The 144,179-nt window shown below is 44.0% G+C and overlaps 1 protein-coding gene across 1 annotated transcript; it reads right to left on the bottom strand.

Annotated features, from left to right (window-relative positions):
• Nucleotides 1-38,839: 38,839 nt before the first annotated feature.
• Nucleotides 38,840-143,350, bottom strand: LOC126484400 (trypsin-1-like). Its single transcript, XM_050107906.1, has 7 exons — nucleotides 143,046-143,350; nucleotides 90,392-90,688; nucleotides 79,441-79,595; nucleotides 68,288-68,406; nucleotides 58,942-59,201; nucleotides 53,951-54,129; nucleotides 38,840-39,324 (listed from the first exon to the last, which is right to left on the bottom strand). Exons 1-7 carry the CDS (start codon nucleotides 143,134-143,136, stop codon nucleotides 39,157-39,159), a joined length of 1,269 nt encoding a protein of 422 aa, XP_049963863.1. The 5' UTR covers nucleotides 143,137-143,350; the 3' UTR covers nucleotides 38,840-39,156.
• Nucleotides 143,351-144,179: the final 829 nt, after the last annotated feature.

Genomic DNA, 144,179 nt, shown 5'->3' with positions numbered 1-144,179 from the left:
TTAGAACTTAGAACTACTTAAACCTAACTAACCTAAGGACATCACAACATCCATGCCCGAGGCAGGATTCGAACCTGCGATCGTAGCGGTCGCGCGGTTCCAGAGAGAAGCGCCTAGAACCGCTCGGCCACACTGGCCGGCAAATGACTGGTTAATCGATGAAAGAAGGAAGTACAGACATGTTCAAGGAAATTCGGAATACAGAAATGCAAGTTGCTGAGGAGTGAAATAAATAGGAAGTGCAGGAATGCTAAGACGAAATGGCTGCATAAAAAAGTCAAGAAATCGAAAAAAATGATTGTCAGAAGGACTAACTCAGAATATAGGAAAGTCAAAACAACCCTCGGTAAAATTAAAAGCAAGTGTGCTAACATTAAGAGTGCAACGGGAATTCCACAGTTAAATGTAGAAAAGAGAGCAGATAGGTGGAACGGGTACATCGAAGGCCTGTATGAGGGGGAAGATTTGTCTGATGTGGTAGAAGAAGAGACGGGAGTAGATTTAGAAGAGGTAGGGGATCCAGTGTTAGAATCAGAATTTAAAAGAGCTCTGGAGGACTTACGATCAAATAAGGCAGAAGGGATAGATAACATTCAATATGATTTTCTAAAATCATTGGGAACGACTATTCACGTTGGTGCGTAAAATGTATGAGTCTGGCGAAATACCATTTGACTCTTGGAAAAATATCATCCACACTATTAAGAAGACTGCAAGAGCTGACAAGTGCGAGAATTATCGCACAATCAGCTTAACAGCTCATCCATCCAAGTTACTGACAAGAATATACAGAAGAATGGAAAAGAAAATTGAGAATGTGTTAGATGACTATCAGTTCAGCTTCACGAAAGGTAGAGGCAGTTATAACGTTGCGTTTGGTAATGGAAAAAAGATTAAAGAAAAATTAAGACATGTTCATACGATTTGTCGAACTGGGAAAAGCGCTTGATGATGTCAAGTGATGCAAGATGTTCGAAATTCTGAGGAAAATAAGGGTAAACTATAGGGAGATGGTTGGTTGGTTGTTTCGGGGAAGGAGACCAGACAGCGAGGTCATCGGTCTCATCGGATTAGGGAAGGACGAGGAAGGAAGTCGGCCGTGCCCTTTGAAAGGAACCATCCCGGCATTTGCCTGGAGCGATTTAGGGAAATCACGGAAAACCTAAATCAGGATGGCCGGACGCGGGATTGCACCGTCGTCCTCCCGAATGCGAGTCCAGTGTCTAACCACTGCGCCACCTCGCTCGGTAAACTATAGGGAGAGGTGAGTAATATACAATATGCACAAGTACCAAGAGAGAATAATAAGAGTGGAAGACCAAGAACGAAGTGTTCGTATTAAAAAGGGTGTAAGTCATGGATGTAGTCTTTTGCCCCTACTGTTCAATCTATACGTTGAAGATACAAGAAACTTAACATTAGGACTGATCGTCACAACGTAGATGAAGTTACCAAATTTGACTACCAGGGCAACAAAATAACCAATGACGGACAGATCAAGGAGGACATCAAAAGCAGACTGGCCCTGGTAAAAAGGGCATTCCTGGCCAAGAGAAGTCTACTAGTATCAAATATAGGCCTTAATTTGAGGAAGAAATTTCTGAGAATGTGCGTTTGGAGCACACCATTGTATGGTAGTGACACATGGACTGTGGGAAAGCCGAGACAGAAGAGAATCGAAGCATCTGAGATGTGTTGTTACAGATGAATGTTGAAAATTAGGTGGACTGGTAAGGTAAGGAATGAGGAGGCTCTGCACAGTATCGGAGAGGAAAGGAATATAAGAAAAACACTGACAAGAAGAAGGGACAGGATGATACGACGTCTGTTAAGATATCAAGAAGCAACTTCCATGGTACTAGATGGAGCTGTAGAAGGTAAAATCCGTAGAGGAAGATGGAGACTGGATTACATCCAGCAAATAATTTAGGATGTATGTTGCAAGTTCTACTGTGAGATGAAGAAGTTGGCACAGGAGAGAAATTCGTGGAATGCTGCATCAGACCAGTCAGAAGACTGATAACCCAAATTAAAAAACTGGACTTGGCCTACAGTACTCTGATCCATCAGGACAGCGGCCGCTCCATTACTGGCGTCATCAGTTATGGCCCCTCAACGCCCCGGCATGCCTGTCACATCTCTATCAGATGACACTCAGCATTGTGGCTCAACTGACGAACATCAATGATACCTACAAGAATGCATCGCGTCCTGCGTCGAACTGCAACAACTTCAGCTGCATTATTTCAACATGAGCATGGAGTCATTATGTCTATGGGACGAAAACAATGCTATACATCAAGCAGTCCGCCAGGTGTTGGAGGAGGAACTCAAGGCCACATGACGCTACTTGGATGGTTGCCAGATGCGACATCTACTCGCGCCTGTTACGACAACTTTGCGCACCATCTCTGTTCAGCACAACAACGGCCTCCTACCTAGCAGCATATTAATCCACACAGACTACTCACAAGACCAAGATCAATAATGCGCTTCCCGCTGTTGTGCCCCCCACTGAAACTTCGGAGTCTTCCTATGCCCTCCGCGCAACCACAGGTGTTATTTACCCTATGTGCTATTTGGAACGAAATGTTCCACAATTTACCACCACCCCAGGCCTCTCTATCCATCACAGGCCGGGCAGATTACCACCAGACAAGGTGCAGTTGATGAACTTTTACAGGCTGGGATCATGAGACATTCTGATAGTTCGTGGGCTTCTCCATTGAGATAGTGCAGGAGTGACAGGACAATGAGAGTGTGTGGAGGCTATAGAGCTCCTAGCGCCTGCACAGTCATTGACCCTATACAGAACGTACAAGACTTCACTCATTACTTTGCCGATGCCTCAGTTTTCAGCTCTTAGACTGTAAGAAGGTATAACTCCAGATACTGATGCTTCTGGAGGACACTCACAAAACTGTGGTTATTATACCTTTTGGTTTCTGCGAATTTATGTATAGGCCATATGGCCTTAAGAACACGGTTCAAACCTGGCAGCGGCCAATCGATCGTGTTCTTATCAAACTCCCTTTTTGCTACGCCTACCTGGACGACATTCTCGTCTTCTCCCGTGCAGAAATTGCATCTTAAACAAATTCTCTACGTGATCTCTGCCAGTGGCATAGTGATTAACGATCACAAATGGCAGCCTGAAGCCATCTTTCTCAGTCACATCTCAATGCAGACGGTCCTTGCCCTACAGCACAGCAAACAGACGATCTCATCTGCCAGCTGCCACCACCACAGGACTTCTACTAGTTGCTACGTTTTCTTGGGACAATTAATTTCTATCATTCCCCCCCTCCCTCATGACGTTACCATTTAGGCATCACTCAAGGATGTTCTCAAGGGCAAGATTGCTTCTGGCAGCTCCAGTGGACCCCTCGAATGCAATACAACTTCGAGGGAATGAAAGACTGTCTCATCAGAGCCATGACGTTGGCACATTCACTTCCTCACACAATTGATAATTACTAGCGACGCGAGTGACTTCATTGTCGAAGTAGTTCTGCAGCAAGAAGTGGCGGGCATACCCCAGCCGCTCCCGTTTTTATTTGCATAAACTGACCACTTCACAGAGCAAGTGGTCGGCCCGTGCCCATGTGTATGAAGTGGTTCGTCAGTTCAAAGACGATGTGGAAGCAAACTTCTCATCATCTGCACCGACCATAAACCTTTAGCAGACTCGATGCGTAATCCTTCCAAAAATATGTGCCCTCGACAATTCCACCACCTCATTATATAGCACAGTTCACAAGTGATGTTAGACATCTGCAAAACATAGAAAATATTGTGATCGACTGGCTGCCGTACATCAACGTCCTCTTTGCACAGATCGACTACGGCAAATTCACAGAGGCACAGCTGCAAGAACAAAACTTACGGGTTTGCTTCACGGCAGCACTACCAACTTGCAGCTGGAACGTCGCCCAGTTCTGGGCACAGAGGAAAACCTCTTGTGTGATGTTTCACAAAATCATACTCGTCCCCTTGCACACGGCACAGTGCGGGGGTTAATCTTTGGGCAGCTTCACGACCTGTCTCGCCTTCGCAACCACCCAATGGCACTACTTGTCACGGATTGCTTTGTGGGGCCTAATGAAAGAAAGGATTGCAGAGAGTGGACACGTGCATGCATAGCCTGTCAATGTAGCAAAGTGGGACATTGCATACAGCCGCCCCTTGGTCAGTCTGAGACACCAAAAGGACGCTTTCAACATGTACACCTCGACCTGGTAGGGGCACTCCCCATATCTGACATACTTATGTTATCGACGCCGTCATGAGGTTAGTGGAGGCCGTATCCCTTAAAGACATCACAGCAGAATAGGCGGCCAGGGCTATCGTCGATACATGAATCTCTCATTTCGGTTGCCTAGCCTCTATAACTGTTGTTGTTGTTGTGATCTTCAGTCCTGAGACTGGTTTGATGCAGCTCTCCATGCTACTCTATCCTGTGCAAGCTTCTTCATCTCCCAGTACCTACTGCAACCTACATCCTTCTGAATCTGCTTAGTGTATTGATCTCTTGGTCTCCCTCTACGATTTTTACCCTCCACGCTGCCCTCCAATGCTAAATTTGTGATCCCTTGATGCCTCAAAACATGTCCTACCAACCGATCCCTTCTTCTAGTCAAGTTGTGCCACAAACTTCTCTTCTCCCCAATCCTATTCAATACCTCCTCATTAGTTACGTGATCTACCCACCTTATCTTCAGCATTCTTCTGTAGCACCACATTTCGAAAGCTTCTATTCTCTTCTTGTCCAAACTGGTTATCGTCCATGTTTCACTTCCATACATGGCTACACTCCATACAAATACTTTCAGAAACGACTTCCTGACACTTAAATCTATACTCGATGTTAACAAATTTCTCTTCTTCAGAAACGATTTCCTTGCCATTGCCAGTCTACATTTTATATCCTCTCTACTTCGACCATCATCAGTTATTTTACTCCCTAAATAGCAAAACTCCTTTACTACTTTAAGTGTCTCATTTCCTAATCTAATCCCCTCAGCATCACCCGATTTAATTTGACTACATTCCATTATCCTCGTTTTGCTTTTGTTGATGTTCATCTTATATCCTCCTTTCAAGACACTGTCTATTCCGTTCAACTGCTCTTCCAAGTCCTTTGCTGTCTCTGACAGAATTACAATGTCATCAGCGAACCTCAAAGTTTTTATTTCTTCTCCATGAATTTTAATACCTACTCCGAATTTTTCTTTTGTTTCCTTTACTGCTTGCTCAATATTCAGATTGAATAACATCGGGGAGAGGCTACAACCCTGTCTCACTCCTTTCCCAACCACTGCTTCCCTTTCACGCCCATCGACTCTTATAACTGCCATCTGGTTTCTGTACAAAATGTAAATAGCCTTTCGCTCCCTGTATTTCACCCCTGCCACCTTCAGAATTTGAAAGAGAGTATTCCAGTTAACGTTGTCAAAAGCTTTCTCAAGTCTACAAATGCTAGAAACGTAGGTTTGCCTTTTCTTAATCCTTCTTCTAAGATAAGTCGTAAGGTTAGTATTGCCTCACGTGTTCCAACATTTCTACGGAATCCAAACTGATCTTTCCCGAGGTCCGCTTCTACCAGTTTTTCCATTCGTCTGTAAAGAATTCGCGTTAGTATTTTACAGCTTATTAAACTGATAGTTCGGTAATTTTCACATCTGTCAACACCTGCTTTCTTTGGGATTGGAATTATTATATTCTTCTTGAAGTCTGAGGGTATTTCGCCTGTCTCATACATCTTGCTCACCAGATGGTAGAGTTTTGTCAGAACTGGCTCTCCAAAGGCCGTCAGTAGTTCTAATGGAATGTTGTCTACTCCTGGGGCCTTGTTTCGACTCAGTGCTCTGTCAAACTCTTCACGCAGTATCATATCTCCCATTTCATCTTCATCTACATCCTCTTCCATTTCCATAATATTGTCCTCAAGTACATCGCCCTTGTATAAACCCTCTATATACTCCTTCCACCTTTCTGCCTTCCCTTCTTTGCTTAGAACTGGGTTGCCATCTGAGCTCTTGATATTCATACAAGTGGTTCTCTTATCTCCAAAGGTCTCTTTAATTTTCCTGTAGGCAGTATCTATCTTACCGCTAGTGATACAAGCCTCTACATCCTTACATTTGTCCTCTAGCCATCCCTGCTTAGCCATGTTGCACTTCCTGTCGATCTCATTTTTGAGACGTTTGTATTCCTTTTTGCCTGCTTCATTTACTGCATTTTTATATTTTCTCCTTTCATCAATTAAATTCAATATTTCTTCTGTTACCCAAGGATTTCTATTAGCCCTCGTCTTTTTACCTACTTAATCCTCTGCTGCCTTCACTCTTTCATCCCTCAGAGCTACCCATTCTTCTTCTACTGTATTTCTTTCCCCTATTCCTGTCAATTGTTCCCCTATGCTCTCCCTGAAACTCTCTACAACCTCTGGTTCTTTCAGTTTATCCAGGTCCCATCTCCTTAAATTCCCACCTTTTTGCAGTTTCTTCAGTTTCAATCTGCAGTTCATAACCAATAGATTGTGGTCAGAATCCACAATTGCCCCTGGAAATGTCTTACAATTTAAAACCTGGTTCCTAAATCTCTGTCTTACCATTATATAATCTATCTGATACCTTTTAGTATCTCCAGGATTCTTCCAGGTATACAACCTTCTTTTATGATTCTTGAACCAAGTGTTAGCTATGATTAAGTTCTGCTCTGTGCAAAATTCTACCAGTCGGCTTCCTCTTTCGTTTCTTCCTCGCAATCCATATTCACCTACTATGTTTCCTTCTCTCCCTTTTCCTACTGACGAATTCCAGTCACCCATGACTATTAAATTTTCGTCTCTCTTCACTACCTGCATAATTTCTTTTATCTCGTCATACATTTCATCTATTTCTTCATCATCTGCAGAGCTAGTTGGCATATAAACTTGTACTACTGTAGTAGGCATGGGCTTTGTGTTTATCTTGGCCACAATAATGCGTTCACTATGCTGTTTGTAGTAGCTAACCCGCACTCCTAATTTTTTTTTTTTCATTATTAAAGCTACTCCTGCATTACCCCTATTTGATTTTGTGTTTATAACCCTGTAATCACCTGACCAAAAGTCTTGTTCCTCCTGCCACCGAACTTCACTAATTCCCACTATATCTAACTTTAACCTATCCATTTCCCTTTTTAAAATTTTCTAACGTACCTGCCCGATTAAGGGATCTGACATTCCACGCTCCGATCCGTAGAGTGCCAGTTTTCTTTCTCCTGATAACAACGTCCTATTGAGTTGTCCCCGCCCGGAGATCCGAATGGGGGACTATTTTACCTCCGGAATATTTTATCCAAGAGGACGCCATCATCATTTAATCATACAGTAAAGCTGCATGTCCTCGGGAAAAATTACGGCTGTAGTTTCCCCTTGCTTTCAGCCGTTCGCAGTACCAGCACAGCAAGGCCGTTTTGGTAAATGTTACAAGGCCAGATCAGTCAATCATCCAGACTGTTGCCCCTGCAACTACTGAAAAGGCTGCTGCCCCTCTTCAGGAACCACATGTTTGTCTGGCCTCTCAACAGATACCCCTCCGTTGTGGTTGCACCTACGGTACGGCCATCTGTATCGCTGAGGCACGCAAGCCTCCCCACCAACGGCAAGGTCCATGGTTCATGGGGGGGCCTCGATAACTACTGAATGATAATTTCAATCGGTGTTGTTCAACGAATTATGCAACCTCTGCAGCGTTCGTTGGTACTGTATCTTCATATACTGCTCCAAAAGAAATGACCTCGTCGAATCTTGGCATCGTACTTCGAAAGCTGCCCTCATGTGCCACAGGAGGACTGAGACCCTTCCCTGAGCACTGTAGGGAATTCGCTCTGCACGCAAGGGCCACTTTATTGCCTCCCTATCGGCGGTCTCATGCGATTAAGCACTCGCTCTACTGGTAGGCTTCATGTTCCAGGCACCGTCGACATTGGCTGCGGACTATGGACTTACCTATCATCGCTGAAAGTGTCAAAAAGAACATAACATGCTTCCAGGTGTCCCCTCCACAGCCGCAACGCACTCCGAGGGCCGGCTACCACTACGCATTGCTGAGTGCGATTTTATCCTGCTTCGTGGCGATACTGTTCGGCTGGCACCCCAGCCACCGTACACAGGTCCTCACAAGGTTCTTTATCACAAGGTCCTCACAGTTTACATCTTGCTTCATGGCAAGCCTCTGACGATTAGGCTTAATCAGCTCAAGCCAGTGTGAACTTTACGTGACAACACTTTGATCGACGATGCACATCTGCTTGAGTCCAAGAGAGGAACCTCACTGACCATCGACTGCATCCACACCAAACATGTCTTTGTAAGGTGGGATAGTTTGATCTATGGCTGCCAAGCAATTCACAAAAGATGTGACATTAGTCGTGACGAAGAAGATTGTTGCACTTCTGAAGAACTCTGACGGGAACCAAACTGCGTTAAACAATCAAAGGCACCAGCAGCTCCTAACTTGTAAGGGCTTCCGAAAGTACGGTAAGGACGGAATGGTTCTACGTCTGATAATAAACACCATCAGCTCACCGACCTATGTACTGGCGAAATATGAAGTATCAGGCAGAACTGCTGAAGCCTTCTACATCTACATGATTACTCCGCAATTCACATTTAACTGCTTGGCAGAGGGTTCATCGATCCACAATCATACTATCTCTCTACCATTCCACTCCCGAACAGCGCGCGGGAAAAAAGAGCACCTAAACCTTTCTGTTCGAGCTCTGATTTCTCTTATTTTGTTTTGATAATCATTCCTACCTATGTAGGTTGGGCTCAGCAAAATATTTTCGCATTCGGAAGAGAAAGTTGGTGACTGAAATTTCGTAAATAGATCTCGCCGCGACAAAAACGTCTTTGCTTTAATGACTTCCATCCCAACTCGCTTATCATATCTGCCACACTCTCTCCCCTATTACACAATAATACAAAACGAGCTGCCATTTTTTGCACCCTTTCGATGTCCTCCGTCAATCCCACCTGGTAAGGATACCACACCGCGCAGCAGTATTCTAACAGAGGACGAACGAGTGTAGTGTAAGCTGTCTCTTTAGTGGACTTGTTGCATCTTCTAAGTGTCCTGCCAATGAAACGCAACCTTTGGCTCGCCTTCCCCACAATATTATCTATGTGGTCTTTCCAACTGAAGTTGTTCGTAATTAGGTACTTATTCGAATTGACAGCCTTGAGAATTGTACTATTTATCGAGTAATCGAATTCCAACGGATTTCTTTTGGAACTCATGTGGATCACCTCACACTTTTCGTTATTTAGCGTCAACTGCCACCTGCCACACCATACAACAATCTTTTCTAAATCGCTCTGCAACTGATACTGGTCTTCGGATGACGTTACTAGACGGTAAATTACAGCATCATCTGCGAACAACCTAAGAGAACTGCTCAGATTGTCACCCAGGTCATTTATATAAATCAGGAACAACAGAGGTCCCATGACGCTTCCCTGGGGAACACCTGATATCACTTCAGTCCTTCAGGTGGGCACTGTGCGCATCGAGTGAAGAACTCTTATGAGTTTGCGAAACTGCTGAAAGGCATTCGATTCGAGAAGATAACCTGCTGGTGAGCTTTGATGTAATTTTATCATTCAAAAATGGCTCTGAGCACTATGGGACTTAACATCTGAGGTCATCAGTACCCTAGAACTTAGAACTACTTAAACCTAACTAACCTAAGGACATCACACACATCCATGCCCAAGGCAGGATTCGAACCTGCGACCGTAGCGGTCGCGCGGTTCCAGACTGAAGCGCCTAGAACCGCTCGACCACACCGGTCGGCTTTATCATTCACTTGAATGCCTCTGAACGATATGTTGATATTGCTTTCGCAACATTTCGAGCCACATCTGACGAGACTTTTTTGACAAGCTTTCACTTCCATTTAATTTCAGTGCAGTGAGCGTTTTTATTGGCTGGTGGATGATGCGGCTATAGGACTTCCCGCGGTACTGGAAAAGCCAGTATGTATGAACTCCGCTGTGTAAAAAAAAAGTAACACTTTTGAGGAAGAAACTCGAGATTGATCCAGAAACCTGAAACTCAACAGGAAAGAAATTCTTCGGGAAACTAGGCAGTCAAATACCACGAACTGTAAAGAACTTGCAGATGTGCTGAAAAACACTATGAGATTAGGCCAACCCCCAAGAAAGAGGAAAAACAGGTGGCGGAACATTGTGCGTAATCGAGCAACAGAAGAGTGACTACAAACATGGGAAAGTTTCAGTAGCAACAAAACCCAAGAAAAATGCTAGGAGTTTTTACAGATACAGAGTAGATCATCCTATGCGATACGAAGAGAAAAACAAAGGTATAATAACTAAAAAACTAAACTCCGTCAGAACAGGCCATGAAGGCCTAACGGAACCGACCGGCCGCTGTGTCATCCTCAGCCCACAGGCGTCACTGGGAGCGGATATGGAGGAGCATGTGGCCAGCACACCGTTCTCCCCGCCGTATGTCAGGTTACGCGACCGGAGCCGCTACTTCTCGATCAAGTAGCTTCTCAGTTTGGCTCACAAGGGCTGAGTGCACCCCGCTTGCCAACAGAGCTTGACAGACTGGATGGTCACCCAACCAAGTGATAGCCCAGTCCAACAGCGCTTAACTTCGGTGATCTGACGTGAGCCGGTGTTACCACTGCGGCAAGGTCGTTGGTTATCATATAAATTGGCTTGAAAAAATTGAACAATTCTTTATTAAGAACAGCGCCGAACATTTTATAAAATTTTACGCATCAGGGCATCAGCCACCTAATCTGCACTTTCGCCTGCTCAACGGATCACTGGAAATTTTCACCCAAGTACTTTCACTCACTTCTCAACTGTGGGCCCCGGAGACAAACTAGATTTTCAAAGCCCTCGTCCAAATCCGAATCAAAACCGTTATCTCTCGAGAAACGAAATGAAATAATCAATTCTTTGACAAAAAAATAAGTCTCTTTGTAAGACGGAATCATAGCAGAAGTTTGGAAATAAAATGGTAGTAATCTCACCCAAGTAACTGACAGAACTGTATCAAACATTTGGAACACTGAACAAATACCTGCGGTAGGGAAATGAGCATTAATTCATCCTCTCCACAAAAAAGGAGACGAAGCTGATACGAATAATTACAGAGGCATTTCTCTGCTTCCTGTCGTATGCAAAATGTTTTAGAAAGCTCTGTTATTCGACTGGAATGACAGGCAGCTCCATTAAAAGGGGGTATTTTGCAGGGATTTGCAAATTGTAATCTTGTATAGAACAGATATGCAACCTAACGAGAATGTTGGAAATAAGATGATGCAGTAATTCTGTGGTAATTTTTGTAGACTTCAAAATGACTTATGCTTCCTTAGATAGGCAAACATTATACAAGACTTTAGAGGAATTCAAATTCGACAAGCAAATAAGACAAGCAACAGGCATTAAAGGATACAATCGGCAAAGTTAAATTCTCAATCCCCAAAATTAAATTCACGAGGGAAATTTCGGAATCACTTCAAATCCATATCGGTGTTCCTCATGGGGGTGGACTCTCCCCCTCCTATTTATCACATTTTTTTGCAAAAACATGTGAAGGCATGAGAAGAGAAAATAAAGGAATTCAACTAAAGAATAAAAAAAGAGCAGACAACGAGCACAGAGTGTCTGGCTTTCGCAGACGATTTTGCTATTCTACCAAACAACAGAGGAGAAGCCAGACTTGTCCTAGAGAAGCTTCACGAAATCTCCCAGACAAAATGGCCTACAAATCTCCTACGAGAAAACCTGATACATAGAAAGGAAGCATGCAGATAATATCCCCATTAACCTGGCACAGGGAAGTGTCACAAGTCACGCACTTTCAATATCTAGGAGAGATCATCCAATCATCAGGACTGAACAGAACAGCCAATCAAGAAAGAATATCAAAATTACAAAAAGCATATAAGCTCACGTGGAGTCACTGGAATAAAAAAAATCCAGTTCCGTCAATACAAAACTAAGGCACTCTACGCTGTTGAAAATTTTGGACTCCTTATATGTCGGGTGCCTCAGTTTTACGTGTCGTATATAGTGTTGCAAGACACTGGTTTTTCAACGTGGGACGGGTTCTTGTGTCTATGTTTCACTTGTTTGAGATTCATGCTCAAACAAAAAGAAGAGAGACTGAAAAGCTGGAAAATTCTCAGGAGCAGTTTTTTGTGATGGAATTTGGATAAAAAGGCCATAGAGAGAGATCTTCAAACAACCAGCAACGATAGTGGACATCTTTATCAAAAGAAGGATAAAACTATATGGACATATCCACAGGATGAACGCTGTAAGGCGTCGGGATTTTGGACACCTTATATGTTGGGTGCCTCAGTTTTACGTGTCGTATATAGTGTTGCAAGACACTGGTTTTTCAACGTGGGACGTGTTCTTGTGTCTATGTTTCATTTGTTTGAGATTTAATACACGTGGCATCGAGAGTGACGAGAATAACTCACTTACGTAAATTGGCAAGTTTAAGTTAGGTAGAAACAGGGTGGAAGCATCACTGGAGGGGAAGCCAGTTTTAGTTAGACACGCTGGACAGAATGGCCTGCAGAGCCGCAGCCTAGTCAAGGTCAAGCGCAGTTGACAGGCACGGCAGACAACTGGGGGAAGAACAGTATACCACGTGAGCGACGCGTGAGCGCATAACTTACCTCCCTTAATAACGGGCTGACATATCTGGCTGTTCAGTTGAAAGCCAGTCAATTATACGACACTGTACTTAGTAAGTCGTTTGCTGATTGGGCAGCCATGGCTACTAGAAATCAAAGAGCGATTGCGATTGGCTGTTCCATCCTGTGTCCAACCCAACTGTAGAGGGAAGGGAAGCTAGGCTGACGAGACGCGCAACTGCCCAGCGCGACAAGCAATTTCCCATGGGACGTTATTGTGTGTGGTCGGAGGGCATCCCTCTCTGATATGACGACAAGGAAAGGAGATGTACTGGTGTGAACACATTGTTCATCCAGCTCCAAATTTCAGTCAAGAGCAGGCTGAATTAATTTTGTAAATCTCTTGAGCGGAGAATGAAGAGACCCAATATAGTTGACTTCTTGCGAGATCAGCGATGACAAAGTAAAACATGGTAGCCATTAAAGGCAGACTAGGGCGAAGTTAACGTTTTTCACTTCACGAAAACGTAGGGCAGTACAGTATTTTGATAGATTTACAGATCCGACTACACATGGCAGCAGCCAAGCCGACGGCACTGTGCAACCAACACAAGGTAAAGAACGCAGTACCCCATTAAATGTGAATGTCGTGTCACAAGCCAGTTTTTACTGCAGTGATACGAAGCTCAAAGTAGGAAGACCTGTCTTCCTTGTAGTATTTGCCTCAATCAACGTATTTCCTTCGTGCGCTCGATGACCACGTTTGGTTAACATTTGTGGGGAAAGAATAAAATTTGTTAGAGCCAGTAACATTGTTCAGCTCGACATTAGGATAGTGTTCCACCAGAGAGTCTCTCTCTCAGTTAAAGTAATTAACTATCTTGAATTCTGTGATACTGTAGATCTTTCATATTTTATGTTATTTCAGAAATTTGATATCAGGATCCCCTTGTCTGAAAGGCGGTACTTGAGATTTCCCTTGTGGATTGTAATGATCCAACATGTTCAAAAGTGATTCTAATAAATACAATCACAGAGAATAGTTGTTGTTTATTCTAAGATAGAGGTCCTCTTCCTACCTCACTGGAACATTTTAGGAACCCGTGGTGAGCAATAGCACGTTTCCTTACAAGTCGGGTTCAAACTACGTCATGCACGCTAAGTGGAATTGTGCGCACAATGGAAACATAGCATTCACTTATTACCAACCAGAGGCGTGCTTAGAACGCGAACAGATTACCAAAGCAAATCTTCGATATAGCAAACACTAGCAAAAACAAGACAGAATGAATCATTGAAACAGAAGAAGATTTTAAAGAACTGGTAGTCACACAAGATAACACAAGCAATTGAGAACACTCCGGAAAAATCATAAAAAATCATACGCTGAAACAAAAACGGGAAAGAGAACAGGAAATGAGTGGTCGGAAGAGTGCAAGACAGAACATATCGACCGTATGAAGATAACCTGGGAAGAACGAAGGGACAAGAGGAAATTGTTACTACAGAAGTTCAAACGTCGTCTCCGTGGAGATGGATAAAAACGACATCTCTCATTGCTGTACTTGTGGACACGGAAGAAACAAGATGGAACTTTAAGTCACTGTACAGCAAACAGACGCACATGAGCTACCTCATTTTCAGATGCCAAAGCTGCAGATGTACGAGTACTGTATATCGATTCCTACATCACGTGCCTGAAGGTGGAATCTTGTAGCTTCGTTATCGGTTAAAGTGAAAATTTATAAACATAGCTGCTTGGATATAGAAATAAAAGAGAGAACAAATCATTTTTATCTTGTGCTGTGAAAATTTAACTGCGTATGCATCACTTCGGGAAGACAACGAAAAAACTCGGCTGATATAATTCCTGACGCTGTCAGAGATGCATGAAGTGTCAGTGACACTTTCTTTATTTAATGGACTGATAATATCTTCCACTGACTTTATCAAAATAATTCCATGATGTGCTGATTATGGCTGACATCTTTTTTCCTGTTTTCAGAGATGACTTTTCTAACAGGGATTTTTTTAAAAAATTTTCGTGGTAACGTACGTACCCTACATCGGGAGTTCAAGTGATAAGAAGGGGACATATCAAATATATCCGAGTATGGCTTTTACCAATTCGGCTATTTGGTGTCTGGAGAACCTCTTTGAGACTCACTTCGAAGCTGAAGCCAATCGATCATGATTTCCTACTGCTTTGCTAAAGCAGCCGTCTTGCCTATAACAAGTCGATGATCGATAGGAACTGTCGACAACTTTTTCATAGTTGATGTTAGTGAGTTTACAAACCACTTACAAGGGAACCTCCCCATCGCACCCCCCTCAGACACTAAACTTATTACAGTCAACAGAGACGTCAATGAACGAACGGACAGATCATAACTTTGCGAAAATAAAGAAATTAAAATTTTAACTCGCGGGAAGACGTGAACCAACGACCTCTTGTTCCGCAGGCGCTCACGCTAACCACGGAACCACGGTGCTCCTGACCTGGGATTGTCCTTGATGTTGCCTATGATGCGCATGCACTACTCAGTTTGTATATTTCCTTATTTTTTTCATTGTTCCACACAACTTCTTCCTGTTTTCTCTATTGATCTGTGTTCAGTTTTTCAAGGCCTATTCACTGTGCCAACTTATAACTAAATCTGAGGGGGGTGCGATGGGGAGGTTCCCTTGTAAGTGGTTTGTAAACTCACTAACATCAACTATGAAAAAGTTGTCGACAGTTCCTATCGATCATCGACTTGTTATAGGCAAGACGGCTGCTTTAGCAAAGCAGTAGGAAATCATGATCGATTGGCTTCAGCTTCGAAGTGAGTCTCAAAGAGGTTCTCCAGACACCAAATAGCCGAATTGGTAAAAGCCATACTCGGATATATTTGATATGTCCCCTTCTTATCACTTGAACTCCCGATGTAGGGTACGTACGTTACCACGAAAATTTTTTAAAAAAATCCCTGTTAGAAAAGTCATCTCTGAAAACAGGAAAAAAGATGTCAGCCATAATCAGCACATCATGGAATTATTTTGATAAAGTCAGTGGAAGATATTATCAGTCCATTAAATAAAGAAAGTGTCACTGACACTTCATGCATCTCTGACAGCGTCAGGAATTATATCAGCCGAGTTTTTTCGTTGTCTTCCCGAAGTGATGCATACGCAGTTAAATTTTCACAGCACAAGATAAAAATGATTTGTTCTCTCTTTTATTTCTATATCCAAGCAGCTATGTTTATAAATTTTCACTTTAACCGATAACGAAGCTACAAGATTCCACCTTCAGGCACGTGATGTAGGAATCGATATACAGTACTCGTACATCTGCAGCTTTGGCATCTGAAAATGAGGTAGCTCATGTGCGTCTGTTTGCTGTACAGTGACTTAAAGTTCCATCTTGTTTCTTCCGTGTCCACACCGCACCGCAAAACCGCGCGAATAGTAGACGAAACGACGTACCTCTCCAAGGGGAACCGAAAACATTTGATCGCAAGGTCATAGGTCAACCGATTCCTCCAGAGGAAAACACGTCTGATATATTCTATACGACACTGGTGACGGCATGTGCTTCACATGACAGGAATATGTTGTCGACCCACCTAACTTGTACACTTGGCGAATGAGTAAAAAGATTCTTCTACCTCGCCCGATTTAGGTTTTCTTGTGGATGTGATAATCACTCCCAAAAAAGTGATGAAAACATAAGAGTTTGTCACATAAACTGTAACAAATGAATGCAACAGTTTCACAGTCGCACAGTTTTCACTGTGCTCTGTCAAAACACGTTTTTAACGTTTTCAATTTTTTCCGTGTGTAGACCGCCAAACCCTGCATATGTCCAAGTAAATCTGAACATGTCCTGGAATTTTGGAGAGCGAAGTTGATTATGTGTGAGTGCCTGAAGTTTGATAATTGTCTGAAAACAAAAAATTAAACTTTTCACTCGAGGGTAGACTTGAACCAAGGACCTCTCGTTCTGTAGGTGCTCACGCTAACTACGGAACCACGGCGCTCCTGAGCTCAGATGGTCCTTGATGTTGCCTATCCTGCACGTGGACTACTCAGTTTGTATATTTTGCTTATTTTTTTCATAGTTCCACACAACTTATTCCTGTTTTCTCGATTGATCTGTGTTCAGTTTTTCAAGGCCTATCCACTGTGCCAACTTATAACTAAATCTGAGGGGGGTGTGATGGGGAGGTTCCCTTGTTAGTAAATATAACATGATTAATTTCTTCATGGTATTCTCTCATCTTCTTTGATTTGAAAAACAAGAGTCAGTTTGGGAGAAACCTTTGCGAGAAGCTTGCATGTAGAAGAATGGTAATGCCTTCTGAAGAGGAAGTCAGACATTGTTCCCTTCATTGTATCATCTATCCAGTTCTGCAGAAGGGCGTGGCTAGAACTGACCCGTGTTTCATAAAGCCAAGCACTACGGCGATGTTTAACTCACGGATCTTATTTAAAAATCGCCATCGCAACCCAAAATTATCTCTGTAGTGATGTAAGGTGCGGATGCGATGAGAGTTACGACAGGATGCGGAACGATAAAAATGCCTTGTTGAACGAATAGTCCTATTGTCTCAGTAAAGGGCATACGTCTATTTTGCTTGGAAGCTGAGAACGCGCCGAAGTGGAGGTGAAAAAAATAACTTAAATGGCCTATATAACCGGTTATTGAGTACTCACAGTTAGCGAAATGATCGGTTGTCAGCAGCCTATCGGGCCGTTATTTCAGTAACTGCCAATGCCGAGCGCCATCTGTTTGCCAGCGTGCACGCTTCCTCCCCTTCGGTTTTGCGCTATTTGATCGCGAATTATTTGACCACGAATAATGAATACATTGACTACGTGATGTTCGTACTACCATGTAAATAACTGACGAATAACTACTAATACTGGGCATCACCTGTTTACCGATGAATGTATTTTTAATTCGATCTCGCTCTATCTGCCCGCAAACAAATTGCAGTGATGTTGCGATATTCGTACTAACATGGAAATTACTGATAGAATAACAGGTTATTTCCAAAGATATACAAATACTAGAGGTTATGTGTAACCGGATTAGTGGATAACTGGAGTTTGTAGAACAAATATTTTCTTTCCTCAGCTGCATCATCCCTGAAAATTACACGGCGTACAGTGCTGAGTGACTTTTTCCAGTGTATGCAGAAATGGTAGGTTATATACTAAAATTTAATGCCTCGTCAGCTACACTAATTTTGCGAGCAGTTTTAAAGCCTCATTCAAACCTTTCTCACCTTACTCTCACAAGGGGAACTCTTCGTAGGTCGCTCTCTGGCACAGACGAAAGGGTGAAAGAAGAGCAGGAAAAAGGAATACTTGTTTTAACTGAGGTGCCAACACTCATTAGTTTCCGAGGAAATAAAAGTTGAAGTTTCAACGTTAATTTGTAGATCTATCAGGCGATTTAGAGTAAGTGGGTTAGTAGCACAGTAGTTAAGGGCGCAGATTCACATTTTTCCGCCCCCACGTTGAAGTCAAAACCTAAGTTACCTATTCCTTTTTCTTTACTTTTGTTGTTGCCGATGTATGTGACACCATTATCTTTTGTGATATCGTAAAACACATGGAACTGCTGACAAAAGAATTAAGTTTTCCAAATCTTATTAAAACAGATTTTACCATCAGAAAACTTATCATCTTACATCAGTTAACAGTAATTGAAACTGAGAAACATATAAATTCTGGTATTTCAGTTTTTTCTTTGATTTTGCCTTTACACTTCAAGATAACCAATACATCCCCCATAACGACATGTCCCACAAAAACATTCAAAGTATAAAAAATCGGAGCACCACGAGCAACGTGCGAAGGCACTTATGCCGCAGTCTCATTTTTAGTGTGAATACCAGCAGGAAAAGAAATGTCGTTAATGTTGCTAAATACTTCGCGATCTGGCGCTAATTTAGTGGCAAACCACAGTATCGAAGCATTTTCTCGAAAGCTGGAGCATGCAACTGATAATGCATCAAGAGGTGCATTTTAATTGCATCGCTTCTACTTGTGATTTCTCTTTGCTGTCCGATGAGGATAGGGCACTTCTGTAATCAGAAAACGTAAATATTCAGCTATCGGTAAAAGTATCTGTATGGTGCAGCGTCGACAGAAAGGCGTACACTTTAGCGGAATCACTTTTAATAAGCACGTCAGTTTTCTGATTTGATCGACAAACAACCCATCGTACAAGAAAACTGAAATACTAGATTCGAAAGTTTTTCGTTTTCAATTACTATTGATAGTATTGAGTTACATAATATTTCTGATAATAAGTCTATTTTTAAAAAGGTTTGAAATAGTTGATTCTTTTGTGAACAATTCAGTTATACTTGTATTAATGACGTCATGAAAAATATTGGCGTCACATACTTTCACAATGAAAGATAAACAAAAAACTGCATAAGGTTGGATATGAACACACATGGCAAAAATTTGAAGCTGTGTTCTTACCCACGACGCTATCAATACATGTCCAGCTAGCGTCCGCGAGGAAACTATTATACTGGTGTCGAAATTTTAACCGTTATTTTCTTGGAAGCTATTGACTTTCACAGCCCGATCTTTCGTCAGTGTCAGACACCGACTTACGAAAGAGTCCTCTTGTTAGTTTTTCTCAGAAGTAAACCCTGTACAGAAAATAACGACTATCTCGTTAGCACCAGTATTTGGATGGTATTTCACTTTGCCAAACGGAGGGAATTAGGCTTCGAATTTTGCCTACGTAACCGATTAATCACGCTTGAAAAAGCGCTTATTAAAAATTTCACTTTTTAGTTGCACAATGAAATTAACTCTCTGATGCTTCTTACGCAGCTACATTTTACATTACGTCGCGATCATCACCTTATACGAAACACCCATAAACTCGGACACATCATAAACTGAAAGATTCTGGAAACCTGGTCAATTCAAGATTGCAACATATATGTAGTCAGCTCAACTTGACAGTATTTACCGGTTCAGCAGATATTGCTGCCCGTCACTAATAACGGCAGTAACTGCTACATCTTCTGTGACTGCTACACTAATAAATAACCGCATCCATATTAACTTATGCCAGATGCAGAGCGATGCTGTTCGTGCATTCAGTTCCACAAGTAAGTTATTTTTGGCTGTTATTTATAACCCCATCTATAACCTACTGCCACACAAACGTTCGTAGTGAAAGTCCAGGTTGTGGCCTACTGCAAATAAAGATGTGCAACTTAAATTATGGGGATTCAGGTCCGCCTACTACGCAAATAACATTTTTTAGCCCTTTTGCGTAATCATGAGTGTGTACTTTTATTCAGTTCTGTTAAACGTAAACGTGTTTTAAGTAATAAGTCGTCTAACGAAATTAGGTCTAAAACAGTTTATGGATGTTGTGGTTATTACCGTACTTTTTTATGCGTTGTCTGGTTCTGTAGTACCCTCGGTGAGTTACAGACTTTACTGTATCCTGGTAGCTTACCGTCTGCATTTAAACGATGTTACTGTCAGCTTGGCTGGCGAGTGAACGAAATACCTTATACATAAGGGCAATTATGTGTTGCAAAAAATTTTTGAGACTACAGTTAGTTTCGAAATATCCTTTCTCATCTGCACGCTCATCTGTTGTGGAAATGCACACACAAACACGATAAATACTTAGAGGATCTTCAGTCTTTAAGTTACACTTTTTTACTGTATGAAACAGAGTTTACGTCCCTACCACGCCACTGTGTGTCCTAGAGAGCCTACACAGACAGATTGCTACCTGCTTGGCTCTATTGAATCCCTGTCCATGTTCGCTTCGCTTGTTGTCGTATCAGTTAGGCGCCAAATTCAAATTTTGTTTCTTTCTCTCTCTCTCTCTCTCTCTCTCTCTCTCTCACGCTCGCTCACTCTGTCCAATAGCATTATCCCCATACGCGCCGCAAATGTTTCTGGTTGCGTTTGCTGCTGTCACCCCTCTATTGAACTCAAACAGAAGAAAATGTCTGAAATGTTCCGGTTTCTGCACTTGGCACTCCATTTTCTTGCGTCCACAGCTCCGCTCACTATCTCCTAATGGCAAAACGACAACACGAACGTCAAACAGTGAACTACAAATAGAAACTGGCAATCAATAAATAAACCCATAGCAATCGAAAAACCAACATGCAAAACAAAAACACTGTGAACTTATGCACCAACCTAATATCCCGTATCCTAGAGATCCTCCCTTTCTGTGACGACGTACAAGTAAATACAAATCGTAAGAACATACATATGGACTATCCGGAACATACTATATAAGATGTACAAGAAGGACATATTTAACATCCATGAAGCGTCCGCTTGCTTAAAAAACACAATGACACAAAAGAGATTTAACTTAGGGAGGTAACGCGAAATTAATTCGTCTCCTTGCAGTGCTACAGTCTCTTGTGAAACTCTGAGATTGGAATCGCACTTATATATTTTCTGCGAAATTTTATTTTCTGTGTCTTACTTATAGGCAACGCTAATACCACATTTCTCTAATGCCACATATAATCCTGAGAGAGCTATCCTTGCGATACGAACAATAAATTTCTCGGAAAACGATGATACATAATATCCGGAATTTTGTAGGTAATGTTGTTGCAATGAGATACGGAAAATTATCGCCTGCTTTAGGACGCACCCACACTTAACAATAAGCCACAAGTAGTTATTTTTCATCACATCTCCAACGCCATTTTTATGTTTTCTTATTGGCTTGTATTTAGTGTGACCGATACATTGCAGCCGGCCGCGGTGGTCTAGCGGTTCTAGGCCCTCAGTCCGGAACCGCGCGACTGCTACGGTCGCAGGTTCGAATCCTGCCTCGGGCATGGATGTGTGTGATGTCCTTAGGTTAGTTATGTTTAAGTAGTTCTAAGTTCTAGGGGACTGATGACCACAGATGTTAAGTCCCATAGTGCTCAGAGCCATTTGAACCATTTGATACATTGCAAAAACAACGCTAACAGTTTCATTACTTATTTCTTTTATAACCCTTGCTAACTTGTATTAATAGGAAGTTTAAAAGTTTTGTCAAAATTCAAGACCACTCATTTTATGCAGCAAAAGTATGTAAGAGATACAGACAGCTGATGCCAACATCACACAACTCTGATAATGAGCGCCACACCGCCCACCACACGGTGCAGGATTAAGCCTCACACGCAGAAACTGCTATCGTCGAATTTTAAGTCACGTTTATGGCCAACAAGGCGCAAGTTTCGCTCACATGCTAACGTTTAGCCTAATGTCCAAGTTCGCTTTACATTATCCGCTACTTCAACAGTAGTAGTATCAGTAATAATAATAATAATAATAATAATAATAAAGGTGATAATACACTAACGGAAATAATGATAATAATACACTAACGAAAAAAATCGCAACACCAAGAACGAGTTGTGCGATGTGAACGAAAGCTGGTAGGTATATTTGTACATCTGAAAGATGATGTCTGTTCAAATTTGAAGCCAGTCGCATAACCAGGCGCTAATATCGCCAATATGAGTACGAATATCAGGTTTGCTTTAAATAGACGCTGTAACGGAGGCGAGCATTAATTAATTTTGATATTGGACGTGGTGAGTTGATGTTAATCAAGAATGCTTTTAAGGTGACAAAGACACCATTATCAACACCTCATTGAGTCTGAACGAGGTCTTGTAATAGGGCTACGAGAAGCTTAATGTTCCTTTTGCGATATTGCAGGAAGACTTGGCAAGAATGCAGCCACTGTACGTGATTGCTGGCAGCGGTGGTCACGAGAAGGTACAGTCGGAAGGAGACTGGCCTCTGGACAGCCACGTGGCACTACAGAGAGGGAAGGCCCTCGTGTTTGGCGTATGGCTCTGGCGCATCGCACTGCATCTGCAGCAGCAATCTGCGAACCAATCTGAACTGTTACAATGGGTTACTTCGTGGATAGCTCCGAGTCAGATGCCCTGTAGCGTGCGTTTCACTGACCCCAAAACATTCCCATTTGCGATTTCAAGTGGTGTCAAGCGAGAGCTCATTGGAGGACGCTGCTGAGGTCTGTTGTGTTTCCTGGTAAAAGCTGGTTCTCCCTCGGTGGTGGTGATGGCCGGGTCTTAGTTAGGAGGCGGCCAGTTGAGAGTCTGCAACCAAACCGTCTTCGTGGTAGTTACACTGGACCTACACCTGGAGGTGGTATGGTCTGGGGTGCGATTTTGCATGACTGCCGAAGCCCTCCCGTGGTTATCCCACGCACCATCATTCAAAATGTGTACATTAATCTGGTGATTCGACCTGTTGTGCTGCCTCTTTGAACAGCATTCTAGGTGGTGCTTTGGAAGAGTATAACGCTCGCCCACATCGCTGTTGTAACCTAACATGCTGTGCAGGGTCTCGAAATGTTGCCTCGGCCTGCTCGATCACCGGATCTGTCTCCAATTGAGCACATATGGGACATCATCGAACTGCAACTCCAAGTCACCCACAACCAGCGTTACCTGTCCTGTATAGACCGATCAAGTGCAAGAGGCATGGAACCCCTTTCCACAAACTGACATCCGGCACCTGTACAACAGAATGCATGCATGTCTGCATGCTTGAGTTCAACATTCTGGCGGTTAAGATGATGATTTCAGGTGAGCGGGGTTCAATTTCACGATCATCAGCGCCCTGACGAAAAGTCAGCATTCCAATCTCATGGGTGGGGACGCAGGCCGTCCCCACATGTGGAGCAGTCCATCATGTATTAAAGTCTGCCTCACTTCTCCAACAGTTTAGGGACAAGACCTGATAGTTCACGAAATTTCACCATTTTTGTAACGCTGGAAGCAGTATCAGTGAGGATAGTGGGCAGATCTCCATTGAGACTGAGGGCTGCCCTAGTATCACTATATAGGATACACGTTGCCAAAATATGCTGAACTGAAAGTGGCTCACTACAAACTTGACGGAGTGGTGGAACCTGCTGCTGGAGGAGAAAGCCGTGTGTTAGACTACGTCTGATGCACTGTCTGGTTAGCAGAATCTCCTTCCAGCGGTGAGGCTGACATGAAGTCCGCTATGCTTGAGTGATCGATTTGAGTGACTGCATTTTGGTTTCTGTCACCTGCAACCATTCCGTCTGCCGCTGACATATGATGCTTCTGCCAGAAAATGAGATGATGGCATGCAACGGATTGGGTTATTGACAGACAGCAATATCCTAACATGCTTCCTTGGTGGCTTTGTCGGCCATGACGGTTCCCTGTATCCCAATGTGGCCAGGTACCCAGCAAAATATCACCTCCTTGCCACTGTGTTGGAGCTGCTATAAGGAGTCATGGATGAGTTAAATCAGCTGGTCTACTGGATAAATTTAGTGAAGAGCTTATAGTGCACTAAGCGAGTCAGAACAGACAAGAAACCATGTATGGTAATGTCTGTGATCCTCTCCAGAGCCATCAGAATACCATATAATTCTGCATCATAATTTATGGATTGTCCCGGAAGATGCACTTTAAAAACCCTATTAGGGAAAACAGCAGAACAACTGAGGACATTCTCTTGCTGGGATCCATCTGTATAAACAATGATAAAACTGTGGTACTTCCTTAAGATGGACGAAAACAAAGTTGTAAAAATGTAATATGGAGTACAAGTTTTCTTGAACAGTGTTAAGCTTAAAATCACTTTGGGCCTCTTTGACACCAAGGTGGCAATGCTTTCCATCCCTGGTTGCGTATTTGGAACTCCGATAGATTCAGATCCTTGAGACAGTCTGTGGCTTGGTCACTAGGGGCCGATTCCTAAACAACCGTTCAGGAGTGGGTTGGACCACTGCACTAAAGGCCAGTGACTGCGGTGACACTAAGATTTTCAGTGCCTGTCAAGTCAAAAGGATAAGTCGCCGAATACATTGTAGTGGCTCGCCAGCCTCTGCATATAGAATCGGAACTGGGATGGTCCAAAATGTTCCAGTCGATAACTGAATGACCTCATGGTAGACAGGGTCTAACATCTTCAGGTAGGTAGTGTTGGCTGATTCGTAGACCACGCTGCCATCATCTAAATGTTGAGAGGCACCTACATGCCTTGCTCATACTGTGGCATCAAGCAGTCAGGCCTGCAAGATGAGTGGTCTGCCAAGCGAGTGGACTCATTCTTATTTATCGAGTAACAGGAACTCTAGTACTCACAATTAAGTTACAAGTTATTCTGCTATTTGAATATTACGCAACGGAAACGGAAACGCACTTCTGACTATTAGTAATTTACACAACTCTGACTGTTCACTACGCACTGGCAATACCACATTTTCTTCCTTATTTAACGGCTTTGATCAACACGTGGCCCTCGCACTGAATATGAATGGCGCACACATTATAAATTCTGGGTATCATGACAACATACTATTCGAAGGAAAAGGCCACCAATCTTTTTCTTTTCACTATCTTATTTATTCCAATAAATTCTATAACCTAAACACACAAATTTTATAACCTACAACAATAACACATGAGAAATTCCGCCCAGTGGGCATGGCTTTACATTCTCTATCTTAAGGTGTCGTAATTATTTAACGCTGCCGTGCACTTTCTGGATAGAATGGTGGATCTTTTGCTATATCTCACACTTCGACTCTCACACTCATCATCACGAAAATTTCCTCCAGACCGAGTGGTACAAAAAGGAACATGCATAACCCACTGCCTCTGAAACTATCTTGTTACTCTCCCATGTCAACCACACATACTTAAATTTCATGAAATACATCACACTGGCAACATACAATACAAAGAATAGTCATAACGTTATAATCACACCACTTTCAGCTTTCCCACTTCAATTAGTATTTATCCCAGTTTCACACGACACTGCCCCACTTTGTAACTTTTCTTTCCTACTATGAACTCTGGAGGATATATGCACGTCTTCCTGTGCAATGCAAGCCAAGTGGCGTTGCTGGATAGACGGCTGACTCACCTTGCTTCTCTCTCAGAGTATTATAGTTTGAATCAAGCGTCACACGGAAACATAACACGCAAAGTAATATTAAGAACATATTTATCACACACGCGAGTCCTCAACTGATACCATGGACGAGTACTTCTCTTTATCCTTTGTCTCATACACAGATTGAGACTCACACAGTACTCACCACGTGGAAGTACTCGTCTCTAATTTCAAGTCCTGTACACACCATTTCTTAAATATTTCCAACTTATAGTACACACGCTAGTAATTCAGCTTAACTTAAGCACTCGGAAGTATTTCAACTTATTGCTACACGTGGTTTCATTTTGACCGTTGGTCACTTCTGAAGATTACTACAATCCCCTTAATATTACCTGCCTGCCATTTAATTCTCCCCACAAAAGTTCCTGAAATAGAGAAATTATTATTCCAAACTACTCTTAAGTATTTCACATGCATACCATGTCTCCACTCTTTTGTCTTTACGGAGCACACCTAAGACAGGTCTTACCAACACTAGATCCAGCGGCAGAATGCTGAAACATGGCCGTTCTTCAGGTCAGCTCGCACCTCCGTCAAGGTGGGGGAGCACCTTGCTACCGTATTGGTCAGCCACATTTCAGGCGCTCAAAGCTCAGGTAAATTTCATCTCTTTGGTTCCGCCAAAGGTGACCAAAGGACCGTCTCAAAGATGAGCATATATAGCACATTCACTATCTGCGGTTAGCAGACGACCATACATTCATTCATTTCGCAGATCTCACCAAACTGGATGTAGGGATTTATTTTGTGGGAGTGCACATGTGATCAATTAAATAAATAAATTGTTATTCTTTCCTACACTGGTATCCGGCTTTGCTGTATTAATTGAAATTGAGTTATTATTAGAAAAAATATGTTATGACAAGAATAACAAAGAATGTTGTACCTATTTTCAATGTCGGGCAGTACTGTAACCTTTCAATGTGATCGAACAAGTGTCCTGTAAAACAGCAGGAGGCGGACCTGTTAGCTTCCAATGTTTTTCTGCTAAGGCATTTCGAAATATTCATGACTGGAAGCCCTTTGCGCATAGGTCTTTCACGTGTGGGAACCAAGTTAATTTTGTGTCAAATAATAATTCCAAAAAGAGCATAGTTTCTTGAAAATGTAAAACATCGTCCCCCATTGTGAGAACTGGGGGACGATGGTGAGAACTGAAAATCATTTGTCCTGGCCCAAGTTTCCAGATTCTTAATGGTCAGCTGTAGGTGCCTCGTCGTCGTTGTAAGACCAGAGGAAGAGCAGAAGATTGTAAAGTCATCCACAAGCAAAGAGTATTAGACAGGGCTCCTGACTGCGGAGGAGGTGCCATAGATAGTGACGGCAAACAATGTGATGGTTTGGGGGACCACATTTTCTTGAATATAGCAATCAGACAAGGCATTGCTAACGCGATATCTAAAACTTAGTTCTTGGAGAAAGGATTGGATAAGAAGCTGTAGGTATCTGCGGATCCCCATTCATGAAACTGGCGAAGGATGTTGTACATCCATGTAGTGTTGTATGCTTTTTTGAGGACAGAAAACACACAAACCAAATGGTTTCGCCGTAAGGAGGGCTTCTGTATCGCCATGTCTAGTAGAATTAAGTTGTAAACGGTGGAATGGTAGCACCTGAAACCGCACTGGGACTGGCTCAGGTGACCTCGGGGTTCGAGCAGCCAGACGAGACGGCGGTTGATCTTGCGTTCAAGAGTATTACACATACAACTGGTAAGGGCTTCACTCTGTTAACTGCTGGGAGCGTTACAGTTCTTGCCTGGTTTCCAAAAATGAGTTAATATTGCCTCCTTCCAAGTCGTGGGGCACTGTCCATCACTGACTGAAACAAAATAGGAGCTGTCCTTTATCTTCAGGGCACAGATGACGAAAAGTGGCATAATGGACCCAATCAGGACCCGAAACAGTGTCTCCAGCCACAGACAAAGCTGTTTACAGTTCCCACATGGAGAATGGAAGGCTGTAGACTTCTTCATGATGCGAGAAAAAATTGAACTTCCTCATCTCCTGGCATGTCCACCAAGACCACATTACTTGACGAGGCCATAAAGGGATGTGTACTGCCCTTGCCTGAAATCCGCCTTATTAAGTCCCAGACTTGCACAGTGGATGTGGACCGATTAATGGAAGTCGCGAATTCCTCCCAGGAAGCCCTCTTCTGTTCTTTCATCACTCACCTCGCATGTGCTCTTTGCAGATCTGAAGGCATGAAGTTTTCTGTAGCTGAAATATGTTTGAAGTTCTGCAGACCTGTTCATCTGGCCCTGACTGCCAGTCGACAGTCGTCATTTCAGCAAGGTACAGGCCGTCATCTGAGATGGTTACTAGACTGGGGGATCGATTCCGTGGATGTTAGAAGTGGTGTGGGCCACCGTCTCCCGTGCACAAACCTTTTGTTAAAAAATAGCCTGTCGACTGTACTGAAACTAGTTTGCCCTTTGCATCATCGATCTTTGTGACGTCCTGTCAATCAGTGTCCTAGAGCGGTTCTAGGCGCTACAGTCTGGAACCGCGCGACCGCTACGGTCGCAGGTTCGAATCCTGCCTCGGGCATGGATGTGTGTGATGTCCTTAGGTTAGTTAGGTTTAAGTAGTTCTAAGTTCTAGGGGACTAATGACCACAGCAGTTAAGTCCCATAGTGCTCAGAGCCATTTGAATCAGTGTCCTAGTTGGCAGATGGATACACACTGGGGACGGGTCGATAGAATTATTGTGGCCACATCTAGTAAGCGTTGCTTCACACGGTGGAGAATGGCAAAACAGAGGCAGCCGGCGACCGAGGCGTTGCGAAGTAAGCGCGGCACAGATAGCCTTGCTGACAGAAGCAGTCTACCAACCGGCTGATGCAAGGACGCACGCAGACCAAGCGTCGAGCGAAGCCTGGAGAGTGCTGAGTAAGGGGAAGTGAGGCCAGCGCGCTAAGTTACGCTGAAATATACTGCGGGAGTAATAACAAAAAGCTACCACCGAGGGTAAAAAACGTCCTCCTGCCGGATATAAATAGTGGAGAGCAGGCAGCAAGAGACAGAAGCCATTAGGAAGCAGTTCGGATCTGAGGACGGACGTGGTCCGTGTCCGAATGTTCAATCTTCGTAGGTGACGATTCCGGAAGTCTGTTCCAGTTCGCAGGAGTCATCCGTTCGCCGCCAGATGTCAACTTCAGCTCTGGAGGTCGGCCCGATTTTGGTCGGCACCATGGCTGACTAACTACAGCGAGAGCTTCCAGCAGGACCGGCCGCAGCGCGGACTTGGTCACAGGCGCCGCCGGGGACTGACGCCCGGTCCTCACGGCAACCCGCCCACGGCGCGTGGTCCGTCCGCGACGGGACCTCGCGGACATCGCGACTGACGGCTTCCCAGCCGCCGGTGCAGCAGGTGTGGGCACCTGACCTCACGGCTCCGTGGGGGAGCGGTGACGAGTTCATCTCAACCACAGGGCATCCTGGCTTCAGCGGAGCACTGGTGGCCTGAGGCTCCGAGCGCGATCAGTGGCGCACGTTGCCCGCATTGTCGGAGAGTCTACACAGCAGCAGCCAGACGGAGGGATCCGCAGGGCTGGGCAGCGACGACGAGGGAGAAATCGTAACGAAAGCTCAATAAATAATTGTAAAACTGAACGCCATCTCAGTCTTTGGCGCAGCCACTGTGTCTGCTGCTAACAAGTAGCAAACGGCCGTAATAGAATGTAAATCTGCAGCCTCTTCTCACTGAACTGAGTTTGCAATATCTGGGGAACAAAAACAAAGGTCAGTGGCTGAAAAAGACCCTGTAGCTGCGGCAAACTGTGTCATCTGACCCGTATTCAGAAGGCAGATATTCTCAGAATGTACGAGTCGGTCGATCATCCGATCCCTCTAGCAAGTGGTAGCCATTACCCACAGCACCTGTGTGCATTGAAGTCTCCCACGAGGAAGAATGGGTGTGGGAGTGCCTGGAAGAGTTCTGTCAGTGCGTCTGCATCCAATGCACCATTCGGTGGAAGAAGAAAAGATCACACTGTGGTGTTAAAGGGTGCGAGAACTTTCGCGGCAATTGCTTGTATGGTCATGATAAGAGGGACAGGAGAGGAGTGGCATCTGTCATTAATGAAACCAGCTACTCCACCTCTGGCCCTTTCTCCAATAATATCATCCCTCTTGTAGGGGTAGTAACCCCATAATGCTGGTGTGTCAGTGACGTTAAGAAGAATTTTCTGTAAGCAGATGCAGAAGCATAGACAGCTGGGCTGTGGGGGCCCGCGTTTTCCTGCAGCGTTGACCGTTGTTTCCGCTGAGTTAGCGGGCACAGAGTGGCTCTCCTAGTGTGCATCCTGGACAGGAAGAGCACCAGTTAATTGTGGTGTGCTAAATACGCCAAGATGTGTGGAACAACTTGTTAGCAGCTACGATCAGGAGGGCATATTATCCGGTGCCTACCTGGAGTCCTGAAGCTACTGGCCTCCTTGGCATTTATTTGAAATTACCTATAATACTGTTGGTGGGCAACGGCCTTGCCGCAGTGGGTACACCGGTTCCCATGAGATCACCGAAGTTAAGCGCTGTCGGGCGTGGCCGGCACTTGGATGGGTAACCATCCAGCCGGCATGCGCTGTTGCCATTTTTCGGGGTGCACTCAGCCTCGTAATGCCAACTGAGGCGCTACTCGACCGAGTAGTAGCGGCTCCGGTCAAAGAAAACCATCGTAACGACTGGGAGAGCGGTGTGCTGACCGCACGTCCCTCCTATCCGCATCCACAACCGAGGATGACACGGCAGTCGGATGGTCCCTATGGGCCACTTGTGGCCTGAAGACGGAGTGCTTTTATAGTACTGTTGAGTACGTACTGTACTTAAAGACACAATGTGAGCTGGCCAGGAATCCGGTTCCTTTATGCCTTTCCGTGGCTCTTTTTGGGGTTGTATGTGTCAGTTTGGAGGTTCCTGTAAGCGCCATGCTAGTATTGTGCAATGTTAAGCTGGTACTTGAAATCATTGTTATGACTGAATATTTGATACTGCTGACTGTAATTTATGTTTGTTGTAGACCTTATGGCCCTTTCTAGGGTGAGTTACTGGTTTTGGCCTGTAACTAAACTTGGGTGTGCTCAGCTGGAAGGTACTCATGTGTAGGTCATGTCTGTCTTTATGTATGCTTGTATTTGCACACTCTTACTCCGTGTTGAGGAGCCCTTTGGGCTATGGGTGTACATTTTAACTAGCCATCTGCCATTTGGTGCATACCCATTACACTGTTCTACAAAAAAAAAACTTTTGTTCTATTTCTGATAAAAAATATTGTGATCCTAGTTGTATTTTGAGTGCTGAATTGAAAACTGTTTTTGGTTTTTTTCTGTCAGGGATAATTTATGAGTAATCACAATTTTATTTCTCTCTTCAGTTTCTGATATAGTGCAGCAAACGTGAGGTGAAATTCGACAAACAAATGCACACCTTTATGGTGTTATAAGTTCATCACATTAATGGAGGGTGGGATCTAACATATAACACAGTAACCTTTGTGTATACACTTTGAAGCATTTATTTGACATGAGAAATTACAGAAAATTGACAAACAATGAGCCACTGCCTTGTATTGGACATCACTTTTTTTCTCTTGTATTGTGAATCTTTCGTCTCTCGAATGATATTCCAGCAATAATCTGCTAACATAGAAGGTACCCACTTCCCTTCATAGTGCCTTTCTATGGTAGAAATGTCTTTATGGAATCTTTCCCCATGTTCATCCGATACGTCACTACAACTCTCTGTGAAGTAGTCCAGATGAGAGTCCATCATATGTACTTTCAAAGACATATTGCACCCCAAATCCTGATATGCTTTGATCATATCCTTCACCATTGCTTTGTCGTTAGTAGCTCTTCTTCTTCTTCCGAGGAAGTTTTCCGACACCATCTTGAAACAGTCCCATGCGGTTTTTTCTTTATCAGTTAAACATGCTTCAAAATTTGCATCTTTCTGCAGCTCCCTGATTTGTGGGCCCACAAATACACCTTCCTTTATTTTTGCAGCTGAAAGTCGGGGGAATTTGGTAGCTAGATATGCAAACCCACAGCCTGTTGGATCCATGGACTCCACGAATTGTTTCATCAGGCCAAGTTTGATATGAAGTAGTATATATTCAGGAGCTACCAGACTTTCACGTTGCACATTCTTTTTGCCAACCTTCCATCTTCGCCTAGGCCATTTCTTTTTCACGTAATGTGAATTTCGGTCTCGACTATCCCACTCGCAAAGAAAACAGGCATACTTTGTGTAGCCTTGTTGCATTCCCAGTACCATAGCAATTACCTTGAAATCTGCACATATTTTCCATTTGTGTTCATTGTATTTTAATGAATTTAGCATCCTTTGTACAAATTCGTAATTCTCTTTTGTCAAACTAGTATAAGCTACTGGAACAGAAGGTATTTTATTTCCGTTATGGAGCAAAACACCCTTCAGATTTGTTTTTGATGCATCTATGAAAAGTCTCCACTCCTGTGAAATATAAGTGAAGTTCAGCACTTTCATCAGGCCAGCAACGTCATTGCAAAATGTCAGTGCTTCGTCAGTTGAAAAATAAGAAATAAAGGCATGTTCTCTGTGCCTGAACACACTGATTTTAGTACTTTGGTGCAGTAGATTATACTCTTGTAATCTTGAACCAAGCAGCTGCGCCTTTTGTTTACTTAGTCCTAGATCACGTACTAAATCATTAAAATCTGCCTGTGTTAACAAATGTGGTGATGACTCACTTGTGCAGTGATATAAAGAATCATCATCTGTGATTTCTTCAGTACTACTTATTTCAGTGTCACTTGAAATTTGACCTCGAGCTCTTGAAGGTACTGGAACGTTGTCGGAATGCTGCAATGGCATTCTCGCTGAAGGCAGATCTGGGTAAACAATGTGCCTCTTCGACTTTTTGTTTGTAAAACTCTGAATTTTTGTTAGACAGAAATAACAATCAGTAACATGGTCCTTAGGCTCCCTCCACACCATGGGAACAGCAAACAATGCCACATTCTCTTTATCTTTCCATCACTGATTTAGTTAGCAGTAACATGTATCACAACAGAAATGTGGTGCCCATTCTTTATCTTGGTCTCCTACCTCTACTCCAAAGTAATGTTTGTATGCTTTCTTTATGACTGAAGAAATTTTCTTTCTGTTTCTGGCGAAAGTGAACTTCCCACAGGTGTAGCAGAAGTTGACCGGCTTATGTCGACATCCACGAATACGTGGCATTTCTGCAAATTTAATAATACCACTTTGGTAATACACCTGTATTAAATTAATAGTAGGGAACTAGAGGAACGCTGATGTGTAAAAACAAGCAGTCGTTTCACCTTCAGCACCAGGCTCAATCAGTTTACACGCAGGAACTAAAAAATTCAACCGTGCTCGGAAATATGACAGACAGTTACTTGTCAGCCAAAACACCCACTCGTTAAGACTGACACAAATTGTGGCTAACACCACCGTTGTAAACTCGATGCACCTGCCCCTAGGAGGCGCGAAGCTTTACTGCCGAGGCAGCGACCGGCTGTCGCCGTTCGAGTTAATGAGATGTTTCAGGTGGTCTTAATGACATAGGTGTGGCAGGGGATAACCTAATGATGTCTGATTCTTCCCACCTGCTGTTGCACAAGAAATTATCATGTTCTATCACTACTGGATGCGGCAACATACCTGTATTTCTCTATAACGTCTCTGTGTTTGCCATGAATTGTGCGAATATACATATGTATACATATTACATAAAAAGTATCCCTGACAACGTTATTTTGTTTACATATTTGAATTTCCCACGGTAAAATGGTCTAGAAGCATATACTTTAATATCAGAAATAGAACCCATGTCGAACAGTGTTATTAGTGCACAAGAGGCCCCAGTATAGGTAGTGAATTAACGAGCTTTTCGCTCTCATTTAAATATATGGCCGAAAGAATCAGCCTTCAGGAATTGTGAAACTAACCTTGTCGTCCAGGACCGTGTGCCGCAGAGAGCGCAGATTCGCCATGAGATGGGGAAATTCACAGAGGTCTATTACGCTAAATGAGGCCTAAGCGCCTTTGTGTGCGAGGGAGACAGACGAGAACCTACGTCATAGGGAAATCCCGTAGCAGCCATTTGAGGCCAGGGAGACGTAGCAGTGTTAAATATGGCGGACCTTAGATCGGCCATAAAGGGAAACATTTATGAAAACTGTTTAATTCTGTAGTAATTCAGGGAATGAAGCCTCAGTAATTTTAATCTACCATCCTTCATAAATTTTCATGGTGATCCCAATAAAACTTGGATATTGATCATATCTATAATAGTTTAGGATTCACTGTTAAAGTGAAATTAACAGGTTTTGTAACAAAAACCTGAATGCTAAAATTTGAACGCTTTGGTCGATCTTAACGATCGACATTTCATATAGGACATCATTAAAGTGACAAATGTTGTAAATATCAACTCTGTAACTTTATTTTTTTAAAAGATATAGTAAATTTAAATTATTAGTATTTTCAGTTAAGCATCAGATCATCATTTTCCCCACTCAAAACACATTGAACGATGACGGCATGGCACTTATTGAATCATTAGGTAACAGAATATTTGTTGTAAAGTTTAGTGCATAATAGTTATTTTTGTTCTTTATTTATTTATCAGAAAGCACATTGGTGCAAGGCTACTGGCCGTGGCATTCAAAGCTAAGAAGGAAATGGTATTGGTTTTATGTAAAAGAATTTGACGTTTATTATGTGATGGATATTATTGTCGCTTTATTTAGGACGTGAAACTGGTCAAGCTTTGTTTCTTTAAATATGTTCAAATGTAAAATAATGTAGAATAAGCTGTAGCCAATCAGATAGATGGCCTCAGGGAAGGGAACTGCACTAGTCAGTTGAGCGACGATGTTCGTCACGCCGGAGACGCGGCCGGGGACGAGCGGAGGGACAGTGCTGGTGCAGACGCGAAAGCGGGACGGTCGGATTTGGGCAGCTAGGAAGTGAAACGACTTAGAAAATTTCGCGTTGTGTGGTCTCGTGGAACTTAGTCTCTGAGCGGCGAGCAGCCGTGCGCCTGGTGGGGATTAACTTTTCGCATAGTTAACGAGGCGCAGTATTGAACTTTTAATTCGCGATGAGGTTGTGAATGACCGAGCTGTGACAAATGGATATGCGCTCGAGTATAGTAGTATTCTAAATACGACTACTTTTGCTATTAGTTTGCTTTCTGAATAAACATTATTCTAACCAAAACGCAACTGTGTGGCCTACATCATTTATGGGTCGTTAGTTTAGCACACGATATTGTTATTACTGTTATATGTTATATTAACGTTGTATGTTTATACAATTTCGCAAACTTGCCATCAAACTTTCCATTAGCCAGACAATTTAACCAAAAGGTCACAAGTGTCTAATTTAGGGCGTATAATGCGACACGTGTGGTTCAAGCCCTAGACGGGTTTGAGCCAAGACATTTCAACGAAGAGGAACCGCATGTGAGCCCGAACATCTTTGGTATGTTAGCTCGAAAGGTATATCTTGACTTACTTAATCTTGTTTGAATTATTATGCAATTATTTTAAATACCTTGTACGTTGTTTCTTGTTATTATTATGAAGGTTTACGTGCAATGTTTATGAGCGAGCCGCTCCTGTAATGAAGTCTTAATAGCTGGTTTTCGTTGAACATAATCTTTAATTGCCAGTTTAAGTATTGTCAGTGTATGTTAATTTCTATCAGACTTGTTTGCTGTTTGTTGATTGGTATACGTTGACAGCGTTGTATCGGCAGCGGTTGACGCCTTGCTGTTCTGGTGGTCCTCGGGCTGGGACGGGTTTTCCTTCTGCATCGGCGCTTTTCCTATCTGGCAGGTTGCACGCGCTTCTGAAGATCTCCCTTTCCCGCCTCAGGTTAAGTAGTTTATTTCCATTCTTTTGGTATCGTGCCGCGGCGGGGGTATTGCCTGATGAGGACTTTGCTTTAGTGATTTTGAGGAAGTAATTTACTTAGTGTTTCTGTTATTGTAAGGTCCTTGTGTGTTGAGAGCCTTTGAGCAAACTGAGCACCGAGTTTCTTAATTAAAAAAAAGGGCTTTTATTGCCATTATCATTTTAATAGTGTTTTAGGGACCCGGTAATTTATTTAAGTACTTTATTTATGTGTAACTGCCTTGTGGCCGATCAGTTAAGATTACTATTTGCTTCGGTTTTTACACGTGGGTAGCGTTTGGCCAGCTTGACCGTATCTGATCTGGATGGAAGCACAACAACATTGACACCAAAGTGTCGCCATTTGGCTTACTTTCCCTGGTATTGTTAGTGAAAGGAAGATTTAACGTGATTGTGTACCTCCTAGCGGTGAGGTGGCTAATAGACTTTGGATACCAACATTACATGTACTTGTAACTAATTTTTTGCTTTGGAGTACGCCTGGAGCTTATTGTTGCAGTGGAGATACGTGCGTTTTAATGTATTTGATTTAACGTCTGTTGAACTTATATTCAAGTCCTGTTGTGGGACTGCCGCCACGGGTTTATTTAATCCATCAACTGTTCGTAGTCGAGCTACCATTGTATTGCACAGTCGACATGTTCTTAGAGTACCATACGTAATTTTATGTATAATGTAAATGTCCTTATGCATTTTAATTTAAAAACTGTAGCTATTTGTATGAATTTGGCAAGAATCTCGGTAACTGTCTGTTGGCTTATGACAGAATTGTTATTAAATACAAATATTTGTTTGGGACTGATAAATGACGCATCAAGTTGGACCTCCCTTGGTCTCACTGAGGATGTGTTTTTTCATAAGCTGTTGACTTACCTTGTCCTAAGTTCCTAATTTTGAGAAACTTAATACAACACCATTTCAGAATTCTTACAATTCCGTATGTACAACGTGTTAGTGAGACAACATTGTGCAAACTCTTCTGTATTTTGGCAAAAGAAGCAAATTTTAACTCTGCAACAAGAGAAATGTAGGTTTTACTCAATTCGCCTCTCATGACGCTTCTCTGAAAAAGGTTAAGATGATTAACAAGTAATGTGAAACTAAATCGCTACTTTTGTTGCACTTTCAGCGGAATTCTTTTTAGATACCAACCAAAGCAACAGTGACAGCAGATGTTTTTGATGGTCACATGCAATTGTAGGCATGGGGGATGGAGAGGGGGACTCTACTTAATATTTACAATAAAAATGAGCTCCAGTTTAGAACGGCACCTCGCCTTCAGTGCTCGGCACTTTCCCCTACAGCTTGTTGACCGCCTATCTGCAACCCTCACCACTGCCCACCTCCCCACACTTGGCCAGCCGACTGCGCATCTGCCGGCCTCGTTATTCTGTGCCACTCCACCTGAGGACTTGAAACTGGGTGTAACTAGCAGGATCTATGTGGCCAGCATTGTTTGGAGCTACACAATTAAAGAATAAATTACACCATTAAATCAAACTGTTCATGGTGAGCCACCTGCTCATACATGTGGAGGACTGTTATTTTGCATAATACACACATCAAAAAAGATTTGCACCACCTCCGTTCCGAGAGCTCCGGAACCTGTACAGAAAATTCGAATAGAGATCAACATAAACATCATTTCCATCCTTTTTATTGCTTATGAAAACCACACATTGCAAGTTGTACCACCATACAGCGAGACCTTCAGAGGTGGTGGGCCAGGTTGCTGTACACACCAGTACTTCTAATACCCAGTAGCACGTCCTCTTGCATTGATGCATGCCTGTATTCGTCGTGGCATACTATCCACAAGTTCATCAAGGTACTGTTGGTCCAGATTGTCCCATTCCTCAACGGGGATTCGGAGCAGATCTCCTAGAGTGGTTGGTGGGTCTTGTCATCCATAAACAGCCCCTTTTAATCTATCCCAGGCATGCTCGATAGGGTTCATGTCTGGAGAACATGCTGACCACTCTAGTCGAGCGATGTTATCCTGAAGGAAGTCATTCACAAGATGTGCACGATGGGGGCGCAAATTATTGTCCATGAAGACGAATGCCTCGCCAATATGCTCCCGATATGGTTGCACTATCGGTCGGACGATGGCATTCACGTATCGTACAGCCATTACGGTGCCTTCCATGACCACCAGCGACGTACGTCGGCCCCACATAATGCCACCCCAAAACAGCAGGGAACCTCCACCTTACTGCACTCGCTCGACAGTGTGTCTAAGATGTTCAGCCTGACCGCATTGCCTCCAAACACGTCTCCGACGATTGTCTGGTTGAAGGCATATGCGACACTCATCGCTGAAGAGAGCGTGATGCCAATCCTGAGCGGTCGATTCGGCAGTTTGCTGAGCCCATCTATACCGCACTGCATGGTGTCGTGGTTGCAAAGATGGACCTTGCCGTGGACGTCGGGAGTGAAGTTGCCCATCATGCAGCCTATTGCACACAGTTTGAGTCGTAACATGACGTTCTGTGGCTGCACGAAAAGCATTATTCAACTTTGTGGCATTCCTGTCAGGGTTCCTCCGAGCCATAATCCGCAGGTAGCGGTCATCCACTGCAGCAGTAGTCCTTGGCGAGGCATGTCATCGACAGTTCCTGTCTCTTTGCATCTCTTCCATGTCCGAACAAAATCGCTTCGGTTCACTCCGAGACGCCTGGGCACTTCCCTTGTTGAGAGCCCTTCCTGGCACAAAGTAACAATGCGGACGCGAACGAAACGCGGTATTGACCGTCTAGGCATAGTTGAACTACAGACAACGCGAGCCGTGTACCTCCTTCCAGGTGGAATGGCTGGAACTGACCGGTTGTCGGAATCCATCCGTCTAATAGGCGCTGCTCATGCATGGTTGTTTACATCTTTAGGCGGGTTTAGCGACATCTCTGAACAATCAAAGGGACTGTGTCTGTGATACACTATCCACAGTCAACGTCTGTCTTCAGGAGTTCTGGGAACCGGGGTGATGTAAAACTTTTTGTTGATGTCTGTACTTCTCATGAACCAGTTACATCAACTTGTAGAGTATACAGAGGAACAAACACAGGGGTGTGAGATACGACACTACAACATCAGCTATGAGTGCGGTAGTTTACAAGATGAAGTTACAAGAAGGAGAAAGATAATCTCGGGGGGAAGTTTAAGCAACACTGGGAAAGCGACAGCATAAGAAAGGAATTGAAGATAGAACACGGTTCTCGTTGCGTAATAACGAAATAAAAATGATGAAATTGTCATGTGCATATATTACAATGACAACACATCAAAAGGCGCTACCGGAATCACATACACAAGCCATATACTGTAGAAAATAGTTTGTCCAAGTTTGTAATGTCAGAGACTGTCGCAGTCCCGGAATGTTTACTATTGTATATGTTGAAGCAACTGCAAAAAATACAGCTTTAATTCGATTAACAGCGATACACGGTGAGACATTGTCGCAGCAGAAATCACACGGCCATCGACGCGTCGCGCAGTCCGCCGCCCATCGGCGCTGGAGCGACGCGTGCACTCTAGCGGTGGCTGACCGGCGCGGCGTCACGTCACGGCCAGACGACGGACTCTATCCAGGGCACGAAGCTGGCGACGCGCGTGTACACGGCGGGGTAGCCGGGCTCCGCGCAGCCCTTGCCGAACGAGACGATGCCCAGGATGGAGTAGGTGCAGTAGGGCTGCGTGTTGCGCACCTGCAGCGGCCCGCCGGAGTCTCCCTGCGAGAGCACGACACAGCACAGTCATCACCGCTGTATGCTGACACTTGGACAGGCGAGCGCAAACTGTGGCCTTAAGTCAAATGAAAGCCATAAATATTTTTAAAAATTTTACCGTATTTTACTTACTATAAGACACTCCTTAATTTACAAAAAATTAACATTTTTAATTATTAGATTGCAAAGTCAGGCTAAAAAACAAACTTATCCATCTTTTTGATTTGCAGCTCCTTGTACTGGCCGTGTCTGCAGTTAGAATTTTTGGATGTGAGGTCCGCCAGTTATGCAAAACACCGTTTTTTCTCAGTACCCAAACACGTTTTGCCACCACTGTGCCATCATCAGTGGGTTTTCGTTTTTATTTATTCTCTACATTTGGTGTGCATGAATTTTCTGGATCACTTTTGTGTTAATTACTACAGGTAGCTTGTAATGTTTTCGTGTGGCAAGCACTTCCATTCTCCGCATCATGCTGAGACATTGTGATGCATACGTAACTATAACAAGTATTTTCCACAAATAACGTAGTAAAACACTTTTCACTACACCAGAACATCGCGTGATGCAGAGAATGGAAGTGCTTGCCACACGAAAACATGACAAGCAAACTGTAGTAATTAACACAAAAGTGATCCAGAAAATCCATGCACACCAAATGTAAAGAATAAATAAAAACGAAAAACCACTGATGATGGCACAGTGGTGCCGAACCATGTTTGGGTTCTGAGAAAAACGGTCTTTTGCGTAACTGGCGGACCTCACATAAAAAAAATCTTAGTTTATAAAACCGAATTGACTTTTAAAATCCTCGAGGACCGTCATCTGAACCTTCTCCCCCTCCTTCATCGACAACGTTGTCCTGTTCATATGTAAGGCGGTCTTCACTACCTTCGAGTGCATCACTTATGCCGCACTTTAAACATTTAACAATAATGTCTTCTCTCACTCTAGACGACGTTGTTGTGTCCACTGACGCAATTGTTTGAGTGTAGGCCGTGAATACACGTTGGGTTTCATCCATTTGTTCCATTCCTCTCATATACACTTTAAATGGTTTGTTTATCGAGACATCAAGAGGTTGCTATCGTCAATTAAGTAATCCCGGAATAACAGCAGGCCCTATATTTCCCTCTCTCAATTTCTCTTTCACAGAATTTTTGAAATAACTAGTAAACTGTTTAGCACAAGAAGAGGACTCTCCTTCAATAAAGCACCTTTCCTTCTCTCCCACACTCTTAATCCAATATTTCACACCAGCATCGTCCTTGTAACAACTATCATGTACATGAACAACACCTGTCGACATTTCAGAAGGTTTTGGCATTTTTTACGCTTGAGAATGATCATTCGTTTAAGTTTAGTACCGTCAGCACAACATGAAAGGACAACAGAGTAGCGCGTTTTTTCATGTCCAATTGTTTTTGTAGTTAGAGTTTCAGCACCTTTCATGTCAACAGTTCTGTTACTCGGCACATCAAATGTCAGAGGAGGTTCGTCGATATTCACTGGTTGGTTTAGTTCCACAATGGTTTTCTTTCGATGTCGAATAATAAAGCGATGGAAAGATATTTTCTCCTCGTGCTCTTGTGTCATTTTCTGAGATATTTTCATTTTGGTTCGCATATTAAGTCCATGACACTTCATAAACCTATAGTACCAACCAACTCCACGCTTAAAGTCTTAAGTTGCACTGTAGCCCTAGCTTATGAGTATATATTTCAATCATTTTTGTATTAATTCCAATGCCATTTTGACGGTGTCCTTGAATCCATTTCAACACGTCATCTTCTCGTTACGGCTATTTTGCAATCAGTCCTCTATTTGCACATTATGTCCTCATTTTTTTTCAGTTATTTACTTGCCCGCCAATGGCGAATAGTCTTCTCTCTTGGTGGAGGGCCGAAATACCGCTCTGCTTCCGTGTTGTTCTGCTGGTGCTGTTACTTTCAATTTATAGCCCGCATTAAATGAATACCTTTTAATTTTTTCCATTACGAAACTAGCTACTAATAAAAATATTGTACTGTTATCGACAACACAAATCAGTTTCAATTCAAGTCACTAGCACTGTACACTGTTTTGGGTTTATGATCGCGCGGCAGGAGGTAGACAGCATCAGCACGTTCCTGAATCTCTACAACTCATGTTCGTCCCATCGGTACATTGGTGCCAGCAGTTGAATCCAGTGTAGTCAGGTGGAGATAGGTTTCCCGCAGCATCGAATACGGCCATTTTTTAAGACTGGCGGAAATTTTAAATCAAACACTGGACTTTTAATTTCGAGCATAAGGCGCGCCTGAATTTTGGAGGCAACTTTTCGAAGAAAAAAGTGCGTGTTATAGTCCGTAAAATACGGTATGTGGCATATTCTACACTAGCTGTTACGTACGGCTGTGATCGCATACCACTAGGTCTGCTACGAGGAGTGGTGGTAACTAAGATACTGTATGTGCAATACCATCAGCTCGTCTGACTAGTGATGGGGAGCTCGTGAATGAGTCGTTTAAATGAACGCTTCACTCCAGTGAAGTGTGAACTAACCACTCAATTTCAATGAACTGGTACTTCAAACTCTCCACAGATAGTACACTCCACACTTTTTTTCTAGTTGGTTCACTCACTCTCTTCCCCTCTCCCACTACATTGGCGCTACGTCACTCATTCTCCCTTCACTTCAATCCTCCCTGTACTGCCTGTCGACGAATCGCGCGGTGAAATACACTTAGAACAACAGTTGCACTTTGCTTTCACATAACCTAAATCGGCGAAGAAACCCCAAATTTCACTACTTTCACGCGATCGCGTTTTGCTAGCCATTGTATAAGCGTGAACAGACACAAAAACTGCTTTCGAATAAAATAAAGAGGGATTTTACCTGAAATCGTACCAATGACTACAGGTGACAGTTTACGTTTTGAATTTAGAGGGTTATTATTCTCAATAAAAATAAAATCTCCAAGAAAACTTCTGAATAATTACTTAACGTAGGTATATAGACTTTGTGACAGTGGTAAACATACTCATTCTATTTTGGATTAAATTTTAAAAGGAACATAAACTTGGACTGCATTTCGTTGGTAGCCCTAGTTTTCAGTCCATAAATACAACAAATAAGGTTTCACTTGGCAGATGAAGACTCTTTTTGGCGCTTCATGAGAAAATGTCGAGCAAGATTAAACGTAATACCTTCTTTATATGTGACAGGCTTCTCTGTTTATCTTTCCTTTGTCCCCTTCGACCGTCCTGTATTTAAGTTAACTCAGACGTTGTAAGACGCAAAACGTTGCGTGCACGTTACTGCATAGTTCGGCCATCTGTTGGTAAAAATATGAAGTATTACGAAGCTTTATTGTACGAGCGAGCGTAGCCGCGGCTGAACGGCGAACTGGGCAACTTCGCCAGGCTTCCGTACTTCATGAATGAACTACTTCATTTGAACGCTTCACGGCAAAGAGTGAAATGAATGAAGTAGTTCACGGGAATGAACGAGTTCGACCCATCTCTACGTCTGACGTGTTTATCTGTCCAGGCAGCTACAACTAGTGATGCACCCTCCCCTCTCCCAAGCTGTCCCAATGCAGGGTGAGTCAGCATGCGCAGTGTCGGTGCCGCGCAGTGCGTATAGAGGGGCATTGGCTGCAGCGCGCATCTATGCAACATGCTACTGAAGCAGCCATACACTACACATCTGCGTTATGCAACAAATAATGTGGAAGTATGCATTAAACACACTGAAGATAGTCTAAGCATTCTATTCATTACTTTGAATCGTTTCATATAGCACATATCAGCCAATAAAAGCGTTTCACAAATATGATAAAGATCAGAAGTCAAAGACTAAATACGCTCGTATCCAAAATTAAAGCAACAAATCGCTATTTCCCCATCCTGTGTCTAATTCACGATGTAATCATACAGGGTGGCGCACATAAAACCGGCCCCTGCGCTGAAAGGAATACGAATGAAGAAAATCAACGCACATCATCGCGTTCTTACATTTTTATTGTACAGTTTCATTATTAACTACGTAATTAACAGTTTAAGTAACAGATTTATTTTTATTAGTTTAATAAGCATATTTTATAAAAGAATTTAAAGTCTGTGTTCAAAATGTTCTCCGCCAACGTCCAAGCAAAGCTGTGCACGTCGAGGCATGTTATGGAAAACACTTTTCAGTACTCTTTGAGGAATGTTCGAAATTTGTTCACATTTGTTGTTTTTCAATGTGCCAAGTGTTCTGGGATTGTTGCGGTAGACTCTAGTCTTTAGAAATCCCCAGAGGTAAAAGTCACATACATGGTGACAAGTCGGGAGAGCGGGGTGGCCACAAGCCCTTACTAATGGTCCTCTCTTCTGTAAAATCAGTATGTATACGAGCTAAGGACAAATCCGACGTATGAGAAGTTGCCCCATCTTACTGGAAATATGCACAACATTTTTCGTTTGGCGTTAACAGAGCCGAAAATTCATTGTAGAGTTGCAACATGTGTTGACAGTTTCGTTGAAGAACAATGGCCCGATAATTCTGTTACCAGATACGGCACACCGTACACCAAATTTTAAATCGTCTATCGGCTTTTGCAGTATGCCATAGGGATTCTCTGTAGCCCAGTGTCTTGTGTTTTGTGAATTAATGTAACCCGACAGATGAAACAATGCTTCATCCGTCGGAAAAAGGAGGAACGGATCAAGTTGTCCCCCAGGGACATTTTCTAGCAACCAATCGCTTCAATGTGTGCGCTTACCGTTGTCCGCTTCTTTTACTTGCTGAACAGCACTCACTCGGTAACGTTCCATTTTTAAGCCATGAAGGATGCGTTGACATGACCTGCGAGATATTCCACACTGCTGTGATAATCGTCGTGTTGACTTGTAGGGACTTCTTTCAATGTGTGCCGTCACGTTTGCCACAACTTCAGGTGTACGTACAGTCGGTGCCTTATTTCTCTTTGAATTAACAACACTGCTTGTCGAACGCCACTTTCTCACTAGATCCTGAATCGTTGATTTTGCAGGAATATTACTTTCTGGAAACTTTTCACGAAAAGTGTCACGAACAACCTTAACGGATTCAGACTGCACATATTCTTCAACAATGAACACACGCTCCTCAATGGAGTAAGACATGACAATTAAGTACACGGTTTATAACAACTACTTTCCGTATGAACTACTCATACTTTACTGCTGTTGGAAGGTGGCAAAGAAACTGACTAGCTAGTAATGCTACTTCCGCGCGTTTGCAGTCCGGTTCGGGCCGGTTTTACGTGCGCCATTCTGTACAAACTGTCAACCAGATGTCCGTATGATCGTGTTCTGCATGCAAGATGGCTTTCCGGTCAACCGAAAACCATGCCAACGATGACGTCAGGGCACACATGAAACGAGATAGTGTTTGCTGGGTAGCCTCACATCCACAATCGCTGTGTACACAGTCACAGACGGTGCAATATGGCACAGAGAAGATGCCTACCACACTATCTGCGGCAGAGGGTCATAGAAAGACCGGAAGCAGGACAGTCGGCAACTGATTTGGGTTGATCATTTAATTTGAATCGTTCTATTGTTTCTCGAATGCGGCGACTGTTTATAGAGACCAAAATTGTATCCGGGAAGACCAGGGCAGGGCCGACCCTGTGTGACTTCAGAAGAGAGGACCGTTATCTGTATGTAACGGCACAACAGTACCACCTCAGTACTGCACGGCAACTGGCATCTGAGCTCGCAGCATCCACTGGACTTGTTGTATCGAGGCAAACGGTATGCAGAAGGCTTCGACAGAGTGGTCTTTATTGTCGGAGACCTGATGACGTGTCTTCACAGAAGGGAACATCTACAGTGGAGTAATAAAACATACCACCTGGACAGTCGAACAATGGGCCAATGTTTTCACAGATGAGTCCCGATTTAGTCTCGAGAGTGAGTCTCGTTGGATTCGCATCTGGAGGGAACGATTTAGGGACTCAAACATCGTGGAAAGAGACTGATGTCGAGGAGGATTCCTAATGGCGTGACAGGGATTACTTTTACCACTCGAAACCGTCTTTATGAAATTGTGTGGTTGAATCGGCAAGGTTTAACTGCTGTCAGGTATCGTGGTGAAGTCTTGGGACTTCATTTGCGATTGTAGAGAGGTGCTGTGAGTCCAGACTTCGTACTGATACACGATAATGCTCGACTTCAAAGAGCACAGGTGGATGATGTTTTCTTGGAAACGGAAGATGTTGCACCCATGGCGTGGCCTGCTCTCTCTCCCGATTTGAATCCCATAGAGCACGTGTGGGATGTACTAGGGAGACGGGTTGCATCACGTCAGCCTCCATCAACTACTCTGCAAGACTGCGAGCAGCTCTGCAGGAAGAATGGGCGTCATTGCCTCGTCATGAGACCGATGACATCGTTCACACCAACTCCCGTCGTTGTCGGGCCTGTACTGCTGGCAGAGGTGGTCACAGCCCATGCTGCGCACATTATCCAGTTGTCGGAATGTGTGTGCAAATCCGTTAAGCATGTTGCAATTGTTTACCTTCTGTATTCTTTACATTGTTTCTACTTTGCTATCACCTGTTTTCACTGATTTGTAGCGAAATAAACGCAACCATTCTAAATTTCCGTTTGTTGCTTTAATTTTGTACACCAGCATAGTTTATTCAAAGAGTAAATACTTTTCCGTAATTCGTGTAATATTCTTCGTATTAATATACGTATCTCGCACTACACACTTTCTGAAGCAGTCTGTCTTCTTCACGAGGTTTGAAGCTCTCTTCATACCCAATTTCATTGAAATCGGTTGAGCAGGTTGGTCGTGAAAACGTAACAGACAGAGGTACTTTCGCATTTATTATACTAATACGGATGAAACTTTCAATTACGATATCTTTTTTCCGTGATCAGAATTTGATGAAAGAAAGCTGTATCGGTACCCTAATCTATGCTCAAGTTATGTGCGAAAAACCCATGAAAGAAATTAGCCTTTTCGGACAGGCAGACAGTCTGATTCGACGGTTGTAGATAAAACTTGAAATCACGGTATCTTTCTTTCCGTGATCGGATTTTGATGAAATAAAGCCTATACGGTGCCCCAAGCTATGCTCAAATTACCTGTGATAAACCTGTGAAAATTCGTCTTGTGCTTTTAGAGAAGAGTGTTAAGGCAGACAGACAGACATGACAGTTTTATATGTTTATTATTAGTATACAGAAGATAATCTCATTCATGGTCAAACCAATTTAGTCAACGCTTACAAGGCGCCTTCATTCCTGTAGAACAGATTTATTTTGGGAGTGTACTTAGTCACACGTTGAGTCACTCTTCCTCATTCGTGGAATGGTTGCTTTAATATACAATGGCTGGACATAAATATGCAGCACAGAGAGAAATGCATGCTTCAATATAAAATGGTTAAAATGGCTCTGAGCACTATGGGACTCAAAATCTGAGGTCATCAGTCCCCTAGAACTTAGAACTACTTAAACCTAACTAACCTAAGGACATCACACACATCCATGCCCGAGGCAGGATTCGAACCTGCCACCGTAGCAGTCGCTTCAATATAAATGAAGATGGTAGCCAAGCCTGCTGCTGACGCTGTCGTATTTGACTGCGGCCGGTACATGTGATATGTCCTCAGTACGTTGCAAGTTCAAAAAATGGTTCAAATGGCTCTGAGCACTATGCGACTTAAATTCTGAGCTCATCAGTCGCCTAGAACTTAGAACTAATTAAACCTAACTAACCTAAGGACATCACACACAGCCATGCCCGAGGCAGGATTCGAACCTGCGACCGTAGCGGTCGCTCGGTTCCAGACTGTAGCGCCTAGAACCGCACAGCCACTCCGGCCGGCTTACGTTGCAAGTGTCAATAGTGACCACAACCGAGTGTCAGTGTAGTTGCGAATGTGTTATGCCGGAGCTAAGTGAATTCGAACGTGAGCAAATTACTGATGCTCTTATGATGGATGCTTCCGTAACGAATGGGACCGAAGTTTTTAATGTGCCAACTTGCAAGTACATTTACTCGTAAAAATGCGTACAGGGAAGTTCGAAAAGTATCATCCGCTAAGCCAACAACCAGGTATACAGAAGACAGAAGAGCATTAAAAAGTAACAGCCGTCATTCCACATTTGCTGAACAAAGTATGGACAAGAAACATAGCACAACACACATTAATCAAAATTTTCAAATGCGGGAACAGCTCCCCACAAAAACTAATCATTGAAGAAAATTATCAAATACAAAAAGCCATAGTTGAAGGAAAAGAAGTAATAATTTAATACACAGCTCTCTGCAATGGAACTCTGTTCTTTGCCCTCAAAGAATTATTGTATAACACCAACCTATAGAGCCTCCCCCCCCCCCGCCCCCCCCCCCCCCCCCACACACACGCCTCTGAAAGATTCTGAACAATTGCCACTGTCAGCCATCTTGCTTTTACACCTTCAACTGTTCCACTGTCCACCATTTTGTTTCTGCAGCTGATAAACAGTGAAACAGTGACAGTGACAGCTCTATATATAAAACTTCACAGTGAAGACGATGAAAACAGAAAACGTAAGTGAAACATAATGTAAACACACACACACACACACACACACACACACACACACACACACACACACACACACACAATCTTCCACACAGAATTAATTTCAGGCATAGCCATTACAGGTCCCAAATCGTAATTTTTTTGCCTAAATAATCTGTGTCATGAAGTGCTATGTTGTTGCAGATAAATTGGGAAAGAAATCGGTCACTGTAAAAACATAGCATATCAAGAAAACCACACCATCTGGTAAAAAGGTATGAAATCAATTTTATGTATTTATTCGAAAATCTGTAATTGCGATTTTAAAAACTAATATTTACTTGTATACAAACAGTAAAGAACATTCTTTGTTCAACAAACATAAAATAAAAGCCCATCGATGATGCTGCAACTGGAGTGAAACATGTTTGGGATAAAAAACAAAATTGTGTTTTGCTAAAGGTAGACTCCATCCAAAAACATATGTAGTGGACTAAAGTGTATGTTGAGTGATCGTGATAGACGCTCATTGAAGAGGTTCGTGACGAAAAATAAGAGGACAGCAGCTGCTGTCACTGAAGAAGTGAATGTCGCACTTGCGAACCCTGTCAGCACCAAAGCAACACGAAGGGAGCTACATAAGTAGGGAACTGCAGGGCAAGCTGGAGTTCCGAGGCTGCTCATCAGTGAAGCAAATGCCCGCAACAGGAAAACATGGTGCCGAAGCCATAAAGTCTTGGCTATGGAGCAATGGAAGCATCTCATTTGGTCAGACGAGTCTTGTTTCAGACTGGTCTCAACTTCTGGCCCTAGAGTGAAAAATGGTGTGGAACCTGTAATGACATGGGGAGCCATATTGTGGTATTCCACGGGCCCTGTGGCTACTTTGGAAGGTTGGATTACTGGCAAGGATTATGTGACCATTTTGACTGATCAAGTCCATCCCACTGTACAAGTTTTCTTCCCCAGTGGCGAAGCTGTGTTCCAAGACGACAGGACCCCTACTCAGAGCTCGCGTCGTCCAAGACTAGTTTTGTGAGTATGGGAACGAGCTGTCACACATCACCTGGCCGCCAGTCGCCAGATCGCAGTAGTATTCAGTATTAGCAATTTACTTTGGAGGGAAGGGTGAGTGATTGCTATCCACCACCACATTACTTGAACGTATGGCATTGTTGGCCGGGAGGCCCCAAGCGGGGAAGTTCGGCCGCCGTATTGCAAGTCCTTTTTAGTTGACGCCACTTCGGCGACTTGCGAGTCAATGATGATGAAGGACACACAACACCCAGTCATCACGAGGCAGAGAAAATACCTGACTCCGCCGGGAATCGAACCCGGGACCCCGTGCGCGGGAAGCGAGAACGCTACTGCAAGACCACGAGCTGCGGACATTTTTCAGGAAGAACGGTGTAACATTCCCTAGAATACAGGACCCCTCTCTGTCCATTCCGAGACCACTGGAAGTTGTTTTGAACGCAAACGGTTTTCCTACACCGTATGAGCCGCAGTAATGTGTTTGTGGAGTTCCATATATTTTTATTCATCCTCTGTACACTGCTGGCGAACAGACTGTAACTCCAGGAAGGACAGTAAACGACACAGTCTTATTTATCCTGTGTAAGCATTACATTAGGAAGAATACACGATTAAATTTGTGGGTAATTTGTGGTATACAGGATGTGAAGAGTAGCGAACTGAGCTGCTAGCTCTTGCAGCAACAATCGCTGTAAACCAGCTGTGCATTGGGTAGAGCCAAGCTTGGACTTCAGATTGGGGTATGTTTTTTTTTTTTTTTTAAATCTGCTTCATAGGTCGTGAATCTTAGTGGCTGCAGAGTGATCACATGTCAGCCTCTCGGCAGCCCAACTGGGTTCTGCGAGTGCTCACTGATTTTCAAAAATCCCGCCAGATTGAGGCAGGCATTAGAATGTAGTAGCTGTCACTGGCTAATCCTGAAGACTTCTTTAGTCACCTAATCGCCATTGTCGAGCTCTACGTGCATCACTACCCGAGAGAGAGGAGGATTGTAAGCAGTCGAAACTACCGCCAATGCAAGCGAAGATCCAACAGTCATTGGGCAAGGTGATGCAGAATGTTTTGTTGGGACTGTCCTGGTGCGGTGCTAACAATTAGGCTGGTAAGGGGGAAAACGTTGCATGAGCGCACATCGAGAGTCTCTAAACAAAGTTGCAGAACGCTGTCAAGACGAAGCCTCGCGGGGAAGCTGTCTGCTGCAGTACTGCTGCTCCACGGCAACACGCATCAGCGCAGCCTGCACAGAACGCAGCTACACATGCTGCCTCTTTGGGCTATCAAATTTTGACTTACTCCCGTTATCATCCTGACATGGCTCGCAACGATTGCTTCCTCTTTCCTTCAATGAAGCAACCATTGCTTGCCAGGCATTTCCAGAATGACAAGGCAATTTTTGAAGTGGAAAGTTTCCTGAATAGCCAAAATATTATGGTGTTGGGGCTGTCAAGATTTATTAAGAGGTCGAATGTTACTGATCTGTCACGAAAACTGACAACGGCCAGGAGAGCGGTACGCTGACCACATGCCCTTCCTTACCCGTATCTGGTGACGTGTAAAGGCTGAGGATGACACGGCGGGCAGCCGGTAGCGTTGGGTCTTCAAGACCAGTTCAGATGGTGTTTGTTGGTTTTAAATGTTATCGATATAAGAAGTGTCATGGACGCTATGAAAAGACTGGAAAGTTTCTTAAGTAGCAACGTGCAGGCATGGCGCTGGAGAGACACGGTGGATATGATCAGCAGGAAACAGAACGAGCAAGCGGAACGGTTAACACACCTCAGGCGAAAGTTGTATGCCGCAACAGCCACGGTCACTGTCAGGACGAAAAAATTGTGTAAGCAATGGAAATGGCCATGGAAAGCTGACCGCGGGCAAAACAAGGAAATGCTGGACCATGAGGTGTCTTTGTATGCTGTTTTAGGACTAGCGAGAAGCTTCTGAAAAGATTTTGGTCACTAATAGGGCCTTCAGGAAAGCAGGGGAAAACAACACTGCCACAAGAAACTCCTCCAAATGCCTGAAGAAGCAGTGTATAAACGACATTCGAGGGCAGCCTCGGTAGTAGCAGATGAGAGAGCAGTGAGAGAGCTGACAAGTGAGTCACACAGCTGGGGCAGCAGTCATCACTAGGGAGCAGCTGAGCTGTCGGAAACCGTCACTGTAAAGTAACAGTTGAATGATGCTGCAGGAAACTACGAGAAGACTGCGCACATTCGACAGAGGCACAGATTCTCCAGTAAGCATCCAGCCACAGTTCTTACACTGAATTTTGTGCCTGTTAGTAAAGAACAAGCTCCGTAGAGGCTATCTCTAGAGGTAGCAAAGAGTAGTAGTATTTGTCCGTCACAATATAGAGAGGAACAAGCGGCGCCTTACACGTGTCTCCTAGTGTTTAGTTGCAGGAGTCGCAACGGGGATTAATTTTCGGTGTATAAGAAGGAGCGAGTGCTGCCTTGCACTCGTCTTCTTACCTTGATTCGAGTATTTGATGTTATCATCAGAAATATTCGACAGCGAAGCACTTGTCTCTGATAGAGAAAGGCAGTACTCAAGAAATGGGGCTTGCTAGAACGGAAGCATGTAATCACTGATGGATTGAAGTCCATTTTAAGACACCTCTACGAAAAATAAGGTGTTCTTACTTAGTACTGGGAATTTTTTGCACCCTTATTCACTTCGTAGAAAACAACTCTTCTCCATTCTAACATCACCTCCGCTAAATATCCTAGGATACTTGTAAGGTGACAGCTTGAATGAATGTTAATTTCGCACCTTACATGAGATTCTATACGTCGTAATGAGTAGATGGATATGTCATACGACATACTTCGGTGATAGTGAGCAAATCTGCCTATCAAAATGTGCAGTATGTAACGCAAAAAGGTATGACACTCGATTCGACAGTATTAACACACCGAACCCAAATCCTGCATGTCAATGAGCAAAAGGTGAAAAAAGCTGCTGGAAGAGACGCTTTAGTTTGGGACAGACTCGGGTTGTGCAGCCATGGCCCACATACAACGAAAGGCATTTATCAGGGGATTGGTGACCTGTGGCGAGGGAGACAACAAACGCATTAGGCAATACATTGAATGCAGCACGTGACGGCCTAGCGCTGCCTGCTAAAGAGAAATTCTTTAAAAAATAGATTGGGTAATTTGCAGATGGATACAAACAGGCCTGAGACACAGTTAAAAGAGAGACGCATTTACTTATCATGTGAAAGGTCCATGGTGCTCTCGTGATGCACGCATGTAACTTTTAGGCGTCAGGAGTGGGCACAAAATGTCCAATTGGCTGAAATAAACTCAGAAAGAGTAGAAGTGGCGAGATTACGGAGCAGTTTGAAGGTACGCCCTTTGCGATTGGGTAGTTTTCACGAGATGAGAGGAATGCTCCCATTGGTCTAAAAAGGCCGTAATGCGAAGCACAAAAGGACACAGGTGGGGGGACAGTTTGCTACGAAAGACGGAATACCGAAAACTTCAAGGACTCTTCTCTGAACCAGCATCAAGTGTAGAACAAGGCGCATCATGCTCTGCACGACGCCAAAAAAAGGAATTTTGTGTGAACACTGCGTCCACTTTGGCTAACACTCAGCTAGAAATTAGCTGAAGAGTAGTTGATCTCCGATAGCGGAGAAACGAAACAGCCACGTAGTTAATTGTTCTTGTGAGAACTGAGAGGGGTTGAAGTATACACGCTGCTCCATCTATGCATGTGTGTATCGCCATATTTTCCAGACTAGGGATAAGTGCATGTTTTCTCGCCTAACAAGAAACACAGGGCAGTTTCAGCTGAGTTTGATTAGCTTTTTATAGGATTTTCAGAGGGCGAGAGCAGCCATGCAGCCGAAAACACGTCGCAGCTAAAAGGTAAATGCCGCTGGCAGAGGCGTAAAATTATTGGACCTGGACTACTCTCAACAGAATCCGTACTGGCCATGGCCGATGCAGGGATGCTCTCTGTAAGTGGAAGAAGCTGCCTAATCCAGCCTGGGACTGTGGGGCTCCATACCAGACTGTTCACCACATTGTCAGTGAATGCAGGATTCGAGCCTATCACGGTGCTGAAGAGCACTTCCTGCTAGCAACTCCAGATACAGTGCGCTAGATTGAAGGACTGGATATTCAGTTGTAAAGACAAACTTAAGTTTCTTGTGTGTCAATACATACATATGTATATGTAATTTAATTTTATCATATGTCTGAATTAGCCATACGCTACATAAATAATTGGATCACCAGCTTGTGTCCATTCTGAACACCAGCAATCTTGAGTAATCTTTTGCATATCTCACCAACTTGCGTCCACTGTGAGCACGAGCAATCTTGAGTACTCTTTTGCATATCTTGTCACAAAAACTAACCATCCTTTGTAGACTTGATTGTCGTCCTAAATAGTACCGAACATAAAACTGGAATCGGATGATTTCACGTAATATTGGCCAACTCAGTCAGTGCTTCACTATCTAGACGTAAGAAAAACTTGTAGAGAACCTTCTATTTAAATTTGATATTGTTGTGTTCAGTGTTATTTCTGCCCATAAGGACATAATACATTCTCTTGACAGTTGTACTGAGATTGTCATGTCAGAATCTATTAAATCAGAATGCTTCATTGATAACAACACAGAGATTATACCAATTTTGTACAGCTAAGCACCAATGTGCTCTGTCGTAGAATAAGGGTCCACCCCTACCCCCAGTAACTCATTCTAGTGACAGTTACTTTTTCCCTTTCACTTCGTTAAAGGTAAGTTAGCTGATCTCAGTCCACAGTGTCATCAACGTCCTGACTGGGACGTGGCAATGTAGACTTCCACAAAAAAAAAGGTATCCGCCAAGTCATCTGTCGTTGGGAAAACGTGCCACAGTAATGGGCGAGTATGGAGAGAAGTTCCAACACCATCACTTAGTTTTATGACTAGGTGATAGTTAAAACTTTACGACTATCTTTCGCACTACAGTGTTTTTCTGTCCACCGTGTTGTACTAGTTTGGCCAGTGAAACGCCTCCACTACGAACTGGTATCCGTCCACCAACGGAGGGCACGAGACTCACCTGACAGCTGTCTTTGCCGCCCTGGGGCTCTCCCGCGCACAGCATGGAGTCCAGCACGCCGTTGGGCAGCACCCTGCGGTAGCCAGCCGAGCGCTCCAGCAGCTCCTGGAAGATGGACACGCACTGCGCCTGCGCCGTCAGTGGCAGCTCCACCTTGAGCAGCGACTGGCTGTAGCCCGCTGCACACAGAACGCAGGAAGCGACTTACAGGAAGCAGAACATCGCTGGCGAGACCAAATTCACTGTGGCTCAAAGCACTGCTGACCTCGAATGAAATGAAAAGTTTGACAAGAGACGTAGAAAATAGTACTCTTTGCTAAAACAAAAATATGTTATTGTAGTAATCAGTCCGAAGATGGGTTTGATGCAACTCTTCTTGATGTCTCAGTGTATTTCCTATCCCTTATTTTAGTCAAGTTGTGTTACAAATCTCTTTTTTCTCAAATTCTATTCAGTATTTCTTCATTAGTTACTCGATCTACCCATCTCATCCGTAAAATTCAGAATCTGCAATCCACCTCTTGTATGTACTGTTCATCTCAAAGTTTCGTTCCCAAAGTAGACAACACCAGAGAGAAATACATAACACTTTCAGGAAAGACTTCTGGTAGCTAAATTTATACTAGATATTAACATCTCTCTTCCACAAAAGAGTTTCTTGCCGTTGCAAGTCAATTTTAAATCATCATTATTTACTTACAATCTTTAGTTGTCTATTTGTCCAAATAGCAAAACTCGTCTGCTGTTTTCAGTGCCTCATTTCCTAATCGAATTTCATCGACACTATCTTTTATAATTCGACTACATTCCATTTTCCTTATTATTACTATTGCCTATTAATGTTCAAGATACAGTCCACTCATTTCACATGTTTCTTTACGTCCTTTGCCGCAAACTTTAAAGCTTTATCTTTCTTCGTGAAAGTTGACAAGCTTAAACAACAACTTATTTCGCAACATATCCTCGACTGAGATTAATGTATTTGTTTCTCAGAAATCAAATCTGTTTTATATATTAGCAGTTAACATCACGATATTACGTAATTAGACGGAAACTTTTTCCTTCGCCGGCCGGAGTGGCGGAGCGGTTCTAGGTGCTTCAGTCTGGAACCGCGCGACCGCTACGGCCGCAGGTTCGAATCCTGCCTCGCGCACGGATGTGTGTGATGTCCTTAAGTTAGTTCTAAGTTGTAGGGGACTGATGACCTCAGAAGTTAAGTCCCATGGTGCTCAGAGCCATTTCTTCCTTTCAAGCCTCTTTCTTTCTGGCTATAAAACAGGAAATGTATGACGTGGGAACATATATGGGGAAACTGTTTTGAAAGACATCACGGTCGTCTTTATTTATAAAGTCCACAGACAAAGGCGACCATGATGTCCTTCAAAAAGTTTTACATGACTGAACTCCAGCCAATGAAATTTCAATCAGATGAGAAACATTTCAAAACTCAGATCGCGTGCTTTTGGGAGCACGCTCACCGCGCTGGTACAAGATCATTTTTCTGCGATTTCATATGAACAGATTTTACTTCAACTCACTACGCAAAGGGTCTAATAACGTTTTGTAGTAAGAACATGATCGATTAACAATATCTCGCTTAAAAAAGGTCGTCTTTACCCATCCCACCAACTAAATAAGGTTCACTTTTTGATTTGTACCTTCATCTTCGTCTAACCATTGTTTTGACTATAATTTTGTCTCTGGTGCACAATGGGATATCCTTATTTCAAAAATGGCTCTGAGCACTATGGGACTTAACTTCTGAGGTCATCAGTCCGCTAGAACTTAGAACTACTTACACCTAACTAACCTAAGGACATCACACACATCCATGCCCGAGGCAGGATTCGAACCTGCGACCGTAGCAGTCGCTTCAATTAAATGAAGATGGTAGCCAAGCCTGCTGCTGACGCTGTCGTATTTGACTGCGGCCGGTACATGTGATATGTCCTCAGTACGTTGCAAGTTCAAAAAATGGTTCAAATGGCTCTGAGCACTATGCGACTTAAATTCTGAGGTCATCAGTCGCCTAGAACTTAGAACTAATTAAACCTAACTAACCTAAGGACATCACACACATCCATGCCCGAGGCAGGATTCGAACCTGCGACCGTAGCGGTCGCACGGTTCCGGACTGAAGCGCCTAGAACTTCTTGGCCACTCCGGCCGGATATCCTTATTTCGTCTCCTGACACACGTCCATAATCTCGTCTGTGTTATTGTTCCTTTTGTTCGAGCAATATATTGGCTCTTGCTGTAATTTATGGAAGTCATGTCCGCAGCAGTACTACAGGAAGAACGACTACAGCAACCGATACAAGGCACTGAAGACTCTGCTTTGAGTACAGCAGGGACTGGAAGTGGTGGTGTTAGTGTTAGAACTGGATTGTTATTGTTACTGTAACTGTAATGAAGGCCTATTGGTAACACGATGAAAGCTACAATAGAATAAGTAAAATAAGGGAACTCAATCAAAACGGCGATGCTATAACTTTCTGACACGCTGTACAGTGAAACTGAGGTGCAAAAGACGACCTTTAGAAAACGTATAGCAATAAAGAACAGCCAACCAGAGCTACGATTCACGACCTTAGCTTCGAGACGAGGGGATACAACGTGTAAAAGATTAGGATTTCACATATTCTTGCACAAGCGTTGGTACTTTTTACATTGAGTAAGAAGCTATTCGGCTTATTATCTCAATAGATTTGGTATCTGGCACATTCTACCAACCACTGGGAAGTGCAACGTCGGGGATGCTTTCCATGGTAGCAATTATTAAGACTTCTTGCTTTAACTCCTAAGTGCATGCTGGGGTTAATTTAATTTTGTCTTTGCTGTCCCTACGGGACTGATACAAAGGGGACTGTAGCATATTCCTAGATTTCGCTCTTAAAGCTGATTCTTGAAAGTTTGGAAGCAGGCGTTTGTGACGTATGCCTTCAGGCGTCTACCAGTTCACGTTTTTCAGCACTTCCTATTTGGTACGGGTCTTAGACGCACGTGTATTTTGTAAGCAATCTTCTTAGCAGATTGATTACATTTTCCCAGTATCCTACCAGTCTGAATGTGCCACCTGCATTACTTTCGACTGGGCCTATGTAGTCGTTAAATTTCCTTTTTCCTTTTTTTTTTGGGTCGTTAGTCACTTCAGAGTATCGTTTATGCCCAAAATTGCCAATTATTTGTTGGATACATTCTCATCACTGTGTCCTCCTACAGCTTTTAGACTTTACACCTCCCTTTAGTTGATGTTATTCACTGATGTATTCTATCATGCTGTCCCCCCTCCTTATCAGTGTTTTCCACATATTAGTTTCCTCCATAGTTATGAGGAGAACCTCATTTCTAATCCTTCCAGCTGATTTTCTACATCTTTTATAGCGCCAAATCTCAAATGATTCGATCCTCTCCTTTTCCGGTTTTCCCACAGTACAGCATTCACTTCCATGCACTTCTATGCCACAAATATATAATGGACAGTGAAACGAAAACGAGACAGATGGAAAAAAGTAACAGACAAGACGGACAGTGGCTTCACTGAAAAAAGTCTGCGGTTACCTACGAAACCACGATTGTAGCCGGCCAGTGGCTTCACTGAAAAAAGTTTGCGGTTACCTACGAAACCACGATTGTAGCCAGCCGTGCAACTCTTCGTCCGAAGCAAATTGACACCCACGAATGTCGTTTTTCTGATCTCCAGAAATATGGAGGCCCCATGGGGAGTTATCGGAATTGTATGGAAGATGTTTAAGGGCTTCCCAGCGAAATCTCTGCAGAGTAGTGGGGACAACGTTGGCAACATGTGGGCAGCCGTTGTCCTGCAACAGAATGACATGTCCGTACACCTTCAAGGGCGTTCGGACTCGATGGCGCGCTTCGGTTTTTGCAAAATGTCCACATACTGATGTGTGTCAACCGGAGCGTGCCATCAAGTCTAAAAGCTCGCAGATGCTGGCAAACGGCGTCATTCGGTTCCATGAGAATGCTCGCCCACATGTTGCCAATGTTTCTTCGGGTATGGTGCAGAAGTTTAGCTGGGAAGCCCTACACATGCTCCACATAGTTCCGGTGTCTAACCATGCGATTTCCATGTTTTAGGCGGTAAAGAAAGATATTCGTGGGCTTCAACTTTCTTCAGACGGAGAAAGTTGGTTGTTCCGTATGCAGTCGCAAACATTTTTCCATGAAGGCGTCGACCGTCTTTTCTCACAGCGGGTTAAATGTATTAACGGTTATGGCTACTGCTTTTGAACTAATAAACGATTTTCTTACTTTTCCCCATCTGTCTAGTTTTCATTTGACTTCTCTTTATATATTTTCAGAAATTTCTTTCTCAGGCTATGGTACAGGGTGACAATTATTGAACTATATGAAATGAAATCGTCACAACTACTGAACGTTTTGCGTTAGTACGCTCAAATTGCACTCCTGGCTGCGGGGCATGGTGGGAATTAGCATCCGAATGTGTGGTTTGGTTTAGCGACGAAGTCCACTTTCATTTGGATGGGTTCGTCAATAAGTGAAATTGGCGAATTTGGGGGGCTGGATTCCGCATTTCGCGATCGAACTAGCTCACTTATGTTGTAGTCATAGGATCCCATGTTTATCGTTTCGTACAGTGCACAGTTCTACACTCCTGAATGATTCAAATGGCTCTGAGCACTATGGGACTTAACTGCTGAGGTCACCAGTCCCCTAGAACTTAGAACTACTTAAACCTAACTAAGCTAATGACATAACACACATCCATGCCCGAGGCAGGATTCGAACCTGCGACCGTAGCGGTCGCGCGGTTCCAGACTGTAGCGCCTAGAACCGCTCGGTCACCCCGGCCGACTCTACAGTCCTGGACATTCCAACCAAGTTTCCAATCCTTGCAACATATCAGAATCTTATCAAGACGTGACTGAGAAGCTTTTTGCAGCCAGTACTTCTTTACAGTGAGTGGGCAAGCAGCGGCTGTCTGCTCCGCCTGCGGGAAGCCTCACCCCTCTCGGTCTTGCCCCAGCCGGTGACGATGGCCCTGGGGTCCCGCGGCTGCAGCTGCGTGCCCAGGCAGGCGGGCCGCACGAACTCGTTGAACTCGGCGTCGGCGTCGAGCCGCAGCAGCCCCACGTCGTTGTCCTTGAGCGGGTAGCGGTAGTCGGGGTGCCAGACGCGCCGCTCCACGCGGAAGTCCTGCGCCGTCAGGTGGTCGCCGCTACCCTCCGGGTCGAGGTCGCCCAGCCGCACCCAGCGTGGCGGGCCCCTGTCCACGGCACATAACACGTCTGCGTTAGTCGCAGCTACGACCAAACGTACGATTACAACAGATTTTAACAGACGCTTCTAGATTAGATTACATTAAATAGACCTATATTTTTTGCACAACTGATCCGTAGTGAAGAGAGCCTAAAGGGTGTAGACCAGGGATGTTCATCCTGGAGTCCGTAGGCTGCATGCTGCCCAAAGCAAGTATCAGTGCGGCCCAAGAAGTGAGCGTCTGTCACACGATCGGGAAAAAATCTTTAAAATTTCGTCCATGTAAAGTTATGATGAATTGAATATATTTAATTTCAGACTTCCACCATACGCTGCTGTTCTCTCTTCTCTCATTGGTCCATCCCATTCCCCCCCTTCCCCCCCCCCCCCGCCCCCCTCCCCCTACCAAAAAGTGGTTACCGTTGGTGTTAAGTACACTACTGGCCATTAAAATTGCTGCACCAAGAAGAATTGCAGATGATAAACGGGTATTCATTGGACAAATTTATTATACTAGAACTGACATGTGATTACATTTTCACGCGATTTGGGTGCACAGATCCTGAGAAATCAGGATACGCCTGGGCATTGAGTGAAACAGAGCTTGGATGGCGTGTACAGGTACAGCTGCCCATGCAGCTTCAACACGATACCACTGTTCATCAAGAGTAGTGACTGGCGTATTGTGATGAGCCAGTTGCTCGGCCACCATTGACCATACGTTTACAATTCGTGAGAGATCTGGAGACTGTGCTGGCCAGGGCAGCAGTCGAACATTTTCTGTATCCAGTAAGGCCCGTACAGGACCTGCAACATCCGGTCGTGCGTTATCCTGCTGAAATGTAGGGTTTCGCAAGAATCGAATGAGGGCTAGAGCCACGGGTCGTAACACATCTGAAATGTAATGTCCACTGTTCAAAGTGCCGTCAATGCGAACAAGAGGTGACCGAGACGTGTAACCAATGGCACGCCATACCATCACGTCGGGTGATACGCCAGTATGGCGATAACGAATACACGCTTCCTCACGTGCGTTCACTGCGATGTTGCCAAACACGGATGCGACCATCACGATGCTATAAACAGAACCTGGATTCAACCGAAAAAATGACGTTTTGCCATTCGTGCACCCAGGTTTATCGTTGAGTACACCATCGCAGGCACTCCCGCCTGTGATGCAGCGTAAAGGGTAACCGCAGCCATGGTCTCCGAGCTGATAGTCCATGCTGCTGCAAACGTCGTCGAACTGTTCGTGCAGATGTTTGTTGTCTTGCAAACGTTCCCATCTCTTGACTCAGGGATCGAGACGTGGCTGCACGAACCGTTACAGCCATACGGATTAGATGCCTGTCATCTCGACTGCTAGTGATACGAGGCATTTGGGATCCAGCACGGCGTTCCGTATTACCCTCCTGAACCCACCGATTCCATATTCTGCTAACAGTCAATGTATCTCGATTAACGCGAGCAGCAGTGTCGCGGTAGGATAAACCGCAATCGCGATAGGCTACAATCCGACCTTTATCAAAGTCGGAAACGTGATGGTAAGTATTTCTACTCCTTACACGAGGCTTCAAATGTTCGAACGTGTGTGAAATCTTATGGGACTTTACTGTTAAGGTCATCAGTCCCTAAGCTTACACACTACTTAACCTAAATTATCCTAAGCACAAACACACACACCCATGTCCGAGGTCTATCGCGATTGCGGTTTATCGTATCGCGACATGCTGCTCCCGTTGGTCGAGATCCAATGACTGTTAGCAGAATACGGAATCGGTGGGTTCAGGAGGGTAATACCGAACGCCGTGCTGGATCCCAACGGCCTCGTATCACTAGCAGTCGAGATGACAGCCATCTTATCCGCATGGCTGTAACGGATGGTGCAGCCACGTCTCGATCCCTGAGTCAACAGATGGGGACGTTTGCAAGACAACAACCATCTGCACGAACAGTTCGACGACGTTTGCAGCAGCATGGACTATCAGCTCGGAGACCGTGGCTGCGGTTACCCTTGACGCTGCATCACAGACAGCAGCGCCTGCGATGGTGTGCAGTCGCGATACGCTACAATCCGACCTTTATCAAAGTCGCAAACGGGGTGGTACGCATTTCTCCTCCTTACATGAGGCATCGCGACAACGTTTCACCAGGCAACGCCTGTCAGCTGCTGTTTCTGTATGATAAATCCGTTTGGAAACTTTCCCCTTGTCAGCACGTTGTAGGTGTCGCCACCGGCGCCAGCCTTGTGTGAATGCTCTGAAAAGCTAATCATTTGCATATCATAGCATCTTCTTCCTGTCGATTAAATTTCGCGTCCGTAGCACGTCATCTTCGTGATGTAGCAATTTTAATGGCCAGTAGCGTATATTATGTGCGGCCCAAAAATACTCGTCTTCTTCTAGTGTGGTTTAGGTAAGCTAAAAGGCTTGACACCTCTGATTTAGACCATGTCATGAAACAAGACTACACAATACATAAAAAAATCTAACGTCTCTGCGACACATTCTGTGTGAATTAGGCCTCATGTAAGTAAAATACTATAATTTAAAAATACGTTTATTTAAGAAGCAATGAACTTTTTCACATAACATATAAAGGTACAGTACAGCGTGTTTAAAAAAGAATAACACGATTTCAAAACTCCAATTTTATTAGTAAAAGCATACTACAAACAGAGTGAATCGCCAAATATAAAATCTTGTGGTTTTAGCTATGCTATTACAAATGCTCTGTGTCCATCAGCAGCAGTACGAACAACATCTAGAAAATAGCTAAATTCGTCATAAACTTTACACAATGTATCTGCTTTTACAGATGTTATGGCGGCTGCTATTCTGTTCTTCACTTCTATGTCACGAGGTATAGGAGAGAGGAACGCATTTTTCTTCACATATCCCCGGAAAAATCGTGTAGCGTCATGTCTGGCGATCTTTGAGGTCAAAAATGTAGGGCAATGTCTAGGGGTCCCGTGCGGCCTATCCAGCGTTGAGCTATCTTTAAACGGTGCAGAACTGGCTTTTCCCACAGCTTCAGGTCGACTCCGGTGACCCCACTTTCCAATAGAATCGAGCTCCAACACACTGGCACCACAACGTACGTCAGTGTCTCAACGACGCTCTGCATCAACGTTGGATAGGGCACACGGTACCCCGAGACATTGCCCTGCATTCTTCGCCTCCAAGATCGACAGACATGGCTCCATGCGATTTTTTCTTCTGTGGATATGCGAAGGAAACTATGTTCATCTCCCCTTTACGTCATGACATAGAAACTATGAAGAACAGAATAACAGCCGCTGTAACTTCTGTAAGAGCAGTTACATTTCTAAAGTTTATGACGAATTTAGCTATCGTATAGATATTGTTCGTGCTGCTCCTGCTGGTGACACACACAGAATTTACTATAGCATAACTAAAACTAAGATTTTGTGAGTATTTTACAATTCATCCCATGTTTGTAGTATGTTTTTATGAATAAATATGGAATTTTGAAATCAGATCATTCTTTTTGAAACATCCTGTACATTACGGTAGCCACCATTCAATTTCCTATATTACTCCACTGAGCATGTACAGAATTTCGATTTTACGTAACACTGTAAATATCTGATGTTATTAATTACATCAGTCGGTCCTACTAAAAAATTCGTCAGTGGAGTAGGAGGAGTCATCAATAAACTAACATTATCAGCAGTGCTGCAGCCTGAGCTTCAGGCAGACCTTAGCAAGCAGCCAAACGACACGCGAACCAGCCACCAACGTCATTGTGCAGCTGCGCACTGGAACAATGCTGACGCAGTACGCTACAATGCGGCGCCTTGCTGTCAGCGACTGACTGTGTGCTACACGGTGTACAACAACGTGGCGTTTCCGCAGCCGACACGTGCTGGGAGTCTCTCACCTGTGTTAACACACCGCCTTGGAGGGAGTATAAGAGCTCCCATCTCAACTGGTAGAATCTTTGCATTGACACTGTGCTTTCAACTGGTGAAGGCTCTGTGTCAATTCGTCCACTGTTACACTACTCAAGCCTCATTGAGCATCATCACCAACTAGGCGAATTCGCTATTTACGAGCCATCAGCTAGTCCTGATGGTTCTGGACTTCCAACTGGGTCTTCTGAGGTGAGACCACCTACAACGCAGTGGATGCCTTTACCGACACTCCGGCCAGTCTCAGAGTGTGCTGGGTTTCATTGGGGGACTACCCTCCTCCCATCAGCATCACAGAGCGAAGATGGTACTCTGCTGCCACCCCGCTTGGACTTGCGTCACCATGCTGACACGGCGACGAGCGACAGCAAGGTGACTGCCCGCCACTATCTCTCCATACCTCTGGGTATAACACTCGCTGCCCACTAGCCACGATCAGCGTCTGGGCTGCTACAGTTATGTACTGTGTAGGAGGCATCAGGTGTAAGCAAGCTTGTGAGTATGCATTCTTTATTCTACACTCATTACAGTACAGGAGAAACCATACCACTGGCTCCCACACACTCAACTCTGGAAACCGGCCAGCCCGAAACAGTACCTACATTGGTGAAGGTAGCTGTCTCGTTGGTTGGTTTAAAGAAGGTAGGAAGGGACCAAACTGCGAGGTCATCGGTCCCTTGTTCCCAGTAAAATAATTACACAAGGGAAAGAAGAAAAGAAAGGAGATCTACAGCGCAATAACAGGAGAATGGAAGAACCAGAAGAAGACAGGACAACCAACACTGTTAGGGACAAAACAGGAAAAGAAAACCACAGGGAGAAACAAGAAACAGGTAGAAGGGATAAAAACAAGGGAGCACATGACTGTAGCTGGCCGACCACGAGAATAAAAAGGAAAAACCAGACACTCTACGAAACATTAAAACATCCAGCCTAAAAGCATTAGAGTGGAGAACACAAAGGGACAAAGGACATGCGCAAAAACTTATATGGAATGATAAAACCCACTGTCACGTATAAAACGTAAAGCTAAATTAGCTGATCAGGCATTCTCAGCTAAAATTAATGGCAACGAATCCAGTAACTGAAGAGTTCACCGCAGGGCAGCCAAAGAAGGGCAGCTCACCATGATATGGGCCACTGTCAGCCGGGCGCTGCACTGACACTGAGGTGGGTTATCACAGTGCAGGAGGTAGCCGTGTGTCACCCAAGCATGGCCAATGCTGAGCCGACAGAGAACCACAGAGTCCCTGTGAGAGGCCTGCGTGGAAGTCTTCCACACATTCTTAGTCTCCTTAATGGCACGCAATTTGCTGTGCGTACCGAGGTTATGCCACTCCGTCTCCCAGTGCCACAAAATTTGTGATATAGTATTGACGCAAGTGCCGCTCGGCAACACCAGTACTGGGGGAGCAGTGCAAAATGCCGAAGTTGTCTGCACACAGAGAAGTTGAGACAGACGGCCCTGCAGCTGGTGTCAGACCATTAATGGACACTAGAAATAGGGATATACTCAATACAGAGCCCTGCGGGTCCCCATTCTCCTGGAAATGGGTGGAACTATGAGAGCACCAACTTGGACACGGAAGTACGAAGCGACAGGAAATTTTGGATGAAAAACAGGAGTGGGCCTCGGAGACCCCACTCGTATAATGTGGCAAGGATATGATGTCGCCAGGTCGTGTCATATGATTTTCGTAAATAAAAAAAAAGGCAACCACGTGTTGGCGTCTGGAAAAGGCTGTTCGGATGGCCGACTCCAGGGACAAAAGATTATCAGTGGTAGAGCGACCCTGGCGGGATCCACCCTGACATGGAGCCAGTAGGCCACGTGACTCCGGGAGGTAGTCACTCTGTAAATGGGGAGTTATACGATTCACTGTGGCGTATAGTGAACGAGAGGACTTTCCCTTCCAGCCGCCGTTTGAGTGCGAAAGACTGGGGGGTAATTCTCTGATGCAAAGGCTCGAGCATAGTGCTCAGCAAAGTACTCGACAATCTCACACTATACGTTCCAGGAGCTTACAAAGAACGTTGGTGAGGCTGATGAGCCGATAGCTATCCACATCAAGCGGGCTTTTGCCGGATTTGGGCAATGGAATGATGGTGCTCTCCCACTATTGCAATGGAAAGACCCCATCGCACCAGATCTGGTTGAAGATTGTGAGAAGATGTCGCTTGTAGTCAGATGAGAGATGTTTAATCATCTGACTGTTGATCCGATCTGGCCCAGAAGCAGTGTCGGGGTAATGTGCAAGGGCACTGAGGAGCTCCCACTCTGTAAATGGGGAGTTATACGATTCACTGTGGCGTATAGTGAACGAGAGGACTTTCCCTTCCAGCCGCCGTTTGAGAGTGCGAAAGACTGGTGGGTAATTCTCTGATGCAGAGGCTCGAGCATAGTGCTCAGCAAAGTACTCGGCAATCGCAATTGCGCTGGTAGATAACACACCATTTATGTTAACACCAGGAACACCTGTTGGGATCTGGACCTGAAAACACGTTTGATCCCTGCCCAGACTTGGGAAGGTGATGTATGGCACCCAAGGGTCGGGATGTATCTCTTCCAACACTCCTGCTTCCGTCGTTTGATAAGTTGGCGAACACAGGCATGGAGCCGTTTAAAGGCTATAAGGAGCTCCAGGCAAGGATGACCCTTATGCCGTTTTACAGCTCGCCGACGTTCCTTAATTGCTTCAGCGACTTCTTGTGACCAGCAAGGGACTGTCTTTCGGCAAGGTCTCCCTAAAGAGCGAGGGATCGCGTTTTCTGCCGCAGAAACGATTGTTGTAGTCACCTGCTCAACCATCACATCGATGTTCTCGTGTGGGGGAGATTCAACGGTGACAGCAGAGGTGAAAGTTTCCCAGTCCACCTTGCTTAAAGCCCATCTGGGGAGGCGTCCGTGGGCCTGACGCCAGGGCAGTGACAGGAAGATGGAGAAGCGGTCACTATCACACAGGTCGTCATGTGCTCTCCAATAGATAGATGGGAGAAGTCCTGGACTGCAAATTAAGAAATCAATGGCCGAGTAACTACCATGAACCACACTGAAATTTGTGGCGGCCCCAGTATTTAAGAGGCGGAGGTCGAACTGAGACAGTGAAGTTTCGACATCTGTGTCTCTGACAGCAAGCATGGTACCGTCCCACAAGGGGTTACGGGCGTTAAAATCTCCCAAAATTAGGAAAGGTTTAGGGAGTTGATCAATCAGTGCAGCTAATTCATTCAGGGGTACTGCACTATCTGGTGGAAGATATACCTTGCAGACAGGTATTCCCTGTGTCATCCTTATTCTGACAACCACAGCTACAAGAAGGGTTTGAAGGGGCACAGTTTCACTACAGACTGAGTTTAGGATATAAACACAAACACCACCTGACACTCGATTATAGTCGCTACAGCTCCTGTAATATCCCTTATAGCCGGGGAGGGCAGGGGTCCGCATTGCTGGGAGCCAGTTTCCCTGGAGGCCAATGCAGAAAGCAGGTGTAAAGCTTAACAGTTGCCGCAGCTCGGCCAGGCGGTTGAAAAAACCACCGAAATTCCACTGGAGGATGATGTCATTGTGAGACCGGGAAGGTATGGAACATTCAATGAGGCAGTATACGTCTCAGGGTCACCTGCTGCCACTGACTCATTGCTTGAGCAGTCTATATCCATTTGGCTTAGGGTCCAGCGAGATGTATGTCCTCAGTGGACACCAGAATCTCCACCTCATCCACAGACGCAGAGCTTGCAGGTAGCGGTGGTGTGTATGCCACAGTAATTGCCTTGGTCTTGGGGATCTTCCTTTTGGATTTCTCTCGCTGCTCCTTGTGTCTCCCTATCTGGGAGGACTTCACTGATTCAGTCTCCGGGACTGGGGATGAGCGTGAAGCCCTATGACCAGTTGCTTTTGGGCTCTTCAGCCACTGGCGGGTGTCATATTACCCACAAGCAGAAACCTGAGAAGGGAGTGACCCAAGGACCCAAGGGACCCTTTCCTAACGAGATGAGGTGAAGAAGACTTACACTTCTCCGGCAAAGAAGTGGGGACTGATATCCTCAATGGTTGGGTGGGGGGGGGGGGGGGTGTTGCTCCGAAAGTGGGTGGTGCAGGAGCAACAGGAAGGGAATTGCCCCCACCATCAAGGGGGCAGGTGTAGTCTTCCAGCTATGAGAGGTGACTGGGGTTGGCGGAGCTGATGGGCTAGAACTGTTGTAGTGGCAGCATAAGACAGTGTTACACGTATAGGATGTAAACGTTCAAATTTCTCCTTAGCCTCAGTGTAGGTCAGTCGATTCAAATGGTTCAAATGGCTCTGAGCACTATGGGACTTAACATCTGTGGTCATCAGTCCCCTAGAACTTAGAACTACTTAAACCTAACTAACCTAAGGACATCACACACATCCATGCCCGAGGCAGGATTCGAACCTGCGACCGTAGCATAGGTCAGTCGGTCCAGGGTCTTGTACTCCATGATTTTCCGTTCTTTCTGGACAATCGTGCAGTCAGGCGAGCAAGGCGAATGGTGCTTTCTGCAGTGGACACAGATGGGAGGCGGGGCACATGGAGTGTTGGGATGTGGTGGGCGTCCGCAATCTCGACATGTGATGCTGGAAGTACAGCGGGAAGACATATGGCCGAGCTTCAAGCATTTAAAGCACCGCATTGGGGGAGGGATATAGGGCTTTACATCACAGCGGTAGACCATCACGTAATATCTGCCTAGTAAGCGAGAAGACCCAGGTTCGAGTCCCGGCCGCAGCACAAATTTTAATTCACTTCTTCAGCTTCCAAAGTTATCTGATGGATTTGTTACCAGATAACATCCAATGACTAGTCCACGTTCGAAGCCACTGAGCTCTCCTGACACCCATTCTGATCTGACTGCATCTCTACTGGCAACACATTACTTCCCGCCCTGTTTTATGCTGGCCGTCTCTCGTGACTTCTAGTGGTCAATTCCTCATTACGTACTGTCGTACAAATACTTTTAATCAGATAGTCTAGGCCGCTCCTGATCCGTCGAGATCACTCGATTAAATGCCACTTGACACTGTCCGACTGTCCGAACGACGGGCCGGAGCGTCACGCAGCTGTCGGAGGCTGCCCGCCGTCGGGGTACCTTTGGAGACCGGCAAGTGCCAGTTGGCGCCCCTCAGCGTACTCACACGCCGCTGTTGGTGTAGTCGTCGAGGCAGTGCGCCGCCGTCAGCACCCAGCGCTCGCTGATGAGGCTGCCGCCGCACAGGAACTGCACGCTGCTCTCGGGGCCGAAGCCCACCGCCGCCTGCAACAGCACCAAGCACACACAACCACTGTAAACTCGGCCGTCAACAAGTGCTGCTCCACGCAGGGGGCCCGAGACACTTCGCCACTTGCCTCAGCACAGGAGGCATTACCGAGCGAGGTGGCGCAGTGGTTAGCACACTGGACTCGCATTCGGGAGGACGACGGTTCAATCCCGTCTCCGGCCATCCTGATTTAGGTTTTCCGTGATTTCCCTAAATCGCTTCAGACAAATGCCGGGATGGTTCCTTTGAAAGGGCACGGCCGATTTCCTTCCCCATCCTTCCCTCACCCGAGCTTGCGCTCCGTCTCTAATGACCTCGTTGTCGACGAGACGTTAAACACTAATCTCCTCCTCCTCCTCCCTGAAGGCTTCACAGGAGGCATCGGCAGCGAACGAGGTGCAGGCCTCACCACAACATTCTAAAGTACACCACCTTCACTTCTAGTGCATTCGTCTACTGGGCGTTATGTAAGGCAACGTCCTGACTGACTCACTGACTCATCATCGCTTGGACCAAACCATTAAGGATAGAAATTTGAAATTTGTGGAGGGTGTTGATCTTATACTGTAGGCGCTCTTTAAGAAGGGATTTTTCGATATTCCATCCGTAAGAGGGTCAAATGGAGGTGAAAAGTTTTTGAAAATACGCCGCTATTAAGGCAGTATTGTAGCTAGACCTACGAAAATTGGTATTTCGTTTCTCGGTCAGAAATAAAGAAGTAAGTGTTTCAGCATTTTTTAAAATTTAAACCCTGTGAAGGCGAAACAGTGGGTGAAAGTTTTTTTGAAAGTCAGTCATTATTAAAGAACTACTAAAGCATTTTTAAAGCAACAGGTTTGTCTTTGCGAATTCAACTCGTAAGGGTTCAAATAGAGGATGAAATATTTCATTATGAAAGCATTTTTAAAGCTAAATCTATATAAATTTTAGTTTGGCTTCTCGGACAGAAATAAAAAAAACACTTGTTTAATTGTTTCTGGAAATTCAAAGACTATAGGGATAAAATAGGGGATGAAAACTGTACGGAAACATTTCATTATCTAAACAAAAAAAAACAAAAAATGGTTCAAATCGCTCTGAGCACTATGGGACTCAACTGCTGAGGTCATTAGTCCCCTAGAACTTAGAACTAGTTAAACCTAACTAACCTAAGGACATCACAAACATCCATGCCCGAGGCAGGATTCGAACCTGCGACCGTAGCAGTCTCGCGGTTCCAGACTGCAGCGCCTTTAACCGCACGGCCACTTCGGCCGGCTCATTATCTAAACATTTTTGAAGCTAAATCCATAAAAACTTATTTGGCATTCTGCTAGAAATAAAAAAAATACGCATTTCATTGTTTTCAGAAATTCAACCCCTAAGAGGGTGAAATAGGGGGTGAAATCTTTTATGAAAATATTTCATTACATTAAAAAGATTTAAATCCGAATATACGAAAATCTGTATGTCACTTCCTGGTCAAACATAAAGAAATATGCGTTAGGGGACGAAAGTTTCTAGGGAAATACCACCAGAAGAACGCAAAAGGCATGATTAAAAAATCCTTGGACTCCAGTTACCAGAATAGTTTTTCGGTCAGAAGTACATTCGGAAAGACCGTCCTTAAATGGCCTTCAATAACACGAAAAGTTCGGAATGTGTTTGCGAATATCATAAAAATTAGATTGAAGAAAAAAAGACTATGCGGGCAGTCGAATTAAATCAGGCGATGCTCGGGGAATTAGATTAGGAAATGAGACAAAGTACTAGACGAGTTTTGCTTTTCGGGGAGCAAAATAACTGACGATGGTGGAAGTAGAGTGGATATAAAATGTAGACTGGCAATGGCAACGAAAGCATTTCTGAAGAAGAGACATTTGTTAACATCGACTGTCGATTTAAGTGTCGGAAAATCATTTCTGAAAGTATATGTATGGAGTGTAGCCATGTACGGAAGTGAAACATAGACGATAAATAGTTTAGACGAGAAGGGAATAGAGCTTTCGAAATATGGTGCTACAGAAGAATGCTGAAGATTAGATGGGTAGATCACGTAACTAATGAGGAGGTACTGAATAGAATTGGGGAGAAGAGAAAATTGTGGCACAACTTCACTAAAGAAGGGATCGGTTGGTAGGATATGTTCTGAGGCATCAAGGGATCACAAATTTAGTAGTAGAGGACAGCGTGGAGGGCAAAAATCATAGAGGGAGACCAAGACATGAATACGCTAAGCAGATTCAGAAGGATGTCGGTTGCAGTAGTTACTTGGAGATAAAGAAGCTTGTACAGCAGAGAGTAGCATGGGACTGCATCAAATCAGTCTGTGGACTGAAGACCATAACAACAATGCAGACCATACAGTCTACGGTAGCGAAGCAGCGGGCACTAAGTTAGTCGCTTCATATACCACATGCAACAATGGTAACTGAGGACAGGTAGATTTTAATAAGGTAATTGAGCTAAGTAGATTAAAAAATAAGTCAATAAACATAATAAATGAATTATGTTATTTGGACAACAAAATAAATGACAACGGCAAAACTAAAGGGGATATAAATGTAGAGATGTGGAAGGAAAGCAGAAATGAACAATTACCCACAATGCCCATGTAATTAAAAACCTAAGGAAGATGGTCGCGATATTTATCTCTTCGTCGTGAATGGTCGAGACTCAACCGATCCGAATGGGACAAGAAAGATGTGGCCACATCTTAAAGTGGAGTTACAGGGAAAGTGCTTTTCCTGACTTGTGCGGAGAATTGTATACTCAAAGTTGGTTTTAAAATCTTGTATGAAACGACACTTTCTTGGCGCCAAATTTAAATGATTTATAAATATATTGTTTACGTAACCACTACAGCCGAAAGGTTAATCAGCCGCAGGAGGCACCTTGATAATACTGTGTAACACACCTCTAGCCCTCAAAATGGCTTGCATTCGTCGAGTAAAGAAGGCCACAACTTTTCTCAGCTATGACATACTGAGCTGCAGCAACTCATTCATAATTAGATGCCGTGCAGCTGCCAACCTGCGACGAACTTGCTAAGTTTCACCCGCTGCTCTAATTAACCCCTTACATTTTCTGCTGGAGTAGTATCTGGTGATTTAGTGGGCCCGTCGAGATGCAGTAGTGTGCCAAAGTGTTGGTCACACCAGGGACATGCGTGTGTAGCCCTGTGAACAAGGCTATTATCTTGGATGATGGGCATGTACACCCCTACTCATCATGAACAACACTTGGTCACCGACAGCATTGCAGTAAACTTCCTGGTTCGTGGTCACAGTAACCTGAACGAGTGGGTCAAAGTCATGGTACCAGAAATCCCTCACTCCTCCTCCAAAAAACATCACAGAGCCACCTCTGGTGTGAACTACTACTTCTACACACCGTGGGTTAAAAGCATTGTGGCCGGTTGGCGCACTCAGTAACTTTCAGCACTGAAAATAAGGAAAAATCGCGACTCATCGGTCACACTACAGACCTTCAGGCTGCTACAGTCCATTCTTTGTGTTTGCCCATTTAATACATGCAAGCAGTGTATCAACCCCTTTTTAATGCCATATTACATGGTCGCGAATGGTAAACGACTCCTTGCAGATACGTTGGACAGTCAACATTGATATACCAACAAATCGGAGAACTGAATTGACTGTGTGCTCACAGCCACGTTCAAACACCATAGCTCCATCCTGCCATCTTTAAATCCATCTTACTAACTTGATCCATGCAACCAACTGGTACATATACACTACTCCACTGCCATGATTTACGTAACCAGTTGGTCGTAGGTTCTGTTCTAAAAATGAACAGCTTAGAGACAGAAGTGATGATACTTTCTGCAGGATCTGACCATCATTTTGCAGGACAATGCTCAAGCACGTATAGTGCAAGTTGTTACTGATTTGTTTGACTGATGGGGCTGCCAAATGCTATACCACCTACTGCACTCCCCTGATATAAGCCATCGTCAGTTCAACTATATTTCTAAACTGCAGGAAACATTTCACGGCATTCGCTTCAGAACTGTACAAATTCGTCGTGCAATAGACCGCACCGCTCGAACTGTCAACACAACTGGCACTGTTAAGAGTATCCTACGACTTCCACACCACTGGCAACGGGTTATACACAATGCTGGTGACTACTTTGAAGGTCAGTAAAACTTTGAAACATGTATCTAATTTGTACGACCTGTAAATAAATAGTTGCCACTATTAAGGTTCCAATCCTCGTACAATCAACGACAGCTCTCTTTAAATGTGGATAAACGTTTAAGATAATGGCTATAACAAAGGGAAAGAATCCGACAGTAGCTGATTACGAGATTAGCAATGAACATATTGAACAACTAAAATCTTAAAGTATTTAGGGGTTGTATTAAGAAGCAATATGAAATATGAGGATCACGTACAATTAGTACTTGTGAAGGCGAATGGAAGAAGTAGATTTGTTGGAAATGTTCTGAGAAAATGCAGTGCAGCTATTAAGGAAATAGTGTACAGGATACTAGTGCTGAGCCCCGCGCCTGATTAGCCGTGCGGTCTGAGGCGCTGCAGTCATGGACTGTGCGGCTGGTCCCGCCGGAGGTTCGAGTCCTCCATCGGGCATGGGAGTGTGTGTTTGTCCTTAGGATAATTTAGGTTAAATAGTGTTTAAGCTTAGGGACTGATGACCTTAGCACATTAAGTCCCATAAGATTTTTTTAAAAAAAGAAAGAAAGAAAGAACTAGTGCTGAGCCACACGGATGACCGCGCGGTTAGAGGCGCCATGTCACGGATTGTGCGGCCCCTCCTGTCGGAAGTTCGAGTTCTCCCTCGAGCATGGCGTGTGTGTGTGTTTATGTGTGTGTGTGTGTGTGTGTGTGTGTGTGTGTGTGTGTGTGTGTTGTATTGTCGTTAGCATAAGGTAGTTTAAGTAGTGTATAAGTGTAGGGACCGATGACCTCAGTAGTTTGGTCCCTTAGGAATTCACACACATTTGAACATCGAAAGAATTCATATATGCACTGCTAGGATCAGGTTGATATATACCACATGAAAGTAAAACAGAAGTGTTCGGGGAAATTAAATGGGAATCCTTGGAAGAAAGAAAACGTGGTTGTACGTAACCTTGCTGTTTAATTTTCGAGAACCTGCATTCGAAGAAGACTGTTCGACCACTATACTGATACCATCAAATATTTAGCAATAGGATCTTGAGAATAATATACATGGACGTGCTGAAAAATAACGCCTCCGAATTTTTATTCTGTTCTCAGTATCGGTTGAGGTATTACGTATCATGCATAGTAGTCGATTTTCCCGCTTCATTGATACAGGTGGCAAGCCTCTGCCAGTAGAGGGCTCTGAATTGTAGCGTTTAATGTGGCGCTGTAAACGTAACTTTGTCGGTACGTGAGAAACACCCAAAGAACTGAAAACACGATTTCGAAAAAATTTGTCCACACATGGAACACTCTCTCCTCCGTATGAGAATGGCAACAAACTGTTGGCATACAGACATACACAGAAAATTTCACATATTTTCACATTCAGGTTGCTAAGTAATCGTGACTTATTTAGTTTCATATTTGAAAAAAAAAAGGTCTATTACACAAGTAGGTCGATCGAAATATTGTACCACTTTTGCAACCTCATTATGGAGTCTTGGAAACTCTACCTGAGGAAAGCAGTGTAGACGTCCTGGACAGTTTTGGAATAACGTTACAGGTCAATCAGTTCATTTGGGCAGTGCAAAAGGATAGGTCCAAATGGGAATAGGCATGTGAGGAGTCGGAAAAGAGAGTGGGTACTCCAGTGTTAAGGCAGAAGAGGTTAAGTTGGTTAAGATCAGCCAGGAGGGCACCTCAGACAGGTCCTGGGAGAACCCCAAAGGGCCATGTCATTCATGGAACGAGGGGTAACAAGAACACAACTATAGGTGCCAGACGGGAGAACACAGGGTTTGCGACTAGCCAAAAATTTCGAGCGACTGGGTAAGGCACTTTTTCCTTTACCCGGATCTCTTGGACAGCCCGCTCATTAAGATACACAGGACAATCCGGAGAGGAGGCGGCATGGCCGCCATTGCAATTGATACAGGTGATGGGGGGGGGGGGGGGGAGGAGGAGGACAGTCGCCCTTGTGCGCATCCCTACCACAGGTTACACATTTGGCTGGGTGTTGACAAGACGTTCTAGCATGGTTGAAACGATGACACTGGTAGCAGCGCTTCGAGTTCGGAACGTACGGCCGGACTGTGATAATTTTACAGCCTGCTTTGATCTTGGATGGAAGCACCACTCTATCGAAGGCGAGAAAAAGAGTGCGGGTTAGCACTAAGGAGGAATCTACCTTTCTCATTACACGATGGACGGCAATGACACCCTGATCAGAGAGGTAAGATTGGATTTCGGCCTCGGTTAGACCGTCGAGCAGACTAGTGTAAATAACAGCACGTGAAGAATTCAAAGTTTTATAGGCCTGGACACAAACGTGATAGCCGTGGAGAAGCGACGCTGCAAGCAATTGTTGTGCTTGAGAATTAGAAGTAGTCTCCAAAAGCAAAGTGCCATTCCGTAAACGAGAGCAGGATTTCACAGGGCCGGCAGTTGTATCAACACCTTTCAGAGTAATAAACGGTTTTACCGTGACGAAGGACTGACTGTCTTCAGTACGTGAGACCACGAGGAACCGTGGTGCAGCAGGAAGGGCCTTTGAATCATTATCCTTGTTACGTTTACGTTTCGTAGACGTTGATTGTGAAGATGACGGATTAATTTCGGGAAAATCCCCATGATTGCCAGCGTATTCGATGGCACACACCTTCCAACTGGGCGCCCCCTTCACAAGGGCGCGCACCCGCTTTAGGTGATCGTTTACACCTCAAAACCTCAGGTCACCCCTCTCGAACACCTGACAGAGGGACCAATCGGAGATTTGGGAAGGTAGCAGCTCAGGCAGTCACCCCTCCCTGGGCCTGGCCTGTACCAGGGGGTACGTGTTAACCCTACCTGTAGACCCGGGGCTGGAAATTAAGCGTTACCCAGTCACCTGTTACGCGTCAGACGCGTGGACCGACCTTCAGGAGCACACTGGGAGGAAGAAGAAAGAGGAACCTCCAACTAGAGGAGAAGAGAGACGAGGAAAGGAAAAGGCAGTGGTGAGACTGTTCTTGCGTCAGCGACAGACAATGCAAGACATCCCCGTTAACACCCCAGACATGTTCCCAACGGAGGAGAAAAAGAATAGCAAGAGGAATCAAATGTTAAAAATGTGTGTCAATTCCTTAGGAACCAAATTGCTGGGATCATCGGTCCCTAGACTTACACACTACTTAAAGTAACTTAATTTAACCTATGCTAAGAACAACACACACACATACCCATGCCCGACGGAGGACTCGAACCTACGGCGGGAGCGGCCGCGCAATCCGTGACATGGCGCCTTAAACCGCGCGGCCACTCCGTGCGGCTAGCAAGAGGAGAGACCTGCAGAACGGAAGGGAAAAGATGCTGCAAAGGCTGGGGCCAACTTGCAGCCAAGAACGAACCCGCAAAAATCGTGTATCTTTATTTGTGGTTTGGCACATTGCAGTCTCACAAAATCTGCAATCCCTCTGATATAGATCTTACGTTACTGAAAGCAGTAGACGTCAAGAGGTTGGCAATATCATCAGCATAACATCTTTGCTTGGAAAGCTTACATCTAGAAGGGTACAATTTCACGAGTAATCATGCAGCAATAGGCTCTTTTCACTTGTTACACGTTCACCAAGATCTGTAGTTAGAAAAATTTGCATGTGTTCTTTAATTATTTTTCCAATTTTACTTGCCTCTACATCAATGTTTCGTAGGCAGTGTGTGTATTTAAAATATCTGGGCCGAAAGTGCCTCGTGCTACCTGGAAACAGATGTACAATTTGTCTGCTATTCTGTTTGTCACTGATTAAGCCATTGTGTAGCTGTGGTAGAGCTATGTACAGACTGCAACACACTAACTATAGTTTTCTCTCCTCCGTGAGACAGCGTTATTTATGAAGACATTTCATACTGGAATCCTCTCTGGTCACTGTTCCAAACATTTCCTTTCTCCGAACCATGCTCTGACATAAACTTGTTTACTTCCTCCGGAAACTGTTGTGCTTTCTGATGTATACTATTATCGTCTTCTGTGTACTTACGAGTGACAAACGTAGTAATAAGACTGGCTGAAATGCCATATTCAGCCTTACGATTGTCGATAGAAGAAACCGAAGCTTTAAAATTGTTCAAGGTATCCATTTTAGAGCTTCTAGCGCCCACATTTGCTAATTCCAATAGTGAACGATCCATATCACCTTGCTCTATCGCCGGCCGCGGTGGCCGTGCGGTTCTAGGCGCTTCAGTCCGGAACCACGCGACTGCTACGGTCGCAGGTTCGAATCCTGCCTCGGGTATGGATGTGTGTGATGTGTTAGATTAGTTAGGTTTAAGTAGTTCTAAGTTCTAGGGGACTGATGACCTTAGATGTTAAATCCCATAGTGCTCAGAGCCATTTGAACTATTTAAACCTTGCTCTATCAAACTGCGATATTACATGGTCTTTTATAGTTTGTAATTGCAACAGTCTGTCCTTTGAAACGAGTCTGTGCTCACTTTTTGCTAGATACGTAATTTAGAATTAATCTGCATGTGATTTACTTTTAATACACATACAGCACCTCATTAGTTTGCTACAGCAAGTGAAACCACGATTGCAGTAGTCTTCATAAATGTTTTCTAGTACGCTGTCATCAATATCTTTTAAGAAACTGGCTCTCGACTGCGTGGGCGGAGATAGGTCGTGCTCAGTTTGACTGTACTGTTCTGTTCTGTTCTTGTTGCTCTGTATGTAGATAGACGTCGTTTTCTGCTTGGCCAGCCGCCCTCAGATTCAGGTTCTTCGCCGGCCGCAGTGGCCATGCGGTTCTAGGCGCTGTAGTCTTGAACCGCGCGACTGCTACGGCCGCAGGTTCGAATCCTGCCTCGGGCATGGATGTGTGTGGTGTCCTTAGGTTAGTTAGGTTTAAGTAGTTCTAAGTTCTAGGGGACTGATGACCTCAGATGTTAAGTCCCATAGTGCTCAGAGCCATTTTCAGGTTCTTCCTGTCCTTCAAAATCAGTATATCTACCCAGCGCAACTTCATTTATTTCTGTGTCATCCCCATTATATTTCTGAACTGTTAAGTTATCTAATCACTGAAGAGCCACTGCCTAATATCCTGTAGGACCCCCGCAAGCACGCAGAAGTACCGCAACACGACGTGGCATGGACTCGAATAATGTCTGAAGCACCGCTGGAGGGAACTGATAACTTGAATCCCGTAGGGCTGTCCATAAATCTGTAAGAGTATGAGGGGTGAAGATCTCTTCCGAACAGCACGTTGCAAGGCATCCCAGATATGCTCAATAATGTTCATGTCTGGGGAGTTTGATGAACAGCGGAAGTGTTTAAATTCGAAGAGTGTTCCTGGAGCCACTCTGTAGTGATTCTGGAGGTGTGGAATGTCGTATTATCTTTCTGGAACTGCCCAAGGTCGTCGGAATGCGTAATGGACATGAATGGATGCAGGTGATCAGACAGGATGCCTACCTACGTGTCACCTGTCAGAGTCGTATCTAGACGTATCAGGCGTCCCATGTCACTCCAACTGCACACGCCCTCCATCATTACAGAGCTTCCACCAGCTTGAACAGTCCCCTGTTGACATGCAGAGTCCACGGATTCATGAGGTTGTCTCCATATCCGCAGACGTCCATCCGCTCGATACAGTTTGAAACGAGACTCGTCCGACCAGGCAACATGTACCCAGTCATCAACAGTCCATTGTCGGTGTTGACTGACTCAGGCGAGGCGTAAAGCTTTGTGTCGTGCGGTCATGAAGGATACATATCGATGATGTTTCGTTGAATGGTTCGCGCGCTGACACTTGTTGATGGCCCAGCAATCTGCGGAAGGGTTGCACTTCTGTGACGTTGGACGATTCTCTTTGTTGATCCCGTTCTTGCAGGATCTTTTTCCGGCTGTAGCAATGTCGGAGATTTGATGTTTTACTGGATTTCTGATATTCACGGTACACTCGTGAAATGGTCGTACGGGAAAATCCCCACTTCATCGTTACCTCGGATATGCTGTGTCCCATCGCTCGTGCGCCGACTATAACATTACCTTCAAACTCATTTAAATCTTGATAACCTGCCGTTGTAGAAGCAGTAACCGATCTAACAACCGCTCCAGACACTTTTTGTCTTATATAGGCGTTTCCGACCGCAGTGCCGTATTCTGCCTGTTTACATATCTCTGTATTTTAATACGCATGCCTATAGCAGTTTCTTTGGCGCTTCATTGTATATCCATTGACCGCAATTTCATTTACATATTCAGCATGTCGCAACTTTGTCTCTAATGTTTGGACTGCATTCGTACGATTAATTCTCTTCATGATGTCATTGTAGACAGTTTGTACAATACCCAACATGCGAACACTTAAAAAAAAAAAAAAAACACATTCGTATAGCTGTTATACTTCACGCATCTCGAGCGCTTGTTAGTGCAGCTACAACACGCAACTGTCTTATGGCGCTAGCAGACAAGTACGGAGTTTTGGATGGATGGAAATGACACAGACCTCTGTTTTTATGCTCGAGTGTTAGTCTAAGCACGGTTTCGAGCGGTTTCTAGCGTTCGGGATCAAAGGTGTCCCTTTAAAGTAGAATATTCAAAAGCTTTATCCTTTAAGTTCAAAATGGTTCAAATGGCTCTGAGCACTATGGGACTTAACATCTATGGTCATCAGTCCCCTAGAACTTAGAACTACTTAAACCTAACTAACCTAAGGACAGCACACAACACCCAGCCATCACGAGGCAGAGAAAATCCCTGACCCCGCCGGGAATCGAACCCGGGAACCCGGGCGTGGGAAGCGAGAACGCTACCGCACGACCACGAGATGCGGGCTTATCCTTTAAGTGAGTACCAGCTGTGGGTAGGTGAGCGACTGCCTTACGACCGCACTGGATAAAGGGAAGGGGATGGAGGTGACTCACCATGTGAGGGAACTCCTTGGGCTCCGCGGGCACGCCGCCGATGATATAGGGGGCGCCCTCGCCGCCGCACAGCGAACGGTTGAGTTTGGGCGCGCCTTCCACCAGCACGGGGCTGTCTTCCAGCCGGTACACGGCTTTCCCCCACTCCTCGCACTCTGCAACACCAACAGCACAGCAGGTAGTGACATCGCTGCAAGTGCAGTGAAGAGAGCGCCGTCCTAAGTCCTTTGATTTGGGCCCCTTCTCCTGAATGCCTACCCCCTCACCATTCCGAACAAAACGTCGCCTTCACGTCGTGTCTCATAGCCAGCCCATCTTCCTCTTCCTCCTCTACATTATACCATTCTCCAGCCTCAACCAAATTCAGCCAAAAAATGAAATAATTAAATAAACTTAGGATTTTTAAAATTTTAAATACTCTGTTGAAACGAAATACAATCTTAACTGTGATATCTTACAGAGATCGCTTTTCAACACCAAAGTAATCAATGTGAATTGATAACACACACATTAGCGAGGGCAATCTGCAATCGGCAACGATGTGTGGGAGGTGCGCTTGAAGAGCACGCCTCTCCTCTTAGCGCAGCAGCGCCCTCACACTGAGGTCAATGTAGTGCCGACCTAGCCTGAACTCTGCCCAGTTCATGACCTCATCTGAAGGGCTCAAAATTATAGTATAGGACCAACGTGATGATTGACCTGTTCATTTAAATGTGACATTGTACTACAAGAGAGCAGTTTGTTAATCTGTGCATCAAGTAATGCTTTAATATTCAATAACAGTTTTAACTTATTAAGCAGTTCTTTGACAAACAAGTGTGCCACAGGCAAGTAAATCTTTTATTCATTTATGTAATAAAGTGAACTAATGTGAGTGTTCCAGTGTGATGAACCTTCCCCAGAGCTGTCACAGAACCAACAGTTGTGGCCAGACATGAGTAGTTTCGCCTGACCATAACAATAATAATTTTTCCTTGATCCATCCATACATGAAATACCTATTCGTTCATGCATCATTGCACATAATAAATACTGCACACTGATGAAGCTACATTTTAGTTAAATACAAAACCAAACCGTTTCTTATGAGACTCTGCATTTAGCTAGTAATAAAACCTGTTTTCGTTAGTTAGAAAAAGTATTAAAGTTAATTACAACCTTGAATAATATCATAAAAGTGAAATAACGTCTGACACTATAGTCTAAGACAAAACAGAACGAGTAGATGATTTCTAAGAAATACTGTAGCACATCATTCATAGCTTTGTGATGTGAAATAAAAGGCGCTTTATCAATGAGATCGCCTCACACTGGAAGCCAACTATACGGTAAATTCAAATTTCACACAGTAAAATCAAATAGCATGGGGTTATGAGTTTGAAGGGTTCATAGGCAAATGATACGGATTAATTAGAGGATTAAAATATGAAATGTGTGTGCTTATTACAGTATCATTTACATAAATACAAATTGCAAGGCCGATTTGACTTGGAGTGGACACGACTCAGTTATGAAGGGGTCACAGGGGGGAATGAATCATCTCACTACCTTTCGTCATCAATAGTGTGGTTGCACCCACAAGAAAGACAGACCGTGGCATGCACGTCACATCACGTGACACTACGGGTATTACAAGTGCCAGCAACTGCCTCTGGCAGGGAGCGTCCTATTTAAGGCGGGTTTAATAATTCTTAACAGCATGTTTAAGTGGATGCAAGCTCTCGATAACACACGACAAAATTAAAATTTATACTGCGTACTTTTCATTGACATACTGATTTCCTGTGGGCTCTGCATGGAGCCGAGCGTTCACGAAGTGTAGCGAGGAAGCCGTCTAGTGTGACGTCACGAGTTCGTTGCGGAGCCCGTATTTCTCGTGGGCCGCGTCGTGTGGTGGTGTCGTCGGCAAACGTTGGGTCGGTACAGTGCGTCGCCTCGTAGCTCAGCCTCGGTTAGCTGGAAGTCTACTGTCCTCATGGGTGTTTCGCGGCTTTGCAAGGTGTAGGGAGGCGTATGTTAGGCAAGGAAACTGCAGTGTGTAGTCGAGCGCTTAATTCCCAAGCGCTGGATTACCAGGATTCTTCGGTGCAACATGGACCAGGAAAAAATCAGTCACAAAGTGACGAACATTCAGATGTGAGTAAGAACAAGAATCAAAGTCAGCAGACTGTGTAAGCCGCGGGGTTGACGAGCCTCCAGGTCCTATTCCTTTCGCGCTGTCTCACTCACTGTCTCTTCTCCCCTTTCGTGGCCCCTTAACTCAGCACTCCATGAAGTTTTCGTAGTCTGAACCTTGTCGTTGATGGACCAAATTTACAACGCCACTAACTGATTTATCGCTGTCTCCTGACAAAACCTCCCAGTGCTGATTGATCGCTGTCTTCTGACAAAGCCTGCCAGTGCATGATGGAAACCTCATGCCTTGTGTGGGCTGGTGTGTGACTCGGCAACTGGCATTTCTCTGTCGAGGCTGTATCCAGCGTTGGGCGCAGTCAATCCAGCACATTGTTCCGATAAATTTTCGCATTTCCTAGTCTTTCTGAAAGCAGCCACATAGCAGTTGCTTGTAAGGGCTGTTTCTGTGTTGGAGCTGCATAGTCTTATGTCTGTGCTTCATCCGAGATTGAGCCGGTGTTCGTGATTTATAAATATCATTCTTACTGTCCAGCAGCAGGCCCATTCTTCTTCGGCAGTTCCGTAGTTTCACCCTCCCTCCCTCCCTCCCTGTACGCATTTTTGACGCTTTTGCGTCTACGCTCCATCTCAGTGCCAGCAGGAGTCCGCGAATTATCAGCACGTTTCTCGCTTTTTAAGGCAGGCCGAAATATTATGCAACAAGCCATAAGTTTCACACACCGCCTCTGTGATCCACGCGCTTTTGTATCTATGCATCATCCCATTTCCTGCATAGGTTTACGACACTGTTTTTTTCCCATTGTCCACCATGGTACCTATTCCGAAGAAAGCGGAGGGCATCCACTAGCCTCCCCCTGCGAGGGGTGCAGAACGCTCGCACGTCCACCCTTCCCAGTGCCGTCCCCGTCGGCGGTCCAAGACACACCCCTCGTCCTGAGCCGCTGTCGCTTGGAGGCAGCGAAGTTATTTCAGTGCATAAGTTTGAATGTCCAGGCCTAAATGTAAACTACTAACGAAATATTCTTTAAATGGCCATACAATGCAGAATTTCACGTCCGGTATATGTGTGCTTGATTTTGTTTCACGGGTATTAGTCCTTGGTTCAAGGCATGTTTCTGTACCTAGCAGTCCGTTTCTTAAAGCTCAAGAAATCATCTCCGATAACTGCTTCACTCTTAAACAAGCTCATCAAACTGAACTGCTTGTACCTGTCCGTACAACAGTAGGATCGTGACGCCATCAGACAACTGCCTAAGATCGGGTAGTCGCGTCGACGCGTGTTATGGAGATTTTAACAAGGAAGAATTGGCGCTGCTTGGTGTATTTACCATAAGGCTCACAGATTCTCATTTCAGTTTTACTTTCCTGTAAAAGTTGTTTGTGTGTTCTTGAAGGACTCGTTTTTGTTGAAATTATTTTTATGGTTTTGAAGGACTGAAGTAGTAGGTACATTGGATGGGGGTGGGATTCTCGGACAGAGTCTTTCGCCATTGATGTAATCGATGACGTCATGACATTTCACCTACCCATTCCCCCTCCACCGTCTAACGTAGATCAGTTGCCCTGTGTGTAAAGTGGTGAGAAATTTAAATTTAGAGGCAAGTTAAAATTTTAGTGATTTTATCCACTCTCGTGTCACCAGGGATTTTGTCCTGAATCTAAATTGGCAGGAAATCCAAGATGGCGATCTGACATGGCGAGCTGGGCATACTGGCCATACAATGTCAGAATCCAAGAGTTGGAATAATGGGACAGGATCTATGACGTTAAAATCCAAGTTGGCTGACATGGAATACTGGCTCCATAACGTCACAATCCAACACTTGGTCTTTTTGTTCCTTGGCATATTTTACTCTCCACACTTGCAGTTTGTAGAACTTATTTTATAGTGTTTGCAAAGACAGATCGTGATTGCTTGGCACGATCTGGATACTCTTCAGTGTACGAGGTGCATTCAAGTTCTAAGGCCTCCGATTTTTTTTCTCCGGACTGGAAAGAGATAGAAACATGCGCATTGTTTTAAAATGAGGCCACGTTCATTGTCAATACGTCCCAGAGATGGCAGCACCGTACAGCAGATGGAATTTTACCGCCAGCGGCGAGAATGAGAACTGTTTTAAATACTTAAAATGGCGACGTTTTCCTTACTTGAACAGTGTGCAATCATTCGTTTTCTGAATTTGCGTGGTGTGAAAGCAATTAAAATTCATCGACAGTTGATGGAGACATGTGGTGATGGACTTATGGATGTGTCGAAAGTGCGTTCGTGGGTGCGACAGTTTAATGAAGGCAGAACATCGTGTGACAACAAACCGAAACAACCTCGGGCTCGCACAAGCCGGTCTGACGACATGATCGAGAAAGTGGAGAGAATTGTTTTGGGGGATCGCCGAATGATTGTTGAACAGATCGCCTCCAGAGTTGGCATTTCTGTGGGTTCTGTGCACACAATCCTGCATGACGACCTGAAAATGCGGAAAGTGTCATCCAGGTGGGTGCCACGAATGCTGACGGACGACCACATGGCTGCCCGTGTGGCATGTTGCCAAGCAATGTTGACGCGCAACGACAGCATGAATGGGACTTTCTTTTCGTCGGTTGTGACAATGGATGAGACGTAGATGCCATTTTTCAATCCAGAAACAAAGCGCCAGTCAGCTCAATAGAAGCACACAGATTCACCGCCACCAAAAAAATTTCGGGTAACCGCCAGTGCTGAAAAAATGATGGTGTCCATGTTCTGGGACAACGAGGGCGTAATCCTTAGCCATTGCGTTCCAAAGGGCACTACGGTAACAGGTGCATCCTACGAAAATGTTTTGAAGAACAAATTCCTTCCTGCACTGCAACAAAAACGTCCGGGAAGGGATGAGCGTATGCTGTTTCACCAAGACAACGCACCCGCACATCGAGCTAACGTTACGCAACAGTGTCTTCGTGATAACAACTTTGAAGTGATTCCTCATGCTCCCTACTCACCTGACCTGGCTCCTAGTGACTTTTGGCTTTTTCCAACAATGAAAGACTCTCCGTGGCCGTACATTCACCAGCGGTGCTGCTATTGCCTCAGCGATTTTCCGGTGGTCAAAACAGACTCCTAAAGAAGCCTTCGCCGCTGCCATGGAATCATGGCGTCAGCGTTGTGAAAAATGTGTACATCTGCAGGGCGATTACGTCGAGAAGTAACGCCAGTTTCATCGATTTCGGGTGAGTAGTTAATTAGAAAAAAAATCGGAGGCCTTAGAACTTGAATGCACCTCGTACAACCACAGCGCTGCTGTAATAAGTTGGCGACATTCATCATAAACAGTGTTCACTTTTTCGACTGTTGTATGTATTGTGAATGTCTCAATAGCTTTATTGGCAAGTTATCTGATTGTTACAACTGCAGAACGTAGACTTATGGACTTCAAGTGCACAGGTAAACATAAGAACCATAGCTAAAGTACATATTTACTTGTATTTGATATACTAGCCCAGACGCTTGTGGAACCTGTTCTCCTGACGCCGGCACAGTGGTTTGCGGCGCTGTTATCTTGATACTAGCTGGTCAAGTCTTATTCAAGTTATATCGTTGAAATTCTTTTAGAAGCTTCTTTTAAATGGCGCAGTAAAAAAGAATATAGTTCTATTAGAAAAAAAGGCGGTGTCTTAATTCGACGACTATAAACGATAAAAATTATCAGCGAACGTCATTAAATTCGCCATATTGTCCGATATAACTTGGCGAAAACCGCACCTCGATGTATTTATTTATTCTGCTTCACGCTTTAAGGATGGTTCCTTATATGCTAGCCCAATTCACTGGATTTTGAGTCTTTAACGTTACCATGGAAGCATTCACGACGAGTTTGTAAGTCCTACCAACGCATCATTTCGTGACCAAAAAATGTAGATGTCTTCAACTGCATTAAAATACAGGGCTGTTTCTTGATTAGCCTCTACAGCATTTGTAAGGATTACATTTAAATTGTGACTCAGTTGTTTGTTGCACACTACTGTATGCGCCACTATCCTTCGTCGTAGCCTTAGACTAAACTTTTACTCATTTGTAGGGCCTTGCTTTCTTTATATTCAATTAACTGATGCTTTTATCCTAAAGCGGACTGATCTTTGATCTGGATGAAGGATCTAAACGAGTCACTTAGTCGCACGTCAGTTTAATTTCCAAAATAATCTTACGTTCTTTAACGTAGGGAAGACGTCTCTTGACTTATGCAATTTACTGTTTTTTTCCAGTTTTCCTTCTCGTTTTAATTTTTTCTTACTTTTTCCTGTTCTTTGCTTTCCAGAAGTACCTTATTCGCGGGTACATTGCCCGGTCATCGCAGCCCCGATACGCCCCTACAATTATCGTTGGACTGTTTCCTTAATTATGTGGTGATTATTTCCCGCTTTTTCTCTTAGAGTAAACAACATATCACGCAAGACGCTACGCAGTTCTCAACAATACAGGGGCCCCTGCGGCTGCCGACGCCGTTGCTTAGCAACAGTTTGAGACGAGACGAGACGACTGGCGAGCTACGTGAATGTGTGTGACTCCATTCTGTGAAGAGTCACGAAAACCGCGAAATGCAAGAAGAATATGAAGCAACGGCAGCAGTCAGAAGGTAAGACATCAAATAAATGAATTCTGCAAATCCTTGGCACCCAAATAGTAGGCGCTTAATCGATTGCATCTTCCTGCGGATGCGTAACAAATTCTCACAGGCATGTGTAGATAATGAATATGTAGGTCTCCAACACTGCAGTTATATTCAGAGTAATTAGATTTTGCAAACAAGATATCCGGGCTGTTCATCAAAGTTTATCTCAGGCAGTTTGCGTTGAGGAAGCATTAATTTTACGTATATTGTAATTATCGGAAAAACAGAATAACGTAACATATACGTTGTCCTACGAAGTTTGCTATCGCACGCTGCCTCGATGACGTGTTACCAGGGTCATCTGGTTAGAATCCTGGTAGTGATAAATTTTCGTGACCAGAATTTGGTAGGGAAAGGAAAGAGAGGTATTTCTAATCTCATTTGACTGCGTGGCAGGGGGCCTGGGTTAAATCTTTATTATCTGAACTGTTGAATGGATTAGTGAGTATGTGTGACGCTTTCGGTGATGATCCCACCAGACGGATGGTTGCGAACGTGTCTACTGTGCTATACAAGAAATCACAGTAACACAAATCGCACACACTTGTCACCCATACGCTGAATGATTAAGCATTTCTATGTGGCTCAGACACCCAGTAAAATGAGTTAAATGTCATGAATGACCAGTCATGCAGTTTTCATATGTTATTTGTAGCGGTTGTAGTCTCTTCTCGTTCATTCGTTACTAGCTCTAAACATTACCTACAATCCGCCAATTGTTATACATCTCTATAACAGACGCAGCAATAGCTGTTTCGTTTTTGTTGGGATTTAAGTGTTTAGAGACGCAAGTAACTACATTCTTTCAAGTCAGGCTTTCAGAAAATATCGCTGGTGACCTCTTCAACAAAGACAAAAACAGAGGGAATATTTAATTGACATCGGAAGCTACAGTTAAGGGAAATAGCGTTATATGCTTCCAGTCAAGAGTTGTTTATGAAAAGGAAAATGAAAAACAGTAGGAAGACTAACAGAGAATTTAGTCTTTAGAAGAACCCGTCAGGACGGCTTAGTCGATTCCAGAGAGAGGCGCTGGATATCAGAGTCAAGGAACTAATTTCAGCTGAAGTGCAGGAACTGAGTACTTAGCTCTTACGATGCGTGCTGCAATTGTAATTTCTTCCGTTTTTGTTTCCATTGCCCGTAGCCAATCGGGTAACATACGATAGCCAGTGAGAATCGCGGATTCTAATGATTTGTTTCGGCGCAAGGTATGACTTCACGCAAAAGCGATTTCAGTGCTTCCACTTTCGTAATGAACACTAGGAGTGATTAGACCTCCAAGTCTCGCTATAATGGATTTAGGGTTGATTACTGATTTTCGTAACAATTTTTATTTACGTTTCTTGGAATATTGTGAGATTTCTTGTTTTATTTTTTCGTATTTCAGTGTAGCTGCTTTAACTTGCAGGGCGAGACAGTGAGATGGCGCATAAATTGCGGATTCATTGCTAAACACAGGTTGTACACGAAACGTTCCCGGCCTATGAACCTTGCAGCCCGGAAAGATAGGTATGATGACGTACAGAGACTGCGCAGATACTTATTTGTCACATTAGTATTCGTCAAAAAAGTTGATTAGATGGAAGCAGAATCACTATGGGAGACACACTGAAAATAACTTGTTTGTGGATTAAAAAGGTGTAGCACTAGTTTCTTTTGCTGAACACCTGCATTTATCTGGAACCGCGCGACCGCTACGGTCGCAGGTTCGAATCCTGCCTCGGGCATGGATGTGTGTGATGTCCTTAGGTTAGTTAGGTTTAAGTAGTTCTAAGTTCTAGGGGACTGATGACCTCAGAAGTTAAGTCGCATAGTGCTCAGAGCCATTTTTGAGCCTGCATTTATCAGATCATGCTGTTTAATGTTTCATTTTTTGCCGCGAAGTCTTATTGTGTGAATGGCGACAGGCTTGAGGAGCTGAGTCGGTTGCAGAGACTGGTCAATCTATGTTTGGCAAGAAGAGGTGTGAGAGAGGAGACAGGCGCGTTCTCGGCAGATGGCCGTCTGACGGCACGGAGTGAGCAACCACGTAGAGTTTCTTTGAAGTCGTTCGCAAAAGAACAAAACACGTTCTCCTGAATGTGATAAGCAATGTCCGATTGTCTTAGGTTTTTTAAAAGTAGTTTTACACGGCTGAGCCTCAGCTAACGAAATTTCAATCGGATGATAAACATTTCAAAACTTAGATCGTGTACTTTTTGGAGCAAGCTCACTGTGTTGGTACAAGATCATTTTTCTGCGCATTAGTTTGAACAGTTTTTACTTCAACTAACTACGCAGAGGGTTAATACTACTTGTTTGGATATATACGTGGAAGAAAAAGTGGAGCCAGGAAACATTTATTCATGCAGTTCAGAGAACGTGTTTCTAATATTAGCATTTCGGAATAGTTAAATCGTGCGTAGTCTTGCTTACGAAAAATACTTTGTTGTTTTTTTGCGAATATTGCATGATTTTCGAGTGTGTGGATAGGCATGAAACTAAGAGCACAGCTTAAACTGCTGCGAATGAAATGAACAGCAGTCCTAATCATTTACCGTATTATTTCTCAAAACTTCTTTCTCTTCTTTTTTTTACGAATATTTCGCGTCTTTCGAATATGTAATTAGGCAGGAACCTAAGGGTACACCTTAAATTGCTGCGTGTGAAACGACCGTCAATCATTTTTACAGTACTGTGTACCTAATTAACTTTACCGTAATTTACGAATGTTACGATTTTCGAGTATGTGGTTATCAGGAATCTAAGAGCACAATAATATGTGCATAAAAATTCACTTACGATATCACAAACCATGACTCCGCAAAAACGCTGCTCAAGATGCAGTTCACTTACGACCGCTCCCAATTAGCCCTCTTCATCTATCAGGATTCACTGCGCCGATAGGAACAGCGCGTCATTAGCTGCCTTTTTTGCTGGAAATATTTCGGCACTTTAAGCACATTTCTGACATAATATACAAGATTACAAACGAACAATATCATTCGCTACTGATGCCCGACTCATGTTTTATCGTATTTACTTCCCATAATTCTTCGAGCAGCTACCAACTTCACAACGCAATGTAATATGAGAGTTAGGTACACTGTAACTATGCTTTTACCCTCAATTCGGCTATCTAACGCAAATACTTTTTTGTATGGGTCTTATAACAACTGGATGATTCAGCTGGGCTCCACATACTAAACTACTGGCCATTAAAATTGCTACACCACGAAGATGTCGTGCTACAGACGCGAAATTTACCCGACAGGAAGAAGATGCTGTGATATGCAAGTGATTAACTTCTCAGATCATTCACACAAGGTTGGCGCAGGTAGCGACACCTACAACGTGCCGACAAGAGGAAAGTTTCCAACCGATTTCTCATACACAAACAGCAGCTGACCGGCGTTGCCTGGTGAAACGTTGTCGCGATGCCTCATGTAAGGAGGAGAAATGCGTACCATCCCGTTTGCGACTTTGATAAAGGTCGGATTGTAGCGTATCGCGACTGCACACCATCGCAGGCGCTGCTGTCTGTGATGCAGCGTCAAGGGTAACCGCAGCCACGGTCTCCGAGCTGATAGTCCATGCTGCTGCAAACGTCGTCGAACTGTTCGTGCAGATGGTTGTTGTCTTGCAAACGTCCCCATCTGTTGACTCAGGGATCGAGACGTGGCTGCACCATCCGTTACAGCCATGCGGATAAGATGGCTGTCATCTCGACTGCTAGTGATACGAGGCCGTTGGGATCCAGCACGGCGTTCGGTATTACCCTCCTGAACCCACCGATTCCGTATTCTGCTAACAGTCATTGGATCTCGACCAACGGGAGCAGCATGTCGCGATACGATAAACCGCAATCGCGATAGACTACAATCTGACCTTCATCAAAATCGGAAACGTGATGGTACGCATTTCTCCTCCTTACACGAGGCATCACAACAACGTTTCACCAGGCAACGACGGTCATCTGCTGTTTGTGTATGAGAAATTGGTTGGAAACTTTCCTCGTGTCAGGACGTTGTAAGTGCCGCCATCGGCGCCAACCTTGTGTGAATGCTCTGAAAAGCTAATCATTTGCATATCACAGCATCTTCTTCCTGTAGCACGTCATTTTCGTGGTGTAGCGATTTTAATGGCCAGTAGTGTAGTTGTTCGCCAGGGTTGGGGGACATACTCACTCTGTTGACTTTTGGACAAGCCTGCTCGTTGTGTGGTCGTCCTGGTGTCCCTCTGCGTGGTAGCGGTTGCAGCTGTGGTACGAGGCGTCGGTGCACTGTAGGCGGCGGAGGACGCGGCGGTGGAGGCGGAGGAGGCGGCGGTGGAGGCGGAGGAGGCGGCGGTGGGCGGCGCGGCGGCGCGGGGGCAGCAGACGGAGTGCCGCGAGCAGGCCGTGGGCTGCTTCCACAGCACGTGCCGGCAGCGGTGCAGCGGCTGGCACACGCCCGTCTCGCCGCTGCGCGTGCGGCACGGCGACCCTGAGGACCGGCCGTACGATTACTCTCAACTCTCACTTATCGTACCACATAATAGCTCCTCCACCAAAACAAAGCGAGTGACAGTGGAGCATGTAAGAGGGCGACAACAGCTCTTCGCCTTGGACAATATGGCTATGGCAGAAACAGCTCTGCGTTTATTTTATTTTAATTTTATTTTACATTTATAGCATTTTAACATAAAATTCACTCTAAGATAAAGAAAACACGCACCATGAAGGCAATATCCGAATGGGACGGAAGGTTGGTTTGAGGGATAAAGGGACCAAACTACAGGGTAATCAGTCCCTTGTTCCAGACGCAAACAAGGCTCAGGATAAAACAACTCCCAAAGTACGTTTGGTAAAGGAAAAGGTGGGATGGAAATCTGTAGATGTGATGTACAGTCTTAGACATAAAAACTGACCGCCGGCCGGCCGGCCGCCACTGAGACTAAGTGCGAGTCGTTCTCTTGAGGTGTCCAATAAAACCGACCGCAAGTCCGGCAATCTACACAATCTGGCAACACTGTAAGATGCAGAAGTGTCAGGAGGAGGTGTTGTCTACTTCGGAGAGGTTGTCGTGGTGTCTGAGCCCGTGGTCTACTGGTAATAGTCGTGCAGTCCAAACTTGTAGTCGCGTGTTTGCGTCCAAGTGTAGCTACTTTTTTTAAATCACGTTTCGGCCCTCGTCTAAAGAGTTTGACTGAGCATCAAAGATAATTCGCTTCACATTCCACCCACCACAAATAACAAATACTTCCAGTAACAATTACGCAGGACAGCCCGTGGCTGCGTCGCGATCAGAACAGCTTAAGCTCGAGCGTTTCCTCGCGCTGCAGCGGCTGCCGGCCACCTTCCAGACACCACCCGTCACCTGAAATCCAGCGCCGCCCAGTTGATCACGTCACGGCGCGGCGCTATCAGTGTATATATCAACTGTCTTTTTCGAATCTGAAGATCTAGTTATCATCTTGCAGTTTAGCATTGGATTTTACATACTTGAAAATCATGAACTTCGGTTAAGCGTTGCAAAATTGGGTCACGGGGTGGAAAAACGTGTAACTTTTGTAAAACAATATTTATTTTTGGTATAATAAAGGGGTGCGTGCAGAGGAGGCTGCTCGATTGATTTGAACTGTGTGTAGAGCGAGTGCTTTTGGCAAAAATGCGCCAGAAAGAGATTCTCTTGTTTCAATAAAGGTCTTTCTGGCATGAATGATTTTTCACATTAAACAATCTGGACTACTGGTATAATTGATGGGCTACCATTTAACAATCATGCATTTGCATTCAACGGGCAAGGTTCCGAAGTCTGGTGCAGGAGTACTGCATGCTCTAATTCGAAACAACAAAAATCAACGCAGTGACTACTATTGCAATTTTTCTTGAACGTCTTCAGGTCGCTCACTGAACATTCCTATGCAATACTGTTACTGCTGACGAGTTATGATGCCTTTATTGTTAACTTCCTACGAAGGAATGAAAGGCTGAGCCCTACAAAAAGACTTAAACGGAGAAAAGAGAAGTGTGAAATAATGTTTTCCATCTGATAGCTCCAAAAGTGTGCTTTGCTCTACGAATTCTTCCCAAGGGTGTGTGCATCACAGCTGGAATTTTTTGTGAACAATTAAGACATTTTTGTCGCAGTGTAAGAAAATAGATCGACCAAACTACATCACGTCTGCTACTGCATGATAACGCACTCTGTTGATTTGAGAAACAGAACTATCCAGGAAATTGATAGGGAAGTCATCTCTCAGGCTCTTGTTCCTCTGATCGTATACTCGTAAACTTTTGTCTTTACTTCTCTTGAACGGTTAACCGTCAACGCAATTCATTTGTAGACGAAAATGCTCTTCAAATTTCACTGATTTAATGACATCGTTTCAACCAGTACGTTTCTACACGCGTAGAATTTGAAAAGTACTTTACCATTGTCAGATTGTTTTAGATAGTGTGAAAGAATGTACTGTTGCTGATTAACTTCTCTTTGATGATTACTCTTGCGTTCAATAAACTAATGGAAAACGCAGTTGAAGTATCCACTGTACTAACTTGTTCAAGTAACTACAGAAACATCATGACGGCAGTCTCCCTTAATAAAGCATTAAGTGTCTGTAAGACGATTGTGCCTATTTTAACGCGAATTAGTAGGATATTACCGACTTTTGACTTCGAAGAGGTCTGTATTTACTCCCTGTCCTATACTATACTCAAGTATTATGAAAATGTGGCAGTTCATAGATAAAATTACGTATTCACAACCACAAAAAATATGTCGGCAAAAACTAAAAGTGGCATTATGAATTTTGCAGTACCATAAGGTTTTCGCTCTGACGGTAAGGGGTACTGAAAGTGGCAAGACGAATTTTGCTCGAGCGTTGTCTTACGATTCTCTTATTGAGTTTCCATCTTCCTGCTTGTAGCTCTGCTACAAAAGAATTAAAAATATGGCTTTCAACGAGCCTCGAAAGGCGAATGAAAGCAGCTTGCACCTGGTAGGCAAGCAAGTTACCTCCTTTATTTTTTAAGTTTTTGTTTTTACTTAATTTTACTTTTTGTATTTTTTATTTTTTGTAGTGTTTAGACCTCTTCCAATTCAGGCGTTGGCCCTATCACCCATACTACCCCCAAACCTATCTAACCTAAAAAGGAAAACAAAGCTTGTGCCACCGCCACTTTAATCCTAAAGCTAACTAGGACGGTCGTGCGCCACCACTTCAGGCTCCGCCCACGAACAAAAATTAAATATGCCTCTGAACATTTAATTGAAAAAAAGAAAATGATAAAGGAAGGGGTAAAATACTTTATTAAATTTTATTTGTTGTTCATTTTGTTCTTATGTTTTTATTTTTTAATTCTTTTTTGTTCTTTTTTCTCTCGGGGGTGCCCACAGCAGCCAGACGGCGGGATGTCCTGGTCGTGTTCTCGTTAAGCGAGGGTGAAACACCCTGTAATTACCGTTGATGTCTCTCATCATTCCATCACGTGCGATATATCAGTCTCTTCTCACACCCGGTACATCCCAATGATCTGGAGGGTGCGTAAACAACGACCCCAAATAATTCGCAAAGAGCGTACCATACGACGCTTTGCGCCGTAAAATCGTGTAGTTGCTCGTTAAATAATGCCAGTAATCTAACAACCCTGCAACGCTCTCATTAAAAAAGTATGAAAATGCCATACCCTAAATCCACACCGCGGCGTTCTGACGAGTACCTCGGAAGTAAGTGACGTCGGGATGGGCCTCGGAGCTAACGAAGAGGTGCGGCAGGTGTGTCTTACTTACTAGCCCACTAGTCCCTACGACAGATAAATCGCAACATAAGAGACGAGAGTAGTTGTATTTCCCATGTGGAACGATTTTCGTTGACTCAAAAGTATTAACTAACATCCTTATTTCACATCTCATGAGAAAATCACATTATTCAGTTGAAATGACACTGTAATATCAAGCGAATTTAGCAGGATAGTTCTGTGCCATCAAGGAAGTAACTCGTCGGTCAGAGTTGTCAAACATATTCTGCGTTGATGCCAAGTTTCAGTTATACTGTCAGGAAGGATACCAGCTGATGTGTTCTGTGAGTGACCTCGGAAGTGACTATAGCTTCGTCTCAAAGTTGTGACTGGCAAGGACGGAAATATCCTCATATTTCAATGGTTCTTATTCACATTTCTGTAAGTAGGTTTAGGGGCTAGAGTGTAATTACTTGTAATACATCGATGCACTGAGTGAAAACGAAACGCCATAAATTAATAATCGGACCGAAACCTTGTAAGCGTATTCAACAGACACAGTTCACAATTTTGGAGCTTCTCCAGTCGTCGACTTGGCAACGTATCCTTGCTATACAATATTGTTATTGAGATCACTGTCATTGACACACCCACCAAAAGACACGCATGACCTGACTTCCGTTGTCAGCTTTTCTGACGGATATTCTGCCGTTGCTCGAAATGTGAAGACTTGGTGAATTCGAATATTCCATATTGCGAAAACCTGATGTTTCTGTTCTTCCAGCACTAACATTCAAAAAATAGTTACAATAAGCGGGAGAAAAGCGCCTATGATACAACAATTAATAATGCAGTCATAATTAGTAGAATTTGATAAACTCCATCTGTCACCTGATAATTGTGAAAAACTACTTTTTTCATCTGCACAGCTCCGCAGTATGAACTCAAGGGTTTCGTAGGGTTCCTATACTTAATTTCGTTGTGATCGTTTTCAGTGACAGTAGAGGAGGAGCAATACCATCTGACTTGAAAGATAATTTTCTAGCGGGATTTTCTTTGGCTACAGTTGCAGTAGCACAATCAGTGAGATATCAAGAATGCAAGCATTCACTCATTGCTATTGTATAAGCTAGGGTAGAAAGAAGCAGGATTCCCACGAAGTAAACGATGAGAGACAGTGTAATCAATATATAAAGTAACCATCTCGCAAAGGTAAAATTTCCAAATCGCTGTCACTTATTAAATATGAATGGTTCAGAAAATTACAGCTATACTTAGTGAAATGAGTAGGTTAATGCAGGTCCAGTCCGTCACTATCACTGAGTTTTCAAACATTTTCCGAATAGCACTTATATATATATATATATATATATATATATATATATATATATATATATATATATATATATATATGTGTGTGTGTGTGTGTGTGTGTGTGTGTGTGTGTGTGTGGTCGTCGGATATCGAAAGACAACAGATGTTCAGGCAGTTACAGGGAGTTAAGATACAGCTAGGGCGGCAGATGAAAATTTGGCCTGACCAGGTTCGAAACCAGATTTGTGGGGTCTTTTCTTTCGGACATGTCCGAAAGAATAGACACCACACATGTATGCATACACAGGGTGTTTCAGGAGGAATAGTGGACATTTTAGCAGGTGGTAGTATACATGAATTGCATAAAAATTGCATATAAGTATGTCAAGTTTTATTGAGTACAGTGATACAGCTGTTAGTACGCAACCCTAAAAAACTCAAAACATAGGAAAATGACTTTCGAAGTTGATTTTCAAAAATTCCCCACCAACTTCCATGCACTTTTGACTTCTCTTAATAAACCACGTGTAGCTCTTCTAAGGTCGACTTTGCGTTCTTTTATGAGGGCTGCGCTATTCATAATGCGAACGATCAATTCGGCTCTTGGGATTACTTTTTCTTTGTGGACTTTCAATCATCCCCACGGGCAAAAATCCTAAGGGATAAGGTCTGCGTCCCTGCTGGCCAATAAAAGTGCCCATATCTACTGATCCATCTTCCGGGAAATGTTAGGTTTGTATGATATGTCACCTGACGACTAGAATGTGCATGAGTCCCGTGGTGCTGGAGGAACATACGCATTCTTGTAGCCAAAGGAACCTCTTCCAATAATGCCGGAAGCTCATTTTCAAGGAAGTGTAGACAACTGGGTCTTGTAAGCACCAACAAACGAAACGAAAATGCATTGAATCCAGCTGTTTGTACTCAATAAAAATTGGACACATGTAATATGGCATGTACGAAAATGCATTGAATCCAGCTGTATGTACTCAATAAAAATTGGACACATGTAATATGGCATTTTTCTGTAATTTGTCTATACTACCACCTCCTACAATACTTACTATTCCCCCTGAAACATCCTGTATAATTATTCAGGTCTCAAAGGCCCATCGAAAGATTTCAGTGTTAGACTCACGTCATCGTCCGAACCCTCACTGGAATATAGTGTAGCTGCGAGCGAGTGGAATAATGGACAGGGATACCGGGTGTGTGGTGTGCGCCAAAGATGGGAATTTGAATCGGACGAGGTGCGTGTGTAGACAGGTCCTGCAGGGGGGGGTTGACCGTTGTGTCCCGACAGTGCAATGGTCAGCGCGTCTGCCTACTATGCAGGAGGTCTACGTTCGAACCCCGGTTGGGCACAAATATTCATCTGCCGCCGTTGCTGTATTTCAACGCCCTGTGACAATGTGCACGTCTCTCCTTCGATATTTAAGATGCAATTGTTTTTTGAGGAAATACAGGTGATTTGCTAACATGTCTTGCCGTAAACGTAATGGGACTTGAACAGCATCCGTTCCTTAGTCATTGCTTTGTGAAGGCGCTAATCTATGTCATATACATGCGAATCAGACTGTAGCGCATATTTAGTCAAATAACTAATGGTCAGTATACAAGTATTTACGAACAGTAGAAGCAGGATTGCAGCGAGGTGATCACTTCTTAACCAAGTGGAACATAGAGTACATGTGTAGTGAGTCATTTCAGCTGCATAGCTGACGGTAATATTTGTCAAGCAATTCACTGCAGAATTAATGTAATACCTTCACGATGATCTCTGTAGTCATACTGTATCATTAGCAGCTCGTGAATGGAGTACTACGTTCGTTAAATCGATGCCGAATAAAGAAAAAGCGACGACGCCACCACACTATCTTTACTTAGGTAGTCAGCGCTAGATAATGTGCGCCAGCATAACGTTACTGTAAGCAGTTTGATAGCGTAACACCACCACATCCACTGACAGCCTGTACCATCATCATCACACAGTTGTTACAGTGATTACAAGTTGCTGATGTTTGTCAAGAATAGCGGAAAACTCCTCACGACTGTGTAGTTCCATTTGCATTACGCCTTGGACAGAGAGAATCCTAAATAACTGTAAGAGGGTACCCACCGAAGGGAAGAGTCCACGTATTGTCTCGAGTTGTTGCAGTTTGATATTAATGTGGTTCCCGATGGTTTCACACTAACGGGTTCTTTTGGCTATCGAAATATTCATATGAGAATTCCGAACGTGTAATTGCTAGAACACTCAACTACCTTAATAACACCTCATTTTGGATTGAATATGACTCGGGAAGCGACGTTAATTTGACGTTTCCGTCTCCTGACGACTTACTGAATTAAGTCTGAAGTGCACTCACAGTTGTGTTGCCTGTAGAATTAATTCTGTGAAGTGTTGTGGCAGCTGGCAGTCATTTCTGAATACACACAAGTGCAAATATCTTCACTGCTCTAGGGCAACTCGTCTTTGTTGCATTTTTTCTATACGGTAATTAGCACAATGGCATAAGGCTCATTCTGCTGAAGAAATTGATGCCCGCAACTCCTTCAATAAGAATCTGCGAGTGGTAGTAATGCATGAAAGAAAACTGACTGTTGGACAAAAGAATGGAGAGCTCCCTGCTTTTTGCGTTTCCGATAGCGCCTACGATAAGAATCTGGTGTCATATTGTACTTCAGAATCCTAAACTGTTTATTTTTCACTTCATACTAAAAAGCTATGATATGAGGAGAGGAAATGACTAACATGCTTCTCAGAAACTTAAGCTTTTTGTGTTTATTTTCCCACTTCATACTAAAACAAGGACGTCGATATGAGAGGACGAAATGAAGTACATGCTTCCAAGACATAATATTTCCTTGTGTACTACTACTGCGTGCATGAAAGCTCTGCAGTTAATTTTTGTGTGTTGGATAAATTTTGATATCACCTCATATTACTTTGTGAGAAGGTTCCTATTTTTTGGGATTCAAATAGAGTGGACATTTCATCGCTGGTTAATATTTTGATGACTAATGACATGATACCCGTTCCGATTGCTCCATGGCACCAGTGAGTAGAGTCTCACACTGGTTACTATAAGAACATACAGGTAGTGATGTCTTCTCACTGCAGTCAGAGCCAAGGTGATTTCTTTCTGTTTATGGCGAAGCGTCTGCTGCAGTGTCCACGCTCAGCCAACATAAACAAATCGCGGCTGCACTCGTCGCGAGCCGCGACAAGCGCGCACTGTCTCTGCTAGCGATATTATGGAGTTAATACTTCGTACTTAACGTAGTATGTTGGACATGGATTGGGTAAAAATTTAGTTTGTAGTAACTAGCCATTGCATTAAAATACTTTACAGTTATATTTGATGCAATATTTATTGTTGCTTGTCTCTCTGATGTTAATAGTATTGTTTCAGATTGTGCGTGAACACGCACACACGCACATACATGCAGTCATTGAGTCCATTGAAAGTGTCGACTGCTGTCTGTTGAACAACACTCGCGCCAGTCAATTACGCAGACACACAGCGACCGAAAGGTGTCTCAGTTGTTGGCAACAAATTCCAGCTGTGATGTACACACCCTCAGGAGAAAAATTCGTAGTGCGAAACACTTTTGAAGCTACCAGTTGCAAAATATTATGTTCACACTAGTCTTTGCTCCAGTTTACGTCTTTTGGTAGGGGTCAGCATTTCATGTATTAGGAAGTTAAGGATAAAGGCATCGTAACACGTCACCAGTAACAGTACTGCACAGGAATGCTCAATGAGCGACCTGATTACGTTGAAGCAAAACTGTAGTAATAGTCACGCCATTTTGATTTTTGTTTTTTCGAATTAGAGCATGCAGTACTCCTACACCAGATGTCTGAACCTTGCCTGTTGAATGTAAATGTCGCATGATGGTTAAATGGTAATCTATCACTTATATCAGTAGTCGATACTTTCTTAATGCTGAGATTCATTCATGCTAGAAAGATCTTTGTTGAAACATGAATATCTTTTTCTGGCGTGTTTTTCCCAAAAGCACTCGCTCCACACACAGTTCAAATATTTTTCCACGTGCGACCCAATTTTGCAACGCTTAACTGTAGTTCAAGATTTTCAAGTATGCAAAATCCAATGCTAAACTGAAAGATGATAACTAGAACTTCAAATTCGAAAATGACAGCGCAGCGCCGCGATCACCTGGGCGGCGCGTGGCGTCTGGCTGGTGCCCAGTAGCCGCTGCAGCGCGAGGAAACGCTCGAGTATAAGCTGTTCTGATCGCGACGCAGCCACGAGCTGTCCTGCGGAATTGTTACTGGAAGTATTTGTTATTTCTGGTGGGTAGACTGTGAAGCGAATTATCTTCAATGCTCAATCAGACTCTCAACTTTAGACGAGGGCCGAATAGAAAAGGAGACACAATTGGACGCGAACGCTTGACTATAAGTTTAAAATGCACGGAGATAACCACTAGACGACAGGCTCACACAACACGACAATGTCTCGAACGTAGACAACCCTTGCTTCTGACATTTCTGCATCTTACAGTGTTGCCAGATTGTGCAGACTGCCGGACTTAGCGTTGTCAGGAGCGGTCGGTTTTATTGGCCACCTTATTTGAACTACTCGGACTTCGTTTCTGTGGCGGCCGGCCGGCGGTCAGTTTTTATGTCTGACACTGTACATGCACAGACAAACAAATGATTACAATTTCAGAAAAAACGGGTGATTTTTTCAAGAAAAGAACCTTAAGAATTAAACAAGCAGCTATTCGGCTAAGCATTGATTGATTAAGTTGCTGGATGTCCTTTTGATGGATATCGTCCTAAATCTGTCCAACTGGCACGTTAGATCGTTAAAATCGCAAACTTTTAGGATGGCCTTGCCCACAATGCTTGAAACGGTCTCAGTTGGGGAGAGATCCGGCGACCTTGCTGGCTAAGGTAGGGTTTGGCAACCTTCAAGTCAAGCGGTTTAATTTCTCGTCGTATGCGGGTGGCCATTTTGCTGCAATGTAAGCCCAGGATGGCTTGCCATGAAGGGCAACAAAACGGGATATAGAATGTCGTCGACATAACGCTGTGCTGTAAGGGTGCCGCGGATGACAACCGAAGGAATCTTGCTGTGAAATGAAATGGCACCCCAGATCATCAGTCCTTGTTGTCGTACTGTATGGCAAGTGACAGCCTGGTTGGTATCGCACTCCTGTCCAGGGCGCCTCCAGACACGTTTTCGATCGTCACCTGGGCTCAATTCGCAGCAGGTTCTCATCACTGAAGACAGTTCTACTCCAGTCAATGAGGTTCGAGGCCGAAGACGTGTCTGGAGACGCCCTCGACAGCGGTGCGATACCAACCTGGCTGTCACTTGCCATCCAGCCTGACACCAGGAATGATGGCCTGGGGTGCCATTTCATTTCATAGCAGGACCACTTTGGTTGCCATCCGTGGCAGTGATGGCCTAGAGTCCCCACCTGGGGAAGTTCGACCGCTGAGTTACAAGTCTTTTCAGTTGACGCCCCACTGGGCGACTTGCGTGCCGGTTTTGATGAAATGATGAGGACAACACAACACCCAGATCCTGAGCGAAGAAAATCTCCGACCCGGCTGGGAATCGAACCCAGGCCCGCTGCATGATGATCAGTCGAGCTGACCATTCAGTTAAGAAGGCGCACACTTACAACTCTGTACACTTTGCACAACAGATAAGTGTTATTGCGGATACCACTGTGTAATAGACGTCTATGGGCTTGAACTGGACCGTTCACCCACACACCGCGCTCGACCTCCTGCTCACAATTCGACCCCAGCTCCCCGCTTCGCGACGGTCCTATCGACAAAAGAACTGAGTGACAAATCAGTTATTTGCATTCATACCACCTAAACACAGTTATTTTTCTGAAAGTCTTCGAGAGAATAATGAAGAAAAGAAGATCCAGGACTGCTTTATTAACGTTGTGACTACAATTAACAAAATATCTGTTTCTCCTTTGGTGTTTTGACACAAATTTAATTGTAGTTCGTGCCATTACCGTCACACGTACCTATATGATAACTGATTCATATTTGCCACCATTTAATGGTTAATTTCTTTTAGAGTTTACTGGGCACATTTGCAAGGAGGAAAGTCACCCAACTAGTACGGAAAGGTCCGTTGCTTTCGCTCCAAAATTGATGTATCCATCGAACTGAGTCGCCCTTTACCATGCTTGGTGCGAAGAAGCCAACCAATCGATGGGAAGCTGCTCCATTCCAGTACAAAACTTATTTGTTAAGATGCTTTTTGAACGCCATGTGTGGGAAGTCTGTGCAGCTTTCCCCGTTTTTTCGTGAAATAAGCGATATTCTTGTCAGTCATAATGGCAACAGCATTGAGTCGTCCCCATCACATAGTTTCTTTTTTTTTTTAAAGTAAGGAGATATGGAGGGCCATTCGATCGCCGCCTGCCGTGTTGGTCACTCGTCTCCCACCTGCCTTTGGCTGCAGGATTTTGAGGTAATGTAAATGTCACAACTGCAGTAATGCGATCGATATTCCGAGCAGCTGGCTACTTGCTTATTTTGTCACGCTAATTGTGTTGCTTAATTTGTTTATAATCTGCGGCCTCTTGTTGTATCATTAACTTCGATTTTGCGAGCTGCCCGGACGAGCAGATCTTGTTGCGCTCTTCCGCACTTGGTTCCTCCTCGTATAGTTAACGTCATTTTGCAATTTGAGTTTTAGAGAATTTATTCTCTTAATTTTTTGTGGTTTTTGTGAGCCATTACAGCAAATAAATACCTGTTTACTCTGTCTTGACTTATTGTTCAAGATCCTTTTCACTGACCTACAACTTTTCCATTGTTAGGCGGCTCGGTAATATTACTTTCTCACTGTTATGGCGTTATCGTTGTGAACGGTGGCCTAACTCAGCGATAACTTATACTAAGAATTGAGAGAAGAGAACCAGCATTACACTCGCTCGTCGTGTATGGTCAAAGATTTAGTCTATGACGTAGCATTGCACCTACACTCCTCGGCTCTGATCTAGAACTGGGTCACAGATTTCAAGTTTCCTTATGGAAGAATTTTTAATTTTCTAGTATTCTGTTTTCTAGCGTAAAAGGAAATCAACAAGAAAGTTTGGAAACATTTTATGTTTTAATTTAGTCACTACAGAAAAAACTGACGTTTTTACGCTTTGCGTTTTTAAGGCTGATACCGTAATATCTTTATTTCTTATGTTTAGCGACTCTGCAATAGTGTTCTCTGAAGTATTAAAGTAAACGTGAGATGTCTGCTCAGTTTTCGAGGCACCTTTTGACGAAGACAGTGTTAACCCACACTAGTAGAGGCAATACTATAAATAATAATTTTACAGAACTTAACAATTTCCTCCCCGTCTGGCAAATGACATAGCTAAAGAACAGTGCAACAATTCATAGAAAAACTTACAAATAATTTTATTGTAATTTACGAATTACAGATGTTACTAAACTTGCAACATCCAATAATTCAAAAACACTCTCTCGTGGGTTAATTTTTACTTCAATTGATCACTGAAATTAGCAGTTCAGAATAACATCCATCAGGTCACAAAATTTGAACTAAGTATACTGTTGTTGTTGTGGTCTTCAGTCCAGAGACTGGTTTGATGCAGCTCTCCATGCTACTCTATCCTGTGCAAGCTTCTTCATCTCCCAGTACGTACTGCAGCCTACATCCTTCTGAATCTGCTTAGTGTATTCATCTCTTGGTCCCCCTCTAAGATTTTTGCCCTCCATGCTGCCCTCCAGTACCAAATTGGTGATCCCTTGATGCCTCAGAACATGTCCTACCAACCGATCCCTTCTTCTAGTCAAGTTGTGCCACAAACTCCTCTTCTCCCCAATTCTATTCAATACCTCCTCATTAGTTATGTGATCTACCCATCTAATCTTCAGAATTCTTCTGTAGCACCACATTTCGAAAGCTTCTATTCTCTTCTTGTTCAAACTAATTATCATCCACGTTTCACTTGAATACATGGCTACACTCCATACAAATACATTTAGAAACGACTTCCTGACGCTTAAATATATACTCGATGTTAACAAATTTCTCTTCTTCAGAAACGCTTTCCTTGATATTGACAGTCTACATTTTATATCCTCTCTACTTCGACCATCATCAGTTATTTTGCTCCCCAAATAGCAAAACTCCTTTACTACTTTAAGTGTCTCATTTCTTAATCCAATTCCCTCAGCATCACCCGACTTATTTCGACTATATTCCTTAATCCTTTTTTTGCTTTTGTTGATGTTCATCTTGTATCCTCCTTTCAAGACACTGTCCATTCCGTTCAACTGCTCTTCCAAGTCCTTTGCTGTCTGACAGAATTACAATGTCATCGGCGAACCTTAAAGTTTTAATTTCTTCTCCATGGATTTTAATACCTACTCCAAATTTTTCTTTTGCTTCCTTTACTGCTTGCTCAATATACAGATTGAATAACATCGGGGTGAGACTACACTCCTTTCCCAACCACTGCTTCCCTTTCATGTCCCTCGACTCTTATAACTGCCATCTAGTATACTGTATACACTCGTATATTGTAATGTTCAGCCTAAGACCCGCTATCAGACTATGGGACCATATAATTACATAATGCTGTATTGTGTTCATGGTAATGACAGTCCATTATATTCCTATTGTGATACCAAAGGATGTGTTAAGGCCCAAAGGCAGTGAAAGTATATCTACAACATCTTTGCGGGGTAAATGAGGGACATTTAAAGAAGGAAAACAATGACTTTGGGTTAATCGCAGGGATTATGTACAGCTACGTCGATGTAGATGACCAGTCTGGAATTCACACTTAAGATCCTGGAAGAGGGTTCATCGAATCACTCATACTGTTCTCTACCGTTCCACTCCTGAACAGCTCGCGGGGAAAACGAACACTTACATTTTTCCGTGCAAGTTCTGATTTTTTTTATTACAGTGATCATCTCTCCCTATGTAGATAGCGTTAACAAAACATTTTCGCCTTTATCGGAGAAAGTTGTAGACCGCAATTTCATGTAAACGTCTCTCTGCAACCAAAAACGCCTTTGTTTTAATGATCACTACCTCAACTCACGTATCAATATCCATGACGCTCTCCCCTGTTTCGCGACAATACAAAACGAGCTGCTTTTCTTCGAACTTTTTCGATGGCTTCCGACAAGCTTACCAGGTAAGGAACGAATTTAATAACGGTACATAAATAATTTCCAACAGCATGCGACGAGACAGCATTTTCTATTTTTCTAACGCTTGAAGTGTGTGGGGGAACGTGAGCAGCAGAACAACAAAAAAGAACACGTTCCGATAGACTGTCGCGTTCAGTAAAACAGCTTTCACTACAGCGACCGGAATACTGTCAGCTTCTGATTTACTGTTTGCGTAGAAGTGCCGCTATGTCAATGTCTGAAGTCTTCTGAACAGATAAAGGAGTTCGGATTTCTCTGGTGGACGTAAGTCATACACGTATCACGCCAACACAACTCGCTAGGCTATGTTGAAACTGCCAACAGTACGTGACATGACGACGATAGTGACAAAGTTCTTCAACGTTTTTGATTAGTAATGCTTTAATGTTTCCGCAACTAACTTCCATGGTTCATATTGATTAAGGTAATTCTATGACTGCGGACACTTAACAACTGGCCAAGGTCCCCACCCCCCAAACGCCACACCAGCCGCTACAGTAACAAACAATGGACAGAGAGTTCTAGATTAATCTAGTATAAGACTGTTTATTTTTAAGTAATATTTCTCTATATGTATGTATGTATAAACGCCTGATGAGGAACAGAACATGTTCGAAACGCGATGTATTATGTTAGATTAAACATAAAATTAAAAAAAATGACTGGTAGCAGAAATCGGAAATAAATAATAACCCTAGGTACAAATAAGGAAAAAGGGGGAGGGAAGATTTAAAGTTTAACATCCCTCCACGGCGACGTCAGTAGCGTGATGGAGCCCAATCTTCATCGCTACTTTGACCTTAAGGAATTTACGGAAACCATGGGACACCTAAATCTAGATGACAGGACGGGGATTTGAACAGAAGTTCTGTCAAATACGAGTCCACTGTGCTAACCACTGCGCCACCTCACTAGGTTTGAGACTCAGAGTCAGCGGAAGACCGTGTCAGAAGCCAAATAGGCTAAAGTGACAGCTGATGGACATACTTTATTGCATGCTATGCCCTCAGGTCTTTACCTGTGCTCTTGTTTCATGTTCACGGTCCGACGTGCCAAGGCTCGAGGCAAACGTCACGTCCTTATCACGGGACTTTCCACAGTTTGGCAACAGGCTACAGTGTAGACGTGACAAGAGAGATCCAGACAATCACTGTGGGATCTTAAGCTAGACATACACGCAGGTGTAACATTCTGTGTACAGTGCAAGCAAGTGAAGTTGCCAAATAGCAACGTTACTAGTTCTCGGATTTGGAGGTCTATCGGTCAAGTAAGAGAGAAATTTGCAGCATTTACGTCTAGTGGTGAAATGCAATATTGACAATGTACTACAGATCAGTTTAGAACAAAACCGATACCTTTATGTCATAATTGGTTTTGCTTTGTCGTAAATTTCATTGACTGATTTCAAATACCATAAATGTCTGGGAATGCCTCAGGGGATCCTAAAACATTTATTACACGCTGCACAAGTTCTTAAAGCAAGAATGATGAGAAAATCATCTATGCCGATTATTGAGTCACATGTATGTTTTCGTACATAATAGCAGTTCGGCAACTAAGTAAGTTATTTCTGTCATATCTATCTTCAATCTCTCGTTTAAGTTTACGTTCAGGGCTCTTCAAATATAGCGCTAGCATCAATAATTTTCCTGAGAGTGGGAATATACCTCGGAATGAAATCTGACATTACTTCGGTACGTATGCAGATTGGATGGAGGTGATACTACACGATATGTGCTTTCGGTATTATTGTACATGGATCTATTCAACAATCTTAGTAACATTACTTAGGCGAAGTATATATACAAAAACGTTTCTTAAGCTTTGCTCGAAAATAGTAGCCAACTACTAGAGCAGGACCATTTCTGCAACAATCCTTATCTATTCAGATTTTGTTCGACCACTATCAAGGTATTCATATTGAAATTAATAGGCTATCACCTTGATGTACGATTTCTTTAGTTTCCCTGAATTTCTATCGGCAAACGTCTGGTTGGTTCCTGCTATAATGCTACGGCCAACTATGTGTTCCATCTTGGACAAACTAGACCTGGGGATGTACCAGTATGTATGAATGTTTTCTTGTTCTTAAACGGCAATACCATGATATTATCGACATCCTTGTAAAAGTGATCTAAGGATGAATACAGCTAGTATTACTATTACAACTGTACGCTTGTGTAGAATTGCCGACGCGGAAATATGGTGGCGCGTGGGGACCAGCAAGCAATGACTAAGAATCTAAAAAACTAAGCGATGACATATAAACACACAACAAGACTTCGGGTTATCTATTTTTCATTTCAAAGTGAAAGGGTAATAGAATACAGCTGACAAGCATCATTCCAAGTTGAAAATCGCAGCGTTGGCTCAAAAACTCTCAACAAAGAATAACGCACAAACAAAATGCGAGACGTAGTGAAGTGACCGTCAGTGGTCTAGCGTAGAAAATGTCTTGCGCCTTGTGGCAATATTGAACAGGGAAGTCAACTTGAAATTCTTGAAGAATGGGATCTCAGATGTTCATGTGAATGAAAACACGACGGAAATTGGTGGCTGGTGATGTAGGGTGTATTTTAGAGACTTTTAGAGGGACTCAAATTCATAAACATAGATATGATGGATACATTTTGATTGGTAATATTGAGCCGGACGCAAATATACTCAACTTTTGGTAAACGCGCACTTACTGTGTTTCCGCTCTTTTCGTTGCAAGCTGCTGTTGGTAACGATTTCCATTATGAATGATGGGAAGCGAACACGACGAATCGTTAATCGGACGTGGGTAACCAATTTGAGTTTTGTTCATAATTCTCTATGCTTCGTAAATGAAATTGACATGCTATTATGTTCCAAACTAACCGCAAACTCGGATATCGTGACACGTTCGGAAAAGAAACGTGACTAGCTTGAGCGATTCTCATTGGCTACCCTACACTATTACCCAATTGGCTACACCAACGAAAATGAATCGCCAACAGCAACACGGGACGGATGAGGCGCTGACTGCGTAAGCGCACGTTAGCCTTGCTTTGGAACCGTCCCCACGTTCTCAGAAACTCTGAAGCATGCTGTTAGCTCTTAAGGCCGTGCTGTCTTTTTTTCTGAGTGCATTACTCAGCAAATAGCACGCCAGTTGAAGAGGCCCTGACTGTATACCATCAGGATCCTCTCAGAGTATGTTTATACAATAGATCCATATTTACCAATCATACACTACCGATCGCTCGTTGAAAGATTTGTACCTGAAGACAGGAAAGTTGCAAAAGTCACCAGAATCCAAGAAAAGGAATAGGAGTAACTGGCTGAATTACAGACCCATATCGCTAACGTCGATTTGCAGCATGGTTTTGGAACATGTGCCGTGTTCGAAAATTATGAGTTATCTCGAAGAGAACGATTTATTGACAAACAGCCAACATGGGTTGAGAAAATACTGTTCTTGCGGAACACAGCTAGCTCTTCATTCTCAAGAAGTAATGAGTGCTATGGACACGGGATGTAAAATTGACTTCATATTTTTGGATTTCCAGAAGTTTTTTTGACACCATACCTCACAAGCGACTTCTAATCACATTGTGTGCATGTGGACTGTTGTCTGAGTTGTGTTACTGGATTCTTGATTTCCTATCAGAAGTGTCGGAGTTCATAGCAATTGATGGAAAGTTATAGGGTAAAACACAAGTAATATCCGGCGTTCCACAAGGTAGCTTTATAGGCCCTTTGCTGCTCCTGATCTACATAAACGATTTAGGAGACAATCTAAGTAACACTCTTAGATTGTTTGCAGATGACGCTGTCTTATAGAGTCATCAGACGTGCAAAATAAACTGCAAAACGATTTAGAAAATATATCTGCCTAGTACGAATGTTCAAATGTGTGTGAAATCTTATGGGACTTAACTGCGAAGGTCATCAGTCCCTAAGCTTACACACTACTGAAACTAAATTAGCCTAAGGACAAACACACACACCCATGCCTGAGGGAGGATTCGAACCTCCGCCGGAACCAGCCGCACGATCTATGACTGTAGCGCCTCAGACCGCTCGGCTAATCCCGCGCGGCTGCCTAGTACGAAAGGTGACTCTAACTAATAGTGTAAAGTAGTCCACACGACTATCAAAACGAGGCCGTTAAATATCGGTTGCACGACAAATCACACAAATCTAAAGGCTGTAAATTCAACTAAATACTTCATGATTAAAATTGCGAATAACTTAAGTTGGAAATATCACAGATAATGTTGTGGGGTAAAGCAAACCAAAGACTACTATTTATTGGCTAAAAATGGCTCTGAGCACTATGCGACTTAACTTCTGAGGTCATCAGTCGCCTAGAACTTAGAACTAATGAAACCTAACTAACCTAAGTACATCACACACATCCATGCCCGAGGCAGGATTCGAACCTGTGACCGAAGCGGTCGCTCGGTTCCAGACTGTAGCGCCTGGAACCGCTCGGCCACTCCGGCCGGCCACTATTTATTGGCAGAACACTTGTATGTTATCTTCTGGAGTATTGCTATGCGCTGTGGAATCCGTGTCGGATAGGATCGAGGAAGGGCATAGAAAAATTCGAAGAAGGGCAGCTCGTTTTTTAATAACGCGAAATAGGCGAGAGAGTGCCATAGATACGATAAGTGAAATTGGGTGACAATCATTAAAACAGAGGCGTTTTCAACCACTTAGTTTCTCCTCAGAGTGTGAAAATATTTCGTTAGCGGCCATCTTCATAGGGAAGAATGATCATCGCAATAAGGTATGAGAGATCAGAACTCGCAAAAGAGTTAAGTGTTCGTTTTTCCCGCACGCTGTTCGAGAGTAGAACGGCAGAGAATTAGCTTGAAGGTGGCACGATGAACCGTCTGCCAGACAATTGTGAACTGCAGAGTAATCACGTACGTGTAGAGGCAGATATATCCACGGATGTCGCTTTATATTCCACAGTGGATGTATATTTTCCATTTGAAGACGACTGTGTTTTGATATTCGCTGGTGTTACTTTTGACGTTAAAATCCCAAAACCAGAAAACATCGATACAGCAGCTACCTGCCTAGTTGCTTAGTAGTAAACACAGTATTTACATACCACAGAAGGGGATAAAACAAAAATACATATTGAGATACACCTGACGGATGCAACGTAACAGTTGGAACGCTTAGCGAGGATGAGTGACACACGAGTACTGTTGAACACCGTTCTATTTACACGTGTAGTGTAGTGCACACTAAAGCAGAGTTAGCTCACCGACGGCAGCGGTGGCCTGCGCGAGCGCGCTGTCCGCGGCGAGCAGCAGCGGCAGCAGCAGCGGCAGCAGCGTCGGCGCTGCACTCCTCGGCGTCGCGGCCATCACTGACGTCAGCCCCCAGCCAGCCGGCGCAGCTTCGCTCTGCGTGACGTCACACGGTTACCGGCGTTTCTTCACCGGTATTTCCCGACAAGTGCGCCACCACATGTGAGGATGTGGTGTGTGTCGCAACCTTGGGCGTGTCTATTGAAGTGACTTGTATAGTACGCCTTTACTAGACCTCGTCTCCTTTTTCAGATCTACTTTTGATCTTTCACAATCTCAACGTCTAGGCATAGAGTTCGTTCAAAAAAATGGTTCAAATGGCTCTGAGCACTATGGGACTTGAGGTCATCAGTCCCCTAGAACTTAGAACTAATTAAACCTAACTAACCGAAAGACATCACACACATCCATGCCCGAGGCAAGATTCGAATCTGCGACCGTAGCGGTCGCGCTTACAGACTGAAGCTCCTAGAACCGGTCAGCCACACCGGTCGGCTCATAGAGTTCGTAAGGCGAACTTCTCACAGCATAATGTTACACTGATAGCACCGAGGTCGAGAAGCTTTTTTCAGCTTTTCTGTTAGTGGCTTGATTTCATATCATGCTCAATATATATATGATGCCACGTTTTTTTTTATTCTCCAGGCACACCAGCTTATCTTCTGCAGTAAGGATCTTTTACCAGCAGGCTAGATCAACGTTTCTTCTAATCCACAGCGAAAATCTTATGCAGGTCTTTTGCATTCTATGAACCCCATGCTAAGGACGTACCTGACTGTTCGCGTCCAATTTACAATCCAAAAGATTGATGAACCTTTATATAAATATTCTTATCCTCCTAGTCATCGTATACTTATAAGTTCTAACCCATCTCTCCCCATTCTACTCTACATCACGTCTCCCCTCCATTCGCTTCCGTTCTTATCAATTATCTCTCAACAAACAAGTTTTATAAACATAAACCCTTCAAACAACATCTATCTCCGCACTCTGACCAATCTGTTTCGTTGCTAGCCGACAACCTACATCTAAAAACAATTATAATTATAATTCCGCAGTGGAGGAACTCCTGGCGACTTCCATTCGTCTACCAGTTTAATCTACACGGTTTCTTCAATATCGTTTTTAAACAGTCGGGTCATGCAGCTTTTAAATTAACATCGTCCTCTTATCATCATCTTAGTAATTACTGGTCATAAAAATATCGTAGTCTTTATGAAATCCTGAAGAGCCGAAGTCTATGTCGCTGAAAACTCTCATATTTAGATAAAACAGAAATTATTAATTTAATGAAAGCGAGAAATTTCGATCTCGCGGATTTTTAATTGTCTCTACCATGTAGCCTATTTGCATGAAGAGAAACTAAAATGTGAGAACAGTATTTCTTTCCTTCCGTTGCTGCGTAACAGATAAAGCTGGGAACACAGTTAAATAATAACGTGGAATTTTCCTTTACCTTTGCTTTTATTTGAGCAGGTGAATTATCGGAGTCCCAGACGTGCACTCAGATACATTACTAAATATATTTGACTTTGAAATCTTTTTACGCAGTATTATTTAGATAATTATACCTCTTATAATAACGACTAATTAAACATGGCGGAGCTCTATAAAATACCATGCAGTTCAATGAGCTGATGGACGAGAACTGATCTCTCTGGCGTCCTTTTCGTCACCATATAGAGACAGACAACTGAACACCCAAAGGATAAAATATCTGTGACTTGCAACACGCATACGACAGACAGCTGAATGTCCAAAGAGTAAAAAGTAAGTCTTTGTCTTGCAACAGATCGCAGGCGACAACATCTCTAAATTATTTCCTAGTAAAATGAACTTGCTGTGTGTGTGTGTGTGTGTGTGTGTGTGTGTGTGTGTGTGGTTTGAGGTTTTCGTGTGCTAAACGTCGTGGTCATCAGCGCCCAAACGCATAGAAACAGGAACACATGCGGTGAAGGGACGAAGACGGACAGCGAACAAGGAGAACGGCTAAAAGACACAGGCCTGGCGCAGTTCCAAATCCTCACATACAGAGGCAAAACAAGAGGAAAGGAAACGCACTAAAAAAGGAAAGGAAACACAAGGAAAAGAGAACAGAAATCGAAGTGAAACAAGTAGGTAATCGTGACTGGCGGACCGCTTACCTAAAACCTGGGTGAGCCAGTCACCCAGCAGCACATTAAAATCCTCTCCCTAAAATCCGAGGCAAAAAATTGGACAGGACACAAAACCGTAAGACCTTAACAACAGTCGTTGCGTCGTCTTGCAAAATAGAGGGCAAATCCGGTGGCAAGGAAACTACTGCCCTCTGGTCAGAGAATAAAGGACAGTCAAGTAAAATGCGGCGGACAGTAATCTGGACGCCACAAGCGCTGCAGATTGGGGGGTCCTCCCGCCGGAGTAAAAAACCGTGCTTTAAGGGACTGTGCCCGATGCGGAGGCGAGTGAGGAGAACCTCATCCCGCCTGCATGACTGGTAGGACGTACGCCATGGCCGCGTGGTGGCCATGACCAGACGCAGCTTATTTTCACCGCCTGCCAGCCACTCCTCTTCCCATTGACGCATGACACGAAAACGCAAAAGGGAGGTAACAGCATGGAGGGGGACGGCACAGTCAACAACGTGAAGGAGGGAACATGCATCTTTGGCAGCCACGTCCGCCAGTTCGTTTCCCCTAATACCCACGTGCCCCGGTACCCAGCAGAAAGAAACCTCCTTCCCCTGCCGTTGCAGGTGGAGTAGGGAATCATGGATGTACTGGACGACCGTATCCGCTGGGTACAAGTGTTGCATGGTCTGAAGCGCACTCAGGGAGTCAGAACACATGAGAAACTTAAGACTGGGAACACATCTCATCCACTCCAATGCCCGCAAGATCGCAAACAATTCGGCATCAAAGATGGTAAAGTAAACGCCGCAGGAAGCCGTAACTTGACGACTCGATCAGGGAAAACAACAGCACAACCAACAGAGTCCCCCTGTTTAGAGCCATCCGTAATACTGGTACATGGTCGGGATGCTGGTTTAAAATATTGTAAAATAAGGAGGCAAAAACAAACGCAGGAGTGCAGCTCCTCCGGTACTCTGACAAGTCTAAAATGACGCTGGGCCTCTGGAGCAACCAGGGAGGCAGGCGGATAAAACCCTGGAGTTGGGTTGCCACACGCTCCACACCAAGGGACTCAAGCAAATGCTTGGCACGAATCCCAAATGGTCTCGTTGCTCTGGGACGACTGGAAAAGAGACGTTCCATAGGCGGTCGGGCAACAGCAGGGTACGCAGGGGAGGTAGGACAGGCAAGGAATTGACACACCCGTCGCACCATGAGGAGTTTCCGGCGGATGGCGAGCGGCGGTTCCCCTGCCTCAGCACACAGGCTAGGGATGGGACTGGTACGGAATGCACCAGTGGCCAGCCTGATACCCTCATGGTGTACTGCGTAAAGAATCTTCAGATACGAAGGCCTCGCTGACCCATACACGGTGCATCCATAGTCAAGACGCGACCGGACGAAAGCCCTATAAAACTGCAGCAGACGCGCCCGATCTGCTCCCCAGGACCGATGGCTCAGACACTTCAAAATATCCAGTGCCTTGAGGTCTTTAAGGTGCGGCAACCACGACAACTTGGAATCAAAAGTGAGGCCCAGGAACTTCACAGTGTCTCTAAAAGGAAGAATGGTGTCCCTCAAACGTAATTCAGGGGAGGTAAAAGCACGTCGAGAACGATTAAAATGAACACACACATATTTGTCTGCAGAAAAGGTAAAACCCGTCTTCGCAGTCCATGCCTCTAATCGCTTTAACTTGCTGTGTTGGAGACGTAAAAATGAAACTGAGATGCTGCACAACCTACTAGAACTCAAGGAATGAAGGACTGAAATAACGGTCAAGAAAAGAAAGTGAAATACTAAAATGTCATCGGATAATCTTGGTTATGTTAATAATATTCTCAAATCTGTAAAATGGCGTACTTCATTATCACTACTCGAATTGGTAGATTTCGAATGCTTTCAGGAGCCAGAGAAGATGCTAGAACGAAATTTTCACTCTACAGCAGAGCGTTCGCTGTTTTGAATCTTCCTGGCAGATTACAACCATGTGCCGGACCGGAATTCGAACCCAGAACCTCGCTTTTCGTGGAATATTCTCAGTGACTGAGCACTTTTCAAGACCAACCTTCAAAGCTTTACAGCTTTATTTTCGCCAGTGCTTCTCCCGTATCTTCCAAAGTTCCCAGACGTTGTTCTCCATACCCTTTAGTTCTGTCACTCTTCCAGATTTGCCATACCTAATACCAGATTAGAAATCTCTATAGAAAATAGCGTGCTTGGAAGCAGAGCTTCCAATCTTTTGGTCAACGAACTGTCAGAACACAATACAAAGTTAGAAATGTTGTCATAATGCGTTTCTAACATTCCTTTCTTTCAGGAATGCTGTTCCTGCAATGCAACTGCGCTAGCTGCTTACAGGGACCTATGCAGCTATGCTCATTGCCAACACAGGACGCAACAGCGCCGTCTTTACTGTTAATTATCATACAATTTTTTATTAATGAAAATAGAAGACATAATTAAATATAGTGTCTAATACATGCACACATCAAGAACCTTAAACGAAAAAAATCTGTAGAATTAATAGTAAAATCATAAAACTGATCGTGCTCACGCCTTCTGCCGTTGATTTGTACCTGAGGTCAGACAAGTACTCTTCAGTGATATGTACTGATATTGTACTTTACTGCTTGTATTTATAAGCCCTCAGGGCTATAATACTAGGCATGTTTAAACAAACTGTGTCTTCTGTGTGTTCCTACTTGTGTAGTTGGGCAGATTTAGTATGTTATAGTGCAGTATGATTATTTTATTCCGGTTTTATCTACAACACTGAAGATGGTCACGCAGTAACTGAAATCGATTTGCAACAGAAATAAAGATTTCTACTTCAAACCTCCACGTAGTGTTGTGGTTGTGGTGCACGCAACTCTTGATGGAGTCCTCATTCACATGATAATGTTTCAAGTAATGTCAAAAATAAACACAACATTTACCATAAAGCTTTATTTATCAGGACTATAGCAGACAAGCACCGTAACACACTGGTTGGTTCGCTGACGTGAGACGCCGTTGCGCGGGTCAGACAGAACGCTCTCGAAGCCAACAAAGGAGGATTTCGACGAAATAAACATCACATACGTGCTCAGACTATTAAGTTTGAACACAAACTCAGTCTGGTTTAACATGACGAAAGTAAAGTGCCTCAACAGCGTTAAGTTGCGGAGAAACATTTTTTTGTGAACTATGAGAAGTTAAGTTAGTGCAGTTTAATTTGCAGCAGTATTATAATACCGACAAACACAATAGCTGTGTGGAGAGAATGATGAAAACGAAAAAATGGTAGAGTCTGCTATTATTTTGAGCAAACATCTTCAACCACCGAATCATTCTTCAAGGACGTGTATAAGATGATGGTGTCTTGTAACATCTCATTGGGGAAGCTGGAGAATCCACGATTCAGATAGTTCTTGGAGAAGTACACAACATATCAAGTTCCAGGTGAATCTCCACTAAGAAATTATCCGCGCACTGCGAGGAGATGCTCAACAAAATACGAATTAGTGTTGCTCACCAATAGGTCTGGGTGTCCATAGATGAAATCACCTAAGTGGGTAGACGTTATGTTGAAAATGTTGCTGTCCTTGTTCTACAAATTGACGGGCCTGGAGAAATGTTCCTTCTAACATGTGAAACCCTCGAGAGAGTGAACAACTCCACAATTGCCATTTTGTTTGACGACTCTGTGACGATGTTGTGGTCAGTTAGTGTGAAGAGAGACAATGTTTTGCTGCTAGCAACAGTTGGTGCTTCATACATGGCTAAAGTAGCCAAGGGGCTTCTGTTTCTCTACCCAAACATAGTGTACGTCACTTGCCTCGGACATGCGTTACACAGAGTTGCACAAGAGGTGTGGAGAAATTAGTTGCCTGAGGCAAGAACATTTGTCCAAAAGCTCCGCTACGTGTGTAGAAATTCAGGGGACAAGCACCTACACTGCCCTTCCTCCCTCATTCTGTTCTTATACAATGTGGTTGTTGGTTTTACACTCCTGGAAATTGAAATAAGAACACCGTGAATTCATTGTCCCAGGAAGGGGAAACTTTATTGACACATTCCTGGGGTCAGATACATCACATGATCACACTGACAGAACCACAGGCACATAGACACAGGCAACAGAGCATGCACAATGTCGGCACTAGTACAGTGTATATCCACCTTTCGCAGCAATGCAGGCTGCTATTCTCCCATGGAGACGATCGTAGAGATGCTGGATGTAGTCCTGTGGAACGGCTTGCCATGCCATTTCCACCTGGCGCCTCAGTTGGACCAGCGTTCGTGCTGGACGTGCAGACCGCGTGAGACGACGCTTCATCCAGTCCCAAACATGCTCAATGGGGGACAGATCCGGAGATCTTGCTGGCCAGGGTAGTTGACTTACACCTTCTAGTGCACGTTGGGTGGCACGGGATACATGCGGACGTGCATTGTCCTGTTGGAACAGCACGTTCCCTTGCCGGTCTAGGAATGGTAGAACGATGGGTTCGATGACGGTTTGGATGTACCGTGCACTATTCAGTGTCCCCTCGACGATCACCAGTGGTGTACGGCCAGTGTAGGAGATCGCTCCCCACACCATGATGCCGGGTGTTGGCCCTGTGTGCCTCGGTCGTATGCAGTCCTGATTGTGGCGCTCACCTGCACGGCGCCAAACACGCATACGACCATCATTGGCACCAAGGCAGAAGCGACTCTCATCGCTGAAGACGACACGTCTCCATTCGTCCCTCCATTCACGCCTGTCGCGACACCACTGGAGGCGGGCTGCACGATGTTGGGGCGTGAGCGGAAGACGGCCTAACGGTGTGCGGGACCGTAGCCCAGCTTCATGGAGACGGTTGCGAATGGTCCTCGCCGATACCCCAGGAGCAACAGTGTCCCTAATTTGCTGGGAAGTGGCGGTGCGGTTCCCTACGGCACTGCGTAGGATCCTACGGTCTTGGCGTGCATCCGTGCGTCGCTGCGGTCCGGTCCCAGGTCGACGGGCACGTGCACCTTCCGCCGACCACTGGCGACAACATCGATGTACTGTGGAGACCTCACGCCCCACGTGTTGAGCAATTCGGCGGTACGTCCACCCGGCCTCCCGCATGCCCACTATACGCCCTCGCTCAAAGTCCGTCAACTGCACATACGGTTCACATCCACGCTGTCGCGGCATGCTACCAGTGTTAAAGACTGCGATGGAGCTCCGTATGCCACGGCAAACTGGCTGACACTGACGGCGGCGGTGCACAAATGCTGCGCAGCTAGCGCCATTCGACGGCCAACACCGCAGTTCCTGGTGTGTCCGCTGTGCCGTGCGTGTGATCATTGCTTGTACAGCCCTCTCGCAGTGTCCGGAGCAAGTATGGTGGGTCTGACACACCGGTGTCAATGTGTTCTTTTTTCCATTTCCAGGAGTGTATATTGCTGAGTATTATTCCACCAATTACCCCAAAATAAAAAGACAGTCTTTTGTGAGCTTGATAGCAATGACGCGTTATCAAAATAGTGGACGAGGGATTTGCAGATACCTTGTCCTGAAACTTGACGTACATCATCGCCAAATTTTCAATGGTATCACAAACCATCACACGACTGGAAACTGCTGGTACTCAAGTACGTGAAGCTCTGGATATTGTGCAACATGTACAGAATGAGTGGCGTCGAGCTCGTGGTCATGTGACTGACAAAGTGAACAACAAATTGCAAAGCGTGCTCCAGCGGAATCCTGGATATTCTACAATATGCAACATTAGTGACAGTCTTTTCGGCAATGCCACAACATTTGAAGACAATGAACCAGGACTGGCATATATGAGCCCACCGCCTTCAAATAAGCTCCTGTGACGTCCTGTAATATGATGAAGAGCTTTTCTAGGTACGAAACTATCCTCAACGACAACACATTATAACTTCGAAGATGGAGAAGCTGTAAATGCACGTTGTGATCCAGTGCAGCTGTGCAGAAACTGAAGATTGACAAGACGTGTTAACTAGTTTGGAACACCGTGAAGAAGTGGTGTGCAGTAATGACAACAAGGTTTTATTGGTTGTATAGGAATCACTGCTTTCACTGCACTTCGTGTTTTTTTCAGGCACATGTAAATATTTAAAAAATAAGTGATAATTAGTTTGAAACACCGCATAAAGTAAGGACTATACTCACAATTTGTTGAGAAGTGAAGTTTGTGTTACACGGCATGTAAAAATATCACAAGAATATTTTAAAATAAACTTATGTAAAGTCATATTTTATTTTTAAGATCGTATCTGTATAAATTTAAACTCATAAATACTAATATATTTCGCTGTTTTTAGGTAGTTAAAATCGTGTCCGCAATTAATAACAATTTGTTTACATCAGTGCTCAGTACCCTCGATTAGCTATCAAGGAACTGCATTTAAGAGAAAAACATCAACTGGAAAAGCATTTGTGCGAAACTTTGAGAAAAGTATATGCCATGCATTTGAGTTATGGAATATAAAGGCAACAACCTTTCATAATTTTAGCAACTCAGTACTTTACACGACATAAAATTGTAGTGCGCGCTCGTAGTTACCAGGCCGGCCGTTGTGACCGAGCGGTTCTAGGCGCTTCAGTCGGGAACCGCGCTGCTGCTGCGGTCGCAGGTTCCAATCCTGCCTCGGGCATGGATGTGTGTGGTGTCCTTAGGTTTAGTTAGGTTTAAGTAGTTCTAAGTCTAGGGGACTGATGACCTCAGATGATAAGTCCCATAGTGCTCAGAGCCATTTGAGCCGTAGTTACCAGTATTCACTTAGCACCAAGTTCGTTAACACAGGTCCGCAGTCTGTGGCTATACGAGCGTATAAATATGACAAATTTTCTCCGGTAAATTAGTCTTTCTGCTATATTTTTCTTAGTGGCGGGTCTTTTCCTTTGTGTCCTACCTTACCTAACTTTCTGTGGTTTGCTGGTTCTACCTACGGGCTTGTGTGCCATGTCGGATATCTTGTTGGCAACAGATACGATAACTCTATTGATGGGCGCGATTACTTGCTTGCATTGCTCTCTGCAGGCTGCCAGGTCGCTAGACCAAGCAAGAGTGAAGTATCTCATGTTAAACACACCGCGAAAATTTTCTAGAATTACTTGCGATTTTCGTGACATTTACCTTTAACTCCAATATAGTTCTAGACGGCTATTTTTTGATGATGTTATTTGATGTGTTAATATTTGTAAAGGAAAATGGTATATTTGAAGAACTGCGTTCAGAGAAACGGTTGTTAGGCAATAGTATCTGTGTCTGCGATGGCAGCATTGTGGACGTAGAATCTTTGACAGTCAGTAGTTGATAGCTGCGGTGTGCAGCAGGCGGATTTTTGTTGAGTGTACACTTTAATGCATGAACGCACTTTTGGAGCTATGTGAGTTGCAGATTTATTACGACGACGGATGATGACGCAGAACGATGGTTGGATAGCATACGGACATAAAAACGTTTTGAAATGAAGAACAAGGTATTATTTGATGAGATAAAAAGTTTATTTTTGTACACTTGTATTGTTGGTCCGTTTCACACTCATCACAGTCGAGTTTTTGATAATTATTCTATTGATTGATCTTCTAAGTTAATTTACTATATCATGGAAGTTTTTAAGTTAAATATAAGGGGGTTAGTCTGTGTTGTTGCCCCAGATGAGGATTATGCGAATATTTTGTCAGGATTTGTAAGCGGTGGGTCCTTGAGGTACGGCAATACGCGAACACGAGAAGTAAGTTTAAACAGTTTTATTAACAAGGGCGGATTATAAAACACGCACGCTACGCGCACCCATCATCACTGTGTCTGACATCCTAACACCGGCTAATTACGGTCGTATCGAAAGGCACCATGGTGCGCTAAGAAAAGAGACATATTCGCGCCCGAGCCCGCGCTAGTTAATACTGCCCGCTGTGGACGGCGGCCAGTCGCGTACTCCCCATCGCAGTGCGGCCGGACGTGCGTCTGCTGACCAAGACAGCATTCCAGACAGGTCGGCTGGCGAGCGCGTGTTAACGCACCGTACGGCTGCGCGCAATCCGTAGACCCTTACATAAACGAATTTTCATATTAGAGTCTATAATTGTTTTATTTGAGAAGGTCCTTTCTAACAGAAATTTCAGTACTTAAAGGTTGATCTATGTGGTTCATTGGCATTCTGTCTCAAAATTATGAACACAATTTCCCTGAATCAGCTGTAGTTAGTTCTGAGCAGTATTTTTTTAGCTGTTGCGGAGTCTTGTTGTATTGCAGTTTTTCGTTTTGCAGGTGAGATTCACAAAACGTGATTGTTTCGTTTCCTTTGCGCAATATAGGTTCTGTAAGTTTCTTTTTTTTACCGGAGCCATATGTCAGTGTAGAATTTTTCGTGTGTTCCACGTTACATTCTTATACAGGTTGACATTAATTTTTTTTTATGCAGTTGCATTCTTTCTTAAACTGTTCGCACTGACCAGTACGACGCACTTTTGGAACTATGTGAGCTGCGGATTTATTACGAGGAAGACTGATGACTCAGAACAATGATTGGATAGCACAGGGAGATAAAAAATGCTTTGAAACGAAGAACAAGGTATTATTTGATGAGATAAAAATTTATGCTTATTTTTTTAGACTTGTTTTGCTGCTCCGCTTCACTATCGTCACAGCCGAGTTTTTGATAATTATTCTATTATTGATCTTGTGAGTTAATTTACTTCACCATGGAGGTTTTTAAATAAATGAATTTTCATATTAGAGTCTATAATTGTTTTCTTTGATAGATTCCTTCTGAAGCGAAACTTCAGCACTTAAATGTTGAGTCAAGTGTTTCATTGGCATTCTGTGTCAAGGTTATGAACCCATCTTCGCTGGACCATCTACAGTTAGTTTTTAGCTGTATTTTTTTAGCTGTTGCGGAGTCTTGCTGTTTCTGCCAGTACCTCATTTTGCAGTAGAGATTCATAACACGTGGTTGTTTCGTTTCATTTGCGCAATGTAGTTTCTGTTAGTTTCTTTATTGTACCAAGGCCATATGTCAGAGCAGAGATTTTCGTGTGTTTCAGGTTACATTCTTATACAGGTTGATATTACAGTTTGGTTCGTTTTTTATACAGTTACGTTTTTTTTCAAACAGTGCACAATGACCTAGTCTACTGAGCCTGAAATTATTGATTTGCTTATTTATTTTCTGATGGATGACAACGGTTTTCACGCATACATGATTCTTTTCAATTTCACGTGAGTGATGTGGCTTTGAGCTCAGTAGCACATTTGTCAGTTCACATTCCCAGGTTTGTACTTATGATAACACACACTCAAGTAAAGAGTAGTCACTTACATAGTCTTAGAAAGTTAGCTGAGAAATCTGTAAACTGAAATGCACTATGTGATGAGAAGTGTCCGGACGTCCCTAAGCAATGAGGAATCGACCGCTAGATGTCACAAGAAACGTACCCACCTGTATAAAAGGAGATGGAGAGTATTGTTTGTCAGTAGCGAAGCAGTAACAACAGAATGGGTCGGGCAGGAGAGATCAGCGACTTAGAACGTGAACTGGACATTGAATTTCACCTGTGTAACAAATCCATCAGACACATTTCAACCCTTCTAAAGCTCTTTATGTCGACTGACGGTGATATGACCGTGACGTGGAAGAGCGAAGGAACAACCACAGCTTAATTGGTTCAAATGGCTCTGGACTTAACATCTGAAGTCACCAGTCCCCCATAACTTAGAACTACTTAAACCTAACTAACCTAAGGACATCACACATATCCATGCCCGAGGTAGGATTCGAACCTACGACCGTAGCGGTCGCGCGGTTTCAGACTGAAGCCAACCACAGCTAAACTGAGACCAGACAGACGTCATGTACTGACACGCAGTGACCGTCGAGCATTGCTGAGGGTGATTGTAAAAAAACACATGAATCAGTGGAGACAATCACTCGAGGGCTCCAAAGTGTTACGCTCAGTCCAGCTAGCACAATGACTGTGCATATGGACGGAAAAGAATGGCTGAGCCTCGCTTGATGTCGTGTCGTGTAAAGAGCGATGTGATGACTGGAAACGAGTGATTTGCAATGATGAAGCACTCTGTACACTGTGGCAATCCGTTGAATGAGTTTGGATTTGGCGAATGACCGGAGAACGCTACCTACCATCGTGCGTATTGCCAACAGTGAAGTACGGGGGAGGAACTGGCTTTACCTTGTGAGGGTGTTTTCAGTGGTTAACTTGTGTCCCCTTATTACACTAAAGAAAACGTTAATTGCGGAAGGACAGGAACACATTTTACAGCATTACGTACTGCGTACATATAGGGAGAATTGAGAGAGGATGACCGTCTCAGCATGACAATGCAGTCTGCCAAAGTAGCATTTGTGAGACAATGGTTTGTGGACTATAACATCCCTGAAATGGACTGGCCTCCCCACATTCCTGACCTCAACTCAATGGAACACCTTTGGGATGAGTTAGGACGTCGGCTTCGCTCCAGACCCCACAGTCCAACATTACAAACCATTTCAGATAATACCTCGAGGTTGTACCGAGACCTTCTCATCTTAAATAGAAATGGCCATTATTAACCAACATGCTACTTACATTGTATTACACATCCAAATACAGCATATCACTTTCCTGTACATACTAAAAATTACTTTCACCACGCTCATTGCGTCACATTTTTTTAATTTTTCTTTGACATTTGCAATATATAAATTATATTCTCATCAACTAGGTAGTAACAAATTATATGAAACCATTTTAACAATTGATAAGCATTCAATTCGCTGTAACCTCAGAGAAATCTTTATATATATTGTTCTTTATATTATTAATAATTATTAATAAAAGCATTAACAACTCTACAGGTGAACCATTTGTAGTATGAAGAATATCGAGTCTATATTCAGTTTCTTGCAAAGTTCTTGTAACATTTCCTCTGTTATTGTTGCAGTCGCATTAGTGATAATTTGCTGCATCGTAGGAATATCGTCCACTTCGGTCGCATACACGTGGTCCTCCACAAATCCCCAAGTGAAGAAATCTAGCGGCGTAATGTCGGGTGAACGTTGTGGCCAGGCAATGGGTCCTCCGCGTCCGATCCAACGATTGGGAAATTTCCTGTTCAGGAACTTGCGAACAGCTGTTGACTAATGCGGTGGAGCTCCATCTTATTGAAAAATGATGTTGGGTTGCAAGTCTTGTGTTTGAGGGTACACAAACTGCTCGAACATGTCCAAATACACTAACCCATTCACTGTTTGTTCCTCAAAGAAGAACGGTCCAACAATCCTGTCGTGCATTAGCCCGCACCAGACGTTTAGTTTAGGGCTACCACGAAAATGTTCAATGACAACGTGAGGATTTCGCGAACCCCAAATCCAAACATTATGCCTATTAACACTTCCTGATAGATAAAAGGTTGCCTCATCTGAGAATAAACATCTTTCCAGAAAGCTGGCATCCATATCAATACGCTGCAGCATACCCGTTGCAAATTGTAGTCAGCGTGGTTTGTCGTTCGTACACGATGCAGTGTTGATCGGGGTACATCAAGTTGCCTAGATGCTTGAGGAATTGACTTACGTGGGCTTTTGAGAAACATTTGATGTCCTCCACTGTCTCTTCTGAAACTCTGTAATGTGCACCGCCAGAATGTTTCGGAACACTTCATGTTGCCAGAAACTTCCTGTACCATACCTTAATTGTTTTCACATCAGGTTGATCACATTCATACACACGACGATAATTTCTTTGCACAGTAATCGGCGATTTTGCTTCTGCTTGCGCACGCTGCTGTGGAGTCGCCATTATCACTTTATACGACCATGCTTCATCTGGCGACGTTATTTGGCACTTATGACGCAGGAATATAAATTCTTTGAGATGCTCTACAACGTGGTGCATTTTTCATTGTCGTATCTACTGTAGTTTTTCTGTCCTGGGTCCTTGAAATCAGGGACGTTTGAGCAGGATACCCTGTATTGTCGACCTTGTGCTGCTGACCAGTCACTTCCTTCATGACTAACTATATGATTTTATTTTTATCCCGTAAATTAACTATTCTATTTGCATACCACATGCTCTTCGCCTTCCCAATAACATTTTTAGGCAAACCTCAAACCATCATTAGTTTTGTCATATACTGACGACGTATTGACTTGTGCATTGCTAAGCTTAAGGCTGGTGGAAGCCAACGAGGGCACTCCAGAACAGGAAATCAGTGACACAATGCAGAGGGTAGGTAAATGTGTTAGCGTTTATATTACTGGAGATAAACAGTAACGCTAGAGACCTGCGAATTGCAGACACTCTGGGCAGCTGTCCCAGAGGACAAGTTTCACTTCAGAGAATTAACTGGTAACTCCGTCCACCGCCTAGACTCTTTTGCAAAGTGTCGCAATAGAATATGTTCACAAAAGGGCATGTCTTAGCAGAGGCAACAAGCCTGATACTTGTTCCTGAGAACCACAACGTCAGTGAGTTCACACTGATTAGAGTGCTACAACAGCTATCACGACTCCTGAGGGGCCTCTGGACGGGGCCAAGTGACGTAAAACTCTGTTATTGCTGGCCATAATAGGAAGGTCAGTGAAGTTCAGCTTTCAGTTGTACGCTTTTGCTACCGAACTTGGAGTTTGTTGATGTAAAGGCGAGAAACATACCTACCTAACGATTAGGAGAAGGGGAGGAGTCTGGATGCGGTCGGCCAGATACACCCATGGAGGTGCAGAGCCACTCGTCAGATTGAACGAAACCTGCGAACTGCCGGGGGAGTGGTGGGCCGACTATACGAAGGAAGAAGTAAGTGCGCCTCCACAATCCTATAAAAACCCAAGTTTTTTTTTGTATTAGAAGTTCTCAGTCAGACCGTTGGAGCGCCAACTCCGTGTCGCTCGTTGCCACCCTCAGGTACGCTCTAACAAATCTGTTTTTCTCACTTGAAGTGCTGCTCTCAAAGTTCGTACTTCAAAATGCTGCTAGTGTTTGCTATTTCTGTTAGCCCTGGACTCAGAGACTGAGTTATGTTGTGCAGCAGGGGCTTTGTGACTTCCATCACTCTTGTTGCATCCGCGCTTAGCTGCTGCCTCTCTGGTGCTTCTATCTTTCCTGAAGCAGGACGGACCCTCATCTAACTGACCATCAGTTTTATTTTCGACCCTTCTGTGTGTGCACGAGTTGTTATGCGAATGTATGATTATGCAGTATAAACTGCTTCGTGTTTTCAGCCTATCCGCGTGCAGCAGAGGTTGCGTACGGAGCGTAGCAGGGAGCGCGGCCAGTAGCCGGTGGGGCCCTGGGTAGGCGGCTGACCCAACCTCCGGCACGGCGCGCGTTGCGCTCGTCTGCCAGGACGCTGGCGGTCACTGCTGCGGCCGACAACCGGTTCCGCTGCGTCTGCGGCTAGCTTCTCGCTCTGCTGTTGCGCAAGGCGCGCCACAAGGCTTCTGTGTCGGCCGCGTTTCACGTTTCTCACACTGTAATACAATGTTTCAAGTTTCGTCCGGGTTACTGTAGTAATGTGTACTCGTACACCTCGAGATTCGTCTGACTCGCTATCTAATAATGGAAGGAGAGCTGTTACGCGATTGGCTCGACTGATATTTCACTAACAGAACCCAGCACAATAGGTCCGAATGGCTGACATTCTACAGAAACAAAAGTAACACTGGGTGCGGCTCAGGGACGCGTAGCGCTTTCGCTAAATTACGTAAGCCGTTTATCACACAGATCAACTGCACTATAAGCCTGCTCGCTGACGATGCTGTTTTGTACAGGAAAGTATCGTCGTTGGACGACCGTGGCGAAATGCTGAAAGACTTGTATAAAATTTCCACTAGGTGTTACGAGGGCAGCTCTCTTTAAACATGCATAAATGTAAGATAATGAATATAACAAAAAGAAAGAATCCGTTAGTATCTAATTACAAGATCACTGGTGAACATCTTGATCAGGTCACATCGTGTAAGTTGCAAAACCTCGTGGTATGTGAATGTGAAATCGTGCTGGAATGATGGAACTACCCACACTGCGTCACTTACCGCTTTACACCCGATGTAAAATTTTAACTGCCGCAAGGCGTTCGATACAGTTCCCCACAGTCGTTTAATGAAGAAAGTAAGAGCATATGGACTATCAGACCAATCGTGTGATTGGATTGAGGAGTTCCTAGATAACAGAACGCAGCATATCATTCTCAATGGAGAGAAGTCTTCCGAAGTAAGAGTGATTTCAGATGTGCCGCAGGGGAGTGTCGTAGGACCGTTGCTATTCACAATATACATAAATGACCTGGTGGATGACATCGGAAGTTCACTGAGGCTTTTTGCAGATGATGCTGTGGTGTATCGAGAGGTTGTAACAATGGAAAATTGTACTAAAATGCAGGAGAATCTGCAGCGAATTGACGCATGGTGCAGGGAATGGCAATTGAATCTCAATATAGACAAGTGTAATGTGCTGCGAATACATAGAAAGATAGATCCCTTATCATTTAGCTACAAAATGGCAGGTCAGCAACTGGAAGCAGTTAATTCCATAAATTATCTGGGAGTACGCATTAGGAGTGATTTAAAATGGAATGATCATATAAAGTTGATCGTCGGTAAAGCAGATGCCAGACTGAGATTCATTGGAAGAATCCTAAGGAAATGCAATCCGCAAACAAAGGAAGTAGGTTACAGTACGCTTGTTCGCCCACTGCTTGAATACTGCTCAGCATTGTGGGATCCGTACCAGATAGGGTTGATGCAAGAGATAGAGAAGATCCAACGGAGAGAAGCGCGCTTCGTTACAGGATCATTTAGTAATCGCGAAAGCGTTACGGAGATGATAGATAAACTCCAGTGGAAGACTCCGTAGGAGAGACGCTCAGTTGCTCGGTACGGGCTTTTGTTAAAGTTTCGAGAACATACCTTCACCGAAGAAAAAAATGGTTCAAATGGCTCTGAGCACTATGAGACTTAACATCTGAGGTCATCAGTCCTTTAGAACTTAGAACTACTTAAACCAAACTAACCTAAGGACATCACACACATCCATGCCCGAGGCAGGATTCGAACCTGCGACCGTAGCAATCGCGCGGTTCCGGACTGAAGCGCTTAGAACCGCTCGGCCACCGCGACCGGCCTTCACCGAAGAGTCGAGCAGTATATTGCTCCCTCCTACGTATATCTCGCGAAGAGACCATGAGGATAAAATCAGAGAGATTAGAGCCCACACAGAAGCATACCGACAATCCTTCTTTCCACGAACAATACGAGACTGGAATAGAAGGGAGAACCGATAGAGGTACTCAGGGTACCCTCCGCCACACACCTTCAGGTGGCTTGCAGAGTATGGATGTAGATGTAGATGTAGATCTGAAAAATGATCACAACATGCAATCCTAAAGTGGGGAATTGCTATAAAATTCTGCTGAATGACAATTTGTACTCGATCGACAAATAATAACAATAACCAATTGAACGAGACTACAGGTTACTTCAGATGAAATACAAATAAAATTAAATTTATGTTATATTATGTTAAAAGCAATGACATAGGAAAAGACTTACCGACATGACTGTCACAAAAAGTGATTGCAATAAAGGTATGAAAGAAGTGGGAGACCACTAACGCATCATAGCTTCACATTGGATCACTGATACGAATGCAACCCACCAATTGTTTTAGTTACTCCAATGGCTGACTCAGTAATAAACGAAAACAGTACTATCATTGGAATCGTGCTTAACGGTACTGTGGCTACGGTACGTCCCCTTTGCAAACATCAATGCTCAACTATCGCCGGTGCTGATGCATACTCCCACTAATCTACTGTGGCGGTAAGTCGGCCGTGCGAGATCGCATGTGAAGTGCCTGAACTTGCCCCTCAGGACTCGGACACCGTGAAGCCTCATCCACAGTTTACCTCAAAATCCCTGATGTCTACAACCAGCGACCTTTCACCTTCCACACCCAAATCAAGAGTGTCCTTCTTCATGTGTCCTTGTCTCCGAATCAGCTGTTTTTGCCGTTCCGGCCACAACCGCCAATCAGTAACATTATTACTCTCTTCCGCTAATAGCGCGAAAACTGCTACATTTAATAAATTCCCACCACAAAACGTCTCCAGACGAAGACTGATCGGGTCACATCTTCCTCTCTAGTTCGGTCTAGAAATTCCCGTCTGACGTCAGTAGGCGATTTCTGAATTTCCAGAAGCCTGACCAACGGTACTGGAACCTCCCGAGGGTTCCCCTCTCACCACGTAGGCCCAGACATTCCAAGACTTGTGATTTCTCATAATTAATTAATAGGTGGCAGGCAGCACTTGAGACAACCGCTCTCAGCCTTCTAAAAAACCGAAACGTGTCGAATACTGTGAACGACGTCTGAACTTGATTGACAGGAGAGTTCCGTGAGTCCTGTCAGGTCGCTCCTTGACACGCGTAAGCAGATGCCAGACTGAGATTCATTGGAAGAATCCTAAGGAAATGCAATCCGAAAACAAAGGAAGTAGGTTACAGCACACTTGTCCGCCCACTGCTTGAATATTGCTCATCAGTGTGGGATCCGTACCAGATAGGGTTGATAGAAGAGATAGAGAAGATCCAACGGAGAGCAGCGCGCTTCGTTACAGGATCATTTAGCAAGCGCGAAAGCGTTACGGAGATGATAGATAAACTCCAGTGGAAGACTCCGTAGGAGAGACGCTCAGTAGCTCGGTACGGGCTTTTGTTGAAGTTTCGAGAACATACCTTTACTGAGGAGTCAAGCAGTATATTGCTCCCTCCTACGGATATCTCGCGAAGAGAGCATGAGGATAAAATCAGAGAGATTAGAGCCCACACAGAGGCATACCGACAACCTTTCTTTCCACGAACAATACGAGAATGGAATAGAAGGGAGAACCGATAGAGGTACTCAAAGTACCCTCCGTCACACCCCGTCAGGTGGCTTGCGGAGTATGGATGTAGATGTAGATGTAGATTCATTGTACATGGAATTCCGCAGCAGACTACCCCTACGTGTTCACATGTTGACCTAACGACATCGCCAATTACGATTGCAGCGTGGACGGGACCATCGGGATTCGACTGTCGATCAATGGAAACATGTAGGCTCTTCGGATGATTCACATTTTTGCTACTCTAGGTCGTAGGTCGTCTCCACAAACGGCGTCATCGAGGTGAACGGCGGATCAAAACGTGCCGCGCTCCACGGACGCCGGCTGGTGGGAGCAGTATTATGCTATGGGAGACATTCTCCTGCCCATGTGTGGGATCTGTAGTGGTAATCGAAGATACGCTGACAGCTGCGAACAACCTTCATGCTTGATACCCTCCCTGACGGAGATGTCATTTTTTTAGCAGGATAACTGTCCGTTGTCTCGGAGCTATAACCGTGCTGCAGTGGTTTGAGGAGCATTATAGTGAACTCACGTTGATATCTCGGCGAACAATTCGCCTGACGTAAGTCCTATGGAGCCCATCTGAGTCACTCTCGGGCGGCATCACCGCGTACGTAAATGAGCAGCCCGTTACTTCCGGGAATTACGTGACCTGTGCGTAGACATCTAATGCCACATATCTCCTCAAACCTACCAACAAACTTTAGGATCCTAGATACGCAGAATCAGTGATGTATTTCGTTCCAAACACAATAAACAAGCTATTAAGTAGGCTGTCATAATGTTTTGGTTCATCACTGTATGTGTCACATTTGTGTGTCGTATGCTATATAATGGAAACGAAGCTTCTCAGGAACTAAGTTACAAGGATTACAAAATTTTTGTAGGCGTCTGTGTGGGTAAAGATCTAAAACAAAATAACAAATTAAAAGAAAAATAGCCTGTAGCGTGCCAGGTGGCTTCCACGGAAGCCGGAACTCAATGAAATGTGGAGCTCAGCAGTTTTTCACAGCAGCTGACGCAATGGCTCTACTTACTTTACCCTCTCACCTCTCAGGGACGCCAAAGTTCACAAACTCCTCCATTTAAGGAAAATATTCGCCCTTTGGTTGGGAGCCTCTAACAACGCTACCACAACAAAGGTCAAAAATTAATTATAATTGTAGTGTTGCTCATGCTGCTAAATATTGCATTTTCGGGCAACAACAAAGTTATATTATGCGGCAGGTGTCATTAGAGCACAGTTATTAAAGTCATTTCTTGAAATGGTCTCGTTGTAAACTCGTGGCTCAATCGTGCAAAATCTAGGTAGTGACGATTCCAAGCTCGGATGCAAAGAGGCCTAGGTGTTATTCAGCGATATTCAAAAGTTTTATAGATGTGTTTCATAAACCATTCTTTTAGATTGAACTTTTGCAAGGTAAGACAATGGTGATGTAAAAAAGTAATCAGCACTTCGAATTTAAGTTACACTTCTTTTTTATTTCTTTTGGTGCAACACCACTTCACAATATAAAACATACTTGAAAATATCTTCCTCATTGTTAAAGTTCACATTTCATAAACTGACTACAATTGCGTCCTTTTAACATGACGACCAAGACTTGACTCTCCAATAACCGCCTACGCGCCCAAAAATCAGAGTTACAAGTACGTCAAAGATCATAGTGACAAAAGAAAGAATACACATAAGAATAATATCATTGCAATATAAACATATCGATGTATCAAAGCACCTCTACATTAATGAAATCAAATCTGAATGTTGTCACAGAAATATGTTAACTATTTTACAGAAACACAGTAGAATATTGCTGGTATCGAGAGGTTGCGGTGAGGTGCCGTAACGGTTACGTAATTCAAGTACCATTACAAGCCTATGACAGAAGTGACCACGTTTTTGTCAGTCCCCGTGTGTACGCCTAGGACTAGAACATCCACATGGCATACGTCAAGATCATCTGGTTGGTGGCCATGATGCTGTGGCTCGACCGTTTTGCATCTTGTTTTGCTTCGGACAGGCCGCCAATCCTAGTGCAGGAAGTTGTCTACTAGGAAATTTCTTCAGAGCGCGTCGAGTTCCACTGAGAGGCGTTGCTTAAACAGATGGTCCAACTATCACTGGCGCACATGACATGGACGTGTGAGGAAAACTGGATCCAGGAGACACTCATGCTGCAGCGTCGTCTCATTTCTTCATGATCTTTTCCTTGCTCCTTCTATTTTCTATTTTCATACATGCTTGTTTTTCTTTTTTGTGACAGACTTACTTTTGCATGCCGAAGACAATTGCGAAGTGTTTGATGTATGGATGTATCTCCCTTTAATTGTTTTCCTGAGAAATAGTATAAAATGATAACGTTGATGAAGATGGTACAGTTGCATACGTAAATGATAAAATGTATCTCAAACGGAACCGCGCTTAAAACTGTTGTAAAAGAAAGATGAATAAATAGCCAAAGAACGGTTCTGATATAGCTGGATTATAATTTTGGGAAATTGATCAATTAGCCACTGTGGGATGCTTTAAAATTCGTACCTAATGGCTTGTGTATATTTCGAGACAATATACAAAAATTTAAAAGTATTTGTACGCTCCATTCACTGTTTCTAAAACACACGCAAATTTCTGCATTGTTTTATGAATATACAGCGTAACAATTAAAATATTGACAATGTTCTTATTTCTGGAAACCACGGCCATGTATTATTGCCTGAAAGGTAACACTTTCGCCATTTGATTATCCTTTTTTTCCTTTTGGAAACCACAGAGTTTTCGGCTCTATAACCATTTTCTAATTAATGATAATTATCCTGTGGTAATTACTGACTCTGGATGCCATAGCACATGTCAACGGTATCGAATGCAACCATATTGAACTCATGACTATACAGTGAAACCGTCAACATAGCTTATAGGGCATGTCAAACAAGCATCAAATTCCAATTTAATATCAATCCAGACCACAACGTAGCACCTGGAACAGCTGTATACATATTTCACCTCTGATATAAATAGACTGCCTGACAAAAAATGTAAAGCACCCAGAAGAGAGGAGGAAATGAAATGAAATTTCAAGGACTGAGAAGATATAAAATGTTATTGCAATGGTTACAAAATCGAGTCATATTTACAAAGAATTTGGCGATACTCCACCAGTTATCAGTATTACGTAGCGCTATAATCTGGCCCGGATGATTGAACTGATTCGGTTGGGAAGGGTGTCGTTCTGCTGTTGTATCCTGTCCAGTGGCAAACTGGGCCACAGCTGTAGTAAATGATCTTTGATGTCCTGGGTTCTGGAACTGGGACGGAGTTTGCATCCGAGCTGATCCCACACACATTCTGTCATGAACAGATGTGAGGAGTTACATCTCACCATGATAACCTTTCGAAGAAATTCTACTGTAATAAAAAAATTAGTTGAAATACAAGCCTGCCCCAAACGTTAAGCTCCAATAAGACATTACGCACTGTCTCTATCTACAAGAAAATCAGTCTCATTCTTTAGGAGCGTACCGGGCCTACCACGTATGTGCACTGAAGAACCGAAGAAACTGGTATAGCTGGTGTAGGGCCCCCGCGAGCACGCAGAAGTGCCGCAGCACGACGTAGCATGGACTCGACTAATGTCCGAAGTAGTGCTGCAAGCAATTGACACCATGAATCCTGCAGCGCTGTTCATAAGTACGTAAGAGTACGAAGAGTTGAAGATCTCTTCTGAACAGCACGTTGCAATGCATCCCAGATGTACTCAATAATGTTCATGTCTGGGGAGTTTGATAGCCAGAGGAAGTGTTTAAACTCATAAGAATGTTCTTGGAACCACCCTATAGCAATTCTGGACGTGTGGGGAGTCGCATTGTCCTGCTGGAATGCCCAAATCCGTCGGAATGCACAATGGACATGAATGGAAGCAGGTGATCAGACAGGATGCTTACGTACGTGTCACCTGTCAGAGTCGTATCTAGACGTATCAGGGGTCCCATATCATTCAAACTGCACACGTCCCACGCCATTACAGAGCCTCCTCCAGCTCGAACAGTCCCCTGTTGATATGCAGGGTCCATGGATTCATGAGGTTGTCTCCATACCCGTACACGTCTTCCGCGTGATACAATTTGAAAGGAGATTCGTCCGACCAGACAACACGTTTCCAGTCATCAACAGTCCAATGTTGGTGGTGACGGGCTCAGGCGAGTCTAAAGCTTTGTGTCGTGCAGCCAGCAAGGGTAAAGAGTGCGCCTTCAGCTCCGAAAGCCCCTGTCGATGACGTTTCGTTGAATGGTTCGTAAGCCGACACTTGTTGATGGCCCAGCGTTGAAATCTGCAGCAATTTGCGGAAGGGTTGCAATTCTGTCACGTGGAACGATTCCCTTCAGTCGTCGTTGCAGGATCTTTTTCGGCCGCAGCGATGTCGGAGGTTTTATGTTTCACCGTATTCCGGGGTATTCACAGTACACTCGTGAAATGGTCGTATGGAAAATCGCCAACTCGTGGGTACCTCGGCGATGCTGTGTCCCATCGCTCATGCGCCGACTATAGCGCCACGTTCAAAATCACTTAAACCTTGATAACCTGCCCATGTAGCAGCAGTAACAGATCCAACAACTGCACCAGACACTTGTTGTCTTATATAGGCGATGCCTACTCCAGCGCCGCATTTTGCCTGTTTAAATATATCTGTCTTTGAATACGTATGCCTATACGTTTCTTTGGCGCTTCAGTGTAAATCTGGCAGAGAGAATATCCCCAAAAAGAAATACAATTAGCAAATTATTCAGTTTCACAGATATATCAATCATATCTTGTAACCACAAAGAAAACGAAGAAATAGGGAGTATGAGCAGAAAAATGCAAGTTTTAAGTAGGGTGGGACGCTGCATTTCTTAAATTTTTCACCTTTAGTTCCAGAGGTAAAACTCGAAGTTGTGAGAACACTTAAGATGAAAAAGTTATTTGCTTACTGATTTTATATTTGGAAACTTGTAACTCACTAAGAGAATAGATAAAAAACGGACAGTGTCTACATCATCAGCGCTATTGGAACTACGACATAAGGCATTTTCTGCTTCACAAAGTGACCACGTTACCACATTGCTGTCTGAAGTTCATTCTTATCAACATACTGATTAATAACACAGATAATTTACGACGTAAAATATGAGATTAGTTGTAGATTCTTCATGAAATAATCTTCCTGGAATCAAATCATAAATTGGTAAGCTAATGTTACATATTAAGTGAGAATCATTCAAGTAGATTTAGCAGGATAATTCTGTACTATCCAGGAAGTAAGTCGACGATCACTAAGTTGCCAAATATTGTCTACAATGTATGCGTGTCTACATTACACTGGTAGCAGTAAGAATCCGTTTCCACAGCCGATGTGTTTCCTGAGCCGGCTTGCACTTGAGAAGCTCGGACTTCAAAGATGCACCAGCCCCAGCTACTCCTTACCTTCATGAGGGTGAAAATACGTAAAGTACAGGCCAATGAGTTTTACTCTGATTTCTGTAATTACGATTTGAGTTTATATCGTAGCTGCCAATAATATCCAGATGCATGTGACTGTACAGCGGCACGTACCTGAAGTGACAGGTGATCAGTAATTGTGGTTTTCAAAGTAGATAATCTAGAGACTTGAAGAAACTGGTGTTGTTAATAAAAGTAAACGATATAGAGAAAATAGCTAGTTGTGGGGACATTGCTCATAAAAAACAGGTTTGGCAGGGCTTGTTAAAATGAGATAAAACCACATTGTTTCCATGGGAACTGACATGATTTATTTGCTGTGACTTGTAGACTACTTTTCCTCTCTTTTTGACTGGCTTCCTGAAACTAAACTGATAAGCTAAAACATTATGACCCCCTACTTAAAAGCGTTTGTTTAAAATGCGTGTGAAATCTTATGGGACTTAACTGCTAAGGTCATCAGTCCCTAAGCTTACACACTACTTAGCCTAAATTATCCTAAGGACAAACACACACACATGCCCGAGGGAGGACTCGAACCTCCGCCGGGACCAGCCGCACGGTCCATGACTGCAGCGCCTTAGACCATTTAAAAACGTGTTCTTCCGCTTATGGAGTGCTATTCAGCATTGATTCTGTGTGCCATGGATTCGACAAGTACCTGATAGTTTTCTAGAGACTTGAGGCACCAGATGCCTACGGACGGGTCACACACACACACACACACACACACGCACACACACACACAAAATGGCTCTGAGCACTATGGGACTTAACATCTCAGGTCATCAGTGCCCTAGAACTTAGAACTACTTAAACCTAACTAACCTAAGGACATCACACACATCCATGCTCGAGACAGGGTTCGAACCTGCGACCGTAGCGGTTGCGCTGTTTCAAACTGAAGCGCCTAGAACCGCTCGGCCACCAGCGACCGGCCGGGTCACACACTTCCCGTAATTTACGGGCGGTTGGCTTGTGGGCGTGGAGCTGGCGCCCGATAGCATCCCAGATGGTTTTAATCGGGTTCTGATAAGCCGCATTTGATGCCGAAGAAATCAACGTGATATTTTATCATGCTCCTCAAACCATTGCATAACGATTCTAGCCTTGTGAGACAGACAGTTGTTCTGCTGGAAGATACCATCGCTGAAGAGGAAGACATCAATCATGAGGGTTAACAGGTGGTCCCTAATGATATTCACGTATTCCATAGTTATCATGGTGCCTTCGGGTACTATAGAAGGTTCCTTGGAAGCCCAGGTGGATGTCCCCCATAACATAACACTGATCCCACCGGCCTGCTGCATGTTTCCAGCACCCGCTCGCCTGGATGACGGCGTATCTCGACACGACCTGGTTTAACAATAAATGAGATTCATTCGACCAGGCGCCACGATTCCATTGATCCGCGGTCCAATCTCGTTGATCCTGTGTAATCATAACTAACGTTGTTGTTGGGCATCGTGGGAACACGTAGCGGTCCTCTGCTGCGGAACACCAACACTGTACGCTGAACGGTGCGCTCCAAAACATTCGTGCCTACGCCGGCACTGTACTCTGTCGTCAGATCTACCAAAGATCGCCATCTATCCTATTTTAGAGAGCGGGCAACCCTCTGATACCTGTGTTCTGTGACAAGGCATGAACGTCCAACTTCTTGTCGCCTACTCGTGGTTTCAGCATTCTTCAACCGTTTTCTATAGATGATCACGACAGTAGCACGCGAACAGCCGGTCACCTTTGCCGTTTCCGACATGCTCGCTCCCAGGCACGGGCCACAACAATCTGGCTTTTGTCAAAGTCGCTTAAGTCGGCGGATTTCCGCAGTTGCGCCATTTATCGTCGCTAGAATGGTTCACCATTCGTAACTGCTCCGCTCATATACTTCTCTTACCGCGTCACGTGACATCAGCGCCACCAGGTAGCATACAACTTCGCGATGAGCAGTGGTCATAATGTTTTGGTTTATCAGTGTATATCTTTGCGGGGCATTACGATGAAATTACAGAATGCTCATTGGCGGTCATGTTGAGAATGGCAGCGTGCATGTTTCCGGTTAAGTGGTAGGAATTTGGAACTTGCCTGGAGACAGTCTGACTCCCACAGAAATGACGATGGTACAGAGCTGACGACTTCCATAACGGGTCACGGCGAGGCTACTGAGCTTTATTTAAACTGCTTCGTTAATACCAAAGTAAAGGGAGTTGTTCTGAATACATTTTTTTCATAATAGCGTAATCGGATTTCATAGAAAGACCGTACTCCATCGCACCGGGACTGCAATGATGATAATATCAGATGATAGTAACAGAATAAACATGAAGTCCCTTCGCTACCGACTCGAACAGAGACGATTTAAGTCGGTCCATGTCAGATGTAGAAATCGCGGAAACTAGAACCCCTGTCGACAGCAAGATTCCTTTTAGTTCCAATTTAGTTGGTGAACCAGGTGGCACATAAGATCTCTGCGTACCTATTTCTTTTTTATTGCGGTGACTGGGTGTTGTGTGTCTTTCATCATCATTTCACCCTCATTCACTCGCAAGTCGCCGTAGTGGCGTTAAAGAACTTGTGGAGCGGTGGCCGAACCGCCCCGCGAGGGGTCTCCCGGCCACCAATGTCATACGCTCATTATTATTATTTATTTTATTTTATCCTGGTATTTTGAAAATGTTGCTTCTGAACGGAAATTCGACCTCGGATCTACCCTTTGTCAGGATCTGACAAATTTTCTGAACGATTCATTTGCATCATATCGTTGGTTACCCAAATTTCCAAACCCCTCTGGGCTCGAACGCTGATAGAGTGTATCGGTATATTTAAAATCCTGGCACGTGCACCGGTGAAAATTAATAATTTTAATTTTATACGTGTCTTCGTTCATTGTCAACAATAAACGTAAATGGTTGTTTCGACTTCCCTTGAGGAATAGAATTTTTTGTCACGTTGTTCCTAGTTCAAACAGTAGAAGAAGCCGATATTCAACGTCTGTTCGTGACTAGAAAACAATGACGACAGGCGCCGGGTACGAATCCCGTTGGAAAAAATTTTTCATCTCGTCGTTTCAGGTTCGAGCACCTCGCTACTAGTGAATAAATTCGATATCTGACGAGCGATTGCGCTTCGTTAAGAATCCGATTAGGTGCCGGCTTCAAAACCCCCAAAAACAAAACTTAATGCTCTATCATTTCGCGTTTAAACATGAACACATTATGTTATTTGTGAATGAAACCATATTTAACATCTTTCGTGGTTAAGAGGGTCAGTAGTTACTACATATCAGTAGTTACTACATTGGAATCTTGGTCCTGGAAAATTTTTTCATCATGCAATATCAAGTTCAGACTCGCTAACGACATTGCCCAAAAACCAGATATTACACGTATCTTCATGCCCAGTCAGCAATGACGATTGGCTCTGTGTTCCAGTCTCGGCCAGGCAAGAACGCTTTGATAGTTGTATACTTGTCTTGGGGCTAAAATATTTCACATGACGAATTTCGGATTACCAAATCGTCAGATCTGTGGTATAAGAATGCAGTGTAAGACAAGACTGAGAAATGTACATTACAATAAAACAAGATACTAACATACCTTTGACACCAGTATAAAATCTCTTGTCAATTTTACTCATCGCACTACAGCATCAGTGCCCAAATACGCTCAGGCAGTGCAAAAAGTTATGAAGTAAACAATTTTACCACTAGGAGGCGTCAATGACAGCATCATAATGGTTATGACAACAGGCATATCTGTATCTAATTTATTGTAATGCATATTTCTCAATTTTGTCTTACATTGTATTCTCATGCCATATATCTGATGATGGAGGGACCAGAAACACGTCATAAGACGTTAAGTAATAAAAATTTTGGCGAGCAGTGCATGTATAGTAATTAATGCCAACGTCGTCGCAGATCGCCTGAAAGACTTCTTGTCTAAAGTGACGAAAGCTCTGCTTAGTTAGCAAAGGAAAAGGTGCTGAGTTTGAATATACATCCATAACAAAAAAGTTCGTCATGTCATTTGAAGCTGATGCATGTGCATAACTAGTTGCTGATGAATACCTTAGATGTTTGATGTCATTTTCTGCCATGTAACAAGGGTGATAGGTGACCGTTGTACTGAACATTGATCCACGTGGCATCGCGAGTACAGTGAAATTACTTGTGATACGCTGTTGATACTGAGGTTTACATGGAGCGCTTGACGCTGTTAGTTGCCGGCTTTCTAACTGTTTACTTCTTTAACCAGTTCATACAATACCACTCGCCAAGCGAACGACCGTTAACAGATGTCTGGAAAACCTGTTAGAGCGCAGGAACACTTCGTACCATCATAGAACTTCTGGAGTCCAAACATTTTTGTAAAATCTATTATTTACAAAATATTTAGTTTTGGATGGATGAATGACTGTTGAAATAGAATTACGGATATTAGATGCCTCAGACACTAACGACAGCAGTAACATTTTTGAAATATCACTCACTAAGTTTTCGAGCTTTAAGAACTGTTTCATCTCTAATTACACGTTTGTGATATTTGCAATATCGTGGTATTGATACTCATTTCGATTCAGTACTGCGCAAAGCAGTACTGTCGAACTGTCATTTCTTGCAACCATTTTGCATAGTCAAACGACTATACCGAAAACTGCTTTGTCGTGTTCCACATTTCAAGCCGTTTTTATGAGATATATTGACCCTTAAGTGAGCATCTCTGGCACGCAAGTTTAGGTTGTAACAAAGCCAGTTAAGTGCAAATTCTGTGCAGTTCACACGTTGATTTACTTAACTACGCCGTTCTTCAATGATAAGCTACGCGACTAACGCCTGGAGCTTTTCGTATAGTTTAAATACCTAGAAATCATAGTAGGAAGCCAAACGAGGTGGGAAGATCACGTGATATAAGTATTAGGTTAGACGAATTTAAGAATTAAACTTGTTAGGAGGATTCTGAGAGACTGCTGCCTACCTGACAAGGAATACAAATTATGACACTAGTGCGGCCGATTCCACAGCACTACTCCAATCTGTACTGTCCTTACGACGTGGCCATGAAAACAGACGCCAAACGGCTGTGATAGAAGCGTAACAGCTACGCATAGATGACATGAAAGTATAACAGTGATATGAAAGTATATAAGTGAAGCTCAGAGAACTTAAACGGCAGTGTCTGTAGTAAATGCAACTTTGCCCTTACGAAGCCCAGTTGGCTAAATTAAGAGAAATGGTTTAATGGTTCTCCAAGGAGGCCGTACAAAAATTTAATTGCCATCGTCGCAGGTGACAGTGATAATGAGAATGACATGAGATAGATACGACGAATATTGAGGCGTGCGGTCGTTTTAACTCATGGCAAACACGACTGCAATATTTCAGAAAATCATTGCTATCGTTTGAAGCTCCCTTCACCATGTACTGTTATGGAGTATATACAGCCAGAAAAGAACAGTCAGTTAAGTATTGGTTGTTCAGGTATGTGCGAAAAGTGGCACCCTAAAAATAAGAATAAAACTAAAAAAAGTTACAGGAAAGAAGTATGTGTACTAGGAAGAAAAGCAGTGTTTAGTGCACTGAAGGAAAAAATCCCGACACCAGGCAGGAGCTGTGCAAGATAAACGGAAGTTGGGAGGCGTTTCTACATATGAAAAATGACGTCTATTTGAATTTCTCCCCAATCACATAAAAGTGACGCTAATGGCACCACTATGAGGGTGAAAATCAGGTTTGCTTTAAGGACATACTGTAACGGTCGTGAACGTTAGTTACCTTTGAGACTGAACGTGGAGATTTGATGTTATACAAGAATGTCTGTAAGTCGCCGAAGACGTCGTTATTAACAGGTCACTGAGATTGAACGAGATAGTGTAATAAGAAGCTGGATGTTGATTCTGCGATTCTGCAGAAAGTCTTGGCAGGAATGAAGCCGCTGTACATGATTACTGGCAGCGGTGGTCATGGGAATGTACAGTTGCAAGAAGACCGGGCTCCAGACGGCCACGTGGCGCTACCGGGAGGCAAGATCGCCGTTTTCGTTGTAGGGATGTGGCCATTTTAATGCGTCTGTGCCTGCAATTTGAGCATCACAGTGACACAACAAACTGTTAAAAATCGGTTACTTCAAGGACAGCTCCGAGCCAGACGCCCTGCAGCGTGGATTCAACTGAACCCTAAACCACCACCGTTTGTGATTTGAATGTTGTCAAGCGAGAGCTCGTTGGAGGGTGGAGTGGAGGTTCTGTTGCGTTTTCTGATGAAAGCTGGCTCTGCCTAAGTGCCAGTGACGGCTGAGTGTTGGTTAGAAGAAGGCCAGGTAAGCGGCTGCAGCCATACTGTCTGTGTACTAGACACACCGGACCTACACCTGGAGTTAAGGTCTGGTGTGCGATTTCACATAACAGCAGGAGCATTCTCGTGGTTATCCCACGCACCCTGGCTGAGAAACAGTACGCCAGTCTGATGATTCGAACTGTTGTGGTGCCATTCATGAACAGCATTCCAGAGAGTGTTTTCCAGCGGGGTAACGCTCGCCCGCATACCACTGTTGTGGCGCAGCATGCTCCACAGAGTGTCGACATGTTGCCTTGGCCTGACTGATCGCCAGATCTGGCTCCAGTTGAGCACGTATGGGACATCTTCGGATGACAACCAGCACTAACCGTCCCTGTACTGACCGACCAAATGCAACGTGCTCGGAACTCCATTCCACAAACAAACATCCAGCACCTGTACGACTCAATGCAAGCCCGTTTACATGATTGCATTCAATATCCTGGCAGGTACACCGGTTATTAACGTACCAGCATTTCACACTTACAATATAATATAGCAGAAAACTGATGATGATTATATGATAAAATTATCTGGACACCTATTAGCAGCCATTAATATGGATTGTGTCCACCCTTCATCTTTACAACGCCTTGAACTCTGCTGGCGATACTTTCAGTGAGGTATATGAAGATCTGTGGAGGAATGACAGTCCATTCTTCCTCAAGAGCCGAACCCAGAGAAGATTGTGATGTTGGACTCTGGGGCCTAGAACAAAGTCGAGTTCTTGCGAAACACAACTAATCCTTTATTCTCGTGAGGTAATGAGTGCTATCGACAGGGGATGTCAAACTGATTACATATTTTTAGATTTCCAGAAGACTTTCGACACCGTTCCTCACAAGCGTCTTCTAACCAAACTGTGTGCCTGTGGAATATCGCCTGAGTTATGCGACTGGATTCGTGATTTCCTGTCAGAAAGGTCACAGTTCGTAGCAACACATGGAAAGTCATAGAGTAAAACAGAAGTAATATCCGGCGTTCTCCAAGAAAGTGTCATAGGCCCTCTATTGTTCCTGATCTACATTAACGACATAGGAGACAACCTGAGGAGCAGTCTTGGATTGTTTGCAGATGATACTGTCATTTACCGTCTCGTAAAGTCATTAGATGACCAAAACGAATTGCAAAATGATTTAGATACGATATCTGTGTGGTGCGAAAAGTGGCAATTGACCCTGAATAAAGGAAAGTGTGAAGTTATTCACATGAGTACTAAAAAAAATCCGCTAAATTTCGTTTACGCGGTAAGTCACACAAATCTGAAGTCTGTAAATTCAACTAAATACTAATACAATTACAAATAACCTAAATTGGAACGATCACATAGATAATGTTGTGGGTAGAGCAAACCAAAGACTGCGATCCATTGCAGAACACTTAGAAGGTGCAACAGGTCTACTAAAGCGACTGCTTACACTACGTTTGTACGCCCTATTCTGGAGTACTGCTGTGCAATGTGGGATCCGCATCAGGTGGGACTAATGGCTGACATCAGAAAAGTTCAAAGAAGGGCGGCTCGTTTTGTATTATCGCGAAATAGGGGAGATAGTGCCACAGACATGATACGTGAATTGGAGTGGCAATCAATAAAACAAAGGCATTTTTCGTTGCGACGGGATCTTCTCATGACACTTCAATCACCATTTTTAGCCTCCGATTGCGAAAACATTCTGTTGGCCCACACTTACATAGGGAGAAATGACCATCACGATAAAAAAGAGAAATCAGGGCTCGCACAGAAAAATTTAAGAGCTCGTCTTTCCCTTGATTTGTCCAACAGTGAGACGGTACAGAGACAGCTAGACGGTGGTTCATTGAACCTTGTGCCAGGCACTTCATTGTGAATAATAGAGTAATCACATAGATGTAGATGTTACAGGTTACTTTAACCTGTGAGCTTATAACGTTAATCACTTAAATTTGTTATCTAGACAAATGTATTCCCGAAATTTCATTACTCCATAGTATCTCTTGGTGTTGAGATTTTTTTCCGTCAATGTATTTATTGCGACGTAAAATACTATGAAAACTAGGTCAATTACAAGTGAGATTTTCACTCTGCAGCGGAGTGTGCGCTGATATGAAACTTCCTGGCAGATTAAAACTGTGTGCCGGACCGAGACTCGAACTGAGGACCTTTGCCTACCTTCCAAAACTTCACAGAAGCTCTCCTGCGAGCCTTTCAGAACTAGCACTAGACGAGATACCGGCAGAAGTAAAACTGTGAGGACGGGGCGTGAGTCGTGCTTGGGCAACTCAGACAGTAAAGCAGTTGCCCGTAAAAGGCAAAGATTCCGAGATCGAGTCTCGGTCCTGCACGCAGTTTCAATCTGCCAGGAAGTTTTAGGTCTATCACGAGTTCGCTGTGCGCTTTCAGTGTTGGTTGGATGCTACTTAATCCAAGGAATTAACGTATCGAATTCTTAAATGAAGAGTTCAGTGAGGTAAAAATTAGAAAATTACGCTACTGAGGTAGCATTGTCCACAGAGGGTTCCGGTAGCATCAGGTGACGTACCTCTCCTGAGGTGGTTCGGTGTAGCGTGGGTGGCCGCCTGTGCGGTCAGCAGCACCAGCAGCAGCGTCGCCACCTTCGCCGTCAGTTCCATGGCTGCTCTTCTGGCTCCGGTCTGGGACTCGCGGATCTCGCCCGTCTCCCAGCCAGACTTCGCGTGATCGCTGGTCGCGACGGTCTCTTATGCCTTCCGCTGTCGCACGTCACGGTCTTTCACGCCGCAACCTTCCCGTTGCCCACATGTTGCAGCTTCCTGTGTACAACCACAGTGCCTGCAGACGTTTTGTTCCTGGTGGCGCAGGTGTAGCTTAACGGATGCTGAGGCCGCGTACAGGAGCGCTCGTCTTTAAACGCGCGAGCCTGTCAGAATGGGTGATGGTTGTCGAGCGTGTGGGGAGGAGGGAAGGGGAGAGGCGGCTTAAGCACGGCTCCTGGCTACCAGGGAAACGGCAGGGCGCGAGGGAGACCAGACACGTGGTGGCTTTCCCTGCCGCCACCATACTTCACAGCCAGATGCACGGAACGAAATGGGTTTTATGGCGAGAATAATCACTCAAATAAAATACATCTACAAAGGGCGTTCAAAAGTTTTGCACAGTCGTCTCTAATTTTTTTATTTTTTGCGGGAGGAGAATGAAATTTTTTGTGAACGTACTTGGAACTTTTAGCTATACATATAGCCTACTCAATGTAGCCTCCATCAGCTGTGATGCACCTGGTCCAACGTTCTTTTCAAGAGATAAATGCGCTTTGGTAATAATAATGAACGTATGGCATTGGTGGCCGGGAGACCCCTCGCGGGGCGGTACCTGCCGCCGCTCCACAAGTTCTTTAACGCCACTACGGCGACTTGCGAGTGAATGAGGATGAAATGATGATGAAAGACACGCAACACCCACTCATCTCGACGCAGAGAAAGTCCCTGACCCCGCTGGGAATCGAACCCGGGACCCCGCGCGCGGGAAGCGAGAACGCCACCTCAAGACCACGAGCCGCGGACATATACTTTGGTAAAATTCTGCGGATTGACTTTTACACCATCGCTTGACACAGGAAATAAGGTCTTTCTCACTATCAAATGTTTTACCGCGCAGTTGGGCCTTCAGACGATCAAAGAGGTAAAAATCAGACGGAGCC

This window comes from Schistocerca serialis, chromosome 1 (genome assembly GCF_023864345.2).
Source record: "Schistocerca serialis cubense isolate TAMUIC-IGC-003099 chromosome 1, iqSchSeri2.2, whole genome shotgun sequence".
Taxonomy (NCBI): Eukaryota; Metazoa; Arthropoda; class Insecta; order Orthoptera; family Acrididae; genus Schistocerca; species Schistocerca serialis.
The sequence above is the reverse complement of the archived record's forward strand: the minus strand, read 5'-3'. Positions and strand labels throughout refer to the sequence as shown.

Excerpts from the sequence above, each read along its gene's own strand:
- LOC126484400 (XM_050107906.1), bottom strand. The coding sequence starts at position 143,136 with ATGGAACTGACGGCGAAGGTGGCGACGCTGCTGCTGGTGCTGCTGACC. Across the intron at positions 59,202-68,287 it reads GACTACACCAACAGCGGCGT|GGGCCCGCCACGCTGGGTGC; the intron begins GTGAGTACGCTG and ends TGCCGTGGACAG. Across the intron at positions 39,325-53,950 it reads GCGGCAAAGACAGCTGTCAG|GGAGACTCCGGCGGGCCGCT; the intron begins GTGAGTCTCGTG and ends GTGCTCTCGCAG.